Consider the following 139,221-nt stretch of genomic DNA (forward strand, 5'->3'; position numbering starts at 1 on the left):
GGTTATCTCCATATTCTATCTATTTCTCGAGGGTTTTTGTGCTCTCAATTAGTTGGTGATATGATACTTAATCTTTATGATTTTTTCAAAAGTTGAGGCTGGTGATGTTTGAATTCCCACCCCTTTCCTTTTCTAAGAAAGCAAGGAATAATAGTTAGAAATGGTAGGAAAGCTGACCCCTTTAGTTTCCTCAATGATTATTTTCAGAAGAAAAGAAATTGTTCTTTGCCTTCCTTCACAAGTATATTAGAGAACACTTTTCTTTATTGTTCTCTTTAACCAATCCTTATAAACCTTTTTAAGTAAAAAATTTATATTTAATAAAGCACCTATTATGCTAATTAAAAAATTAAATTGATAAATACAATAATTAAATAAAGTGTGAAAACCCGTCTTGCGATTGTATTTTTGTTATTACTTAGAACACTAGTGATAGAGTCAGAACCTCAGACAAATTTAGGAATAAATTTCATATCAACGTTCCGAATTTATTACATGATGAAGAAGAAATTGATAAGTCAATCTCTGTTGTTGATTTGCATTTGCGATTATCTCCTAAATCTGCATGGATTTTCCTTTACTAGATCATATTCCTACTAAGAAATAGTGATATGTCTGAGGCGGTCAAGTTATCATATAATTAATTAAAAAAGTTAGATATATATTTTTGCATATAGTAGTCACTGAAAACTAACCACAAAAATGAGTGTGCCCAACTAGGACTGGTAAGTAATGGTAGTCACCAAACTTTTCATTATCTTTAAAACCAACTTTATTTATATGAATACTACCTAGAAAACGTGGGGTTGGGGGGAAGTGGGGAACCAAAAAGTGTGCCAGTTGTGTCCAATTTTAGGTTTTCATACAAGATAATCTTCTCTAAACATGTGAACCAATAGGACTCCCAACTAACCTAACTATTAACATTGTCTCATTGTCTCAGCACTTTACCCAAACTGGATACGTTTTTGACAACTCTTTTATTTACGAGCCCGTTTTAAAAGAGTTCGATCTGACCAGACATTTTAAGAGAGCAATACTTTTACCTATTTGTTTTCTCTTTAGCTTGATTGGAGAATGGGATACAAGAATTGACTCGTGGCTTTTAAAAGTCGTGACGAATACAATTACGGAGTAATAAAAGTCGTCAAAGACTCAACAATTAAAGATGTGTGGGCACTTGATAACTATACGACCATTATTATGAACGGGAATGCTGAGCGACTCTAAATGGGAGGTTGAAAAGTGTTACGAAAAAATCGAGTAGACCAGGAGAAAGTAATAAGAAATAAACAATCACCTAAATAATTAGCATTTTATATTTTGATAAGACTTAGCCGCTTGTTGCAATTTGCAAACTGGTTTTAGAAGAGACTTTACTCTTAACAATTAGTCGGGACCATTATGTTGTGATGGTAAGTTAGGTTTCTTAAAGTTCTTAGCTAGCAAAAAAAAATCAAACTAGGGACCTATGATGTTGGATGATTCATTTAAGTGTTCAACTCTATTATTGTTTTTTGGTTACAAATCAAACACACTCAATGTGGGGAACTTGCTTAAAACTATAATAGGCTGTCAATCCACCTACTAGATAGAACCACTAGATAACTAATTATGGGTGTGTTGAAACTCTATATAGTTGCATATGTAAATTTCTCCCACTTTTGTTGCTCATCAATCCATACAGATAGAAGTTTTAAATGAGAGAGGAGCTTTTCATTTTTTTTTTACGGTGAGAAATAAATTAAATATCCCGTTCATTTAGGTAGTAGAGAGGACAAAAGTTAAACGAAAAAGAGTAAATTTTAAGCTAGTAAAATTTTGAACTTTATTTTGTAGTATAACAGTAATTTGACTAACATAAAGTAGTCTAATCAACAATAATTTGTATCCACCACTTCTAAGTGTAGTGGTTTGACACCCTTTATGGAACTCAGAGTTGTCAGACTCAATTACCTATGAAAGTAGAAATTTGTAATTTATTGAACTTCAGTTATTAAAGACATAAATAAAGTGAATGTATGGCTATTTCGAGTGCATATGATGGTCTTGAAGGTTTACAAAACTTTATGAATGTATATAGTATTACAATTTAAAACGACTCTTGGTGTCTAAATCAAACAAAACAAAAAGCTTCTAGATTTGTAGTGAGTTAAGTGGATGGGAGAGGTCCCATATATTTAAGTATTTTTTATATCTAAAGCTTCCAATAAGTGAACCTTGAGTCCTTGACTCTAGGTATGATATTGCCATTCCCCAAGCATTATACATCATCACAAAACAAAAATACAAAAAGAAAATTGGATTATAGAAACTTAAATTACATTGAAATCTTCCACATTATTATAATATATCCTTCTTCCCAACTATACAAGAATGAAATTAATATGGTTCCATAGAAAGCTCAATTACACAAAACTCTAGTCAATAATTAGGCTACTACTATGCTTTATGAAATAAAATTTCCTCTATAGATGCATATATTCTTTACAAGCACCTGTAGTTTTCACCTCGGAAAATATGTTGGTTTTTACAGTCTCGAATCAATCAGTAGTAAGTTAGCTAAAGTCAGGGTCATGGTACCGTTTTTCGTTAGAGGGAAGTGCGATGATCACTTAACCCCTTACTCAGACTCTTAGCTGATGTATTGGTGACACAATCTGTACTTTTGATTCTAAATCACTGAGATTTTTTAAAAACTACTGGAAAAAGCATGTCTTCATTTTCTTGACTTTGTTTCGGGTGCCATCATAAGAATTTCTGGCACATTGTAGTGTCCTGAAAATCCAAAAAGGTATACTGCAGAAATTTTAATCTCTCAGAACTAGTCATCTTCGAGAATCCGAAGGAAGTAGTCCATGTATGTAGTACTTGAGGAACAGCAGGCAAAAGCAACCTCTCAACTCCCAATTCTCTAAGCTTCTGCAAAAAAACATAAACAGATATCAAGTGAGAAATCTTTTCTTTCTCTTTTCTAATATATGAAAAAAGGGATTTAAAGATTGAAAATGAAGACGAATAGATGCTTCTTCAGATATTAAATCGATGCGACCAACCAAGAACATATATATTGCAATGGGAGGTATATATTTCATTAAAGCCAAATATGAGTTATCGTTAAAAATACCTTTTCAAGAACATCGAATAAAATTCGGCACATCCCTTGTCGACGATATTGCACACATGTACCAACTAGCGGTACCTCCGCTACTTTTTCATCATGCACCCTGAGAAGTAAAGTGTGTGAATTAAATCTAACAAGAAGATGTTATTTACAGTCATAGTTCATGAAAATTTCTAGTATAAAAGATTATACCTAACAGTTGCAACAGAGATAAGTTCATCTCCTCTCTCCAAAATCACAGTATAAAATCCTCGAAAGTTCAGCCGATTTAGCTCTGATCTGCAGATTTCCATTATAAATAAGTTACCAATTCAGTCGTAACAATAAATCTTTTTTTTTTCTGTAAACTGTCGAGATATCTAAAGGGGCAAAAAGAGAAGGGAAATGCTTACCTATTATTGAAGAGAACATCTTTGACAAGATCTCTCTTAGTTCCTTGTTCTTGAATAGGTTCAAAGCATTCATGCATTATACCAAGTGCTACATTGAGTTTACTTTGATGCTCTGTTATGGCTTCAGTATCAGACTCCTCAAAAACATCTTTCGAGGATTTCAAAATAGTCCACGATAAATTATTCACACCAACCGGAATTGATTTTCCTAGTAGTTCATGGAGACCCACAAATATCTGCAGAAAGAAGTACTACATCAGACTCAATGCATTATAGATTATGGAGATTTTAAAACTGCATATCAAAATCGTTGATAGTAGTTAATATAAGAATACTACAAGTATAATGAGTAGATGAGTGAGACACTAAAAGAATGTAGATGTACATTTACTTAGATTAGATACTTTGTCTTAAATAGACTTTTCATATTCTCAAAATGATTCTAGTTGGATGTCGATAGTCAATTTGTTCATGAAACAAGGCTTGACATGAAAAGAAACGAACAATAAAGATTTGCAAGACATATTTCAATTACCTTTTCACATTTATTACTGCAAAACCAATTCCGTCCGAGTGAATGATCCCGATTGGCCAATCTTTTCTTCCGAATGCAACCCATGTGATCTGTAGAAAATTTGAGTAAATTTCAAACATTTGAAACTAATAAGCTTCCGAGTAAAGAAGAGTGAGTATTAAACTTACATTCACGATTGCATTGATCACAGCATGTAAGTCTCTTCTGTTCATGGCCTCCAACGAACTCGTTCTTGACACAAATTCCACATCTACAAGATGGGCAGAACCAATTTCCTTCTGGCACGTCCTATACAAAATCAAACGTTTTTTGTTTAATCCAACTATATACCTGAAATAAAGGTTTTGAATCATGAAATGCCATGTCTTGAACATGATATAAATACCACAACTTTGATTTAAAGCAAGTAAGAAGAAGTAGGAATATACCTTTAAACCAAGGCAGCATAAATGAAATGCAGATGGACATTGCTCACATAACAATAATGTACCCCCATAGTGACAAACAGAGCAAATATAGTCACTATCTGCCAAAGTGCTTTTAGTTTTCACACTAGACTCTGGAGCCAAGCCTTTCGACGTAGTTTCCACTAATTGTTTTTGGCAATCTAATAAAGACCTTCCATCTTCTAAAAAGATTCTGGCAGATGGGCGACCATAATTGCTACCAGCATGAGTTCCAAAGCTAGACAGAGGATGAATCTTTTGGCAACAATTACACTTGATCCCGACTCGAGTTACCCTCCCTTCCTTCATTGGACAATCTTCTTTTTTCCTCGAGTAACGTACTTTATCTCTTGGTAAAATCACATTGTTATCTATCAACCATGAGAGAACAGTTCGAGGGGTCCGATGGGCAAGAGTTGGAACCACAACCTGACGCGCCCTTTTCGTGGACCGTAAAACACGTGTCGGGCCTTTACTGACCGGTTGAGATCCAGATAGCTTTCTCTTCTTCACTTTAGTTGCTTCTCCATTTTGGCTAGTTTGCAGATTATTTCTATCTTGACTTTTAGATTGAAGAGGCACTGGCGCGGTCTTTCGCTTCTTCAACTGTGATTTATCTATGTTTTCCTGCATATTTGAAACTTCATGAATTTCTTTCGACTCTGATGACGAACCCGTAGTCTCCTTTACTCCCATACTTCTACAATATCCTACTTCTTCCATACATGTTTCACAAGCTCTTGGAAGACAATAACATCGTTTCTTATATGGAGATGTATAAATATACTTCCCTTGATTCTTTATCACCTCCCAACCTAGATTAGTTAAGTACTCCCTTGCTTTTTCACGTAACAAAATCATAGTTTCACTTTTATCGTGCTCTTTCCCTGTCTGGAACTCATAAAACTTAAGCAGAGCTTGAAGGCAATCTTCGGGTTCAACAACCACTTTGTCATTAGAAGGAACTAAAGGTTCTACTTCCCTTTCAGAAATCCCTGAATCCAAAGGTTCCAAATCAGAAGAGGAACCACAGTCTTCATCTTGTTCAAGGATTTTCAGAGCAGGAACAAACGGGGGATTAGAATTCGAATGCATCAAAGTTTTGTCACCATCTTGGGAGCATGAAGTCGAGTCCTTTTTTGTATGTTTTGTCAAAAACTTGCACACAATAAGAAGAGAATAATAAGTCTTCCCCTCGGGTGAGATATAACGGTATCTAGGCATGGTATCTTTTACGTATTCGATCTTCCAATTTAGATAAGAAAGATGCTTCCTAGCTTCTACTTTTAAATCATTCTTGAGATCCTTATTTGATAAATAATTCCTTAATGCTTCTGGCAAGTATTTAGCTTCATGGTGTACATTTTTCCACAATCTATCTGAACGTTTCGGATGATCTTCACTTCGATCTCTACTACGTTTATCTTCGACAATTCCACATCCTTGAACCTTATTTTCTCTGCTTAAGACATTACTTTTACGTTTTCCTTTTCCATTGGCAAGATCACAAATATGGGGAGTGGAAACATCAGACTTAGGATCATCTCTGCACCCATTACTTAGAGTAGACTCTAAAACGTCTTCCCGAGCATCATCTATTCCCTGATTTGAATCAAAATCCTGAAATTGAATAGTTTCATTATCACAGGGACTTCGAGTAACAACCTCGTTTGAGTCTTCGGTTTTTCTTCTTTTCCACTTGAACAAAGATAAACCCTCTTCATTTTCCGAGATGAAATTTCCCATAAGTTTTCCCGAAACAACGTCGCTAGACGATAAAACTCTACATTTTCTTAGATCACTCCTTTTACTCCTAGGCTTTTTGATTGGCTGAACATCCAAATTCTCATTTTTATTAGACATTATTGTATTAAGAACATATTCAGCTGTTAGTTCAAGATTTTGATGAATCGTATCAAGAACTAAATCCTTCCATAAGTTTTTCACATTACAAATCCACTCCTTAATTATATTTCTAAAACCCTCTTTCTCCCTCAACTCATACCAAATTTGTCTCACTGAAACTACAATAGACCTTACTTTTTCATAATCCTCAATCAATTCAAGGAAAACCCAATTCCCTCTAACTTCCCAAATTTCCTTTACTTCATCCCAATCTCTAGTAATCCTTATATCATCAATCTTTACCATTTGTTGATCACCCAAATCAGGGAAAAAGATTAATCTTTCAGAACAATCATGTTCATAATCAAATATAACACCTTCCCACCAAGCATCATTAACCAAAGCATCAACACAGAGTCCATAATGGAAACCAGACAGACACAAATTTTCAATTAAAGGAGGATTAGGTCTAATTAAACCACGATTATTAATAAAGTTTTGACCTTTTTGGGGAAACCCTTCTATAATTGGGGAAACTTCAATCCATTCTGTAAATTCTTTAGAACTATCGTCTTCAAGAAGATGATCGTACTTAATACGACGAGCAAAATCACGAATACCAATAATAGTTGCAGAATGCCATGAACCAGCCAACCCTTCTTCTGTACTTCTTACCTGTAACAAAAAGAAACTAGGGTTTTAGAGAGAGAGAGAGAAAAAAAAATTGTGCCCTAATATTAGGAAGAAGAAATATGAAATTCTGAAAAAAGGGTAAGTTAAATTACCTCTACTTTCTCTTGAACAAGAAGCTTTCTTTTAGTTTTTTGCATATCTTTCAACTTGGGTTTCTTCTTCTTCTCTGTTACTTCTTGACTCTCCATGAAAGTAGCGTACGATAGACAGTGGGGTGCGTATGATAAGCAGTGAATGAAGAAGTAGGGGAAAAGTTGTTTGTAAGAAACTCTTCGAAAAGGAAACTGCATAAAAACCCATTCAATTGAAACCCTTATTCACTTTCTCTCTCAAGAATTAGCAAGTTACTAATTTTTCAACTTCCGAATTTCGCGCCAAAAATCTCAACGTTCTGTGAGCGTTTGAAGGAAATTATATTCATCTTTGTTAAGTGAGGGTGTACCATACCTACTCAATCTAAAAAAAATCAGTCAGACTTTATAGGAAACTAATCAAAGGATATATATTTGGGCACTCACTTAAATGTACAAAGTTAGGTCAACAATTGGTCGCCAAGTCATTGATAATGTTGACGTAGTATACTCCAAAATCATGGAGGTCCAAGATTCGGTTTATATAGGAAGGGAAATCAATAATTATTGAATTTGGATTATTAATGTGACGCTCCAAACCTTAGCAGTTGCCATATTGTCTTTCCTTTGTCCACCACCATACACAGGTGGTATGAGGTTTTGTTCTTGGTCAGGACTCTAGGAGTCCCCCCAAAACGCCTCGACTTTCTAGGTACCCCCGGATCTACTAGTCATCGCCTTTGAGCTGGGAAAAGCCTCAACGGCCTGGAGGTACTTACTAAGCGTCAGCGTACACCTATAACCCAGGCTCTGGGCACTTTCGTGAACGATGTGAGACTATTACAATCTGATTGTGCAGGTGAATTGCTCTTTCTGTTTCTGAGTATGAGACGCGAAAAGGCCGTAAGAGTATTGACAAGAAGCCTTTGGGAAAAATCTATAATCTGATTATGGGAGTTTTCTCATGAACTCTCTATTTTATTCAATCTTATTTAATAGTTGTTCAATGTTAATCAACAGGGGCGGCCCGGGCCCAAAGCGACCAAAGCGGCCGTTTTGGGCCCCAACTTGTTGAAGGGCCTCTCGATTCAATATTTTGTATGTCAGCTTCCAAATAATATTTTTATTCTTACCAAATTTTTAACAAGAATGAAGTTGTAGTTCAATTGGTTTAGAATGCATGCAATAGGTTAAGGGATCAAATCCACCTATAAACATTATTAAAACTTAATTTTTTTTTCTATCTTGTCTTACATAGGGCCCCCATTTTAACTTCGCTTGGGGCCTCCAAAATACTTGGGCCGGCCCTGTTAATCAATACTGTTGTTACACAACTTTATATACTAAGTAGAGAGAGAGAGAATAGAGAGAGAAAATTGTTTGTTATTATTATTATAATAACAGAAAAGAGAGAAGATTAGTTGTTAGATTAACTAACTAATCTGTTATTACTCCGGGGATGCAGTGGCTGCTTTTATCATCAACACTTTTGAGAGTTTGTTGGACCTAGACTTGGGCTTCTTCAATTGACATTGAATGTGAACTACTGTAGGAGAAATAGCCGCAGGACTCGAAATCATGGTTATGTCGAGAACGACTAACATGGCATCTAGTTTATTGTTTAATCTGCTCCATTGGTTCTTCTGGTTTAGTCAATGTCATAATATCCTTGTTCATTTTGATAGATTGAAGCTTCAACCGGGTTTTTGGTGTTTCTTTAATTCTTCAAATTTGTGATAAGCATGGAAATGGTCGTATCACGTGAAGGGATCTTTGAAAAAAAATTAATCCATAGTCACATCTAGATTTCTACCACCTTTTGTTTTGGGTTCGCTTTGCCTCGATGTATTGATGACATAATCTCTATTTTCAGTTTGAAATAATTGAGATTTTAAAATGTAGTTTTTTTTTTTTTTTTTTTTTTGTTGAAGGGATTTTAAAATGTAGTTGATGAAAGAATGTGTTGGGAGGCCACTTTGACTAAGCGCTAAAGTTGTTTGTCATTTGCTTACTAAAATCTGGTGCCTATAGAATTTCTACTTTTTTTTTTGATGAAGGAAATAGAATTTCTACTTATAACCTTAAAATTACAAATCCACAATCTTAAGAAAGATTTTATAGAGCAGACAAATTAACATGAAACTAGTCCATGAAGTGGGAATTTTCACCTATCAACTTTTTTCTTTCACAACTCATTCAAAAGAAAAAGAAAGTAAAGGGTAGATGACATTTTTGGCTTACCCGATGACATTTTCGAGAGAGAGAGAGAGAGCGAGAAAGAGAGATAGAGAATCACCAAAATCTTGGTTGGGTTATAATTCCTTTTCATTTTCGAGTGAGAGAGATAGAGAATTACGAAAATCTTTATTGGGTTATTTTTCCTTTTCATAGCTGCACATAGAACAATAGAAGATTAATCTCTGTTGTTATGACATTTCATGGAAAAGTCAAGCGCTGTAATTTTATGCATGAGAAATAATATTTAGTTTATTCTCAGTATATAAGAAAAATAATCAATACTTGTTATAATACTTTCTAAAATGATTGAGAACTTTTCATTGTTCAACAATTTAATAGTTCACAATTTTTTATGAAAGCTTCCTTTGAATAAACTCTAGTTCAGGATGTTGGAGATGCTTTAATTGACTGATTTTAGATGTTTTGACTGATAATAGATGGTTTTGTTGGACCAAATCATATTCTTACCTCCTCTTTGGACTAAACCTTATTACGAGCAAAAATCAGTCAATCAGAAGCAACAAGAATCTCTCATGAGACATCATTCACTTGTTAAGACCTAATTTTTGTTTTCAGGTGTACTTATTAAGAATTTAACTTTAGTCCAATGATTTATTATTATTTTGATCCAATACGTGTAACCAGCTCACTTCGTAAGGTCCATCTAAATAGACTATTAGAAAGTGATTTTTTTTTTGTTGCAAGATTATTAGAACGTAATTCGTAGACATAAATGGAGTATCATTTTTCATTTTTAAAACAATAATTTTTGGGTTATTTCCCTAATGGCCCCCTACTTTGTGACCAGCTTCCTGCCTGGCCCCCTATTTTACAAGAAATACCCATATGACCCCCTTCCGTTATAACACCGTTACTCTCTCTCTTCCATTTCTTTTCTCTCTCCTCCAGCATGTTTTCTCTCTCTGCCACCTCGTTAAACCAGCCACATCATCGTCTTCACCGGCAGGGTCGCCGGCCGGCCAAATTTCCGGCCGGCGACCTTCAAACTTTTTTTTTCTCTCTCTTCTCTCTCTCTCTCTAAAAAAAAAAAAAAAATTTTAAAAATTCTCTCACCTCTCTCTCTCTAACAATCAAGAAGATGTAGAAATCCTTCCTTCCGCTTTGTAGCAATCAAGAAAAAAGTAAAAGTGTAAAACAACTAAAAGACATGACTTGTGTGCCTACATATCAGTACCAAATTTCTGTGCACAGAACTGTGGTGGTAAAGTCTAACTGGTCAAGAATGGATAATAATCATAATATATATATATATATATATATATATATATATATATATATATATATATATATATACAGATTTATGGTTTTTAAATGTTTTTTTGGTTCTTTAATCATTCGCTTGGGTTCACGCAGGTTTGCAGTTTTGAGCAATATTTAGGAGCATGTGAGACATGCGAAAATTGACGAATCAGTTATACAAAATGACGCAATTTGTGTCAAATTAGCTAAGGAATGAGAATTAGGAACTTAAAGATGCAAACAAAAAAAATCCATGAAGAGATTACAGATCCAAAAGATATTATTTTATGATTGCAATTCGACGTAACTTGTGATAATAATTTTTTTTTCTTTATCAATATCTTTTTCGTGCGGAGACCATTTCGAGAACATTAGATGTGGCTCATAGTCTCAAGTAGGCGTGGTATGGTGCTGACGTATGTGGTTTAGACCAAGTTTATTGAACTAGAGTTATTTGTTACCATGTTTTTCTGGTTTTTTCCTTTTAACAACTTATATTTTTCTTTTTTCTCATCTTCCACAGGTACATGATTGACAAGGATTATCCTTTGTTCAAATTGGACAATCGTAGTAGGCAGTTTCAAGGCCAATCCAAAGAATTTTGAGGGTTTTGTTGTTCTATTTATATTTTTGAACATTATTATTTTTTCTACTAATTACTAAAGAGTTTGTATTTGATTATTTTTAACAAAAATTTATTCAAACTATCATTTTCATTTTACCACCATTATCACATTCTTTTCACTGTCTATCATTTTCATTTTACCACCACTATATTTGTTTGATTGAAGTATCCATGTCGGAGGCACGGGTTATAGCTAGTATAGAAAAAAAAAAAAAGGTAGGCATCACATCTCTGATCTTCACCAGCACCACCATCTTCATCTGCTACTCTCTCGCCTTTGTCGAGAAAAATTATCGACAAAGGGTTACCTGAGACCTGATTGAGGGTCTCGACAAAGGGGGAAACAAAGAAAGAAGATGGAGAAAAGTGATAGTAGAGATTGTTGGTTATTTGTATCGTGGACTCGTGGTGACGGTGACGGTGACGGTGACGATGGTTGTGATTAATTACTGGTGAAGAAGAAAATATATAGTTTTTTATTGGGTGGATTCAACAACTAATTTGGTCTACCAGATCAAGTGCACTTTGTATGGACAAACCATGTGTTCTTCCCTTGTTAAATTCACGATTATGTAATAATTGTGAGATATAAATTTAAGTAGTGACACGATATTTAACGTGGTTCGGTCTGACATTCAAGACCTACATCCACAGAGAAATAATTTCATTATTAATAATCACCACATACAATTGTATGTGGGGTTGTTCGGTTACATAACTTGATGAGTTTGATTCCTATAAACCTCTCCTATTTATAGATAATTTAGGTCATGTTTGGCGCGCAGGAATGGAATGTCATTCGCGGAAATCGCATTCCAGTAATGCGATTTCTAACTTGTTGTTGGGTTGTATAGGAATATGAATGTAACTTTTTACGAAAGTCCTGTTATATCATTTTACTTAATCTACATAAATTAACGTAATACACTAATTTAACTAATTTAAATTTATAGATATATTTTAATTAGTATTACATATTCAAATTTATATATATGAAATAGTAACGTAATACACTAATTTAAGTTGTACTTAAAGATTTATTTAAAATGAATTTAAGGTTATTTCTCAAATGGCCCCCAACTTTGTGACCAGCTTCCTGCCTGGCCCCCTACTTTAGCAATAATTCCCGTATGACCCCATTTTTTCCGTTATCTTTAACATTCTGTAACTCTCTCTCCTCCATCTCATTTTCTCTCTCTGCCAAGTCACTTATCACGCCATATCATCATCTTCTCCGGCAGGGTTCCGGCCAGCGACCTTCAAATTTTTTCTCTTTATTCTCTCTCTCTAAAAAAAAAGAAATTTAAATTCTCTCGTGTCTCTCTAAACTCCGGCGAAGGGGGTTTCCCTTCGCCAGAGGGGTTGTTCATCACGAACAGACCCAGATGTGGGACTGTTCATCACGAACAGACCCTGATCTGGGTCTGTTCGTGATGAACAACCCCTCCGATGAAGGGAACTCCCTTCGCCAGAGTTCAGAAAGAGAGAGAAAGGAGATAATTTTTTTAAAATTTTTTTTAGAGAGAGAGAGAAAAAAAAACTTTGAAGGTCGTCGGCTGGAAATTTGACCGGTCGGCGACCCCTGTCAGAGAAGATGATGATATGGCGTGATAGGTGACTTGGCAGAGATAGAGAATGAGATGGAGGAGAGAGAGTAACAGAATGTTAAAGATAATGGAAAAAGGGGGGGGGGGGGGGGGGGTCATACGAGAATTATTGCTTAAGTATGGGGCAAGGCAAGAAGCTGCTCACAAAGTTGGGGGCCATTTGGGAAATAACCTTTTTTTTAATATTTACTTTTCAGACCAACATACCCGATACCCGGCCAGCCCGACACCCGCTGAGCCCGTCATAGGCCACTACCCATGGCGGACTCTGTGCATGATATTTTAAAATTTACGCTGCCCGAGCCCAGACTTGAGATGCCCATGGGCGCCCGAGCCCGACCCGCTTCCCACCCCTAGTAGAGATTTAGTTGTGGTGGTATAGCGGATATAGACGAAGAAAAAAATTCATGCATGTGTTGAATATAAGTTACTTTAATTTAAAGTCAAAAGCTAAAAATTTTAACTTAAAAAGAAAGTCAAATTTTGACTTAAATGAAGTCCGTAATTTTTCGTTACCAAATTAACTTTTCTACTTAAATAAGCAAAAAAAGTAACTTATTTTAGTGTTGCCATCATGAAACACTTGAATACATTAAATATATTAAAACTACCTTAGAAACATTAAAACTAACTTGTTTTTATGTTTTAACTTAAAACACTTAGAACTTTAAAATATATTAAAATACATTAAAGTAACTTAAAAAGTGTTTTATTTTAGTTACTTAAAACACTCGAATAAGCCAAACATTAATGTATTAATGTATTTTAAAGTACATTAATGTATTTTAATGTACACCCAATGTATTTAATGTTTTAACTTATTTTAATGTATTTATTGTATTTTAATGTACACATAATGTATTTTAATGTACATCAAAAAAATACCTTTAATATATGTTTTAACTTAAAACACTTTAACTTTAAAATTTAATTAAAAAAGTGTTTTATTTTAGTTACTTAAAACACTTGAATAAGAAAAACATTAAAATCTTTTAAGTTAGATGTCTTTACTTTTAAATTTATTATATCTTTTTCATTTTTCAATTTTACAGATGTTTGTATGTCCTGTCTCCTTATGCATTTATTTGCACGCACAGGATATGTTATCTAATTTTCTCAGACGGATTAGGCGAGTAATATGTCCATATGAAGTAAGTTTCTACCGTTGTATATTCATTTCGAGTAATATCACCAAAGGTGAGTACATAATGTCTTTAGTCACCTAATGTATTCAATGTTTTAACTTATTTTAATGTATTTATTGTATTTTAATGTACATTAAAAAATACCTTTAATGTATGTTTTAACTTAAAACACTTTAACTTTAAAATACATTAAAATATATTAAAGTAACTTAAAAGGTGTTTTATTTTAGTTACTTAAAACACTTGAATAAGAAAAACATTAATGTATTTTTAATGTTTATTTTAGTGTTGTCAACATGAAACACTTGAATACATTAAATACATTAAAACTACCTTAAAAACATTAAAATAACTTTTTAAGTAACTTAAAACATTTAAATAAATATTAAAACTTTACCGAAAAAGTGAGTGCCCTTAAAAGTTTTGGAGGAGTGCTCTAGAAATAAGCCCTCATCATCCTTTCCCAGTTCCAATCCTTCGGTTTTTTGTAAATACAAGGCTGACTAGGACACAATTAATGCAAGCTGAATCGTGTTCAAATCTGCTCCTTTTAATCTCAACCTTGAGTCCTAGCCCTTGGATCCCACTCGGTAGAAAAATTCCCCTAGGCAGCGACTTTTGATTTTCATAAAAAAGATGAATCGAACCTTTTCTTCAATCGTTATGTGATCCTTGGTTAAATTCATGAAGGAGATATTAGGTTAAAATCTCTAACACTGAAACAGAAAGAAGATGAAAAGATTTAATGAATATGAGAATATCCCATATTGAGGAAGAAATTTGGTCCGGCAAACTTAAATTTGCCTTCAGTTTTTCTAATGACTTAGCATTCACTTCTGCTGTCGGTGATGATGAAGATACTTTTCAGCGTTTGTCTCTCCTCCTGATCAAATCTCTCGATTTTCTGTTACTGATAGTGAAGATTTTTCTAAAACATCAAAAGTAAGGAACTAATTAGTCTTGGCATTCTCAATATTTCAATGGTGATTTTTTTGTTTCGAGCTGCAGTTGGTTTTCAGGAAAGACGCAATTGGTTTCGAGCTGCAGGGTTTGGATGAAAATTCTTAACCAAATAACCCATTGTGTATCAAGGTTAATTTGGAGCTGCAGTTGTTCGATAAAAATCCTCAACCAAATACCCCACTGTATTTCAAGGTTAATTTCTATATTTAGTTTTTTCTTAATTAGCTCTGGTTTGTCGGGTGGATTAGGGATTGTTTTCCATTTAGTGTGTAATGCTCATTATTCACTCATCTCTCTAATTGTTGGCTTCAATTGCTCATCCAATAATCTTGTAGTCGGAGTATTAATGATTTTAGGTTATGAATATTCTATATGGTTTATTCCCTTGTGTCAAAAATCGAAAATGGAATGCTTTGGCAAGCTATGGGAAAGGTTGGTCGTATTCCCGTACCACTATTAATGAGAATTAATGCATTAAGAGCAATAATAATTTTTTTTAAAGTGATTTAAGAGCAATAATATCAAATGGGTCTTTTGAGCAAATCATCTTCCGTTCCAACAATAAAAAAAATCATCTTCTGTTTCAACAAACAAGAAAGCAAATCATCACTTAGGGGTAATATTAATGAGAATTATTGAGTTAAGACCAATAATATGAAATGGGTCTTTTAAGCAAATCATCTTCTGTTTCAACAAAAAAAAAATCATCTTCTGTTTCAACAAAAAAAAAATCATCTTCTGTTTCAACAAAAAAAGGAAAAGCAAATCATCATCTATTTTACCGTTTCCATTTCCATTCGACTATCACTATTCCATGGGATTCAATTTTCCTCTTCACTAACTCATTTATATTCTTCAACAAAATGTCTCTCTCTCTTCAAAATATGTCCATCTGTTTAATATGAAATTCAATTTAGTTGGTTAGAATATATAATTACCCATCATTTACAGGAGTAATGACTACTGTTACAGAAAATGATTTGCTTTTCTTTTCAATCTTGGTCATCAAAGCCTATATAATTTGGTGTCTACCATCAAAGTTCTTCACTTCTTCTTCAACAATAGTTTTGATTTTACTGCCTGCTAATTGGATTTACTTCTCCAAGGTTAAACACTATCCCTTTCTTTCCCTTTTAACTCTAATCTTAGTTGCTTCTTTAGTTGGGTTACTCTGTTACACAAAGGTATTCATTGCTCACCACTTGTTTGATAAAATGTCCAGGTGAAACAATTTTTTACTATTTCATAAGTTTCCTTGCTAATAGAATGTCAGTTTTGGCGTGTGTAACTCTAATTTTGGTCTACATCCTCATGGGTGTCGTTGAAGTTACCCTAGAATTTGATATCCCACATTGGAACATGTCAAAATTCTTATCCCACAAACAAATTCAGCAGCTACCAACTTCTTACACTAACTACTCTCAAGAATTTCAACAACAAAAAGAACTACTCTCAAGAAGTTTCCACATAAATGGCGGGGAAACTCTTTTTGTGTTTCTAAGGTTTTTTATATGGTAATTAAAAACAAGAACTACCAAATTCCCCAGTAGGATACATCAACATTTTGAGTTACTCCCTGTTTGGATTAAGATGTCATCAACTCACCATTTTGTACTCCCATACTGTCTACAAATTTTTTTGCCTCTTCAATTCAAACTAAGTAACCGAAGAATCCATCACATGTGTGATAACTTTTGATGAGGAACTGATCGAGAGTATTTTGATCAGTTTGTTCACTTATTGACTTCAACAGCCTGCCCTCTACATGGAGAAAAATGGTACTTATTGATGGTGGTTGTCACTTGTAAGTACTACTGGGAATGATGGTAAATAAGGAGAGACTAAGATGGGCAAAAAAATTTTATCTCTAAATCCCTGAATAGTCTGCCCTCTAGCCCTTCTATAGTGACGCATACTTCTTTAATACTACTTCTGGTTGATTCTTACATTTTATTGCATGTTCCTGGTCATAATTTCGTTCCATGTCCTGGACAGGTGGCCGCAATCTCTAATGGACCCAACCTTCTTCGAGTCAGGTGAGTTTCACTAATCCATACTTTGTACTACCATTGTTTGTTGTCTCCTTCTGTGATTTGAAGCTATTTGATTACTGCCTCTAAATGTTGTTCCACTATCACATGAATGACCTGGCTACAAGTTATATACTGTGATCTAATTTGAAACATAGAATATGATTAGTTAGGCTGATATTTAAACCGTTACCACATATTGTTCTTAGTTGCCTTTACAACCATTTCGACTATAATCAAATTTCACCCTATAAGACTTGGATGACTACCATCTAACGTCTTCCACTACTGGCAGTGGAAGTTAGATAAAAATAAACATTATGTCATCGGAAAGGGTTAAATTGTGGTACTCCAGCAACACATTGAGTTTTGTACTCATCTTAATATACTTTCCAATACGAGGTTTTCCTTTTTTAAAATAAGTAGATTCCCAAATACCTATGTTGCTTTGTTTCATCTTTCATTCGATGACCAGCAGCAGTATGAACCCATAGCCTAGCCAACATCTCATCACCGCATAGGTTAAAATAATTCCATGTTATTTTCTACGGTCATTGTCGTCTATGTATATTATGTTGTTTAACCTATCTTTTATGTCACTGGAAAGGGTTAAATTGTGGTACTCCAGCAACACATTGAGTTTGGTCCTTATCTTAATATACTTTCCATTGTCAGTTTTTTTTGGATATAAGTAGATTCCCAAATACCTATGTTGCTTTGTTGCATCTTTTATTCGATGACCAGCAGTATGACCGCATAGGCTGGCCAACCTCTCATCACCACACAGGTTAAAATAATTTCATGTTGTTTTCTACGGTCATTGTGGCCTATGTATACAATGTTGTTTCACCTATCTTTTATTGTTTATTCTTCTATGCGTAAACAACTCACTACCGCTTTGTGACATTAAATACCGAATGAGTTTGGCTATGATTTCAAGTCCTGTAAAGGAACTAACCATTAAGGCACTTAATCCTTACAAAGGTCAGTGGACAGTTAAAGCCAGAGTCACCTCAAAAAGTGAGCTTAGGAACTACACAAATGCAAAAGGCCCTGGGAAAGTCTTTTCCTTTGACATTGTTGATTCCAAGGGAGACGAAATCCATATAACTTGTTTTAATGCGTTAGCCGACCAGTTGTATGATGACATTGAATGTGGACAGCTATATCTCATTTCTAACGGCATTATAAAACCAGCGTCTAAAACCTTTAACCCCCTTCAAAATGAATACGAGATTTACCTAGACAAATCTTCTAGAGTTGAGCGTTGTACGGAAGATGATAACTCAATACCGTTCCATAAATTTCACTTCTGGGCAATCAGTGAAATCAAAAACTTGCCACACCAGTCGTTTGTCGATGTTATTGGTCTGGTGACATCGATAAATCCAACCACGCCTATACTGAAAAAAGACGGCTCCGAGATCCTAAAAAGAAGTCTACAATTGAAAGACATGTCTGGTTACACTGTGGAATTGACTTTGTGGGGTAAGTTTTGCAATGTTGAAGGTGACAAAGTCCATGAGATGCTTACCTCTGCACCATTTATTATTGTTGCTGTCAAATCTTGTAGAATTAATGATTTCAATGAGAAATCTGTCTCCACGTTGTCCTCATCGCAGTTACTTATTAATCCAGACATTCCAGCGGCACTTAAGCTCAAGTCTTGGTTTAGTTCAGAGGGATACAACCCCACATTCATCCCTATTTCTAAAAACCCGTCTACAATTGTGCAATCTGTGCGTAAGGTAATCTCCCAGATCAATGATGACAAACTTGGAACATCTGCTGCGGCTGAATTGATAACTGTTAGCGCTACTATTTCATATGTCAAACCGGACTTTGCTTATGCTGCTTGCCCCCTCATGGTTGGAAGTCGTCAATGCTACAAAAAGGTAACAAAGAGCGTAGAGGGACATTGGTGGTGTGGGAGGTGTGATAAGTCAGTTCCTGAGTGTGAATTCAGGTACATTCTACAATTACAATGGTAAATATTCAATGGTAATTGCATAGAATTTTCATGCTCGAAAACTATATATAGAATTTTCAATGGTAATGATGATTGAAAACTAAACTCGCAGGTTCACATATCTAAATGCCCTAACATTGGAAACCATCTAACTTGCTAAAGCAATCTCAGAAGAACCAATCAATGTGGATTTCCAAGTTTAATTCAAGGAGGGATAAGACAACATAAAAGATCATAGAATCTTACACGTAAATAGTGCAAGATTTAGAAAGTGGTTATGTGAAACATTTCTTACAATTTTATAAATAACCAACTAAACTATAACTCAATTTGTTACGACTATGAACTGGACATAAATGGCAACAACAAGTGTTTTTTTGAATTTGAAACGTACTTTATCCGTGGCTTCTCAAATCTAATTATAAACCTATTCCAAAGATAAAGGGGAACCGGGAAAAACACGAACATGGGTTTGATTATGAAAGCTACCTTCTTGATGAGTTCTGCTACCCCAGGTCCAATTCCATCTCCACAAAATGAAGTCGCTCGAATAGGTATGCTAGGAGATTCATCAGATGAAAACGTCTGATTGGGAGATAAAACTAAATATATTCAGCGTAGTAAGTAAACAATCTTCACCATGCAGAAGTAAATTTATTCAAAATAGTAAATAATCATCAAGCAGTCCAATGATATCAACAACAAATTAAAATAATGAGTGAAACGTCGGAGTAAGATCGATTTAAGTCATCCGAAATAATTTCATTACTTAAGATTCATGATCTTCATATAAAAACTAAATTATAATACAATTTCCGGTTAATCCAGATTTATACATCTTCAGTTTACTCACAAAATTTTCTTTTAGGCATTATGACAAAGAAGGAACCATACACATCATTATCAGAAAACTCACAAAATGAAAGATAAGGGGAGAAGAGGAGTGGGAAAGGTTCATGCAAGTATGCAATGATTTAGAAGATTGTCATTTGAAGTGAGATGAAACCCTTACATTGATTTTCCCACAACCACGAGGTCCAAGAAGTAGGATTGAGCTATTGCAGGAACTGAATTGGGGAGGATGAACTTTCATATCCTACAAACCATTTAGATCAATCAGTTATCAAAAAATCTGGTTTTCATCAAACAATGAAGGAAGAAACAAAGGTGTCGAGAGAGAGAGAGAGAGACATATTTTAACTTACCTTGATGATTGAACATGCTGGATTTGAAAAGAAGCACATAGACAAAGGATTTTGGAAACATATGAATACTAAGATCTCCTTTTGCAGGGATAAAGAAGAGAATTAGGAATTGACCGTTGAGTGGACAAATTTAGAAGGAAGATGAGAGAATGAAGAGATTTGTTGATAGACAGACAAAAGAGTCTCTGTTGGAGACGAAGGGTTTTGGGAGGTCAGGTGATATACAAAGGAGAAGAAACGTTGGTTGGGAGACGAAGATGTTTGGGTACAAGGAGTTCATCTCACTCAATGGTCCTCGGTCCACATGATCTCATTTAATGGTCTAGATTAAGTTTATGGTACATTAATTTTGTCTTAATCAACTCGCATTAATTGTGTCCCAGTTAGCACGAACTCCATTCTGTTTTGTTATATAGACTAGGCATAATCCCCGCCCTACGGGCGGGGAAATGCCCTTTGCGTTACGTGGAAAAGTAGACGTGTTATTAGGCTATTTTGTTTTGTCACATTTGGTACTTTCTTATTCTAGTTTTAATTTTTCGGATTAATCCTCTCTAAAGATAAATGTGATATTCTAGAGGTATAAGATCGATATTAAGTTATATAAGTTTTTGAGATTATAAAACTATTTTTGATTTTGATGTTCATTCTTAAATTTATTTAGAAATTTACTTGTAAAAAAATCTTTCTCATACAATAATTTCTTTCACTAAAAACATATCATATTTTCAAAGAAAGACGAAAGAATTAGTAACAATAACTTACTTCATAAAATGAACTCGATTAAGAATCCATGAGAATAAAAAAAGAATACAGCGTCTGTCTTTGGAGAAAAGAAGAGGGGGACAAATAGGACTTGATAATTTAGTACACCTTACATTTAGATTCGCCAACCTACTTTTTCTTTCAAAAAGATAAATTAGGGTTTTGACTCAAGTTCAATTTATTTTGTTCTAATTATCTACTTGTATTTTGTAGTGTACAATTATCTATTTTTTGTCTCTCATAGTTTCTCATCGAAGAAACTGAAGTGTCCACATTATTTTATTTTTTTGGAGAAGTGTCCACATTGTTTAGTTTTACATTTTTTAAGTTTTTTTTTGGAAATTGACTACGATCAACGATAGTCATTACATTTGACATTGATACATCAAAGATGTGATAAGTTCGATAACCGCCCATTCAATCTCTTACAAGACCCTACAGCGCAACTAAACTATGGACTAAAGCCCAACTACATTATTTATGTCAACACCTTGGAACCACTTGGGCTACAACCTGTTGGCAGTTTTACATTTCTTAGTGTTATGTTTTGTGTAGCATAACTCTTTAATTATTCATTATGGTTACCCATTTCTCCTTGTTAGATTGGTTTTCTCTCTCGATGTTATGTCTACAACTGAAATTTTACTTTCAATAACAAGTAATGCAACATATATATATATATATATATATATATATATCTTTCGGTTACCGTGCTTGCTAAGCAATTAGACTACTATGAACACGGGCTATACATTTAAGAAATACTTTTCCCTCCCTTTTTCTCTACCAAAGATCGAAATTTTATTAGGATTATACAATTCAGTCAAAAACAAAAATCGAAAGAATCGCAATTTTGCGACAAATAAAACTACAAAAAATTACACTACAGAATAGGAATTGGGGAAAAAAAATCGAAAATTAAAGATTTTTACATGAAGATATAACAGAAAATACTAAGCTCAATATTGTCATAATATAGTGTAAACTACCGCTCAACTTAGCCCATAACATAGTCTAAGATTCGTATTTGTAGAACCAAAAGTAGTTGATTTCATTTATAAATGAATGTACAAAAAAGTTATGCACCTTTCAGTAAAGATGCAGATAACAATAAGGACCATTCATTTTATGAGTTCAAATGCTCCAACCATAGAAAGTACCCTCAACTAATTTGGTTATACAAGAGACTTTAGAGAAAATTATGTTGGGACTAAATATTTCACCATTATAGATTGTCATCATAATTTTCAGTGTCAATTATAACAAGGGAGATGCTAGAGTGACTTAGAGGATGACATAATGACGTGGAATTCACTAAAAGACAAGGTTTTTTCAGAGTTTGACCACGGTGGGGACCACTTTTGTTTCCAAATGAGGAAATATGTCATCCTCTAAGTACCAAATTCTAAGTCACTCTATCATTTCCCTTATAACAATTTGAGCATACACTATTGCAGTGAATGATTCATACAATTTCAGCTACATCTGTTTGGTTGATCCAATTATGATACTAAGTATATCCTAAATCAAAGGCTTTGATTTAACATGAATGTAAGTAGTCTAAAACAAAAATCAAAATAAGAGGAAGTTATATGAAGTTTGATTGCACATTTTGGATCATTCTCTGCCCATCTTACAACATCAACCTGTCCCACTAAGTACTCTAAAATATCTCATGTTTTCCCCAAATTTGGCCAATCAACAAACAAAATGAACAAAGTTCACAACAATCAATAATGAAAAAATAGATTGGCTAAATAGTAAGCAACAACTAATTGGGAAAGCTATTTACGATAGATAACAAATACTTACAATAAGATTATACCTTCCTGAACTACTATATCTGCAGTCCTATCAGCAAAAGGCAAAGATATATTTCATTCAAGATGTGCTTCTGCAAAAGTTTAGGAAAATCGTTGAGTTCTCTTATTCGATAAAATCGATTAAAAATTGAATCATAAAAGAAAGAAGATTTATTCTAAATAACAACAATTGATTGGCTTGCTTAAAACATTTTGATTTTTGAAAATGCTAGTCTTTTTTGCTGGGATGCTTCGTCCCCAGACCTAATAAAATCATCTTTGACTCATACAACACGAGGTTTGTACAGGATAATTGAACAGGTAAGAATAATAACAATTGGAAACAAAATGAGATCTCAGATAAATTTTAAAGATATAAATTCATTCTTATTAAACATTAAAATGAGTAAATGAGTCCACTTCTTACTGTCCAGAGCATAAGTTTGAACCCGGTACTCTAAACAATTTCTAGAATCAACCTAAAGTTAAACTTATTTAGCAAATTAAATTAGTTGAAAGAGAAAACGACTGAGATTTTTGAGGTAATGTAAACTTACGAAGATGACATAGAGATGCCCAAATGTAATGAACTTACTTAAGTTAAATGTCGTAATATAGCTCTTGCAGGCTGAGGGCTCCGGACATTATACTCCCGTGTCAAACTGTAAAAGTAGAATATCAAATTAACACCTTCCCTTTTCACCAAACGAATATAATTTTTTTTAATTCCTTTACGATGTCTTAGTTTCATATTATAGTTATAAAAACAAAAGAGAGAGTATAGAACTATAGTCACAAATCAGATATCATCTTCAATAATATCCACATGTCCATCTCATTCCATGCTAAATATTTATGTACTTTCATAATTAAGTATGGAAGTACCCCTAGTATATGGTGCAACAACTCTGTCGCCTATATCAATCCTCTTTGAATGCTTAAGGTTTGCACAAAACTCCCTATATTTGAATAGACCCTCAATAGTCTACTATACACAACAATACACAATTAATATAATAATAATCACGAAGTGCCCAATAATCTGTAATCACATATAAATATAAAAAGATACGGTTAACGGTAGATAAAGCAATTACCTTTGCATACTTTGTCATGTAAAATATCTTTAATTGTATGCAAAGTCACAAAAATATATTTGGCTGAACTTGATTAGGGTTAGGTTATAAGGTTATAAGCTCCATAATCCGTTCATCGGCCTAGCAAACAATTCAAAACTAAACCTGAAAATCACTTTATTTAAAAAAGAAAAAAACTAATTCCGTTAATTGAATCTAATTGGAATGTAGAAGAAATAAACTTGAAAGGAAACCTTAATTTTTCACTGTAATGTGAAACGTCGTCAGAGATTGAATAACCATATATTGCATCGATAAAGTATCTGTAAGAACTTATCTCCATAAAAAAGAGTAATATAAGCTTCAGATTGACATCCCAAAACTCTAGCAAGAATTACAATATGAAATAAAGTTACAAGAATAACTAAAAATCGAACTGATCTAAATTCTAGAACACATTTTGAATTTAATTAAGAACACCACGTAACTTACACTTTTAAGATATTTAAATAATTAGAAATAAATATTTGATTCAATCACATGACCGAGACAATTGTTTGTTGTATCTTTGTTTCTGAAGTTGATTAGTTTCAGTTCTCTGCACTCCACTTAAGAAATTGAGGTTGGTTGCTGACAAATTCATAAATACTTAATGAAGTTCATCATCGATGTAGCATGTATCAAATTAATACACACATGCTAAATAATGATGCTACAAATTTTGAGACAGAGAGTGTAAATTACTTTTAAAAATGAGGTCGAAAGATGGAGACTAATCCATCCCACTTTAAAAGAAAAAAATGAGAGCAAAAGTTTCAAAGGCACACATATCGCATATGCGTAGCTTCACTGCCTGGACAACTTTAGATATGATCGGTTGATTTCAAAATTCTGATAACAAATAAAAATTAACTTAGGAACTTAAGACAGAAATTAATCAGGAACTCAGAGTACGAGAAATTTCAAGCAAGAAAGAATACTTAGTGAAGGAAGAGTTGAAGTGATGTTGATTGAGTTCAAATTGTTATAATTGGGTGTTGCTTTCGATTATTATTGATGATGAATAACTCCATTTTTCAAGTATCAAACATGGATATTAAGGGGGATAAGAATGGGGTTTCTAACAGAGAAAAGTCGAAGAAGATAGAAAGGGATGGAGAGCTTGAGTAAAAGAGAAGAACTCGTGCTGAACGTGAAAGGGACCGTTTGTGAATGAGGAAGAAGTATTGAATGTGGGAGATGAAGGGGATTGGGTACAATGGACCCGTTGATTCAATCGAAGGGTCCCGATTAATAGATAAGGGTCTCGGTGAAAAGATAAGGGTATAACCCGTGCCTCCGGCACTGGTGTTTTAGTCAAACAATTTACTGGATTTTCTGTTTCAAGTACGAGAAATGCTTGACGAAAGTATTTGTGTCGGAGACACAAGTTTTATCTAACGTTGTAATGTGAAATCTTCTTGTCCTGTGTTTCTCAAAGGCTGTTAGAACTAAAAGTCGCGGAAGCTATCGCACCTATCCTAGAAATTGATCCGATTATGAAATTTAATCGAAAAGCTAAGCCAAAATCTAAATATGCGAACAGAACTAACGAGGTTCGGCTTTAAAGCCTACGTCCTCGGGCGAACAAGAAAACTTTATTGAAGGATAGATGAAGACGACTCACACAACCGGCAAGTTCGTCCCAAGATGGTACTGTATAGAAATTAACCTTCTATACTAAATCTTCGACGACTGAAAAATTAAACACCGCTCAAAACTATGAACAAAATTTCTCTCTCTCGCTCTCTCTAAAGAAGAGTTGTGTTTGTTGTTGACGTTAATTGATTGAATACAAGCATCTAAACCCCCCTATTTATATATGATATAAGCGGGTGGGATTGGATTGTGCCGATTTCAAATTGAGCAGAAAATTGGAAACCATCCATCCAATTCAAACCGCCTATAGGCATCTTGTTAAACCGCCCAATTGAAACCGCCTAAAGCCATCTTGTTAAACCGCCTCCTAAAGCTTTTAGAAACTGCCCTCTTACAAAGGCCTATTTAATTAACAAAAAAAACATCTCAAAGGGGTTCTTTCATAGTTCTTTTATGTTTCGACAAAAATAATGTATCTGCAAATATGGTGGACTTTTCATATGAGAAGGGAGTGTGAGGTTTGGAACCACTCATACCCCCTCATGTAAGAGTGTTGTAAGTACGACCAAGTTACAGATTTGTACATAAAGCACTTCATTCTCAAAGTTTCAATAAATGTGATTTTATGCTAGGACTTTTCATAGATGTAAACCATCGATTCTATGTCAAAAACAATAATTTCAACGACTCAGTACATACATCGTTTTGGATGATGGGTAATGACACCACAAACATGAAGATATTTCACGTCTTAGATTCAAGGCTTCTGACATTTTTATCTTTGCAGAGAACATTTAAGTTATTCTACAAGCTCAGTTATAGGTTCATAATAAACTTGTCAAGTAGTATCTAAATTTTTAATGGAGAAAGTTCGTGCAGGTTCAGTTGCAATGGATTCCAGGAAAAAAGGAGAAAAGAGCTGCAAAGGCAAAGAAGAAGAGGCATCCACTTAGGTCGACCTGTTTATTATCAATAGCAATGCTAAGAACAACATAGCCTCATAACTTGTAAGAATATGTTGGCTAATGTTGCTTAATGATTCATCCTTCTCTTTTCTAATGTGAAGATTTTGGGTGTTGGTGGTTAATTATTTTGTAATCTATTTAGGCTATTTAGCTACTTTATGATATTTCTCTTTTCTTGATTAGTGCCGCTTTTGTGGAATGGGTAGCATAAAGGCCCAGAAATATGAAGCATAACCAAACTTGTAGGTTTTGTGAAATGGTTAGCATTAAGGCAACCAGGAACATGACGCATAGCCAAACCTGCGAGCTTCCACGTCAAACTTGTAGCCAATTGGTTGAAGAAGCATAAATTGCAACTTGGATAAGCTTCTCTGTTTGAAGATGAGTTACACGAGATCTGAGTAGTTTCAAAACATATTGGATTTTCTGCATTACTACTACATTAAAGTCGATATTGGACATAAAAATGTTCATCTTGGCAGGGATGAGTTTCCACTTCGTATGAGTCAGTATCCAAGTGTAATAGAGCTCATCTTTGATTGTTGCTTACAACCTTGTTTCCCAAAGTTCCTATGTCGATGCATTGCAATCATGCAGAAAGATACAAACAACCGGGCATGGTTCAAATCGTGATTACTCATTCAACAATCCATTTACACCTTCCAAATACATACTTCTCAAACTCTCTATAACAAAGATACTAAGTATTATTCATGAAACAAGCTGATTATTTACCTGGGTATTCTGTACTCAGAGTAAGGTTCTAACTGTATTGCTGCAAAATAACCGTAACCATTAGTAACTTCGATGCACAAATGCCTTAAATAAGCGCTTAGATTTTCATATACCATTATACGCCATGAGCAGGTAGTATATAGTGATTTGGGTACTCATCTGTGCACCCTGAAATAAAAACAAATCAAATTATTTCAGTGGTTAGAATTCCACAAAGTTCATCAAGGGTTCCTTTTTTCTCTCGGCAATTCTGATAAAGCATCGCATTGTCAAGGCGCTCGTTAGTGGTCATTTTAGTTAAACTACAAGACTTCTATAATTGACTACAAGTAGCAAGTGTATCATTTTAGACATTCACCACTTTGTCCACTATGATCAAAACCATATGACCAAACTCATATAAATTTTGGAAGAATGGGTATTGTTTTCTTCTTCTCGATCTATTTGTCTTATCTCTTGCAGCGCAACATTCATCAGATGCTTTGTAAAACGAAAGGGTAATGGTGAACATTTCCTAATTGCTTCATTTTGTTTTTACATTTCCAAAATTTTGAAGTCACCCTCCTTCAAAATCTCGATCTCTAGTTGTGTACTAAACCAAACTAAACTATTGAAGGATAATGGATAAAGAATAAATCCAAAGCAAAGAATCATATTTCATGTTGAAACGGGTGAACATCAAAACTAAAGCTTTTCCCCGGTATTGTTAAACCATCTGGATACCAAGTTTTTTCCCGATATTGCAGCCAATTCAAAAAGAAAATTGAACAAAAAAAAGTCTTAGCATTAATCTACGTTAAAAAGAACTTTGTAAAACGTGTCAAATTTGACATTAAAATAATTTCGGATAAACAAATAATTGCACCTTCTCTTTCGCAGCAGCTTTCTTTTGTATTCCTCCATAGCTCGAGCTTCAAGTTCTTGTTCCTTGTATGGCTAGGAATACCCAAAATTGGTTTGCTTCTTTCACTTTCTTCAATGAAGCTCTCTTATTTTTACTCTTTGAACAGATATAAAACAACAATTAAAGATAAAGCATAGACAGATGAAGAAAGTAAAAAAATTGATAATCAATGTTTTACTCTATGAAATATCAAAGATAAACAATAATGAGATAAAATATCAAACTGATCATCATGTTTGGGTTGTATAACATGAATCCGATTTAATGTGTGAAGGTAATTTAAAAGGGTATTTAACTGGATAAGTAATAGGATTCCATGGAGATTATGTAAAAAAGATGGAAGATGAGAGAAAAAGTAACGCATGACTGCATGAGTAATGACCCCCATGGACAGTAGATTAGAGGTGGTGATGGCCGTTCGATCCAAGGGTCATTAAATTAGTTTAAAGTGGGTATTAAAGTAAGACTTTGACATGAGTTGTTGTCATTTATGAGGGAAGGTCAGGAGATTACTTCCTTTTTTAATGACCTATATTCATAATAGAGTAATTAAGCTAATATCCTAATCAGATTAATAATATCCTAGTCACATGATTCTTTTGTCCTAGTCATATTTTGTGTAATTATTGTGTCCTAGTCACAAGGATCTGTTTTGTATAATAGATATTATGTTTGAGTTCTAAACACATTGATTCTGTGATTTTGGACCGAAAACTCATCCCATACAAAATTACCCAAACATCAAAAAGGAGAGTTTTAATTTAATTTGGTGGGACAAGTATTTGACTTACATTGAGAGATGAGAAGGGGATGACAGTTGGTTGAGTCAGTTCTATCTTTGTGTTTCCAACTACCATACCTAAACAGCTCCTTATCTCTTCTCAACTTCACTTCCACATGCTTAAATTCAAAAAGTCATTGGCGGGGGTGGTTTATGTCGGCAAAGGTCACAACTTCCCCATCTTTGATTCTTGATTGAGTGTACATCCCTTATTGGGGTGATTCTCCCCACAAATACGAAGGTCCACTTGTATATCTTGATGAGAGCTTAAGCCAGAGTTGCTAAAATTGCTCATAAAACTTCTAACTTCAAAGTGGAACTAGTTGTTCAAAACTCAAGTGGTCTTGGTTGGCATAATAAGTCACTAGAGTAGGCACGTCACGGCGTCACGCCATGTTGTTGATATTGGGGATAAATTGTCGAGCAGAATTTTCTCATAAGAATCTCATGTTTGTAGAATCTTCAATAAAATCTTGAAATTCATTTACCTTTAAAATTTTCGATAATTAAGTTTAACTTTATAATCTATTTATTTGTGTTTTCCTTAGTAGAAGTAGTTTTGTGCAGAAACTAACAGATATCTCAGGAGGTTGTGAGAAAATATAATGCCACAACTTTTTCAAGAAAACTTGCTGAATCCAAATATTTTAATGTCGAATTAGTAAAATAGTCGTATCTGATTTAGTGAAATAGAATGGTGACCCATAACCTCATGTGTTGTCACTTGCATGATGTGTTGTCACAACCAAGATGACACTTTGCATATGGAGCTCCCATGCAATGACACATCTCATATGGAACTACCACAAGATGACACCACATCAAGGTGGCATTATAGAAATGGTGGGTAGTTGGATAAGAAAAAGGTATATTAAAGGCACCCAAGTCCCCTTGCATAGTCAATGATTATATGGGCAACAAAATCACGGCATGTACCTTCTTATTAATAAATAAACAAAAGATAATGATTTTAAGAATCCCAACAACTTTATATTGTTAGTAAGATTTAATATCCGTGAGGATTTTGATCACCTCTTCCTTCACTATCCGTATAGTATACCACATTGCCGCAAATAGTGGCGTATCCAATATTTACTTTGAGGGGGTCTGAAAAATCTCCTAGATATATCATTTTTAACGTATACAATCATATTATCACTCAACCATTCATCACTGAATCCAATTGCGCAGTTGACTTTTAATGATGTTAATTGCTGAAAATGATCCCTTAATTGTAACACTCTTGTATTGAGAAAAAGAGATAATAATTAGAATAAAGATCTGGTCTTTCTAGAATTTTAGAACTTCTTAATAAGTAGCTATAGATTTATAGAAAAAAATTGTTAAAAAAAAAATCACGAGATTTGAAGATTAGTTGGGATATATCTATGAACTACTTTCTAAAGTTAGAAAATCCTAAGATCGTCTAGGAAAATTCGGCCAATTTTAGAAATCCTATAAACCGAAACTAATTCACCACAAAAATACGTTGCTCTAACCAATCAGCCACGAATCAAGTCACGATTGAAGATGCACGGAATAATCTAATATTAGGACTCGAACCCACATCCACTAGAGTGGTAACGCCACCCTTCAATCATTGAGCCAACAACAATTATTGTTATTAATAGCAACCTATATCTAAGCATATTACATCGTACAAGCTGAGGGGGGTCTATAGACCCCTAGACCCTACATGAATCCGCCACTGGCTGCAAATCAATGATCGGCAATGAAAAATGAATTAAGGGTTTTTGGCTGAATGAAAATATATATTTTGCAATGGTACTTTAAATGTTTAGTTGATCAACCATATCTCTAATATTTAGGGTTTCAAAATTCTGCTATGAAATTTATTTTGTTTCCTCGGCACTCTACTTATTATCTTCAAACTGGTTTATTCTGGTTTGAGAGATTCTCTCAAATTAGATTAGTGTTCTAGGGAAGAAGATTTTCTCCTTCGGCGAAAGAGTTAGAGAGAGAGGGAGGAGAGAAAAAAGAGAGGAAAACAACGGTAGTGGTCTAAGGTGAAGGTGGTGTGGGAGGATAAAGGAAGAAAAATAAAATTAGATTTTGAAGGGTCGTCAGCAATAGTGATGGTGTGAGTTTGTAGAAATAAAAGAGAAACCAACAAGAAATTCACCCGTAATTTTGTATTCATATTTAAAAGGGTTATTTTGACCCTTTAAACTATGACCAGCTTCTCGTCTGTCTCGAAGTTAGGAGAAATCTCGAGTTAGCCCTCTTTCGTGTCTTTATATACATTGACTAAAAAGTCAACTTAACCTTTTGGTATTGATCTTTTGCCTTTCTCCTCCTTTATTTCTATTTTAGTCCTATAGTTTCTCTTTTCTCACTTTTGATCTTCATCATTATACTCTTTCACTTTTAAGGGAGGTCCTCAAAGTATTATTTATAAATCGAAATAAATAAAAATTCAGTGCTCCCTTTTTCTGAAGAGAAATTATCAAGAGAATTCTCAAAGGTTTCAACAAAAAAAAAAAAAGAATTCTCAAAGGCTATTCGTGAAAATAGATCTCCATTAGTGGAGGTATGTTCTTCCAAACTTCTTTTTGAATTTTTTGGGACTCATTATCAGAGAAATTCTTTCAACGAAACGAAGGCGAAAAAGAAAACCTAGTACTTTTTAATTTGAAGAAAATATTTGAGGATAAACTATAAAAGAGAAGAACATGGTGAAGATGAAGATGAAAAAGTGAGAAGACTAAAACAAAAAACGCTAAGACGGAAATAAAGAAAGAAAAAGACAAATACGGAGTAGAAAATATTGAAAAGTTGAAATTTAACTTTTTAGTCCATGCAAAAAAAGAACACAAACGAAGTGCATCTCGAACATTTCTTATAACTCAGCGAGCCATGCATAAAGCTAATCACACTTCAAGGATCCAATTGAAACATAACCCAAAATGACTATGTCGTTTCCAAAATGTATCAAATAACTCTTTATGTTAATCATCCCCATGGTATGTATCAACATGTCATCTGTGTTTGGTATCTTTTAACAAGTGAATAACTAATGAAGCTTTAGAAAAAACAACCAATTAACTATCTAAGAAGTTTAGGAACACCATCATAAAAGAAAAATAAATAACAGTATTGTAATTAGAACTCTTTGCCTCCTATTTTGCTTGGGTGTTATATTTTTCGTGTTGCAAAAGTACCTGTCTTTTTTGCTATTAGTAGACGACTTATTAGTTTGAAGTACTGACCTAAAACCCTTTTATAGGCACTCAGGTTTGAAGTGTTGTCTTTTATTTCTTTCTTTCCTAAACTTAGAAAGCAATCAACAAAATTTCTTCTCAACCAATTTTTCAGTCAAAGAGAAATATCTAATGAGGTATTTTTACATTACCTAACCCATTATTTGATGTTTAAATGCGTCATGTGTGAGGATCAATATTAGATGTTGGTTAGAAAAGTCGAGTGCTTCTAAATTTTTTGAAATATTGCCCGGTGCTAATAGAGTTGCTCGGTCATAACACAATTCAAATGTCTTTACCAACGCCCTAATCTTTTATAGATTTTTCAAAATATTTGTCCACTTTCTTTATATTAGTTCGTTTAATTACTAATATGATCACATTTCCAAAACTATCCCCTAAGTTGTATTTCCCATAAAATCAAACAAAATGAGAGTGAGAGAGTATTATTATTATCATTACACAAAAATAACAATAACTTGTCTTGTCTCAAAGCATAACAATTTGTTATTTGGTCAAAGACTGGACTTATTAAATACTAGGGGTGATTCCTGATTTTCATAATATTTAGTTAAAGGAGAACAACATATTGGAATGAGAAGTTATTGACTGATACTAAATTGAAATATAAATACTACTAATTATTTGATATTTATATATCCAATTAGGTACTTGGGTGCATCTGGGGATAGCTTGTATTTAGGACATTTTTCGTTCAAAATAATTTTATCATCAACTACTAAAATTTGTATAGATGGTGCCGGCTGATCTCAAATATATCAAAATACAAAATAGAATTAGTTGAAGGTCAAGAAAGTGATGCTTATCTCTGTCTATGTTGATCTTCTTTTATCTATTTACTTTCATAAAAAGAAAAAGTCTTTGTTTTATTTAGTTATTCATTTATATATTTCAAACCTATAAAAATCTAGATCAGCCTGTTGGGAACAAAAATAATAATTTTGGAGCTTTCAAAACTTTTGGGAGAAAATCTGGTTTTGCCTTTGAGTACTCACCGTCACTTTCTATATTCATGCTGATAAAGATCGTCGACATACTGCTACTGTCGACAAAGGTCGTCGGCAAATTGTTTTTAACCGGCAGAGGTCGCCGGCAGACGGCCATCCAGGCTGGAATGGAACCAGAACTAACGATCAAGGGAGGTCAAACTAAAAAAGAAACACAAAAGTCTTAAAACTAAGTTTTCAATTTAAAATTTATGTTGTCCCAAGGGATTGAACCCAGGTTACTTAAGTTATAAGCACACAGTTCGACCCAAAAACTTTAACAGTTTGTTGCTACTTTTTACGTTTTCTTTGAACTAATAAAGTAATCCTTATGAAATATGGTTGTACAACAAGTCACTATGGCTAGGTCGAGGGGGGCCATGACCCCCTCGGGCCTAGTTGTAGTTTTGTCCCTACATCCAGGCGACCCTTAAAAGAAATATTTTAGATCTTCATCCTCCCATTCCACAAGTACCGCCTCCACCTCCGGTCACAAACGCCACAATTTCTCTATCATTCTCCTCTCTAAAACTCACTCCCTCTCTCTCTCTGAAGCTTCAAGATGAAGTTTCCATTCAAGCTTCCGATCGAAAGCTCCAGACAAAGAGGGTCTGCAGAAAGAGTTATAGAGAGATGGAGTAAGTATAATTTAGCATAGAGAGAGATGAGAAAATGGTGGTGGCGGTCGGAGGTGGCGGTCGGAGGTGGCGGTGGTGTTGGGAGAAGCGGAAGGGATAGCGCGACAATATTTAAAATCTTCAGAAATCTCAAGAAGTTTGTAAAACTGATTCACTTGGGTGCTACATCATAGACAAATCTGACGTGTTCCACCACATCATATTTAAGTCTGGGGTATGCCTGCTTTTCGCGCCTTTCTATCATTTCTCTTTGCATAATGGCATATACTAGTTAAAATAAATATTATATCTTGTAGAGGACGTGTGAAGTAATTGTTATGCTCTCATATAGGGTATGGTGACATATAATAGGCCGCAAACACACGGGCCAAAGGTTTCGTAGCCGGACAAAATCTGAATGAAATCTTTAACAAATTAAAAAATTTACGTGGACACAAAATTATGATTTTTTTTTTTAAAATTTGACTCTAAGAGTCATTACAATTGAATGACATTGATACATCATGAGCACTATGAATTTGGATGAGCATTGGAGCTGTCAATTAAGACATCTTGGGCCTAAAGGACTTACAAAGATCCTTACGACAATCCTAGGGGGGCTGAAAGTCCATTTATTTTCTACCTCTACTTTATTTATTGTCTAAATTACACAAAATAAATCTTGATGATAAACTGATTCCACGAGATCCGATCCCAATACCTCATGGGCTTCAGAGGGATTGTCCAACTACTCCACAAAAGGGTGGTGGACTGGAAACAAGACTATTAAGAATCCGAGATGTCATACTAAGCATTTGTGACTAATCGTTGGCATTCTTCATCCTAAAACAAGACCCCTTCCCAGGGGCGGCCTAGGCCCAAAGCCACCAAAGCAGTGGCTTTGGGCCCCCAACTTTTGATGGAAACTTAAGGGCCCCAAAATAATCAGATATTTTACTAAAAACAGTGCAATATAACATGTTTGCAATTAGCTCAGTTGGTAAACCTTACTTTCAACACCCAAAAGGTGATGAGTTCAATCCCCACTGCCTTCATAATTTTGCTCTTTTTCCATATCAACTCATTTATTTCATAAATGCCCTAATGTTTTAGTTTAATAAATTCTCTTGATCATGTTTTTTTTTAGTTGAGATTTCTTGATCATCAATATCAATCAAATTGACTTTTACTTTTAGGAAGTAGTTTTGTTATTCATATGTTATTCTTTTTTACATGTTATATGTATATCACCGTTGCCCACACATATTTTTAGTTTTTGCGGCGTACATCATTACTTGAGATATTATATGATACAAATATTTATGTACCGTGACTCGCTACATTATCGCAAATAAAAATTTACAAAATTCAGTCGTTATTTTATAAGAGACTTTTTTGTGGCAATTACATGTTACCATATACATTTTTTTTTGTTAAGAGTATATTACCATATACATGATAAAACAAAATTAATTATCTACCAAGAAAGTTTGCTCTTTTGAACATATTAAAAAAATTGTTATACCAACCTAACTAAAATAAGTGTTGTTGTAATGATCTCTCATTTTTTTTATTAGAAACAAAGTTGTAAGTAAGATTTGTAATTGTTACACGTATTTGAAATTAATATGCATTTCATATTAAAATTGACGCCAAATTTATATTTTTATTAGACAAAAGATTGTTTTTATTTTTTTACAAAAAAAATTTCGTACACCCGGGCAATGTAACCTACAATAAGTACACCTTGATAATAGGAACAAGGTAACAAAATAATATAAAATTCTTTAAAGGGCCTCAATTTCAGAGTTCGCTTTAGGCCCACCGCGACTTAGGGCCGGCCCTGCCCCTTCCTTTGGATTCAAAGTTCAAACCATGTACCATTTCTATTAATAAAAAACCATTTCTACACCAATGTAATAAACATTCAAGACTATCTAATATCCATTTGTGCAAAGAAATTACAACATCCAAAAAAACAATATGGTAGAGGTGAACTTGTTAAGGATGCTAGAGAGATTGCTTTATGATATGTGAAATAGGAATTGGTTTTGTTGATCTTGTGGTTATCCTCCTTGTTCCTCCACTCCCTCCCATGTGTTTAACCCAAATGAAGGGTTATACCATCATAATTAAGTTAAAGATGGAGTTGAAGTATCATGGGAGTAATAGTGTTATTCTAGATGAATATGTCGACCAAAAGTGGTTGTTTCCGTCACCATCAGAGTTTCACATTTTGTCACGTGGTCAAATAGTATAGCAATAGACTAATGATGTGATGAATTGGACCAAATTGGCAAGATTTTTTAAATAAAAAGTTAGGGGAAGGAAGTGGAGTCTATTGAGAGTTATGACTTGTGAGTTGAGTAAATCAACTTCTCCACGGCGGCGTCTATAGAGAGAGTATTATTTACTCGTTTTATTTTCAAGTCATTTTCATCTTTTTTGCTTGTGACAGAAATTTTGGCCTGTCACAATAAACATTTATCCCCTTTATATAGTGAGAGAAAGGGGTCATGGAAGATATAGAGAGAGAAAAAGACCCATGTATTTTATCTTCCTCACAAATAGCCGACAACAAGTATCTTCTCTTTCTGGTCAATTTTGCATAGAGAAGATTTCACCACTTGTTACCCTACCCATCTATTAAGAATCATTTTAGAAGCTTATTTTAGGAGTCTATTTGATAATTTAGTCACTTTGAGTGGTTCAAAGTAAAATTAACCTAACAAAAAAACTCATCACACACCAATTTTACAACTATTATAACAATATAATTCATTTTATTTGGAAATAATATATCCCAATTTATTTTTATTTATTATTTTTCAAAACGTAATTTTTTTTTTTTTTTTTTGTAAATAGCTAGGACCACATGATTGAAATCTTTATATGATTATTGTAAGCTCGTTATATTAATAGAAGAACTTAATTAAAATTAGTCGTATACATATACAAACACTCTATTTTCATTCCAATTTTTATATTCTAAATTGTTCAACAAAAAAAAATATACTAAAATAAATTATGTTGGTTTTATAATAGAGAGTTGTCATGTCAATCATTTTATGGTCAAATATACATATATTTGGTTTTATGAAATATTATTTTTCAAAAACTTTTACTTATTATTTTTCAAAACTTTTAGCCTCTAAAATTGATAGATTTTCCGTGATTTTAAGGATTACTTTATTTTATTTTATTTTTGTTAATCTTACAAAAGATAGAGGAAGAGAGAGAGAGTTGGTTATTTCTTTTTCGACAAGAACGATAGTTATAATTGTGAAGACCTTTTGTTTCCTTCTCCTCTTCTTTTTCAATCTCCTTGTTCTCTCTCTCTTCTAGTTTAAAATAAATAAAAACAGAGAATAAGAGGGACAATAGAGAAAAGAAATGAATATTTAACGGATTATAAGCTAAATCACGTAGTTTTGGGGGTCAAAATGTCTATTAGACAAAATTGGACACCGAATCGACGATATCGTCAAAAGTCAAGGGTGATTTGAGAATTTGCACTTAAATTAGATCCTATGGAACTTTTATCAACCCTGGATTATGGGTAGTTAGATCATTTGTCAACTTCTATTACAACCTCACCTCTACCCACAATCACCAACCACACTTCATCTCTATAAATTCAAACTCAAGTTGATCATTTTGGGTATTCATTTTTGCACTTAGTTTTCTCATGAGATAAACCTCTTAATCCTATACCCAATTAGTAGAAGTAACCATTACCAAACCAACCCAAACCCTAAAATATGAGTTGCCCTTGTCCAGTACAAGATTGGCCTGAACCAATTATCCGAGTTCAGTCATTATCAGAAAGTGGTTCACTTTCTATTCCTGATAGATATATCAAACCACCCTTTGAAAGACCAGCTAAAACTTATTCTGATGATGAAGATCAAATTTCCATGAATATCCCACTTATTGATTTTGAAGGTCTTCTTATCTTGGATGATGATCAGGATAACTTTATCCTACCAGATAAGATTTTGAACCAGATTTGCATGGCATGTAAAAACTGGGGGTTCTTTCAAATTGTTAATCATGGAGTAAACCCAGATTTAATGAATCAAGTAAGAGATGTTTGGAGAGAATTTTTTCATTTTCCACTTGATGTGAAGCAAGTTTATGCAAATTCGCCGATAACTTATGAGGGTTATGGAAGCCGATTAGGAGTTGAAAAGGATGCTATTCTTGATTGGAATGACTACTTCTTCTTGCATTATCTTCCTCAATCACTCAAAGATCTTAACAAATGGCCAGCTCTTCCTACTTCTTGCAGGTAATCAAAATAAATTTCTCAAAAAAAAAGTATGGGTATTAGTCAAAACCTAATTTTCTTATGATAACAACCCTTTCTATAGAGGGAAACATTTAGATGAGTTCGAGCTTGAACCTAAAATGTAATGTTTGACCTCAAGATAATAACCCTATATCTTTACGTAATTCTGTAAATTAACATGGAATTATTTGTCATATCATCTGAAAATAGATGATAAATTTAGAAAAATGCTAGCGAACAAGAAAAACTTGGTAGACTCTTGGCACAAATTTTATGTGGTTTCTTGTAATTCGTGATTCCGATGTTTCTGATCTGCCAATCCGCGAACCACGACAACCCACATAAGATTTTTGCCTAGAGGCTGCCTAGTTTTTTTTTCGTTCCTTAACAATAGTCTTATTTGGAGTTCAAACTATATGCTTCAATAGTAACACATTTATTCTTAGCTCTTTTGTATTAAATAGTCAAGTTTTAATGTTATATTTGCCTACAGGGAAGTGATTGAGAAGTACTGCTATGAGTTGACAAAATTAAGTAAGAACCTGTTGAAGATAATGTCATTAACACTTGGATTAAGAGAAGAATATCTTCAAAATGAATTTGGAGGAGAAGAAAATGGAGTTTGTATGAGAGTGAATTTTTATCCAAAATGTCCGCAACCTGATCTCACACTTGGTCTTTCTTCTCATTCTGATCCTGGTGGTTTAACTCTTCTCCTTCCCGACAATGACGTTGTTGGTCTTCAAGTCCGTAAAGACGATAAATGGGTTACCGTTAAACCTGCTTCTAACGCATTTATCGTCAATATCGGCGATCAGATTCAGGTAATTTATCTCATTGTCTTTCTCTCTCACTTTCTTCTACTTTGTTTATATTGTTGCTGGTCATCTTCTTCTTTCAGTTATCTCTAATTTTTTTTTTTATCTTAACTACGAGTGGACTGGTCATCCTCTGAGTAATCCAACGAGTAACTCTAGCATTCCCCATGTTGTTATTTGTTTAATGGTGCTGGTATTTTAAGTTGGTTTTCTTTGTGTTCCGGCGAATATTCATATTGAGTCTGTGCAATGAATTAATTTCAGTCGATTTTTAATTGACTTCATTTGATATTGACTTATTTAGACATGAAAGTACCTAGAGGAACAATTTAAAGCACTTAATTTTTCTTTGGATCATAGTTTATATGTATGCCCTACATGGGTACATGTTGAGTTTTTGCAACATCTTGATGTGACTCCCATTTGCAACATCCAAGAGGGCTTGAGAAAGTTCTTTCTAGTTGGTTAGCTCTTTATTTTTCTTTCAACTTGTTTTTTTTTTAAAGAGGTCTCAACTTGTTGTATTAGCTCACCTCTCAACTTGTTTTTACATATACTATGGATAAATTAGGCAGACTAACACACAAATGTATATATATTATATATATATATATATGTGCAAGAATTGCATTTGGGTTTTGACATTACCTCAATATAATATATATTGGAACAAGAATTTTTTATCATTAACAGAATTTCCTATTTGAAAACCAGGTTGTTATTGGACCAATAATTATTTTCTATTTATCATTCAAAATTTTTTTTTTTTTTTTTTGTTTTTCTCAAAAGTCAGATATAGCTGTCCAATTAAATAAAGAGTTTCAATCATTGAATAAGATCTAATATCCATATATATTCTCTTTAGATTAAACCATTTTCTCCATGTGCTCCATTAGAAGGTAGGTATGGGTGCAGAATCAAGCCTATCTTTTCTTAAAAGAAGTTGTACTTAACAATTCTATATTGACTTTTTTATATATATATATTGATTCAAAAGGATATAAAAAGTTTGAACTTATTCTTCTTTCAATATTTTATTGCAAACACATTTAATTTAGTGAAAATTAAACTAGCCAAATTGTTATAATACAAATTCTTCCCTCAAAAAAGTTTACTTATTATGTAAAAAGTTACAATCATTTCCTGTTTTAAGACTAAATGTAATGATTATATATTAATCCTTTATTAGGTTCTTAGTAATGCCATCTACAAGAGCGTGGAACATCGGGTTACAGTTAATTCAGTTAAAGAACGGATCTCGATCGCTTTCTTCTTCAACCCTAGAGGTGATTTACCGTTAAAACCAGCAATGGAGCTTGTAAACGAAGATCGTCCCGCTCTTTATCAGCCTATGACTTTTGATGAATACAGACGTTATATCAGGACTAAGGGTGCTCATGGAAAAGTATATATTGAATCAATAAAATCAGAACGTTGAACAAATAATGTATACATATATATATTATAATTTGTGGAAATATATATATCGGTCAAATAACAATGCGATGTAATGAAATAAATATATATATGCATATATATTTTCTATTCTATACATATGTATGTATAATATATTATATAGTTTGTGGAAATAAATATATATACATGTATGGATGTAATGAAAATTTGTTTTCTTATGTAAATCTTATATATCGTATACAAATGGCTATTTAGTTTCTAAAAGATGGTAATTACTCCTATGTTACGTAATCGCCAACCAATCAAAGATATATAATGCAATACTTCTAAATCTCTATGGTGTTTCTTTCAGTCGGTGAGGTGCAGACAGCGACTGGGGGGGATAACGGAGAGGTGCTAATAACAATATTTGGAGAACCATTAAAACTTCTCAAAAATAATGTGGGTCAGTTCCAACGCTTTGGGGAAAGCTAAATAGTTTCCGTGGTGTGAAATTTTAAAGGGAATATGTAGAATTTTAGAAATTTTCCGGGAAAATAAATTTTAAGGGGAGATAAAAAAAACACTCCACCTCACTTCACTCTCTCTCCACCTCACCTCTTTGTCTTCTCCGATTAGGTCGCCGACCGAAAAATTTATTTCCCCCCTTAAAATAAGGCCACCAATATATGGACAAACGATTTTATTAGGGGGACAAATGAAATTAGGTGTACACAAATAAGTTCAAGCCGTCCAAAGTGAAGGACCTAAACCCAAATACCCTGCTTCCTTTTTCTTCTTCGTGTTGGTCTGCATTCCATCTTTACTGGTGACAACTACTTTCACCGGCGACCACCACCAATGGAGGTTAGTTTGACGACAAGTTGCTTTAACAATGGAGTTAGGAAAGGAATCTCAAACTTAGATTTCTAATATCACCTAATGATGTAGAGGATCAGATTCTTCAATTAAATATCTTCTTCTTTAGTTCTTTAGTGATTCAAATTCAAGAACTAAATTTTAAATCCTTCTTATCAAACAAGAGCTTCAGAGACATCATCTCATTCAATCCAATAAAGAAACCATAAAAAATCAACATTATACAGTAAGGTATTCTAAAATCAAATAGATCCACAACCAATTCATCCTCTTTTTGCCAAGAAACATTATGATTCGAGCAGCAAATCTCAAAACAAAAAGATCAATACCATTCACTTTCTCTCTCTAAAACATAAAAATGAATTGATTGGATTGTGAACAATAGTGAAAAAAGAATTTGAAATAGTTCTCCAAAACTATATCTACGACTGAAGATCACCATCCTTTCTTATTGAATGAAACCCCTCGTCCTGCCGTGCGTGTTGGGAAAGAAAACCCCTAATTTTACCTCGAAGAAAAAGAACAAAATGGAAGGAGAAAGAGGAAATACTGTGTTGATGTGATGAAGATTAAGAGAGGGGCAATAAAGATCGAAGAATACGAATGTAGAACTAGTTATCAGAAATAAAATAGTGTTTGCCCGAGTAAGTGATGGTTGCCGGTGAGAGTGGATTTTCACCGGAGAAGATGGAATGGAATGAAAGAAGAAACCAAAAAGAAAAAATAGGTTTTTAACTTTAGGTCCTTGGATTTGGTCATTTGGAACTAAATTTATTTGCACCCAATTTTGTTGTCCATCTCAGATAACTAGTTGTCCATATATTGGCCACCTAAAATAATTAAGAACAAAAAAGAAACCACTAACAAACCAGTAACTGGGAGCACTGGTGATTATTTATCATGAAACAATTATACTTATAAGGGGTACCCTAAGGTTGCAGGAAGATATGTCTGATAAATATAAATATATAGAGAACTAACTACTAAGATTAGATCAACGAAGTTTTTCGTTTTTGGTTGATGTAAGATAAAATAGACGGAACTAGTTCTGAAATAAAATGACGAAAGACAACGTAAACTACAGAACATGTCCATTGAGCCATTAAATTTACCTACTAATGACAAAGAAAACTTTAACTCATGCTAAAATCCGATTAAGCAGGATCAATATAAGTTGTTGTCAATTGCCCAAACTTCCCTAATCCATATAGCCTTTATTTATTAAAAGGGATTGTTGTGGACCATCATCTTTGGAACAAATAATTATTCAACAAAAAAAAAAAAAAAAATCTTTGGAACAAATAAATGTGTGAACCACGTGAATTGTGGGGACGAGACCGTGAATGGCATCAAGGTTACAACAATACAAACAAACCTTTTTCGTATTGTCACGTGACTTGAGACCTACTACGCGACCATTGACCAATTACACAAATTTTCTCCATAGAATGGGACAATACCGAAATCATTATTGGTGGTGTGACGTTAGGTCCATAGTGTAGGTCCAAAATAAAACTACCAGTAGACCCTAGTTACAAACATAAATGGAAATCCAAAAAAAGTAAAGTCTAGATTAAATGAACTTTATTCTTTCCATCCAAAAAAAGTAAAGTCTAGATTAAATGAACTTTATTCTCTTTAAGATGGCTTTTAAAGATTGATACATGACCTTTAAGGACTCAAGATGTGTTAAATCAAACTGGCATTGTACTCATATAAGTCATGAATCCTAACATATCTTTGTATCAACCTCTCCTAATAATTCTTGTAGTCTATGTCAAAACAAATTTTAGAGCAAATGTTATAGGCACCACACTTCTCTTATGTTGGGGACTGAGGTTGATGGCGAGGGCCCGTGGTAGATGGGCCCAACCGGGTACATTCCGGTAGCGGTCTCTCGTGCCGTTTCCTGAACTCTGCATATTTGCACATCACTGGTCCATGGACTAGTCAACTATTACGGGTTTAATTTTTAAAAACGGGTCTGTAACTTTCTCAAACCTAACCCGACCATACCTATCGGCTCTCTCTCTCTCTCTCTAAAGTCCAAAATCAATGCTCTTGAGGATCTCCAACACCCAGTACCTGCTAAAACCCTAACTGGAATCTGATACAAGGTGATCAATCCCCTTTTTTTTACTTTTCAATTTATGAGTTTCAATACAAGCTGAAGTTTCTATTCCCTCCAAATTGATCAATTAGTTAGATTCTCAATAATCTCAGCTTGCTAGTTAATAAAAGGACTCACATTTGGTGATTTTCCACTTGAAAAACCCTAATTTTATTTTTCTTCAGATTACCAGTCTATATTGGGGTTATTTATTTTTAATCCTCCTTGTTGCTGAAATTGGGTGTTTAATCTTTTGAGCAGATATGAATCTAATACGGGTTTCAGTAAGATCCAATAATGGTCTATTATCTCGACCTTATTATCAACCATGGATGATCAGAACTTTCTCTGCCTCTGGCAATTCAGGTTCATACATATCATTCTTGATCCCAAAACTTTACATTTTGTGTTTTCTTTTGAAGTGTTTGATGAAGCTGATTAGGGTTTTAGATACGTGGTATTGTAATTTTAGGTGCTTGGTTTTTCAATGAAGGTCAATATAATACTCAACTGGAAGTATGAATCTTCATCTTATCTGATGAATCATAGAAACCCTCATTATCATCAAAATGAAGGGAATAAACTTGCTATGGTCCACGGAACAAAGTTGATTATTTGTCCACTTGAATTTCTCAGACTATTGTGCTGTCGGGTTCTTCAGAAATTCAGGAGTTACTTGGGATTTAGCTCAAGTACACTTCTTTTGGTATATATAGATAAGCGTCAACAACTCGGGAAAGCCCTCTGGCTCTATCTTGTTCACAAGTACTTCATTCTGATCATGCGTAATTCACTCTCGGGTCACAATGTGTTTCGTGAACATCGATTAGTTGTCCACTAAAAACATGTACTTATGTTTTCAACTGGCTGACATTTTGTGTATGATTCCCTTAACTTGTCTCAACCATAGCTCTCGTTATTCCTATTGAGTTTACTGTTCATGGAAATAAATTATTCAAAACAAAGAAAAAACAACTGCTTGTGGCAATAGAAGCACAAATTCTTGTGTGATAATGGTCGCTTGCAAAAATATCCGTGATTAATTACATGAACCTTGCGAACTTATAAGGGTGACAACTGACAAGATAATAATATAATACATTTACAACATGTAGCTCTTTAGTTGCTATGCAATAAGCTGCATTTCACAGTTCTGATTTCGTATATTTCTACTTATGCAAACAGTTAATGCCAACGATGAAAACAAAAGTAGTAATTCGAATGAGTCAGTTGATGATTTTGAAAAGCGAATATTTAGTGGGTTTTCAGAGAACAGTCCAAGCACTGATTCCTTTTATGAGAAGCTTGATAGATTTGAGAAATCAAGGGGCAGATCGGGATTAGGCGTTAACATGAACAGGGGCAACAATTCGCCGTTTATGGATGGTCTCGATGAGAGTTTCAATACATTATCAGATGGCTTGGATGGAAAACTGAAGAAAGCTGCCACATATTTCGAATTCAATCCTGAAGAGATTAAAAATGAAGACTATACTTTCAGACCAGATGTGTCATTCAGAACTGGTATGCAGTACGAACCTAAGGTATGAAACACATCAGCTTTCTTCTTTTGGATTCCTGATTCTAGATGTTGGATTTTCGAAATCATTTGGCAAGGGAAGTCGTATAATGGGCGCAATAAAGGCATAACCTTGATTCTAAAAGATTTGCTTGACAACTATGTGCAAAAAAATAATCCTTACATTGTCTACCTGTATTATAGTCACAATAACATATGCAAGTCATCTAGCAAGTAAACGAGTGGCTAAAGAACAAAAGACCAAGTCGACCAATATTTTAGACTCTGAACCATATAAAGGTATGGCAAAATCTAAATGGAAAGATGAAAAGAAAAGCAATTTTTAATCTTTGTACTTTTAAATTCATACGATAAAAAAAATGCATGTATCTTTTCAATGTGAAAACTCGAGCTGTTCTAGGAACATGACATGTCTAAACATATACACCTGAGATGGATATATTTATCACCTAGATGTATGACATGAAGAAGAACAAGCAACCCATGAATGTAGTAATGAATTAAAAATCACACAAACGGCAAACCACAAGAGCTTTATGCGGTTCGGTTGGTGAGACCTATTCCACGGCGAATAATGATCCGATGATATATTCTATGAATGAAGAACAAGATTAGAGAAACTTCTCATGGTTTTAGTACTTGTAACTCACTAACCTTAGCACTTGGCTGCTTTTAAACTCTCTCCCCAAAAATTAAAAGTAGGATGCACCCTTAGCGTTGATAACAACCCTTTATAAGACTAGGGCAAGCACAAGCAAACGGGCTAGACCAAAATTCTTGGCTTTTGCGGGTTTTGCGAACCGGTTAGAAATCAACCCCTTTTAATGCACTTGCAGCAATTCTCCACCTTGACTTGAACATAACACAGTTCACACCGAAGCAACACCTCTCGCCATTGTCACAATTTCTCTGTTATGCTTGCTTTACTAATGGTTGTATGCAGGATCTTGATCTTACTAAACCTGGTGTATGGAAACCTTTCAAAAGGCCTGAATTCGAAGTCACAACAGAAGAAGTGCTGAGGAAGGCGGATTTTCGGGTAAGCATGGTTATTGTCATTATAATATATGTGTTATATGTGTGCTGAAAAAATGTGCATTTCCTGCCAGTACAAAAGAATTTGCTCATAAGTCCGCCCAACAATGTAAGTTATTATGATGGATTTTGTTTTACCACACAGTTTGAAGCACTATCATCTTGAGAGAGCATATGACAAGAACAATCACTTAATTTTCTGAAACATTTACAATCTTCCTGTTCATATTAGACGAGTAAAGTAGTATTATTGCTACCTGTTCCAAATGGCATAGTAGGACTATTGGTCATTTAGGGGATTTGTTAGCCAAAAGAAAAATGTAACTGGACCAAGGAATGATAATTTCTTCCCCATTTCCGTACTGCAACTTCTCCTTCTGTCGTGGCAGTCTCAGTTATATGTTTAAGACACTTCAGCTACCAGTTTTCACCATTTTGGGTTATTCTCTTCTATCTGATCGGTCTTCTCACCCTTGAATGGTCTGGACTAGTTCACCAGGTAGCTCCCCACCCAAAGAGTTGGGTAACCCATAGAAAGTGATGGATTCATTCGTATTCCTCTTTAGTCTTATCCCATGTATTGCGATATGTGTTTTAAGTTTCGCGTGTTTTTCCTCTCATCAGCTTTACATGAACAAAGATGGCTTGTGTGTGTTTGATGTTTCCAAGTTTATTTTCACCATTTTGTATTGTTTGATGCAAAATTTCTTCAACTTCCTCTAATTATCGAGGCTGTTGAATCTTTGCAGAATGTGAGATTCCTCGCTAACTTCATTACTGAAGCTGGAATCATAATCAAACGAAGCAAGGTAGATAACTTATTTCTGATTCAAAATTATAGATTAAAACTGCTTTGACCTCTATTGCTTATCATATCTCCGAGACACTCATACTTGTCATTTTGTGCAGACCAAAATTAGTGCGAAAGCCCAAAGGAAGGTTGCTAGGGAGATTAAGACAGCGCGAGCTTTTGGCTTGATGCCTTTCACTACCATGGGACAAGACCCATTCGTTGCTGGAATATCAAGGGAAGAAATAGAGGATGATGATAACCCCGAAAACTACTATTATTCGCGTGGAGCTCCCTATGAAGGAAGACCAAATTTTTAATAAGCATAGGAAGCGGCAAAAATTCTATGGCTTGAAGTTTCTTGCAGAATTATAGTTTAATATTTCATGAGAATTTTGGTGTCTCTTAACTTTAAATATGCCTACTTCCTGAGAATTATTAGTACCCTCTGCTTAAAGAAGAGAATCGAAATATTATGCAATGTTGAGGTATTCTTTTTTTTTTTGGCTAATAACATGACAAGACTGGGTACAAATAATGTATGAATGTAACTTAAAATAGATCAAACTTGTAATTCAAGCCACACATTTTCTCACTTAATTGAATTAGTTCATGGATCAAATTGTAATTCTAGTCGCTTTGCTTTGCGTTTTTTATACGAAAAAAAGCTCTTCTTTTACATGGAACCTAAGAGTATAGATGGATAATAAATAAATACTTGCAATTGAATAAATCCTAAATTATCATCACCAAAAACATCTTTGGGCCCGATTGTCCTATAAAGACTTTTAAGGCTATCTAGGGATGTTAGAGTCTGTCTACACATTCACCTTATCCATATTTCTTAATGTAAAACCATCCTTTCATTCATAAATGGATTTTACTTTTATCGTGAATTAAACATGAGACTTTTGGATATTTAAAGCAGATGCAGAACCAATTGACCAAGCAGTTGTTGGCATATGAAACCTTTACAATTTGAGTTTGATATACAATGTAATTTACGTGTATAAACACAGTTTTTTATTTTGTTTTGTTGAAAGGTATAAACACGAATTGTTACGGGTAAAATCATCATATCTTGAAATAAGCTTTGTTTTCACATAATTTTAGAACAAAAAGCTGATTACATCGAATACTTTGGAGAAGTATCAAAGCACCCAAACTACCAACTTGAGTTAGAATGTCAGACTAATGGTTGGCTGGTTTCAACCCCAGAGCGGCAACCGACTAGAGGGGTTTCAGTATACGGCATTATTATGAAAACCTCAACTTATGTTGAACTCTCATTTTATGAATCTACCTCACATCAATGACTCGACCTCCCCAACACAATCCCATTTCTGTCTAAATGTGGTAATCCAAATGTCCATAGATACAAGATTCAGTTCCAGAAAAGAAAACAAATGGAACCCTAATTCTCTACCAAAAAATAAGCTAGTCGATTTCAACGGTATGAAATGGGTCTAAAATCTAAATGCTGCTAAGCTTCCAAAAGTTACTTAGGGTTGAACAAGGTAAACGGGCCTAAAAAGTAAAAACACCAAATCTTTAAATGGGTTTTCGATAACGTCATTGATGAACAAATTCATTGAACTAAAATTACCAAGAAAAAGATAAAAACATAAAAATTCTTTGCTCTCATTCTGTATGTAAAAGCATCCCCTCTAAATTTTCCCTTTCTAAAGAAGCCACCACAAAAAGAAGAAAAAAAAAATCAAGAAATAACTTACATAAGACAAGGAAGGCATCAAGGTTGACCTAACATCATTCACATCAACAGCCGTTTGATGCCGGTCTTCTGCTCTGCTGTAAGTCTAGCAGGAAACTTGATATTGAACTTGATCCTTAGGTTCCCTCTCTTAGTGGGTTCCTTTGGGATCGGCATTCCTTCCCCTTTAACAATTTCTTCATGGCTTGGATTAACGACAGAGTTGATGGGTATAGTCAGAGTTCGCCCGTCCAAAGTTGTCAAATTTACTGTATAACCAGTCAGTGCCTCGACAAGAGATACTTTTTGTGTTGCAATAAGGTCATTTCCGTCTCTCTTGAAGACGCTGTGAGGTTTCTCATCGATTATGAAGATCAAGTCAGCCGGTATCACTCCTCGCTGTTCATTGCCTTTCTCTGGAAATGTGATCTTAGTTCCCTTCTTCCAACCTGGTTTTATCTCTATAGTCAAGAATTCTTCAACTGTAGTTGGTCTCCTGTTAAGAAAGAAAGAACAACAAGAAACAAAATGAAAACAATTATCGTCGCTAAACAATTTGAGAAATTTGGAACATTACCACAACAGAAATTAGTAGAATGACTATTTATCATTACAGAATTGAAGTAATTTGGAACTGTTACAGAATTATCGTCGCTAACATATAAAAAGATAAAGAATCAGAAGGCAAGATGGGTAAAGGAACAACGAAACAAAAAACTAGTTTCGCCCTAAAGAAGTTCTAGCGTAACAGTTACTTGCTCACTTGTGACCAAATCTTAAGTGCCACAGATTCCTTCCAGTCTAAGGTTTCAAGCACTATCACTACGAAGTGATATTTTCTTTCCAAACCATCAATTGTTACCTGTGTCGACTGTCAACTTGTTCTCTATAAAGACCTGCTAGTTGCATCTACTTGTTACTTAAGAAGCAAAGAAGAAGACTACTCCAGAGGCCTGCCTAAACGGTTAGGCAGTAAGATAATGATCTTCAGCAAGGTGAAGCATATCGTGTTGCAGCGTGCTACTGTAACCCCACCTCCTACGGCAAAACAAAATCAAGACACTTTATGATAGGGGCGTACATGACTTGGACCTTGAAGGCAATGGGCAATAGCGCCATGTCTTGAGTCTTTTGACCTTCCTAAAGAGCCTAAGAAGATGTACGAGAAGGAATTTCATGGACCTACTAGTGAAAGTGGCAAGCCACTCAAAACTCGGAAAGAATACTAGTGAAGTCTGACTTTGTTTTAGCAAAACATCCACCACCTTGATTGCAGCATCATGATCAAGATTCAAGAACACCCAAACAGATGTTTTTTGCACAATTTTTTCTTGTTCCTCCCTTCCCCATGCCGGCGCTTTGACTTGAACAGCATCGATCTCAAAAACAGCATGCATGGCCTCTCCGTCTTTACAATTTTTCCTATTCTGATGCAGAATATCATACCACATTGATGATTAAACTAATCCGCTTCTCAATGACACACATAAGTATCGTACCACAATATCAACTTCATCTTTAAGTCATGTGAAACATTAAAGTTTAACTTTACTAAAACCTATATTAAGAAAAAGGCTCTTCTGTTCAAGTAACCCCAACTAGACAATCACTGTAGAGTTGAAAAATAATTAGCTCATACAGAACAACCTACGTGAACCAAGCAAAACAACCAATGAACAAAGTTCCACGATGTTAAACTTTCTCCTTTTCCTTAAAAGGGATAAAAATCCTAACACTGCCCAGAATTTCTTCTTTTCTTGAGCTATGAACCCTGCGAAATTTCGCTTTCCACTTGCGACAAACTTGCCGAAGACAAATTCTTCTCAATGCTCCGAAATATTTCTTATCATAGCTAAGTACTCCCAAATAACTTCACATGACTATACATTTGCGCATACAATTCTGCCATAATACCACATGAATCAACTCCCCGATTGACTTTCCCTAAAAATAAATTAATCGAGTTTCTTTATAAGCTTTCCTTTTCTATTAGTCTTACTTTCTCCCCCTCGGGTAACAAATATCGTAATCAACGACAACTTCTCTGTCTTCTTGTATTCATTTTTTCAATTACAATGCACATCATATCTAACCTTCCATTTTAATCAAATTGATCCATGTCTTGAACTCTTATATAAGTCATAAGTAATAAATCAAACCAAGATGCCATTTTAAAATTTCTCTACTTATAGAAAATAACACATTCGAGTTAAGTCAACAACATGAATCCAAAATGGCAACTATACATGTAATTAGGTCAATTGGCACCAAATTATCCAAAAAAGAAGTATACCCACAATAAAATCGAATTACTTTATAATGGATCGATATAAGAAAATCAAAATGATTGAGAAATTGACATGAAAAACCCATATACGAAAAAAGAAAACTCACCCAGTATAATCACCAACTTCTCTAGAAATCTTCATTTTTCTGGTAGATCCTTTATATAAATCTTCCAAATTACAAGTCAATGTGCGTTCAATAGGTGGTGCTTTCCTGGGAATATTTGCAGAACTTTCACCAGCTCCACCTCTAAGAGAAGCAAGAATCTCATCTGCAAATATACCTCTAGGGAAATTTGATCCACCAGCACCACGAGACCCACCACCCATATCTCCCATTCCACCACCAAAAGGACTTGAAAATCCGAAAAATTCAGAGAAGATATCATCAGCATTTCTAGTGTTAAATCGGAAATTAGTTGGTCCATTACTAGGACCTGGTTGAGGAATTTGTCCTTGTAAACCTTCTTCACCATATTGATCATAGATCGCTCGTTTTTGTTGATCACTCAGTACCTGAAATCAATCATAAACTGATTATTGTAAGATAGAGTTTTAGAGAGAGAAAATGAAGATTGAGATAGAATTGAGATGTGGGGAGGGGATGGGTAAGTAAGAAATACATCGTAAGCTTCAGAGATTTGTTTGAATTTTGCTTCGGCTTCTTTTTTGTTGTTTGGGTTTTTATCAGGATGCCATTTCATGGCGAGTTTTCTATAAGCTTTTTTCAAGTCATCTTCTTTAGCGTTTCTGTCTACCTGTAAAATCTTGTAATAGTCCACCATACCTCTATCTCTTCTCTCTTCTCTCTTCTCTCTCTAGCGACAGAACTGAACACAGATGTGCTGCAGGAGACTTGTTTCCATCTGATTCATCCGATCCGAGGTTAGAAAATGGGTCCAAATTAGTCTAGTGCCCCCCCACCCCCGTCTCACAACCAGTTAGCTTGGGGAAGCTTATTAGGTTATGGCTTGAAGGCTGCAAGGATGACATATATGAGCAGACAGGCTCATGGACTTAGTCAGGGTCATGAGGGGACAAGAGCTCTTGTTTGCCATGCAACGAAAGATGTTTGTTACATTCTAGTCTGGAACAATGATGTAGACGTCATTTATACAATCAAATATGTCTGGTTGAAAGATTGAGGTTGCCCAATGGAAATAGCTAAATAGAGAACTTTGTTTATATAGGAGGGGTTGGTCTCCTTTCCCACCCGTGCCCAGGGGCGAGCCCACATAGGGGACCGTGGGGGCGCGTGCCCACACGACCCTAATGTGGCTCGTATGTGTTAAATTGCACTTGTTACTATATTATGTATCTATAGTTCCACTTTTCAAATAGAATTCTTCTCTAGCTCAAGTGGTGAAACGTTTGATTTACATTCTGGAGGTCTTGGGATTGATCCACCCACACAACACCTTCTTTTCTAGAATTTCCACTTGTTACACTTTTTTCGTAGAATGTCTACTATTTACGTTAGTTGAAAGTATTATTTGGTTTATGATGATGCTTATTGAAAATACTTTATAAAGTGCATATTTGGCTTAAAATTGGTTCTTATTAATTGAACTAATTCAATTTTGGCCTCCTCAAAATGACCAACTTAATAAAACGACTTCGTAGATATGATGAATTTTCTAAATAATTCATTTAATTTTGATTATGTCTGATTTTTCAGTAACTTGTATTTTGGACTTCAAGATTGTTTTTTTTTACACGTTTGTTATAGTAAACATGTTAATAGAAAGAAAAGTTTATCTTCATTTTTTTCCATTACAACCACTTGCTCTTCATCATCTCCACCATCGTTTTCTTAATCTTCACCACCATCTCTTCATTCCCACCTTTGTTTTTTTATTTTAATATTTTTTTGGAATGGAGTTGGGGGAAAGATCCCCAAACCATATTGATGAGAAAATTAGAGATTGCTTGTTGTACATCAAAATTACCATGGAATATCTAAACTATAAATATAATATTGTTGAAATTTTTTTTTTTATTCTAGCCTGATCGTATACTATGGAATTCTTTCACTAACTATAAAGTGCCCCCACTCATAAAATTTTCTAGCCTCGCCACTGCCCGTGCCATGTGCACAGGTATCATACCTCGTAGATGGGATGTTTGTTCATCTTAGCAATATGCACGAAAGTGAGCAATACTCGAAGCCGCAATTCTGAGAATCGACCTAGTATATATGAGAGAGGCATATCAATTAGGCAAACTGAGAAAAGTACCAAACTTCAATTTACCAAGAAAAATCTTGACTCAAGATGATATCTTTGTCATCTCTGTTTCAATACCACCATCAAGGGGATCCAAAAAGGGAAACTGATATTCTTGATGTTGTTCATCGGGTCCGTTCTGAAAGGGAGAAATGTTAGAAGATGAAGCCTGGCAGAAGGGGTCAAGTTTCCAAATGAACTGTAAGATTTTTTTTTTTTTTTTGTTGAACTAAATGAACTGTAAGATGACTAGAAAATGTGTACATCATCTCTTTTTATCCCTTTACTGCTCACTACTAGTACTGTTACTCCTCTTTAGGGCTTTCCTCTTCATTTGATGATTCCCTTTAGGGATCCTCCAATCCACCATAATAGAGAGGGATAAGAGAAGAGGAATACATAAGAAGTTGTTTGGTCTGAAAATTGTTGTCTACATAAGAAATTTGATTGTCCATATGTTGACCACCTCGATTTTTATTCAGTCTATGTGTTCAATTGACAAATCTTTAAGGTGATGTTCATTTCTATCATTAACTGAATCCGATTCGGTTTGACCTCAATTGTCCTACTAAAATAGACGAAAATCAACCGAAACCATTAGGGTTATACAAAATAGATATTTTGAAATCAGACTCAAGTTAATTCAGACGAACTCAGTAAAAAAACAACACTATCTATACTATAAATTCCACATAGTTCACGCTTGTACTTGCTAAGCACATAACGTGTACAATAAACATTGTCAGAGCCGAAAATCTTGAAAATTAAAATTTGTGTTAAAATCATGAAAAAACATATAGAGGTCACATTCTAAAAATTCATTTTGGGCGTCCAAAATGTTGTAGTCGACTCTGCCTTGGGTGGAAAAGGTTATGAGAAAAAATGAAGCAAAATGAACTAATTAACAAAATTAAGTATAAACTGAAATACAATATGATTTCACTCGGTATTAACTTTCCATCTTCATCTAATAATCTGAAAAAATTGATATAACAAGCTAAATTTATATATGATTCTATTTAAAAATTATATTTATATTATATTTATCCATAGATATAATAATGAACTTATAGATATATATTTTTATAGGATAGATAAATCTAAATACATTCATAAATATTTATATTCGTATTTAAATAAATCTGTATATTATATAAAATTTATATTTATAGATATATATTAATAAATTTTACATTTTTAAAGTTTATATATAATTATATTTACAAATACAATTATAGTCATATTATACTTATATATTTTTTTTTGATAAACTTATATTATATTTATATATAGTTATATCTAATGGTTAGAACGCTATAATTCTACTAACTGGGCAATACGTATAATTAAGAACCAAAAGCAATTATAACCCTATTTCTATTTCTAAAATCCTAAATAACAAAAAAACCATTCCTCCCCATATCTCTCACAACCCTACATAGCAGAACTCATAACAAAAAAACCATTCCTCCCCATATCTCTCACAACCCTACATAGCAGAACTCGTGGGACAACCCTTCATCCCCACTTATATCTCTCACGAATACCAATCTCAAATCCAAACTAAAAAGAATGAGAAGACAACTCATTATAACCACTACAAACCGAGTGGGTTGTAGAGCATTACCGGGGATTCTTCTGAAAAGAATTGAGATAACAAACTAAATTTATATATAATTTTATTTAAAAATTATATTTATATTATACTCTTAGATATATATTAATATAAGAGATACAAATCTAAATACATTCATAAATATTTATATTCATATTTAAATAAATCTGTATATTATATAAAATTTATATTTATAGATATATATTAATAAATTTACATTTTTAAAGTTTATATATAATTATATTTACAAATACAACTATAGTTATATTATATTTATATATAGTTATATTTATATATTTAAATACAAATATATTTATATAATATATTTTGTTAATTAACAAAGTAAGCTAATTAACAAAATTAAGTATACAAAATACAATATGATTTCATGCAGTATTAACTTTCCATCTTTTTCTAATAATCTGAAAAGAATTGAGATAACCGAATAAATTTATTTAGGAAAAACTATATATTTTAATTACCCCTCACTTATCATGTAAAGGTGTTTGGAAGAGATGAAACCCTCTAACCTTAAAAGAGATACGTGAGATACAATAAAACTTCTCTTATAAAGACTACTTTCATAGGTCTTAACTAGAGATAAAAAGTGGAATATATCTAGCATAGATATTTAAATAATTTGATCATCTTCATGTATTATCATCTTGACTAATACTACCACTTTTAATTCCCTTCCCTTCAAACATCTTCTTTCCCACATTCTGGTTTATATGTTTTAATCCTTTAAAACATTTAGTAAAACTCTTATTCTTATTGAAAGGGGAAATTATGTTTCTCATAAACTTTGATTCAGGAAGCAAAATGCAATTAAAAAAATATTCTTTAAGATTTCAGTGATACCTCTGGTCAGATGATTAACTATGCCAAATCCAACATCTTTTACTCTAAGAACTCTCATCCTAAGTTTAAGCGGATCATTATGAGGGCTCTAAAGGTCAGACAAGCGTCGACTTCAGAGAAATACCTTGGGGCGCAGCTTTTCATTGGGGCTCAGAAAACCAAAGTGTTTAAAGATATTCTTGAACAGATAAAAAACAAGCTGAACAAGTGGAGTCACTCTTTTCTTTCCCTTGCTGGTTGCATGGTGGTCATCTCGGCCATAGCTGCCGCCGTACCCCGATATCAGATGCAATGTTTCGCAATCCCGAAAGGAATTACGAAAAGCATTAAGTCCGTTCAACGGAACTTCTGGTGGGGTAAGTCTAAAGGCATATGCACTAAAGCATGGTCTTATATTTGTCGCCCTAAGAATCAGGGAGGACTTGGTATTCATCTGCCGGAACTGGATAATGCAGCTCTTATTACTAAAATGGCGTGGCGTCTTAAGACGGAACCGGAAGCAGCTTGGGCCAAGCTAATCAAAGCGAAATATTTCCTCAGAACTGATGCTCCGGGCCCAGCAAAAAATCATCACTCGTGGAACTGGAAAACCATTAGGAAGCAGTATAATATCATTAATGATCTTACTATGTGGGAGATAAACTCAGGAAAAGAGGTGAATATTTGGTCGGACAAATGGATCCCAGAGATGGATACTACAGTTAACAACATCAATAATTCCTCCCTCACCAAAGTGGCTCAACTGATTACAAATAACCAGTGGAATGAAGACAAGCTTAGGGAGAACTTTGACTCTCGTACGCAAGATCTTATTAGGGCCATTCCGGTCAATAGTGACGATAGAGATCAACTTAAATGGAACCTTACCAAGACAGGCAAATTCACAGTAGCTTCAATGTACCAGCATCTCCTTAGTAGCTCCATTAATATTACTCCTAGCACCCATAATTGGAAATTTATCTGGAATCTCCCGACAATCCCTAGAATCAAGATTTTCATCTGGAAAATCTGTAACAAGGCTTTGCCGGTGAAGGATAGAATTGGTAAATATATTGATAATAACACATCTTGCCCTACTTGCAATAACACGGAATCTATCGAACACGTGCTTTTACACTGTCCCCTAGCTAAAAATATCTGGTTCTATTTTAATATTATCTCAGAGAATATCTTATCCATCTCGGAATGGATCTTCTCGTGGGAAGCTAATGAACAGCTTTGCTACACTTCTGATAATATCCACTTCACCACAATTCTATGGGTGCTTTGGAAAGTTAGATGTGATCACTGTTTCCAATATGAGATAAATGAACTGCATAAGATCATCAAAATGATAGTTAACTACCCGAAATCCGAGAATATTCTGGGGAAAAATCCTAAAAGTAAGACTAGTCCTCAATATGTAGAGAAATGGGAACCGCCTCAATATAACTCTATCAAAATTAATGTTGATGCATCCTTTATAAACATAATATCCAATATACGAATTAGCATAATTGCACACAATGATAAATCTAAATTCATAGGAGCTCAGGTAAAATCTCTCAGAGCTAGAAATAGTGAAGAAGGAGAAGCTATGGCAATTTTACTTGGCATTGAATGGGCAAAAGAAACAAATCTAACATCCATCATTATAGAAAGCGACAACAAGAACCTAATCCTACATTTAAACAACAACAAGCATGCGGTGCAATGGCAATCTCTTACTCACATAAGGAAAATCAAGGAATGCAAGAAGGCGTTCAAAATGATCAAATTCAATTATATCAGGAGAGAGTTGAACTCGAATGCAGACCTACTGGCTAGATGGGCAAGGAAAAAAGAGAGGAATAAAGTGTGGAGAAATGTTCCATGTATCCTAGTCAATAAATATTGTAATAACATTTTGCTTTAATTTATGAGGTCTAGTTTAACAAAAAAAAAAAAAACTAAAAAGTAAAGGAAAAAAAATATAAAAAAGATTAGTAATTGTTTGATGTGCTTTTTATTATCTTCTAAACGAATCGAAACTTAAACGAAATTCAATATTGAGAAATAAATTCAAAGAAGCACAAACAAATTCAAAGAAGCACAAAATCGAAATTTTTAAAATTCAGATAACACAAGAAAGACGATTGAGAAGAAAAAGTACTAACCTTCCCGGCGTCGACTGAATCTCCAAACGAATCAAAACTGTAAGAAGCACAAAAAGATTTTGACAATTGATCGACTGAAATTCTTAAAGAACATAGGACAGATACAGAGAAACACAAATCGATTGAGAAGGAAAAATGCTTACCTTGCCGGCGTAGATTACCAAACGAACGAAGGAAAAAAAGTTCTCAAAAACAATTGATCGTTTTAATGGAGTGAAATGAAAAGAGGCACATCCGTGGGTAGAGATGTGTCTGTCCGAGCTATAGCCACTAAAAAGAGTGATTCAATCCAACGGTGGATAATAGGGTTGATGTGGGACGGACGACCGGATTTATCAAGGGGTTAGTCCCAGTCACCACCCATCCACCTGTTTTATTATATAGACTAGATATAACCCGTGCCTCCGGCACGGACGCTCTCCCTGAGCATTTTAAACGTCACAACGCTTCGCTCGTTAAGCATGATAAGTTTTGTCTGTGTGTTCAACTAAATAATTAAGAAGTTGAATCTCTGAAATTATGTAATTAATCAAATCATGAAATATTTATTGAATTAGTTGGGTAGAAAACCAACCAATTATGCTACTTCTAACAATAAAACTATCGTTATGTGATCGAAAAATATTTTCTTTATAGACAAAGCCATCAAAAACTTCTCAAGAAGTTAAAGATGTAAGAATTCTACAATTCCGCACCAGTTAGACAATTCTCGTATTATGAGGTTAAGCTAAGCAACATAATTTATTTTGTAACAGAAATCCCAGTTGGTGATTTATATCAGAAAAATACGATTTCCAACATATCAACCAAGAATATGAATTGATCTGACATATAAAACTATAACCATCGACAATACTATGAACCTAATGTGCATTTCCTATGTCAAAAAAGCAGCGCCAATGTTAACTTTTTTGTATTGATTAACAAAGCCTAGGAATACAAAAAAAATAGTCCAAAATACACTGCCGCTAAAAATAGTGTACCCAAGAGCTATAACCCTTGCGTATCGGATACTCACGTGATATGTTATCGCGCAAGGTACCTATACCATGTATGTGATGTGAATAAAATTATATGATTCGCAAGTATTTCTGTGATTTTAGATGGTGTAGAAATGGTGAAGTAAATGTTTTTTTCTTCAATCCGACCTTGCGAAGAGAAAAATAGTACAAAATCTAGAGTAGTTTTCGACTGAATATAATCCCCATGGTTATGTAAGAGAAACATATTATGGTAGCCTTAGCACAGCAAAAGAGAAAAAAAAAAGTTCGCAAGTTGTAGCGCAGATGAAAGGAAAAGACAATAAGCCTGAACAAAAGCATAAGTAAACTTCAAAAGGAATATAATTGAGACTCAAAACAGTAAATCAAAGCATGAATAACCCACTTAAACACAAATTTTAGTATTAAGAACACAAATTACTATTAATCAAGCCTAATTTAAAAGCAAATCACAAACAAACAATTCTTGAAATTTGTCAGTTATGATCAGACTAAAGCAGAAAGAGAACACAAATTACTGTTAATCAAGCCTAAACCCCTAATAACCCAAACAAAAATCATTTCGTACGATACAACATAATAAGACACAATCCTTGTTCATACTGGTAATGGAAGACACAACTAATATTAATTAGAAACATACATGAGCAACTTGACTACAAAGAAGCAGGTCGGACAAACCGAAGAGATTCAGAAGTATATTAATCGTAACTAAGCTTTACGATTCAAATAGAGTTTACGGTAAATTATTGTTCGCCATTTGAGCTGTTGAGTTCACAAATGAAGAGGGAGAAGGAGATATTCCAAGAATACTTCTCAGCTGAAATACAGAGAAGAAAGAAACGGGTGACGTTTGACGATGCTCGGTTACGAGTCGTAGTCCACTGAATGGATATCAATGAAATTGATCATAGTACCAAATTCACAACTATTCTTTTTATTTTCTTAACATCATCCCCTCGTTATCTTCTTCTGTCTTCCTGGTGAAAGACAACAAAAATAAGAGATCATAAGAAATAACTATGGAAGAATAAGATCTTTCAATTTTTCTATTAGAAAGACATGTAATTAGGTGAAGCAACATAACGTAATTAGGTGAAGAATTGAAAATTGCATAGATACAACGGTAACAGAAAAAATATCAAAAGAAACGGTAGGTGCGGTGTGGATCTCTCTGCTACTAATAGAAAATAGACTATAAAAACTAAATGTATTTGGCAAAAAAGTTAGGTAGTAAAATACTTATACTTAAATGTATCTCTATCTTATTTGACGCAAGTAGTTAGAATCTCAACTGATTACTTACATGCGGTAATTTTACTGTACAAAATTACACTCAAGAAAAATAATAATCATAAAAAACGTATTTCAAAGATAGATACCTCAGTTGATTCTTCGTAGCTGACCACTTCGGAATACTGATTTAATGGCTCCATTCCCAACTACAAATAATAACATAAAAAAATATTAGATTATTAGTTTGGTCACAGTTTAAGAATAAATACGTTCAACATAAATTACAGCAAAGGAGCAGGGGAAATCATAAATCAAAATACCAAACAGAAAAAGTATTCAAGCAATCAGTGATGGAATCCGAATAGGTAAAGTTTTCCATTTCAAATCAATGAGTTGGTTTATCAATTACCTTCAATAAAATGAATTTCATCTAAGAATATGATTGAAATATCGGAGAAGGAAAACAAACAACCTAGAAAAACGTAATCAACCCCAAAGGTGATGGTTGTCCATTTAAGATTCTTGGAGAACCTGCAAACCAGATCAATTAACAACCATAACATCTTATCTTAGACTAATTGTATATTCTCAACATCCATTCCAGACTTAGAAACAAGAGAAAAACCAAAGACCTTCTCTGCTGGAATTGTTACAAACTTAGAGTTTACACATAAAGTTCATGCCGGAAACACCAATACAGTTCTTATTTGATGTGTTTCCATCCTACAAGGGCATCAAATATGATACACATTTCTTGTTTTTCATCTAGAATCAAGTCAAAGTTCACATTCTATAGAGTCTCTCCTTAAAATGAATCGTCCAAGTCCTATTAATAGACAATGTGTCTCTCTAAGAAAGGAGATTTACTTTTACAGGAAAAATAAATCCCACTGAAAAATGATCAACACACTATTTAATTTAATTCATCTCAGCATCAAATAAATCATTTTACCTCTTTAGGAAGAGATTTAGGTTTCCAGAAACACATTGGCAAAAAGAAAAAGAACTGAATAAAAGAGGGCTAGATATACCTGTAAGAAACTCGATTTGTAGAGAAACATCATAAAACTGTTCCATCTAAGAAGGATAACAAAGTAAATATTTAAGTAAAACCGTAGCTTGTGATTTCGGCCACATAAACCAAATGGGAGTTTTGGAGCATATTTCAATGAAGATGAAGATGGAGGGATAGAGGCGTTAAGGATATGGGTAGGGTAATTGGAAAATTGAATAAAATTAAAGATGAAGATGGAGGGATAGAGGCGTTAAGGAGCTCGGGGAAAGAAGATGAAGATGCATTTAGAGTTTACACATAAAGTTCGGCGTTAAGGCGTTGTGCTTTATTTTGGGGCGCTAGTAGCACTGCCCATTGAGAAATTGAATGAATTGAGGGATTTTTTTTGTTGAGAGTATTGAGGGAAATTAAGACCAATGGGGGTTTTGTATTAAAAGAACATAATGACCAATAGAGTTACGTACCGATAATGGAAGGCCATGATTTATAATGACATAAATGAAAGGCTGAGATTTATCATGGGTTTTTCCCAGTCAGCACTCTTCAACCTGTTTTATTATATAGATATCTATTTAAAAATTTGTATATATTTATATTTATATTTATATCTATTTCAATAAAACTATAACTAAATAATGAATTCATAGATATATAAATATCTATCTAATAAAACATCTATTATATAAAACGCAATGTTTTTTGTTGACTAGGACAAATCAAAAGACAAATCCGATCGTTGGTTCCAACTTTGATAAAATACTCACCCTTTGATCTATTACCCACCCTAAAATTGACAAATTTATTCACCCACGGATTAATACATTAGTCTCTCATTAAATCAATGGCCAAAAGTTATTGCAAATAATTGTAACGTCACCCACTCATTAAATTTATACATAACACTCTCATCAAATCAATAGTCAAAAGTTATTGCAAACAGTTGTAACGTCTCTCTTTACTATTTATCAATCTCTCATATATCTTTAGGGTGATATGAATGAGAATCACTAAAATGAATCTAGCCCATCATTTTAGCATGGTTAGTGATTTTTAAGGTGGGGTGAAATTAATGGGAAGAAATTAATTAGAAGAAGCCATGTTGATGCACTAATTCATCTCTAGCGGTCGTAGTTGGTTTCTAGCTAGACACTACGACCCCTATATCAATCGGACTTGATGATCTTCTTCATCAATTGTCCTAGCCTACATATTGTTCGCATTTCCATCTTGATCGAAGGACATCTCCTTCAACTCCTTCAAAATCTTCGATGAATATTGAGCCGCTATAGAGATTAACAATCTAATTGTTTCCCAACGAGCAACGGGAGCAAATACCTCACTATAATCAATGCCGACTCTTTGCTTGTAACCTTTAGCTACAAGTCTTGTTTTATATCTTTGGACTTCTCCACTTGCATTCTTCACTGTCTTATACACCCACTTTACACCAATAGGTTTATATCCCTTTGGTAAACTTGTCAATTCCCAAGTATCATTTTTTTCAATTACATTAATTTCTTCATTCATTGCATTTTCCAATTTTTTTTCTTGGATGACCTCTTCATAACTAATAGGATCACAATCCATGAGAAAACAACACAAGTTCAACTCTTCTTCATTGTCCACAAGAGATAAATCAGGCCGTTTATTCAGTTTATCATTTAATGTTGACCTTTAGATCTCTTACCTTCTCACAAAAAAATATATTTGTTCACCTTCTCTTATTAAATGTAGGGCGAGGCTTTAAAACCACACAAATCGGGCCTTTGTTTTGGGAAAGTTTAAATCCTGCCCTTTATTACATCCGTTGTGTCTCTATGCAAAGAGGACTCTTCAATTCCATCTGTTACTTCTCTTCAATTCCCAGATCCCCTCAAGCGCCTCTCCTGCCTTGATTTCTCTCGTTATATCTCATCTCTATTTGGGACAAATTTCTTTAGTGGAAGATCTTGATCAAAAGCGACGGAGCTACAAGTTAAGGTATTAGTCAATCTTCTTTCTCTTAATTTTTTTTCTTTTACTTTATTGCTATGGGTCCTTGAGTGAAGGTTTTCTGGGATTCTAAGTGGGGAAGTGTTGTTTTTTCTTTTGGATTTGTGATGAGTGATGAAAATAACTCATTTGAGTCTCTTAATTTGGGTTAGTTAGTCCAGTTCGAGCAGTTACTCTCATGAATTGTGTGTTTCTCTTGTACAGGTGTCTTCTACGGAATTGAGCACAGAAAGTGGTTAAAAATGGGAGAAAGAGACACAAAAGGGTAGTTTGGTCATTTGCTGGTCCTGGAAATCTTAGCCAATATTGATACTCCAATGAGAAGTAGAGTCGAAGACGAACTCGTGGGCGAAAATAGAAGTAAAATCGGACTCCGGACGAGCTAATTGGAGCGAGTCAAAGCTTGGGTTAAAATCTAGTCAACTTCAGAACAATCAAAGACACGTGGCTTGCAATCCGACGGTGGGAGTGATATTTCGGTAGAGTGTTGTGTCAAATCGGCGTGCCTCTGGCATTTGTTTGAGTTGTTAAGTTCCTGCAACGCGAAGCAAGATAAGCAAGTAGCCCTCACAGATCTAGCGGTCGGTTCATGCTTAAAGACACGTGGGTCCATCTAAGGCTATGGTGTAAGAGCATCTCCAATGGAAAACTCACAAAAATCTCTATTCATCCTATGTGCCAAGTTCCAATTGAGATTCTCACTCCTAGGTGGCCTTAATAGAGATCCTCAATTTTTTTTTGTCTCCAATGCAAAACTCTAAACATATCTTATTTACTTATGTGACATAGTTATTTTTGTCAATAAATAATTAGTTATTTTAGAAAATATAGAAGACTCGATTTCTATTGGTTGAAAATCAAATATTGATGAGTTGGACAATTAGAGATATCTCAAGAGGACACTCTAGAAATAGAGTGTCCTCTTGAGATATCTCTATTCCATCCTCGACACGCCATCTTAGAGATCCAAATAGAGTGTTGCATTGGAGAGGAGTTTTAAGAAAAAACTCTAAAAATCCTAAGTGGCACTCAGAGGTTCTAAGATTGAGTGTTGGATTGGATCTAACACCCGCTACGCTGTCAGTGAAGCACCATATCAAACTCTTTGATCCCCAACAATCACGTGGTGATTGATCCCCACATTCTCTGGTTTTACAATTTGAAAATAAGAATAAAAGGAAAGAAAGATAATGGAGAATATTGGGAATTATCAAAACAAGGAAAGAAGAAGAACGGCAATAATAATCTTGGCACCAGATTGCTTGGACGTCCCTCTCACTCTCTTATTACCATTTCTATTAGAAGAAGAAAAGGAAGGAATGTTACAAAATCTCTTTCTCTTTCACTTCTTTCCTTCTTTACTAGATACTACAAAGAACGTAAATAGAAAGAGATAATCATCTCTTGAGAAACCGAGAATGGGAAGAGAGATGACAAATTTGATTGAAGATTTGTAAAGGATAAGAAGATTACAGATTTGGCTGGATATTTAGAGAGAGAAAGAGACCGACTGGTTTTGATTTTCTTTCTCTCAAAAGAGATAGCTGGAGATTGAGAGATGGTTGGAGATTTCTCACAGTGAGTGAGAATTTTATCAAAGATAGAAAGATATAAATTAAAGAGAGGTTTGTGAGATTGGTTTAGAGAGAGAAAGAAATCGTGGACAACAAGGATGGAAGGTGCTAATGGAAGAAATTATACAGATTATAGACAGAGAGGGACAACTTCAACTAATGTTCTCTCTTATATATATTGAAGAACAGAGAGAAGGGATCTTATCTGATCTTTGGAGAAGAAGCCTCTCGAGCTCAACCAAACCAGAAATATTAGAGAGAGAGATTAAAAAGAGAAAAACAGAGACATCATCATTTTCATCATCTACTTCTGTTCTCTTCTTTATATTTTATTTCTTTTTTGTGAGTGAAAAGAGTAATTAAAGAGAGAAAAGAGTAATTGTAGAGAGAAATTACAGAGAGAGAGAAATTACAGAAATAAAGAAAATCAACAGAGTCTTCAATCTTCTTCTTCTCTTTTTAATCAATTCGGATTAATTTTGTTATTCTTCTTATTCTTACTTTACTGTTTGTATTAGTGAGAAAGAGAAAACATAAAGAGTGAGAAGAGAAAGATAAAACAGAAAGTTAGAGAGAGAAAGAGAATTGGAGAAGGTGAGAAAATAATTTTCCCACAGGGAATCCATTTCCGGGAAGACGAAAAAATCGTTTTCCCTGAAGGTGCGTTTGGCAGAATTCTGGGAAAAACAGAAGGAAATCACTTCCCTAAGGCCCTGTTTGGTTTGAAAATAGCTGAAAAAGTTGAGTTTCCTTTCATTCTCTCTTATTCTTCATAATTGTTTTAATTTCATATTATGATTAGCTAACCATCTCATCTAGGGCTAGGATGAAACCAATTTTTAAGCTTTTGGAGACCAATTTTTGTGCGATTAATTCTCTTGATTGTGTTTAAAAGTTTAAGTTGTTTTAGTTAGTTAAACTTGTTTTCTTTTCATTGTCTATATTTTTAGTTTGATACACCATGCTTAGATTAAATTCTTTGATGGTGTATGCTTATCGATTAATAATCAATAGTTTAGAGATTTGTTTTTCTAAATACAACAATTACAAGTTTATGATTATCAATCGGGTTTTAACGAATACATCTTCCGGAATTCGGGTAGTTCATTACCTTGAATTTTGAGTTATAAAAAAAGAGAGTTGATTAGATAATTATTGGGTCTGAATGTGATTTTATGTGGTGAACTCCTAAACCCTAGGTCCTCTCCCCCACTGATCCGTTTACCTTTTTAATCGTTTTAATATTTTATTTATTTTATTTCAAAACCAAAATAAAAAACCAAAACCCGTACTAATTCTAAGTTTTAGAATAGTTTAAACTAGTCTCTGAGGAATGAACTGGTCTTACCGGAAATATTACAACTTGACACCCGTGCACTTGCGGGTGTAGACCTATTTAGGGTAACCTTCTAGGCCCATTAATACTTAGTGTTAGGGTCAACATAAAGTACTGGCATTAGCATTTGGGTCACAGACAAACGGTTATTAACGATCATCTCTAGTCAACTGTTAGTCTGTGACCCAGACCCTATAACAGACAAACTCTTGATCCAAATGCTAATGTCAGTATTTTTCTTTGACCCTAACATTTCCAGGATGGTCTCTCTCAAAGTTTTTCGTTTGTTAGTTTGTTTTCTCTCAAGAAAATTTCTCACTAAATTTATTTTATTATTCGGAGGACATTTTGTAATTACTTATAGAATCTGATGATCTAAAAAATGGTCATCGGTTGACTAAGATCAATGAGTCAAGAAAAGAATGAAAGGGTGTGGGTCAACCTGCGTCATGTCAACAGGTAAGTTGAATCCGAAGGGGTCTGCCATTTAAGCCCAAAACTAGGGGGTCACTACGATTGTCGTAGGTGCCTTTAGCCCTGTCGTGACTCAAATAAAACCAGGTCTACCCTTGGATATACGAGAAGGATAGGGAAGTCTACATAAGCAGGGTCGATACCTTTATCCCGAAGCATGGGGAGGTAGAAGTGCCTCACGCTTACCGACTTAATCCCGAATATAATCAAAGATCTCATTCGGCGATGATCTTAAGTATTTATTAAACTTGGGTGTCTAGAGTCTTCCAAGGATAAAATATCTCCTAAATAATCGACAAACTTGGAAACATATCAATTAAGGATCTTTAAACAGGGGAACTCCTAAATTTCAAAAGATACGGGATAACCTCATAGGTAAACCATAATATCTTTTGACTACGATATAGTAGTTTCGATCAAACACGGTGGATCCTAACCACCTCAATTGCACCGCCTATCAACATTCAACCAAAGTAGCCTATAAAAGATCATCAAATCGCCTTGAAGAAGGTACAAACTTGACGATTCACTCAATACTCAATTCTTTAGCTGTAAGGGCGATCTAACTGTTTTGAGCGTCAGAGAGATTTTCGAGCTCCTTGCAAGTTTTCTCCCAGATTCAAAGGAGCGGGAGCATAATTGATCGTAGCGGTCTTCAACGTAGCAGTCTCATAAATCACAGTGGGATCCAGCATCGCGAATTCATCATTCTGGCTGATACCGGATTGACAAATTTTGACATCAGCAGAATCTGACATATTATGTTTCAAAGAATTGCTTTTGCCCATAACGTACTTAGATAGCAAAATTTGACATATTGTATTTAAAAGAAGGTCGCAGTTTTGGAGCATCCAAAAAAGTTTCCGAGGGAATAAATACTTGATCAATTAGATTTAACTTAAGGAAAAACTACATTTTGATTTCAAAAGTTAACTTTTTTATTTTTTGCCATTTCTTTTTCTCCCTATCTCCTCGTGTCTTTCTCCCTTACTCTCTTTCTCCCCCACTTTCCAGCAAAAGAAAGTGTTTCCTTCTCCTCACTCCTTCATCTGAGACGAAGGGGACCTTAAAGGAGGGTTTCAGATGGACGAAACACTTCCCTTTGTTGATAGTGAAAGGGAGAGAGGGAGAGATAATGAGCCAGAGAGAGATATATAGAGCGAATGAGTTGGAAAGAAATAGGGAAAGGGAGAAAGAATGAGAGAAGAATAGAGAAGCAGAGAGAAAAAGAGAGAGAGATGGAGGGAGGCGAGGGGGGAGAGATAATATGTGGTCGAAAATTGTGGTGATGAAGGAGAATAGAAGGTGAAGATTAAGATACATGCAATTAAGAGAAAAATTGGCTAAACATAAAGATGCTCCTAAGTCAATCTTGAATGATTAAGTCTTTATTTCCTAAACACTTTCTTGGATGCCCCAAAGCCGCGACCTAACAAAATTATTCGTGCCCTACGAACACGGGTTATATGTAGTCGTAACGGAATTCAGGTCAAAAAGCTGATCTTGTACTTGTACTTTTCTCTTTATAAATCCTCACTCTTAGGGATCACATTTGAAGTTTAAAGAACACATTTTTCCTTTTTTTTTTCCCTAGTAACCAAAAACTACCAAAGTCGTTGGAAAATTTTCTCCTTCACTAGGAGTGCGTCCCTTATGACACAGTCGATGTTGCTTATCTGCGTAGACAAATGCAGGTTGCTGGTGATATCGATAGTTTTAGATTATCTATGAGATTTAAGGTGGATAAAAGATCTATCAGATCTTATATAGACATTATGTTATCGCTGAGGTTTATATTTATTTCATTAGGATTTTGATACTAATAGTTATCTTATAAGGGAGTTTTTATTATACGAAATTGTTTAAAGTTTCGTTGGATCGGCATATTATGTTTTATATATGAACTACCTTGAGAATACATTTTGGATAGTTTTTGTTAGCCGATGAATCGTATAGGTTTCCTATCCGTTTACTCCTTACCTTTTAAGTTGTAACAATAAAAGAAAGTTTTAAAGCCGTCTCTTTTTTTAGTTCAACTAAAAAAAAGACGTCTCTTTCCTTCACAAGCTTCGACACAATTTTACTTCGAGGGAGGCGCCTTTAACACTTATAGAGTGCCTTTTAGATCTCCCTCTACCAATAATTTGTCTAATTTGTTTTTCACAGTTTCACTCATTTAAAAGTAAAAAAAAACTTGGAAGAAGGATGGTGGACTTTTTGGTGGTTCCAAAGAGAGAAGCACAGAGAAACAAAAGTTACCTCCGCCCACCCCAAGACTCAAAAAGTTAGAGAGAGAGAGAAAGAAGAAAGAAGAATCAACTCTACGCAAAGAAAGAAGGACTCTAAAACGAAAGGAAGAACAGACAGATTGGGTTTTCCTTTTCATTCTTCTCCTACTTTCAAATTCCATCTACTTGTTTTGACTCAAAGATACACCCCTTCCTTACCCATCTCTTCTTCTATTCTCTCTCTCTCTCTAAGTGTTTTTAGAGAGAGAAAGTAAAAGACAAACAGACATAGAGAGAGAGAGAGAGAAGCCATGGCAGAGCTTGCTACCCAAGCTGAAGTCTACTCCCCTAAAACCCTAACAGTATGGACATCTCTCATGAACTGGTTAGCTTTCTTCTTTCAGATCTTTGTTCAGATCGTTAGAGGTACACCCAATTCAATGACTCAAGTTCTTTCATTTGTTGGTCTTCGTCAATCCTTGATGTCTTCCTCTTCTTCTTCTCCTTCTTTCAAACCCTTGCCCACTGTTGAACTTCCAATTATTGACGATTCAACTCCTGCTAGCATCCAAGATGAGAATCCAAGCATTGAGAAACTTACGGTATGCTCAATTTCGATCTGATTTGCTAATTTTCCCCATTTGTTTTTTCTTCACTCAGCTTGATTGATATAATTAATCTGGTTAGTACTATGAATTTAGTCATTGGAATTTGATTGTTATTGATGAACATATAATTTGGTAGTTCAAATTGAAGTTGATTTCTTCTTTTTGGGTGAATCAAACTTGTCAATATAATTTATGAGGGATTTAAGGGCTACCCGTTCATCGAATCACGGGTATTTCGTTCTTTCGACCTAAATTCATTATCACATCTAAGTATCTAACATTACATGAGGATGAAAGATTCACAATGGAATTGTTATCATCGCGGACAAGTATAGTCCTTGAGCTAAATATTCTTTACCCGGTTTGTATTTGTCCGTGAGGTGATGAAGGAATACCCAACTTGGCTTCCAGAGTCGAAGCTGCTTGCGATTATGAATAAAGGACACTTCAATACTTTTGTAGTTCTTCGTCCTATTCAAATGTAAATTGATCTCAAGTTTGTAATCAACTTGGTTACCTAGAAATGATTTGATGGATTTATATCTGAATGTAGCTGGGACTTGGGATCGTCTGATGTACTAGAGTAACTTACATATATGACACTCTAGTGCATCGCATGTAGATATCTCGAAATCCCCTAGAAAGTGCTCCAATATGATTCTTGTAGGACTAAAACGCTGCTTTGAGAAACTTTCTCAATAATATGTTAGTGAATAATAGTTTAGATATCTTGAAATCCCCTAGAAAGTTCGAGGTTGATCATGTAAGTACTGATGATTATGCACAAGTAATTGTTGAAGAATTCATCTAAAAGTGTCTCTTAGACCCTAGATAATCTTCTGGGCTCTTCTCTCAAGGAGCACATTCCGAATGCAAATTTTCCTTAATAGTTTAATTGTGCTCTAACTTCTGTATTATTTACTGATTTCATTTTTATATTTTTTACATTTTGTTAAAAAGCTCGTATGTCAACTGAAATAACGGGATTTTCTTCCTACTAATATGTTAGTTTAAAACAAAAATATAATATAAGACGGGATTGTCTTCCTACTTCATTCAATTGATTGGTTTATGATATAAAGCCCTACTTATTCCTCCGAACAACTGCAGATTGTTCTCGATTTGGATGAAACTCTAGTCTGTGCATACGAAACATCTAGCTTGCCTTCTACTGTCCGCAATCAAGCTTCAGAAGCTGGCCTGAATTGGTTTGAACTCGAGTGCCTGTCTTCGGACAAGGTCTGCTTACATAGATTACTTGTTTATTTAATTTACTAATTAGCAATTATGTTACACTGGTGAAACTTACTAGATAACCCATTGTCTTGGCTGAAGGAAATTGATGGGAAACCGAAGGTGAATAATGTTACGGTGTTTGAGCGTCCGGGTTTACATGAATTTCTAAAACAAAGTAGTGAATTTGGCAACCTTGTGCTCTTTACTGCTGGCCTTGAAGGTATGCATTTCTTTTATATTCAATATCCTTTTGTTTTACTTTATGTTCTTTAATTCTTCAGGCTCTCGTTTTTCATCTTTCACTAGGTTATGCTAAACCACTTGTTGACATAATTGACGAAGAAAAGCTTTTCAGCCATCGTCTTTACAGGCCTTCGACAACTAGCACGTAAGTTTATGATTCAACATGTTTACATCAAATCTAAATGACTATATGTAACATCGATAGTCTTTTTTAGTCTTCTTTTGCCGTTCGCATGGCACCCGGATAGTTCAGTCACTTAGTGACAATATCCTTTTTGTTATATTTCAATAGAACATTTAAGTTTACTCTGAATATAACTACGGAATCGATTTTGTAGAAGTTTCAAATCCGAGACAAAATTTAGTTGGTTTGATGAAATTTGTGTAATTTTACAATTCACAGGAAGTATAGGGAACATGTGAAAGATCTCTCTAGCCTATCAAAGGATCTTCGTCGAATCGTTATAGTTGACAACAACCCTTTCAGTTTCCTATTGCAACCTCTGAATGGAATACCTTGTGTTTCATTTTCCCCGGGCCAGCCTTACGATCAACAGGTACAATAAACTATATTGGATATAAATCAAAGATTTAATCTTATATCTCTCGCTTACTCACCAGTTTGCTTTATAAAATTTTGGGTGTTTTCAGCTTTTAGATGTCCTGCTTCCTCTTCTAAAGCACTTGTCTCTTCAGAAAGACGTAAGACCTGTACTACATGAAAGATTTCATATGCCTGAATGGTTTCAAAAGCATGGAATTCCTGCTTCTGAATGGACATAATATGAAGAAGCTTACACCAAGAAACTGAAATTCTTCTCAAGGCATAAACGTGCGAAAACGGACAGTGCCCAAGCCTACAACCTTGATACTATTATTATTTCTGCACTTCTTCTCGAGGTCGATTACTTCATCTGTCTGTAAGATTTCAACCCATCCATTTTCTTTATCTTCAACTCCTTGTTGCTTAAAAAAATTGTTTATATGCTTTTCGTTTGTGGGATTTCATTCATGTTGAGTTCTGAAAGTTGTTCTTGATCAGAAAATTTACCAGTTGTACATGTAACTTTAAGTTGTTATCGATAAAACGGGGCACTTCAATATATTTATATTTAATGAAGGCATTGCTCAGCAACATCATGGTCAAGTTTTGGGTTAATTTTTCAGTTCTTAGCCTTTTCGACTCTTTATAATAATTTGCCTTCAAACCATAAGATGAGACTTGAGAAAGAGAGATGTCGGTAAACTTCATATAACTTCAAACCGCAAAATTTCTAAAGATTTACATAATATGTATTTCTAACACAGAGAATCATATCCTCATAAAATAATGAGAGTTCGAATTCTCTTTCCGAAAAAAAAAACCCACTCAAAAAAGAACCTAGCTTAGTATTAGTAACATTCATTTGATCAAAACAGAGGTTCATAAGATCACTAACTTAAACAAACTCAAACCTCATAAGAAGCTTAACAGATTTGTATTTTTCCCCTTTTCTGTTAAAAAGAGGCACTGATCGAATCCCCGTCCTTAATTCCCTAATAGGCAAACATGTCTGTCCGCCAAAATCATCTTTCTCAGACATGTTATATTCATGAACTTCTATTCGAAGCAAAGCTAGCTCCGGAACTGTCAATGGGAAGAAGAATTCTTCGTCCCACACTGGCGTCCAGTCGTCTTCTAATATCCTTGTTTTCTCCTTTTTCACGTCGGCTGGAACTCCTGCTATTTCAACCTGCACACAAAAAAGAAAAAAAAACCAATGATTGGGTTATTCTTATAATGTTGTAAAACTAACTTTAAATGTGAATTTAGAAAATTATCGTACCCTGACGAAGAAGTCAGGAGGAGAGTAAGCATCGAAATGTGTTTTCTTGAAATCGAAACGCCATCCATCACCCAAGTACACTCTCACCTGTTTAGGAGTGTTAGAGCTTCTTTAGATTTAATAAGCAAGAAAATAAGCTGCAAAGTCGAAATATTATTTACTCACTTTTAAGGTTTTCGTTATGGGTAACTTTGCTTTAGGATTGAAAACGTTATTAAGTGTATCAACGTTCATTAGGCATTCGGGTTTTTTCACATAACCACAAGCTCCATTTGATCTGAACAATCCTTGCATTAACCATAGTGATCTGCCATATCCCTGTCACATAAACTGATATTTTAGTATGTATCTTTTCGAAGTTAAAAGTATAAAAGAGCACCACTTTAGAAATTCCTAGTTCCGCCCCAGACCTCTGGCGTTAACTGAAGAATACTCGTACTTTTTAGGAACTAACCTGCATATTAAATGCTACCATCTGAGCTCCGTGCATCCACGCGATCAAAGGATTGTAGTTTGAGGAATTAAACCTCGTCCCTTTCGGATAAATCCTTAGCAAGTTCTTCTGGGTAAACCTAGAACAGAAACATAAGACCTGATCACATAGTGAAGTTCTTTTAGGTAAGAAGTAAGATACTTGAGATTATATTATGTACCTAACAAGATCAGCTCCATGAGAAGATGTCCCCTTTTCAAGAGTTTGTTCACTCAAACTAAGTCGACCAACTTTATCACGATCGACTTTCAACGATTCCTTTAACCCACTTTTATGTTTCTTAGCTTGAATTGCTATTAGACGCTTGTATTCAGGAGCCCCTAACTGTCCTGATTTACTATTATCACACTCATCAAGATCTTCAACTTCATAACTGTTTTCACTTCGACCACTTTCATGTGCATCGGATTCATACTTGATCTCTTTGCTCCACGCATCATCGTCAGATGAATCCTTGGGTTTGTCCTTAATACTATTAGCTTCAAGGTATTCTTTTGGAGGTTTGGTCGAAAGAAGTATTCGATACTTCAAAGCTTCTGGGGAAGGGAACTCCTTTAACTCTGACTTCGGAAAAAAGAGCATATCTTCAAATGTTTGAGTTACCATCTAGAAACAAAAGAAGATACTAAGTCATAAAAATTTAGCACCTCAAATCAGAGTAAATGGTTAAAGACGATCCCACGAAACGATTATATATGTATATTTATAAAGTTACCCACCTCGGCTACTTTAGCTTGAAGTTTCGGTGGAAGGTGGTCTTCTAGAGTAATCACAAGAGGGTACGGTGATGCAGTAAAAGCATTTTCTTTAATAGACTTTAAGCATTTGATGAGTGTCACTGGAGTAGTCAGGGTCCTGCAGTTATAAAGAAACATGCAAGTTGAAAGTAAACTATAAACATCTTCCAAGAAATAATCTTACACTAATTCTTCGAAAATTTAAATAGTAACAGAAGTATAAAAGCTTGTCTACCCCCCTTCTGTGAACCCTGAGATAAACATAATAATGTATTTCGATATAGGCGAACACTTAACCATATCTCACATTTCATATTTACATCACTAACAATCAGACAACCTAAACTAGAACTTTTTCCTGAGGTCAATGAACATCGTCTCTTATTTTTCGTATGTCGATAATCTAAAGTTGAGTTTTGAGAAACCACAAAATGAGTTAGGAGTACCTTCCATGAAGAACATGGACATCATCTTTAGAAGAATTAGGCCATAGATCTAGCTCAATTACTCGTACGCCTCTATTAAGCGCCTTTATAATTGGTACATCACTACAAGCACTGCTGAGTTGATTCCCAGTCAGATAGGAATTATGTCCTGTATATATGAAGTAATGAGACAATGGAGCAGTCATATCATGGGAAACCTGAAAAATGCAAGTACTTTATCAAGTTCACAAAAACATACAACTTCTTTAACCAAGTAATTACATCACTACAAACGGGCGGAGCGAAGAATTTAATTATTAGATGACAAAAGTGATATAGGGACATTATTACCCACGAAAAATTAGGAAGACGATAATGACAATCTAAGCTACTGTTTTTTCTAATTCGTGATGTCTGACTCATTTGAACAGGTGATTGTAGCCATCTTGGCTCCATTTGGATTAAACATTTTTTTGTAATTCGTAATGTCTGACTCGTCCGAATGATTGATTTAGCTGTTTTGACTTCAATACAAAACTAGTTTAAACCAAAATCAAGAACATTTCAAGATCACTTTAGTAGTTCTTGTTCAAGATTCAACCTTTTACCTTAGATTACTTTATAGATTTCAATTGTGGGTTAGTAATGTTTGGAAGAGAAAATCTAAAGAGAGAGAGAGAAAGAAAAGATCTATAATTAATACCTTAGTTAAGATAGGAGGATTAAGATCATCAGAGAAGAGAAAATGATGAAAATCATCAAGAGTAAGAGAATTTCTAGTAAATATAGCAATTTGATGTCTTCTTTGTAAAATCTGAAATATAATCTTGTCTGAATCTTCAATTGTTGTTTCAGATTCTCCTTGAAATTTAACTAAAAACTGAAAAAGTTGATCAGATGTCATTAGATTTTTTCCATCAGTAAATCTTAAAAATGCTTCTTTTACTTCAATAGGAGGTTCTTTTTCTCTCATCCCAAATTTCCTTGTAAAACACATACACATCTTATAACTTCCCATTTCTCTCTCTCTCTCTCTTTCTCTCTTCCAAAGAAAGAAGAAGAATTTTGATGAAATCAATTAGATCATGAATGTTGTTATTAGAACCTCATTTTCATGACTATGTAAATGATTCTCTCTCTCTCTCTCTCTCTAGAAATGGGGAATCTGACTAATTCGTTTCGTGTTCTTTTTCTTTAGAGGTTTATTGTAACAATAAAAAAAAATTGAAATCAACTCCAAGTGAATATTTTAAGGAAGGTAACGGAAGGGAATGCAACTGCCTGCTACTTTACTTCTTTTCACTATTTTGAGAGTTTTTAACTTTTGGAAAACTAGTATCTAGTCGGCCGTTTCAACAAAAAATAAAAAATAAAACAAAAAGTTTCTAGTCGGCCAGAAAATGCCACGAAAAGTAGGGGTGGGAATCGGTCCGGGTCGGACCAGTCGGATTTATGTCATTCACCGGATCAGATCGGTCGGGTCTGTTTTTCTAATCATTTTCCAATTTTTTATAATTTCCATGTGATGATGATGGATGTGTAATATTAAATGACTACTTATGTTGTCATTGCATCTACTAGTCTCTTTAAAAACCAGATCTGGCTTGTATAGGTAGAAAATAGATCGACCCATTAACAATTAAAGACAGATTAACAACAATGACATACCTCCACGTCTTTTCACACCTAGATTAATCTTTGTAAATTAAAAATTTTAAATGTGTATTGTCTTTTGACTTCATTAGCTAGAATAATTTATTCGAGTGACCCGTTCAGCTAAAATAATTTATTCGAATGACCCAAAAAAATCACTACAATGTGAGATGAGGATTGTCCAAAGAGTTGAAGATTGCTTTTGCTAAAGCAACGAAGATGAAGATAGATCTATTCTGTTTCAGATCGAAGGAAGATGAAAGACGATCAACATATTTTTACAGAAATACTTTCGCTAATTTGGCCTTTAGAAAAGGTCCCACAAGATCTAGTCCTCACTGAGCAAAAAGGGCACGGACTGACAATAAATGTCAATGTATTGGGATGTTGTCTAGGTATGTTCAATTGTACCTTGCGAGGTTCACAGAATTTCACAAATTTTGTGCAAAAATGTCGCATCTTGGTTCAGTTGTATATTGCCATCAATAGTTATTTACCAAGTACTCTGACCCAAGCGTGGTTTATGTAAGAGAGGATAAATCTAAGGCCCAAAATTGGCACCAAAATACCAAATCCAACCCAATAGGGAATATTATCTAAAAAAAAACCCAAAAAGTGATTTTACCTCTCTATCCCTCCAAAAGAAATGCTTACCTCTTATATCCCTCACTCATTTCCCACCAACAACCAGCCTTTCTCTTTCTCTCCCTGACTTTGATTAGACCCGACCCACATGCAGCCACTCTATTTCTCTCTCGGCTTCCGCGCTCTCTCTCTCTGACTTGAAAACCTCTAAACCCTCTCTCTCCATCAAAAAGATTCATCTCTATCTCTCTCTCTATTTCGATCAAACTCTCTCTCTTCATTCATACCAGTCCATCTCTCTCTCTCTCTCTCTCTCTCTATCTCTTTTTCAAGCGAAACAACCACAGCCATTAACGCCTCTTTCACTCGAAACGTTACCGGCGAATCTCTCTCAAGCAAACCTATTTAAGCAACCGGATCTACCCATTTCTCTCTCTATTTCGCTCTCTTTCAACATATCTGGTGCTTCTCTTTCGATTTCTCTCTCTTTCAAACACAGGTACGTCCCTGTTCTTCCTCTAACTCTTGATCGTCTCTCTGTTGTTGGTAAATTATTTGGTTTGTTAGAAAATTTTTGGGGTTTGTTGTTTCAGATCTGTGTTTGTTGGTAATATTTTAGGGTTGTTGGTTCAGTTTTAGGGGTGTTCGAAAATTTGGGGGTGTTTTCAAAGAATTAGGGTTTATTATTTCAAGTTCAGTAGTCTGATCTTGAGTTTGTGAGAAAACATTTTGGGTTGTTTTTCAAAAAAGTTTTAGGGTTAAGTTGCTCTACAGTTTGTGATAAAACATTTTGGTTGTTGTTTTGTGATTTCGGAAGCATTTGGGTGTTTAGACATTGTAGGTTAGGTTTGTTTTAACATTTAGGGTTGTGATCTGAAAGTTAGGTTTCTGTGGAGACATTTAGTACTTTGTCTTTGATTTTTAGGGGTCTGTCTTTGTTGATGAAGTGAATGATTTGTTCTATCATTTTGGGTTGTGTTGAAGAAATGTTAGATTATGTTTAGACATTTTGATAGTTGTTTGTGATTTCGGAAGCATGCATCTTCACAGAAAGGTCATTTGGGTGTTTATGAATCTACATCAAGTTTCTAGGTTAGGGTTGTTTTAACATTTAGGTTTCTGTGCTCACATTTATTGGTGTGTGTTTTAACATTCATGGTTGTGTATAAGAAATTAGTATATGTTAAGACATTTTGATTGTGTACATACATTCTGTGTTTGTTTGAAACATGTGGGTGTGTAATACAAAACATAACAAATTTTGCAGATTACAAAGATGGTGAAAACAAACACAAAGAAAGGAGATGCTCCTGAAAAAAGACAACAGACTCCAGTGAGGGCTAGCCCTAGGAAGAGAGTTGCTGAAGAGCCATCCTCTGCTGGGCCTAGCAAAAAAGGCAAAAAAGTTGCTAGTCCTCAACAAGCAAAGGTATGTTATTGTATACACATCTTTGACAATGTTCTGTAATTAATGTTTATGCTCTGACATTCCATATAATGGTTCGGCATATTTGTTAGTGTGTTGTCATTCTGTAAAATGTTGCTTCAATTTGTGATCTTTTATTATTGTGTAGACCATCATTGGCCTAGTGTTATTATGTAAACACATTCCAAAATGATCTACCATTATTTATAGTGATGTATCATTCAGTGTAGTGTTTGAACATTTTGTTGAATGCCCTGACATATCTGTTACTGATTGTGTGAAGCATCGAGGGTATACTTCGAAATTTAGGAAAGTTAGATTTCAGAAACCTAACTTTATTGAAATTTGAGATTTATTATCAGGAGTGTGATAGGAAAGTTAGGTTTCTGTGGAGGAATTTAGTCATTTGTTTTGGATTTATGGGTGTTTGTCTTTGTTGATGAAATGAATGGTTTGTTTTAACATTCATGGTTGTGTAAAAGAAATTAGTATATGTTTAGAGATTTTGGATGTGTACATACATTTTGCAACTAACAACATCCTAAGCAAGAAAGGTGGCTAGTGAAGAGCCATCATCCGTTGGGCCTAGGAAAAAAGGCAAGAAAGTAGCGAGTCCTTCACAGGCTAATTAAGGTACGATATTCTATAGACATCTGTGAGAATGTCCTCTAATTAATGTTTGTGCTCTCTCATTTCTTATAATGGTTTGGCATATTTGTTAGTGTGTTGTCATTCTGTAAACTGTTACTTCACTCAATGATCTGTCATTATTGTGTAGACCATTGGCCTAGGCTTATTGTGTAGACACATTGCAAAATGATATGTCATTATTTATAGTGATGTAGCATTCAGTGTAGTGTTGAACATTTTGTTGAATGACCTGACATATCTGTTACTGTTTGTGTGAAGCATCGGTCGTATACATCGAAAACGAGAGAGCCACTGGTGGAGGCTCAACCAACAGAGGCTAGGGAGCAGAAGAAGAAAACTATTTTTGCCCCAAATTCTTTTCAATTTCTTCTTTGTTTTAAGAAGAAAACTACTTTAAATATTCTATAAATATTTCAAACCATTTTTAAGCATTTTACATAATTTCGAGACATGTTGGAGTTTGTCCTCTCAGTATTGTTTGTGGTCTCGCATTTCGTAAACTGTTTTGGCATACTTGTTTGTGTGTTGTCATTCTGTAAAATGTTGCTTCACTTATTCCTACTCTTATTCCTAGGGTTTTGTGAAAAGTTATGAAAACCATTGGCATCAGCTTATAGTGTTGTAGCATTTGTAGTCGTGTTGGAACATTTTGCTGAAAGATCTAACATATCTATTACTGTGTGTTTGAAGCATCGATCTGCGTCATCCAAATCGAAAGAGCAGATGGTGAAGGCTCAACGTACAGTGTCAAGGGAGCAAAAGAAGAAAAATTATTTAAATTACAAATGTAATTTGAAAGCAGTTCACAAGATAGCAAGGGACAATTTGGAAGCATTTGTAGTCCAGTTTTTGTTCTCTGGAATGTTGATGAAATGAATGAGTTGTTTTAATAATTTGGGTTGTGTTCCAGAAATTGGGGTTATGTTGAGACATTTAGTACTTTGTTTATGATTTTTGAGAGTTTTACTTGATTATTACAGTGATGTTATTGGTCAATGTGGCAGGCAATTTGGTTTATGTTTTAACATTTAGTGGGGTGTTGATGGATTTTGTGGTTATTAATGAGTAAAAATTGATATGTTTTTGACATTTTGAGTTGTGTAGAAACATTTTGTGCAAAACATTTAAAAAATAGAAGCAGCAACAGCAAGACAATAGGCTGTACAAAGAGCTAGCTCTAGAAAGAGGGCATGTGAAGAGACAATAACTTCAGGGACTAGTAAAAAAGGCAAAAAAAATATCAAAGGTGACTGAATCACAGACCAAGGCAAGATGCATTCCTAAACATTTTGCATAATGTTTAAGAATGTCCTCTCATTCTTAAACATTTCCTAAACAGTGGCATCAGATTTTTGAAATGTCCTCTCATTATTGATTGTGGTCTAGCATTAAGTATAATGTTTTCGCATTATTGGCAGTGTCCCGACAATTTGCAAAATGATCTAGCATTATTGACAGTGTTCTAGCATTGTAAATAATGTTTAGGGGTGCAAGGTAATAACAACAGTTGTTTTCCAAACAATTCGAATAATGTTAGAGCATTATTGATAATGTTGGAACATATTCGGAAATGTTACACAACGACGGAGTATGTCCGTTTCAGAATATATTCGGAAATGTTACACAACGACGGAGTATGTCCGTTTCAAAATCAAAAGTTCTCTCATCAGCGAAGAAGTGTAGGTATTTTAAATTGAATTCGGCTTTGCAATTTAACAAATGTTTGGGCACTGCTTAAAATGCTTAGAAAACGTTAGACTGGTCTGAACATCTTTAATACAAAATTGTCGTGAACATTTTGCAAAATGTTCACACATCCTTTAAAATGTTAATACAAATTGTAAAGTGTTTTTAACAAAACGAGAACCAGTTGCTACTGTTAACATAACTGTACGGAATAGTGTTAACACATCCCGTAAAATGTTTAGACAAACTGTAAAGTGTTGCTTACAAAACGAGAAGTGGTTGCTAATATTAACAAATCTGTACGAAACAACAATGAAAACACCATGAAAATACCCTAAAACCAAGAAGAACCTCACCAATGGACCTTCAAATAAGTAGATCTACAGATCTATATATTTAACTCTCTACAAAACCATGAAAACACCATGAAAATACCCTAAAACCAGATCTAAATTTTTTTTTAACCTCCATTAAAGAAGATGAAGATGATGATTGAAGAAGTGGGTTTGTGGGTGGACTGAACCACGAAAAAGTGGGTGTGTGTGATTTTATATATGAAGATGATGATTGAAGAAGATGATGTCGGTTTTATAGGTGATGACTGAAGGTGATGACTGAACGAAGATGATGAAAATATTAGAGAGAGAAAGGTGAAAACGAAGATGATGATCGAAGAGATGATGACTGTAGAAGAGATGAAGGTGGAAAATAGGGTTTGTGTTTTGGTTTAGGTAGAGAGAGAAAGTAAATCAGATTTTTGAGAGAGAAAGATATGATTTGTTAGAGTTGTTGGATATATATAGGAGGGCAAAAGAGGGTTTAGAAGAAAATATGAAATCTTAGAGATACGAGTTGGGCCCGGATTGCACATTGGGATGTGTATTTGGGTTTGATTTCAAATATTAGTTGATTTTTGGGTTTTGGGTGGGTTAATAATCCCTATTGGGTTTTTTTTTGTATTTGGGCCCAAAATTTGGGCCTTTCATCAAAATTTTCTTTATGTAACATATGTCATGTATTTCTTTCATCACATGCTTTTGTTCGCTTTCTGACAGCTATCACCGCAATGGGTGTGCAAACGATCTTTGGTAGAGTACGTTTTCATCCTGAGCATAAAAGCCACTCTTCATCCTAAGTCTATGATTTATATTGATTGAGAATTTATCGAATAAACAGAACTCTCACGTTTTCTAAGTATTTTACGAGGTCAACTCCTATGGCCTTGTAGTCAGTCACCCAAAATTTTTTATTCACTGTAAGTTGGAAATCACCCAAAGCTTATGTCTAACTGGATTCATATCTATTACCTATAATCTCAGTTTGCTATATTCTAGCAATGTATGAACGTAAGAACACTACTAAATTTCTCGAAAAAAATCGCGTAAGCATCACATTTATTTCAAAAAAGCAGTCGAAATGAAGATATCAATCGAAGCTAATTTGGAAATGTTGAGATGAAAAGTCGTTCCGATACGAGTCTATAGTTTTGTATGAAAAGCGCGTATACAAATAAATAAAATAAATAATAGTCTTTGTCTTGTGATCACATTGAATAAGGTATTGCAAGATATAAAAAAATATTTTAAGTGGGAAGGTGACTACGCATAAATGTTCAGACAAGAAAACAGATGAATTTTTTTGAACTGTGTTCATATGATCATATCATATCTAATAATTTCATGATACTTTAATCTTTTATGTTGAATTACTGCAAGGAGATCTTTTTCTAAAACCTAACTAATCCTCTGGGATCCATCAGTCCCTACCATGTCTATCCATTGTTTAGGATTATCTCAGGCATCCAAGCAATTCTCCTGTTTATCCATTGTGCAGGAGATCTTCATTTGGTTTGTATGCGTCGATATTTAGTCATTTTAAGTGAAGAGGACCTTTTACACTTATATCCAAGTCGAAATCAAAATTATATTTTTCGTGTTCTTATTTGTATTTCTAAATAGCTTCTTATTGAAAAAATAAGAAGCTATTGTTTGATGTAAGTATTAGGTTTAGGGTTTTACAACTGTAACTCTATAAATATTTTTTTTTGGAATCTCATTGATACAACATGAAGAAATGATACAAAGGTACATCAAGATTCATGAATTGAATACGCACTATAAGTAACTGTCTGATCAAAGCAACTTGAAGGTCATCCTAAAGAGCCTAAAGTCCAACCTAAAGAACCTTAGGCCCAACTTAAAGAACCTAAGGTCTAACTAAACTACTTTATTTGTACTCAAGTTCAATAAATCTTGAATTTACACTTTTATGAGATTGAACCTAGGACCCCTATATTGCAGAGTGGATGTCCAAACAAGAGGTGGTGGACTTAACTCTATAAATACTTGTAATACACATAAATGATTCAAATGAAGGGGCTGCTAAAAGCATCGACTTTTGTGGTATAAGCAGACAACTCTATTAGCATCCAGACTATTTCCAGTAAATCTATAAGCACCCGGCTTTTCTAACAAGCAACCCTTGACCTTTATATATAACGCATTTAAACATCAAATAATGGGTTAGGATTTAGGAAATGCTATTTCAACAAAAAAAAGGATTTAGGAAATGCTTATATGCCTCATAATAAATATTTCTTAGCTGGTTGGAAAGAATTTTTGTTGATTATTTTCTATGCTTCTTAGAATCTAGGTGCTTTCCTTCATCAAAAAAAAAAGAATCTAGGTGCTTATAAAATATTGGAATCAATATTCATTGACCATAATCAAACTAAGAAGCCTTCTGCTCATAGCACAAAGTTCAGGTTCTTTTAGCAGCACCCTAAGTTTCTGGATCTTTGATTTTGAATTTTCACACTTACTGACACGAAGAACCATTGATTCAGTATTTAAAAAAAATAGTGGGTCTCAGTGTACATCATCTATTCGGTGCTAGCAATATCAAATCTATTTAAGATTTGTTAGAAGCTTATGTGCTTTTTTTTTTTTTTTGGGAATCAGACTTCATATTAATACCAAAAGGCTAATGAGGAATACACATGAAGTATGACACAAACTAAGAAAAACTCTCTTAGTTCGAAGCTTATGTTGAAGTGGAAGATCAAATAAAACGTCGGCGATAACTAGACATGAAAGTGCAACAATCTCGATTTTTTAGACAACAATTCACATCTTTCTGATATAAATTACGAAATACACAACGGTTTAAAAATTATGTCGCTCAAAAAAGATGAAACCCTTCAAGAACTATCTATAGTGGCGGTATGTACACTTTGAAGACGAAAAACACTCTGTATTAATAGTGTATCAAACTGAAAATCTCCTTGTATTAACCATTTATCCATAGAGGTAGAATATTTTTTGGAAAACATAAGCATATAACAGTTATATAAGCATCCCAAGTGAACTGTATGCTTCTCAAAAACGTAATAGAAACTTCCATGTCGTTGCATGATTATCTATATAACAAATTAGTTAGGTTTTTGGAATATCAAAATTTGCAATTATAAATTTCATCCGTCAAGTACCCACTGATAAACATTAATCAACGGATTTCCTTCAATTCAAACCTATAAAGAACGACATAGGTTTGCTCTGAAAAAGAATCTGAACTTTTATCTTTCGAATATTGACTTACAACCTGCAACACTGAACTGACTTGAGTGTCGGAGTATTTTTGTAGGCACCTCTCTCTCTCCCAACCCCCATTTATTTACTAGTTTGCACGAAAGTACACTGACTTGAAGTTCCAAAGACAATTCCCAAAAGTCACTTTTCAACATCATCATATATGAGTACCTACTCTAGGAATTGACAAATGAATATGAACAAAAGTTTATACTATTTATCTGTACTAGTGTTTTATTTAAAAAATTTCACATTGCTCTCTATTTCCTGTCGACGGGATGAGTTCCAGTGGACAATTAAAATTGGATTCACTTTTCAATTTGGTGCATATGGAGTCGGTGGTCGTCTCGTTGAAGAAAAACCGAGAGTTACATGTTACTCTCAAATTTTTGTCAGTAGGATTAGTACCGACGTCCAAACATCAAAGCTGGACGTATATTTTCGATTTAGTTCAAATGTTGTCGGTAGTCATCTAACGGGAGACTGAAAAACAATCTCTATAAAATATTTCTTTCAGTTTTTCATCGATAAGATGAGCCCGATAGCCGAACATCTTAATCTTTTCCATTAGTTAAATAGCGTCTGTAATAGTCACACCTCCGAAAATTTGTTTTACTAAAATGTGTGTAAATATGAAAAGCGAATATATGAGGGTGAAAACCGTCCCAGCAACAAGCATGAGTGTGGTTAGCAGAAACATTAATGCCCATATTTTTTAAAGGCGCCCATTTTTCTCATACTCTCCCTCAAAAATTTGAGGGAGATGCATTTAACACTTCATTACTTTAAATTCTAACCACAGTGCATTTTATAATGGCCGTCAATGGACACTCGTTTTGCTTATATGGACAACAATTTTACACGGACAATCGGTTTTATTGGACAACTCAGGGTTCTTTCCACTCACGGTCCAGACCCATTTACCCTCTTACACTCAAGTCTCCTACGCACACCCATTTTAGCCAAATGACCTGATCGAAAATCCAGTTTCAAATCAAACTATTCGTCTCTCTCAAATCTCAATCTCTCGCTCTATAGGTTAGAAAGATACCACCGACATGTAACTTATGATCTCGGTGATAGCGCTACTGACTGAAAATAATTAACAACATTTGCTTAAACTTTTTAAGTTTTTGGTTGGTAAAGCAAGTACTGGTGTTATATATAAATGGTCGGAAAGATATCACCAATATGTAACTAAATTCTCTCGGTAAATTTCCTTACGAAGAATAACAAATAGCAACATTTGCAATATTAAAAAGTTTTTCAACGATAAGAAGGAAATCAACCCTACACATCAGAAAGAATCCACTAACAAGAAACATATGGCCACTGTTATATCCTCACCGACCGGTTACACATTATATCGGTGTGGTGTGTCTGATATGTTCCCTTACATGTTGATTGCTTTGTGTCGACTTATAATGCAACCTATCAAATTGGTATTTTCGATAGATTACCTCAAGAAGATTTTTGTTTTTCAAGAATAACACAATTTTCATTAAAAAACTTGAAATGAAGATTCAAACACCATTTTAGTTGGTGATTCTTATCTCTTTACAAGGGTATAACTCGTGCCTAGTGGCCACGAACAGTTCTATATCTCAATTCTTGGAATTAAATTTGAGATGTGTAATCTCAATCATTGAAGAAAATTTGGAAGGTATCATCTTGACCCTTGGAGATAAATTTTTGATCTAGGATATAGGACCTCTAACAAAGATGGGGCCAAAGGAGCCCCTTTGGACCAAGTCTGGCCCTTTCCAAGAACACACAGATATCACAAATCCAACCGCTTTTGTCCTACCAAACTTAAGTCTCTAAAGGGATGTACAGACCTGAAAGTACATGCATGTAGAATTTCCTTTCTTTGGGTGATTTACACACATCTTAATTGTTAGAACCTAAGGAAACAACTAGAAGGCAAGCCTTACTTTGACCATTATGAACACTAGATATCCATAGAGAACAATGAAATTTGGTCCCGATAAATCTCATATACTTCACATAATACAGAAATTTAGAGAAGATCTTTTAAAGAAAACAAGCATCACCACCTTAGACAAACAAGACACAAATTAGAAGCAAAAAAAACTCATAGATTCCATTCAAAGGGCAGAGAGATTTAAAGATCTCTTCGTCAAATCCTTTTCTTAAAAGGAACATGAAGTGGGAATCCTGTCTTCCAACTTTCAGAAAAATTTGCCGGACAAGCATGGGAGGAGTTTAGAATCAATTATGATCAAACAGTCTAAGACTGAGACAAGCGAGAACTAATTGCAGAAAATATATGAACACATAGTAATGTAGAAAATCAATCTAATGAATATCTCTATCTATGTATGTAATACGCCATCCTTCAAAATTCTGCGGGGAATAAACACATCTAGTGACACATTTTTATCTCATACATATAGTTGCTAATTTTGATTCCTAATATGATGAGTTAGAAGTCATATATACATCAAATATTCCAGGATAAGAATGTCTTTTACGAGCATATACTACCCTGGTTACACGATAAATACTAAAGCAAGTTAGAAGAACTTGAATTAGATGAAAACTGCAAGCCTATGAAGTCCATGGAGAATGAAGAATATTTGCAGGGCAACAAACGCTTATATGGGTTTGTGCGATTGGAGAGAGAAAAAATGCTCGTCGAAGAAAAGTTTAATGGATGACATAGAACCCAGCATGGGAAAACAGACATAAGAAGGTATTAGCAACTCACATCATCAATTGTTTGAGACAGTTACAGGTTCTGTTTCTTTTTTTGGGACCCCATATTTGGTTTTTTAGGTCTGGTAGGACCCTGTTTATTGAATGGCTATAAAAAAGAAAGGCATGACTCGTGACTGTTATGTCTCATCCTTCATCAGGACTTATTGAGGACCATATCTTTCTCTTCTTCTATTTTTGGTCTATTATTAGTTAAGGACCTTATCTATTCAAAAATGAAAGAGGAGCAGAAGAATTTCAAGCAGAAGTCCTATACCTTATCCAAACCAATTCATGAAGTAGTAGGCCAAATAAGAAACACAAAGCAAAGCAAAGACCATACAAACTATTAAGTAAACAAACGATGAAAAATGTATTCCCCATTCCCGATGATCGACCTATCTACTTTAACTCGTGGATTGTATAGGGACCGGGAATGGCCCGAGCCAATCCCACGCCGAACCCCCTGAGTTTGTTATTATGTAGTAAATGTTTAACAGTTGGAGTTCATATCTAATTATTAGAGATTGTGACTTATGTGTTTATATATAGCTTAGTAAGAACTCGGCCGACTTACTCAGTTTGGACCCAGTGGGGATCGGGAAACAACCCATGTCCAATCCCGAGTTGAACTCCGCCCCAACTTCCTTCTTGTTTATCTACAATAATACAAGAAAGGAACCACAAAACTCTTGAAGGAGTAGTTGCTTTAGAAGTCAGAAGAGAATACTATGACACAAAACTTAAATGTGAGCTTCTCCCGATTCCTGATATAGCTTTAGTATGCTTCAAATTTTAGACCTTTATATTAAACTAGGATGAGATTCTAGCACATTCGCAGGAGGTTAGGTCATCCGGCGACTTCAGTAAACATAAAGAAGGGTACCCAAACATTCTAATAAACAATAATAAGAAACTCATAAACATTTCAACAAAAACAGGAAGCTCATAAACTAGTAATTTCATAGACAGATGCTTATATAGTATATCAAACCAAAACTAGAAGAAACAATAACCCAAATTCATTCTACTAACGATTGATATAATTAAGGAATCTCATAAAACAAACATCATCATCATTGAAATATTGTAATGAAAGATAACCAACAAAGGATTCTTAAGTTACAGAGGATTTAAAACAATGAACTTTTTAAAGATCCCCATAACTATATATATAATCTACCAAAACAACAGATAAAAAAGAAACATAAATATTGTATTTTTATGGTGAAAATCAAAGAGAAAACAGAGTTTTTCATTGATTCTTACCTTGGGTTTTGCTTATTCGGATCGATTAGCGAACCTTTCGACATTCTTTTCATTAAGATTGAGTCCCACCATAGCTTCTCCCAATCCACAGCTAACATCAGCAAGAATAGCAGGATCACTGTAATGAGTCACAGCTTGAACAATAGCTCGAGCACGACGAGCAGGATCACCACTTTTAAACACACCAGAACCAACAAAAACACCATCACAACCTAATTGCATCATAAGAGCTGCATCAGCTGGTGTTGCAACACCACCGGCGGCAAATTGAACAACCGGAAGCCTCCCAAGTTGTTTAGTTTGCATAACCAAATCGTACGGTGCAGATATCTTCTTAGCAAAAGTAAAAACCTCATCATCATCCATATTTCGAAGAACCCTAATATCACCCATAACCGACCTAACATGACGAACTGCTTCAATTACATTACCAGTTCCAGCTTCACCTTTTGTTCTAATCATAGCGGCACCTTCTCTAATCCGGCGAAGAGCTTCGCCAAGATTACGGCAACCACAAACAAAAGGAATCCTAAAATTATGCTTATTAATGTGATGTTCTTCATCAGCTAGGGTTAGAACTTCACTTTCATCGATGTAATCAACACCAATAGCTTCAAGAATTTGAGCTTCAACAAAATGACCAATTCTAGCTTTAGCCATAACAGGAATTGTTACAGCTTGTTTGATTTCTTTAATCAAACCAGGATCACTCATACGAGCAACACCACCTTGAGCACGAATATCAGCAGGAACACGTTCAAGCGCCATTACAGCACAAGCACCAGCTTCTTCAGCGATTCTAGCTTGCTCAGCGTTAACAACATCCATGATTACACCTCCACGAAGCATCTGAGCAAGACCTACTTTAACAGAAAATGGAGATGTTTTTGATGATTCGGTTATTGCTCCATTACCGTAAACAGTCACAACACCACTTCCATCCATGGCCGTATAAATTAGTGAGAGAAAATCTTCGATTCCTGTAATGAAAAACAGAGAAGAAGAGTTAATCGATGAAGAGAGATAGAAACCCTAGAAATGGGAGAGAGAGAGAAAGGGAGAGAGGGATTACCGGGGTTGAGAGTAGAGAGTTTGGGAGTGGCGATAGAAACGAGTGAATTTGTGAGAAATAAATAGAGAAATGATTTCGGGAGGAAAATTCGGTAGATAAACAGAGAAAAGATTTGAATGGTTCTTCGGCTAATACATTATTATACTAAAATACAATATGGTGCATCAACTCATTTGGTATACTATTACTTAGAAACTGACACGTCGGGGATATCTAGTGGTTACTAAATTACTATTGACAAAATTTGGAGAAAGTTTGACCAAGAACTTTGATTGTTGGTCCTGGAAATTAGATTCTCACCAATAACATTCCATTCCAGCGCCCTATGTTAGAGTCATTCTATGATTATCTTCACTCTCTGTAATTTCGTCCATAATTGTTCGATAATTTGAAGATAATGATCGACAAATTATGTTCATGTATTGTTTGCGTGAAGCTAATAAAGTAGCGCACTTATTAGCTAGGAATGATTTTATTTCAGAATCTTCTTCACAAACGAGATGTTTCAACCTCTTAATTATATTGTAAGTCAATTAGCCACGGACAAAGCTAACATTCATCTTTTTGATATTGAATAAATATTAGGCGGATGCCTACTTTCACAAAAAAAGAAAACGTTATTCTATGGGATTTGAAAGGCTATCTAGTATCTACTCCTACCTCCACTTTAGTTATTGTCCTAAATTATATGGCATAGATTGTGATGATAAAATTTCATAAATCATTAGTGTAGAAGCATATACTTGTAATTTACTTGACTATTCGGTAACAACGCATTTACCAACTAAGCTACAAGTAAATTCTTGTAATGGTTATTTCTTTCAAACATTTATACCAAAATTGATTATTCCCCCCCCCCCCCCCCCCCCCCCCCCCCCCCCTCTTCCTCCCACGCCTCTGTTTCCAACTCTCATCCTCGCATTGAATTTGAATGCTAAGCGGAAGATAATTCTGATGATAACATCTTTTTTTATGTGCGTCGAAAGCAGAAGATTGAATTTGAATGATTCTAATAATTAATTTAAAAAGGCCAGTGTTTCGGGGAAATAAGCAAAGTCTCCGGGGCAATAAATTTTGGGTGGAAACAAATTCTTTTTGTTTCTTCCAAACACTACCCATTTCTTCTTCCACCATCTTCCTTCTCACCAACATCAACTCCGGCGGCCATTATTTCCGGCGACAACAACTATGGTCATCCATCTCCCTCTCTCTCTCTCTTCATCCCTCTCTTTCCTCTATCTCCTATCTTTTTCCTCTATCTTCTCTCTCTCCTCCAGTTAAAATTTGATTTCTGTGCGGGTGATGGCAAACCAAAATAAGGATCTATAATAAGTAAGCTCTCTTGCTTGATTTAACAAAATGAATTAGAAAGAGAGAGAGAGAGAGAGAAATAGTTAGTGTCAAAGATCAAACAAAATGATCATCTCAGTAACTCCATTATTTAACTCGAGCCCTACTACCCATCCGAGGAAATCGTATAAATCCTACTTCTCAAATAAATTAGATCAAAATAGCAGCTTAAACACTTCAAAATCCACCTCCATTACATCTCACCACCACTTCAACAGAAGGTCAGTTGTTGTTGTTGTTCTCTTTGACATTTTCACAAACACTTTTATTTGCAACTTTGTTTGCTTATTATAATCAAAACAATGAGTTGTTGATTACAAGCAAAACTTGAATCACTATAATGGGTTGTAACTAATTTCAGGGTGTGAATGCTTTGATCTGTATAAAGAACTTTGTTTGCTTATTATAATCAAAAATCCATTGCATTATAGAAGGGGACTCAATCAATGTTGTGAAAGCCTGCTCCAGCTCCGAAGAGGATATCCCGTGGAAGATTCGATCAACGATTATTGACATAAAGAACAGTAAGAGAAATCTGACCGAGTGTTACTTCTCTTTTTGTCCACGAAATGCGAATAAAGTCGCACATTTATTAGCCCATTCAAATCGTCGGAACAATCTTAATACACCAAGTGAAATGGTGATAGTTCCCGAGTGCATTGTAAGTCAGTTGGAGACCGATAGATCCAACATTTCTTTGATTCATTCTGATTAATAAATTTAGGCGAAGCCTACTTTCATCAAAAAAAAAAAAAAATTGTACTTCAGCATAATCCTGTTTATACATTGGGTACTGGTAGTTCAGAGGAGTATTTGAATTTTAATAGCAACTCATTGTTTTGATTATAATAAGCAAACAAAGTATGAACAAAGTTGGAAATAAAAGTGTTTGTGAAAATGTCAAAGAGAACAACAACTGACCTTCTCTTCATGTGGTGGTGAGTTGTAATGGAGTTGGCCAGAGAAGAGAGATAAAGGTGCGTTTGGATTGAATATTTTTGGTTTTTCACCGTCTTCCCCGGAAATTTTTTAGCTTTCCCCAAAGCGGTGGCCTTTAAAAATTAACGAGAAGGGTCAATTTTATACTATAGTAGAGCTTCTAAAAATGGTGATTTTGTTTCCTAACAAATATATTTATTACACCCATGAACATATCACAACTCAAACACCAATTTGATTCATAATTGTGTTTTGGAATGGTATTCACAGTAAGTCTTTTTACAAATCATACATAAATTTAGATATTTTTGGAAATAAAAGAATGAAAAGAAAAGTGTTAAAATATTGTCTGAAAAAAAATGGGTCGATTACACCCTAAAATTGGTGTAGTCGGCTCCCATTAGACGGACTCTAGTGAGAGAGAAATAACTCGTCTAATGAAAGCCAGCCGAGTAAACTTTTGGCATGTAATCGGCATATTTTCCCGAACTTCCTTCCCAGCGTAAGTGGATTGAAAAATGTGGGATCTCATATCACAAGAATGAGTAAATGAAATGAGATTCTCTAGGCGACCCGTTTAAACCCAAAATCTCCCACAACATTTGGCAGTAGGAGGCGTCTAAAGTAACTACTCAGGGCGCTTATAGAACTTTCCTTGAAGAAATCTTCTTTGATAGTATGAATAATACCTAAATTAGTGCACTGGGCATACATACTGCAATTCTATTACTGACAATACTAAGACTGTGAACATCTTTTATGTTGAAATGGGTGCCACTCTTATTAAGTCTGACCTGTGAGTTCAGCTCACGGGTTGCATCAAATAGTGGTTGATGTGTCATAGTACTGTTTCTATGATTATTCACTCGAAAAAGATTAAATAGTTTTGCAATTAATATCCAAATTACCAAAATTTATTGGGGTTTACTCTAGAAATTGTAGATATCTAAGCAACACCAAGTTCTTCACATGTTGTCACAGACTTTTGGTAATTTGTGGATTATATTTTTAGCCCTATTTTGTAACCAGTTTTCTTTTTGATCCTTTAATTTTCGTAAATTCACAATTTACTCTCTTTTGTTGAGATTGTCAATTAACTTTAATGGTTAATTTTTTTTTGTTTTAATAATTACACTTCTCATAAAAGTGATTTTGTACCTTCAAAATTGACCTACGTTTAGTTATGCGTTAATTTCCAAAAAATTCTAATCTTTTTAGAACAAACAAGGGGGGCCAAATGGAATTCATTTACAAAAAATTAAAAACACGTCATCTCTCCCTCTCTCCTCCATCTAATCGCCTCTCTCCTCTACATCATCTCGCGTCATCTCATCATCTTCTCCGGTGAAGGTTGTCAAAAAATTTGGCGGGTCAGCGACTTTCGCCGGAGAAGATGATGAAGTGGTGAAAGATGATGTGGAGGAGAAAGGTGATGAAATGGAGGAGAGAGAGGGAGCGATCTGGTGTTTTTTTTATATATTTGCTGGTCACAAAGTAGCGGGCGAAAAAAAATAACTCCTCAAAAGATAAATGATTCATTTTTCTTCTTTTTTTCTAAGGTTGTCTTTATTTCCCTTTTCTTCTTCATCTCTCTTTAGAGATAAACCTTAGAAATCCTAACTAATTGGGAGATGTGTTTCTTGCATAATCAATGAAAATGTGAGGGTAGTTTTGTGCCAACTTTATTCAATCACTTGAAGCCTACTCTACAATGGTGAAAACTCAATTGTTGTAAAAAGGACTTGGTTATTCACATTTGCTGAGAGGATTTGGTTTTGGGAATAGTTAGTAGGTTCAATGAAAGTTCTTCTGCATTTCTTATTTCTATTGTTATGTCGATTACAACTACAAGTTTCTCATCGGTGTTAAAAATATCTATATACGATATAGCACATGACAAAAAAAACTTACAATTATAACAATTTTAAGTAAGATATTAACTTATCGTTATCATAGTTTCATCAATTTTCGAACTCAACTATTGAACTACAGTCTCAGTGTCGATATATTAAATTGGCCTACAAATGACAAAATATTATAATCCTTTACTATATATAATTGTAAAATATAAAATATTTATGAGGCCGCCATGAAAGTGGCAAACAGCGCCGCACGTTTCCAATGATTAATATTTTCCACATAAAAGAAAAAGAAAAGAAGATATTTTTCCATAAAGAGAGGCGGAGGCGTTTCCAAGTTTTCCATCTTTCTTTCACTTTTTTTCTTCTGTCTCTCTTTGGTCACTTGGTCAGTTGGTCTCATCGAATCTTTCACCTTTTCTGTCATTTTCTTTGTTTGTTTATGATGTTTCATCATCTTCAAGTGATCTTCTGGGGTCCATAAGAGCAAGTGGGTAGTTGGGTACTCATGGTTTTGACTCTATTTTCTCACTCCCCTTTGCTCTCTTGCTCTCTACCTTGCAAATTTTGATATTGAATCTCCTTATAATTTATTCATCATACAAGTGAAGGCTGGTAAATACTTATTCCAACAAGAATCTTAACTATTGACAGATTTCAAAATGTTTATTTTAGTATGGATAGCGGAATTAGGTTGCTTTTAGATGTATTAGACTCGGATGAATTCTGATGAGGTTAAGTTTAGATGAGTCAGATCCAAACAATGAAAAAGAACACCACTTGCCTTCCTAAGACTAAACATAAAAGGTAAGAAACATCTTCAACTCAACTTTGTGAACCTTGAAGAATTACCTTATGTTGGAACCTCGAATTTGCTCGGAAATCGACCTTGACTCGAGGTAGTCTTAGCTGATTCTCGAGACTTCCTCTAATGTAGCCAAACTCTTGAGTCTCTGAGTAACTCGTCAGAGTCACTATCGACGGGCGAATCAAGTGACTCTACTAGTTACTTAGATTAAGTGTTATGAAAAACAAAAAATCGTTGATCTGTCCCATTATATCCTTGCAACTACTTAAATAGATTGAATTAATGGCCATTAATACTGGCTGCTCTTAAATATTAGATGTAAAATTGGATGATAAACATGATTAGGTATAAAACTCAATGTGTCTTAAACCAACTGAAATGGAGTTTTAATGAGGAACACGAAAACAGAGATGAAAAAAAAAATCATGAACTCCTGTTTCAATTCAGAGTGGGATTTACTTGGAACCAATGCCTAAAAAACTAAAATCGAATTGAAGAACAATATTATATTCTAAAGTTTCTGTGACAAAAATAAAGAATGGGGAGCAAGTACACGTCGATATGATCTCTGAATGTCCAAAAACATAACCTGTGGTATCTTAACTGGATTGAAACACTTTAACTTTAGCTAAATCTGTCTCATGTCTTCTCCATCTTCTGTAAATCTGTGATTACTTTATTCTTTTTTTGTACCCAACTCTTGATTATATCTCGATCAGCTGGTGGAAGGGAGCATGGGAGAGATGATGAATGGGAAGTAGCTGATCTTTCGAGGAACTCCCTCTGCTTCGAATCGGCATAGCAGAGAAGAGATTCTGTACAAATTTCTTGAGCAGATGAAGGTGGGAATGGCTTATAATCTTGTAACTTTGAGTATTCCGTGATTAGGTGATACATGTAGTCGTATACTCGATCCATTGCCAATTCTTCCATAAAATCTTGGCCCCCTCTACCTATTGCCTCAGCCTTTTCGATTTTCATCAAGAAAAAAATGGTATATCAAATTAGGAATGAAGTTTTTCAAGTTTTTGAGATGATAAAGAATGATAACGATTAAGATCATGAGAGATAGACGAATTAAGTTTGGGTTTGGTACAATTTATCTAACTAAGCAATGATAAGAAATAAGAATAATGGTTTACTCTACTGACAATAAAATTAATATAGTAAGAATAAGAAATCGGACAAAGATGATATGAAATTAGTACCTCAGATGGGTTTTTGTTGCCCCAATCAACAGCGAACTTTATCGACCGACAAAGATCAGGGGTAGGAGAAACTGGCCAATAGTTTTCTCTTGGAGAAAGACCACGACTAAAGAAGTCTTCATACTCGGGGGCTATTATTAGTGTAACAGAACCACAAGATACTATGTATTTCAAGCTCACTGACCAAGCATAGCCTTCGGCATAAATTTTATACCTGCAAAAGATAAAATTCAACTTTAAAATGACTCGCTTTTTGACGAAGGGAGACATGTAATCACGTGGAACCTTATTTATGGGATGCTTCAGGTGTTCCTGAACTTCTCAAGTACAGTAAACCAAAGAGAGTTGTGCAAGGGCTGCCCAGAGTGAGCAGGAGGCTGGACGACTGGAATGGTCTTTAAACGTCGGTGGACCGACAAGATATAGGAGCAGGAAATAAAAAGGGGACATCATTGGACTCATGAATCAAATATTCATGAGTTGGAACATCCGTGAGATGGGCTCGAATTTAAGGAGAGCAATAGTGGAGAGAGTTTTAGCGGAGCAAAAACCCTCTGTACGTGGTCTTTCAGGAGACGAAATTAGAAGTGATCCGAGCAGGATTGTTAAGGTCTTTCTGGGGTTTGGTAAAGTCGTTTAAGATGACTCACTGTCTAACTAAACGAATTTAATGTGTTTTGTGTTAAAATATCAAACAAGCCTTTTAATTTCCATGGTAGAGTAAGCCATAATAAGTGGTAATGTGTACCTGAATCCTATTTATGTAGAACTTACCTATGTTTACACTGATTAGATAGCTTGGACTGCTCATAACCGCCTCTTGCTTCTTCTACCCAATCCTGTGATGCAAGCCGTGTGACAAGCATTAGACTACAACTTTTTTATTTTTTTTGGAAAAGGCATTAGACTATAACTAGAGTAAGGAAATGCACCAAGATGTAGATAAAACTCAACCTGGCGCATAATTTGGGCTCCCCACTTCCTAGAGTGATTGCAGCGCAGCAACTCTGTGCGGACAGGAGAGAGAACATCTGGATTTCCTTTCCAGTATGCACGCGGCAACTTCTTTTCCCATGTTGTAGCTTCAGAACCTTTCTTTATGCTTCTGAATTCATCATCCCAGGGTCCTATATTAACTTCCGGCCTTCACAATAAATTTGTATGCCGTAAGTACATAACCATGTTAAAGTGCTAATAAACTGGTTGCAGTTAAGGGTCTAACAAGACACTTCACAGAGACAACTGCATAGAGAAGAAGTCTAAAACTAAAGTCCCTTTTCTTTTCACAAAGTAAACCAAAAACATATATACTATTTCTTCATCGTGTGCATGTTTTATTATATGCATGAGTTGCATATAACCATGCAATCAAGGTTAGGTATGTGCTTGGCTTGTCCTATAGAACTCTTACTGCCGAAGTAAATTAAATAATGAAATAATATTCTGGTCGAAGAAAAATAATATAACTGTAAACTTGGAAGATAAGACAGACTTTTGCAAAAAAAAAAAAGAAGCTTATCAAGGTTTCCTTCTTGATCGATCTCTACTTGTCGCCATTGGTGTTAGCCCACTAGCCCTTCAACCTTGACTCCTTACGGGAACCATCAACCATGGACGTCTCGTATTAATTTGTGTTTTCATGTAATTATTCTCAATCTTGATCCAATTTTCTTGCAACACACACTTACACTGTCATAATTCTCTTTCGCCACATGTGGAATGGCAAAATGCAACTCCCTGCTCATGTGGTTATTGAAAATAAAACCCCATATGTAATTTATGCAGTTAACTCTCAAACAACTCAAACGCATGATTGTTCATATGAATTGAAAACTGAAACTGCATTCTATAGTAACAACTAACAAATGAAATCAAAGACTAGAAATTTCAAGAATACTATCATCACTTCACACCTCATTAAATAGATAATGCAAAAAAACTTATAATACACTTAACTAAAAGTGAGTATATAAATTTATCATGCTTACCAACCCCAAAATGACCAGTCCGGAAATGGGATATCAAAATGACCCTTTGTAGTGCAATATCTAAACAGAGGAGGTGGTGGTTTTGACCCAGAATACTCCGTTCGATTAACAAACGGCCTATCCATACAATCAAACATAAGATCGACATCGGGAATTGATCCTGGGTACCTCTTAAGAAGCTGTAACAATCCCCAAATTGTGAACATTGCTCTATTTTGAACACAATCATAATAGAAATCCACATATAATCTACCACCAAATATTATAACCCTAAATGCAGCAAGTTTCTTAGCTTCCATTAATGTAGATAAAGATATTCTAGATTTAACCCAAGGGTCAAGATCTTGGTGGATCCATCTAAAGAAAGATGGACATGTTTGAGGAGAACTCTGGGTTTGATTAGATCTGTCTTCTGGTTTTGTATTACTATTTATACTGTTAGCTGAACGCCGACAAGTAAGGTATGAACATTCTATAATTTTTGAAGCTCTGTTATATCTTGATCCATCATTGAACTCTTTTGGCGGGAAAAGATGCCAGGGTGTTGGTTCTAAGTTATGACCTACCACTGTTCTTGTCCGATCAACCTGTTTGATAAAATTCCCCAATTCAGTAAATAAAAGTGAAAGATAGACCAAACAGTTCGATGAAATTCTCTAATGAAAACAAGTAAATCGAAAAGAAGTAAAAACTGTTCGACGAAATGCCACAAAGAACCAAGAGTTGGAGAAACTATGGGTAGAGGAGTTTTGGAGAGATAAAGTTACCTTGAAGATGAAAATGGCAGTGAGAGAAAAGAGACTGAAAGCAATGAGACCGATAATTCGAAGACGAGAAGATCTTGCTCGTAAGCTGCTTGGGTGATTCTTTGAACCCATATATTTGTCTAGTACTTACTTGAAAACTTGGAGTCGGAAAATTCTTATTAAGATTAATTGATATGATCATATCTTTAGTTTATCTCTCTATTATCTCTCTCTCTCTCTCTAGAAGAAGACAAGATGATGATCACACATCAGAGTGGAGGCTCCACCAGTTACCCCACGCAATATGGAAGGTCTATCCTAAATTTAGGCCAATAAAGGAACGAGTCATTATAAGTTTATAACGCCTCCCCCTCTGCCTCCCTGCTCACATGATTCTTCCCATAAATAACAACTGACAATTGTTATTTTACCCCATCATGACAAATATTGATATTTTACATAGTTAGACATAGTTTTCTGGAGTGTCCAGAGTCTGGACTATAGGTGTGAATTTCGAGTTCGTGGAACTTTCGCTAAGAACAAAATCTCATAGTTGTGAATTTGGGCATAGGGTGCCAACAAAAACAATATCTGTAACTGCTAAAGTTTAAGAAATCACATTTTTATACAACAATATATGTCGACTCGGTGAGAGACCTTTGAGGAAGGTTATGATTTAATGTCTTACTTTTGCTATATGGATTGTTTTTTCTCATAATAACAGTTATATTTTTTTAAATTTGTTTCTTAATTTGAGTTCAACTACTTTTTCTTAATTTGTCTCTATTTCTAGGTATGTGTTTTTATCTATGTTCACCAAATATACCAGCCAAGAAACAAAATTCAAGTGACAAACATTTTTTGTTTTGAATTGCATTGAGGCAAATAGGTTGCATTTGGATAATAGGACAATCGTGTACATTTCAAATACTCATACACATTAAACAACATCGATCGACAACATCCATGGAAACTATTATTGAAAAAAGAGAAAGTTCTAAAGGTAGAAATGAGTTTCAATAACAACTCATTTTATGGTTGGTTGGATAAAGGATTAGGTAATATAGCTTAAGCTGACCATTATTCTGGTACTGGCTAGCATTTTCTACTGCTTGACACATTTTGAGATTACAACTGATCTTCATTGTTGTGGTGATAAGAGGTTAATAGTTTAGTAACACTAACAAGGAATTCTTGAAAATCTTCATGTTCAGATGACTTCGTGAACTCTGGTTCTGATTCTCTTCTTTCGCAGTTGTCGACGAATCGTGTTCTCTTCTTCTGCAACTCATCCTTCACTTTCTGCAGAAGAGAAGAAATTAGCGAATGCACATTGAGATTTTAAATCTGAAATATGTCGTCAATTTACAGATTTGTTCCCGTTTTGTTTATAATAAGGTCGAAGGAGATGAGCAAATGTAGCTTCAGGTTCAGGGCATGACCGTGGTAGCAACCAACCCACTAGGAACCAGGCTGGTTAGGCCAATAGCTTGAGCAGCTCCTACTCAAGCACTAGTAATACTTAGCAGGTTGTATTGGAAATAATCACAAGAGCATCACATTTAGGATTCGATGCCGGGACCTTCCAAGTTCCACCTATCATACTACTTGAGTGTAAGCCGCCAAACTATAGCTCAACCCAAACAGTTGTTATCAGTCCACTAGCAGAACGTGAGCTCGTCAGTTATAATTTAGTTATACGCGTACGACCCTAAATATCCAAAACACATTGCTTTCACAAAAAATAAATGTAGTTCCGGAAAAGTCTCTTCACTATGGCTACCTAAATAGGCAACAATAAATGAGTTTCCTAGTTCCTACACCTGACACCTCTAATTGTTTGACATCGCCGTCGAAACATATGGATATTACAGAATCATTTACGAAGGAAGTGCTAGTCTAAGAATCATTGTTAAATGAAATCTTCTTCTATCTAAAGCATGAAAAATGCGGCAACCATTTCAACAAAATACTGTCGCATTAAGTAAAGTATTGACATGAAATAAACAAATGAATAGATTCTTAGGCTTTATTTGGGTGTCAACTTTCCTCACAGATTCTCAATCTTTCTTTCTTTTGACTATGTGGCCTTCCTTTTTCAACGCCTTTCTACGTTTCTAATATGCCTAAAACACTTACTTTCAATTTATTCTATAATTCTCGAACCATCTCTGTTGGTTTTGCATTAATTTGTCCCGTCGGTGCTACTCTCTTGGATACCCTTTCATGCGTCTACAGATTACTCACTTTTGAGCCTCTTCAAGATTAGTTTTATAGGCTTACTATTTGAATTCTCAAAGCTTATAACTTGATAGTGCATTTTCTTTCATTTAAACTATTATCGTTAGGAAATTTGAAGTATAAAGACTACTTGCAACCTTAACTTCAAACTAAATAATCATCGAAATGAATCAAAGATACTGAAATAACATATCGAACCTGCATTGATCGTAGATCAAACGAGGGAATTCCAATCTGCCCCACAGTTAATGAACCAAAGAAATTTCCTAACAATGCAGCATCTGGAACAGGTAAACTCAGTATAAGTCCAGCCACAAATCCCCCCAAGAAACTATCACCAGCACCAGTAGGATCAATCTGAACAGCTGGAAAGGGAGAAATTTGTAGTTTCCCCTCTTTTGAGTAAACCCTAGACCCATCTTTCCCATCTGTAACAACAACACAACACCATTTTCTTGCTTCTTCAATATCAATAAATGGAGCTTCTTCAGCTGAAGCTTTTAGAAATCCAATTCGTGGTAAAAGATGAGAAAACCCACTCTCTTTCAAACTTAATAGCTTTACTGTTCCATCAATTGGATCAAAATCCCTAATTAATGCTTGAATATCAACAAAAACAACATCACAAATTTCAATCATGCGTTCTAATGTTTCAGGTAAAATTTCACCTCCAACACCGACAGCTAAACCGAAATCAAATTGAGAGTGAGGAAGATCAGATGGGGAAATCGGATCACAAGCATGAATTCGTTTCAAAATTCTATCTTGATTTCCAACTTGATCTGGATTTGATGAGAAATGTGCATGAAAAACTGTCGTCATAGTTGATTCCAACGATATAGGTTGATGAGAAACAGAGTAGGCGAAATCAAAACCCACTTTTGAAACATAATCAGAAGTGATTGAGAGATTATCAAGAACATTAGATATGAAGGAAGACGCACCTCCGAGACTCTCTCCAATTATCCGATCATCTTTGATCAGAACGTCGTGACAATAATTTCCTACAACCAGAACTCTCCGATTCGTTAGTTCTGATTGTTTTTCTACTTCTCGCACCATGATCAGTATTAAGTTTAATTTCAGGTTTTTGATGTTCTTCGTTCGTTATATGTTGTGATATCATCAGTGATTATAGAAACTAGGGTTAGGATTCATGAAAAAGGAAAAGAGGAAATCTATTAGAGAGAGAGAGAGAGAAAAGTATGTAACAATTTGGAGGTTTATGAAGATGACGCGCGCCAATAAAATTGAGCTCCTACATGTTATTCTAAAGAGAGAGAGAGAGAGAGAGAGAGAAGTGAGGTTTCAAATATGTATGAAGGATTCAACAAAAAAAAAAATGTGTATGAAGGAAAAGATGGGTTCTTTGGTTGAGCAAATGAGATGAGAAGGGGGAGTGGAGAATCAGAATTTGGTTATTGGGAATTGGGAATTGGGAATTGGGAATTTTTAGATATGATCTTATGCTTTGATTTGCGAACCCCATTAGAAAGGATGGTTCATGGTTGTGACTTGTGACTTGTGACTTGTGACTTGTGAGTGGTGTTCATTTGGATTCTTTTGGTGCTCAATTTCTATTTGAGTTGACAAAAAATACACCCACAAACCAATTTTGACCTTCCCATTTATAGTTTTGAGTTTAATAACTACAAATTTAACTTGATGATAGGCCTAAGTTATACATAATATGTTTAACAACTATAAATAATTTACGTCCCAAAATAAAAAGATACGTGTTAAATTCAAAAGAATGAAGAAAGAGATATGAAAATAAACAACAAGAGAAGATTGCTCAGAGGAAGAAGGGAATTTGAAAGAGAGTCGTACATAAGAAAACCCCTCTCGCCCTTGTCAAGAAATGAAGAAGCTTGATCGATCAATCTCCGTTCAGTCTCTCAGTCTCTCTCTGCACCTTCTTCACGGCCATGAAGTGAACCAATAAATCAAACGATTGAACGAAGTCGGAAGATCCACATGACTTGAACTCATGACCTCTTTGTAAGTGGAATGCTACTGCAGAGTCCCCATCATATTCTATGGCCCCATAGGATTTCCGAAATGACTTTACAATGTGAAAAATTTATGTGGAAACTATCCTAGTCCAGTATATATAGAAGTTTATGCATACGTCCTTGAACATATTTGGAGTATAATGTAGTGAGGGAGGAATGTTGACGGTAACATCCATTCCAGAATCTTAAAGATGACAGAACCCTATTTCAACACTGTCAACAAATTTCTAAAGAAGTAAAAAAACATCACCACGAGCATGTTATACACATTAAAGACGAGATGTATACGTAGTAAATACACAATTAACATAATATTGAAACATGTAAGCAATACAAATCGAAACAAAAGGGAACAAGATAAGAATTTAGGTATGATCATACAACATCCAGAATCAATGGCCTCTATATACCATAGCTCCAGAAAGCCAAAGAACAGTTTCTTCAGTCGTCATCTTCTTCAGCGTCCTCGTCTTCTTCAACTTCTTCCACCTAAAAGTATCCAAACATCTATATTCAAGGAGAAGTTCTATTCATCCCTCCACTTTGGTCCCTCCTCCGATGTAGCGACATATCACTTGAGTGTGGAGCAATTGGAGAGAGAACAGTGAGAAAACATACTCCAGTGATAGGTTGCCACATCGGCGGAGGGTTGGGAGCAAGGGCGGAGCCAGGACTTGAACCCATACCGGACTAGTCTAAATTTTTTTCAAATCAAATTCTTCTTTACAATAAATATAGGTCGAGTTTTTCCTTCGTTTGGATATTTAGAGGATCTAGTGATCTACGGGCATACCATTTTTGGAGAAGGCCCAACTTAATTATCTTGACAATACCTAATACTTTACAAGAACACTTCGGATTATTAATCAGAAAAAGTGACAAAAGAAACATACAAATTTGCGAACTTTTAGACGGTTGCTACTGTAAGTACTCAAAATGGGTTAAAAAAAATACTCAAAATGGTTGAAATTGGCGGCAGCCAATACACATTATTAATCACAAAAAGTACTCAAGGATCAGATCACATAGGGTTTTCTATGGATGATTATTAATCAGAAAAAGTGTAAAAGTCAACAGTTGGTAGCCCAAGTGGTTCCAAGGTGTTGACATAAACTCCAGAAATCCCTGGAGGTCTCAGGTTCGAATCCCAGAGAAGGTGGAATCTTTGGTTATTTGATTTGGGATTATTAGGGTGTAAATAATGTAGTTGGGCTTTAGGCCATTGTCATGTTGGGCTATAGGCCCGGTTCTTGTTTCAGTTTGAGTGGGCAGTTATTGAGCGTATCACATCTTTGATGTATCAATGCCAAATGTAACGACATACGTAGATCGTAGTCGACTTCCAAAAAAAAAAAAAAAAAAAAGTGTAAAAGAATTCTTAGCCAAGTGTTTCTAGATTTAGGGTTTTATTTAAGCAATGAAGAAGAAGATCAGGATTCAAGTTGGAGAAGAAGAAATGTTGTCTTTCATGGATTTATTATTAATCAGAAACATATAGAGTTGCTAAAATCCTGTATGATCTAATGGTATACTTGAGTGTCAAATTTTCAGCAACTTTCTTTTGATTTACATCATTACATGTACTAATGGGGGTGATGGCACACAAAATTAGATAGATAGAGAGAGAGAGAGAAATTTTTCTCACAGAAGATAAAAGGCTGGAATCCAAGATCTACTTAGTTATTTCAGACTCATCATCAAAATTATAGACATAATAATGTTTTAAAGAAATATTACTAACCTAGATAGTAGATAATCAAGTCTGAATCACTGATTAGTTGATTTTGTTTTTATTTACAAAATAGAAGATGAAGAACCCTAGATTTCACTTTGAATCTTCAATTTATATAACCATTAGAAAGAGATGATAATGTTAGGGAAGCAGAGAAGGAGAAACTGATGAAGTTATGAAGATCTCTCGGTCACATTCTGTTGTGTAGTGATTTGGTCTCGTACAACTTTGTTAAAGTATCCCATATTTCTTTTGCTAACGTCTTCTCAGCTACACTTGATAATACTCCATCGGCTAGTGCTAGGTGTAGATTTGCAATAGCATTGCCATCTATCTCGTTCCACTTAGCGTCATCAAGCATATCAACCCGCCTATCTTCAATTGCCGCCAGACAATTATCTTTTCTCAAAATTGCCTTCATCTTCATTTTCCATAATGAGAAATTATTCCCATTGAATTTTTCTATATCGTACTTTGCCGCCATTATTTTGGTGTCTTCTTCCACTAACCAAACCGACAAGAACCTGGGCTCTGATACCACTGTTAGAAAGGTTGTGAGTCTTAGACACTCAATTACAACTAAAGTCGAATATCGAATAACACGAAGATGAACAACTTTGTAGATAGATTTATACTTAGAGATGAATTACTTACAACTTCTTCTCTCTCAATAAGGAGATAACAAGAGTTGATAGTATATCTCCTAGAATAAGAGAGAAGTTGTTCATAATTGTTATCTCCTTATTGAGAGAGAAGAAGTTGTAAGTAATTCATCTCTAAGTATAAATCTATCTACAAAGTTGTTCATCTTCGTGTTATTCGATATTCGACTTTAGTTGTAATTGAGTGTCTAAGACTCACAACCTTTCTAACAGTGGTATCAGAGCCCAGGTTCTTGTCGGTTTGGTTAGTGGAAGAAGACACCAAAATAATGGCGGCAAAGTACGATATAGAAAAATTCAATGGGAATAATTTCTCATTATGGAAAATGAAGATGAAGGCAATTTTGAGAAAAGATAATTATCTGGCGGCAATTGAAGATAGGCGGGTTGATATGCTTGATGACGCTAAGTGGAACGAGATAGATGGCAATGCTATTGCAAATCTACACCTAGCACTAGCCGATGGAGTATTATCAAGTGTAGCTGAGAAGACGTCAGCAAAAGAAATATGGGATACTTTAACAAAGTTGTACGAGACCAAATCACTACACAACAAAATCTTCTTGAAGAGAAGACTCTACACTCTTAGAATGATGGAGTCAACAACGGTAACAAACCACATCAACACCCTTAATACTTTATTTTCTCAACTTACATCTATAGGGCATAACATGGACACGGTTGAACGTGGGGAAATTCTACTTCAAAGTCTACCGGATTCATATGATCAACTCATCATCAATATTACCACCAATATAGAAGTTATGTCCTTTGATGATATTGCTGCTGCAGTTCTTGAAGAAGAAAATCGACGCAAAAACAAAGAAGATAGACAAGAAAGCTCACAACATGCTGAAGCTTTGACGATGATGAGAGGACGATCAATGGAACGTGGCTCAAGTGGGAGTCAAAAGCAGAGTAGATCAAAATCTAGGATTAAGAAGAATGTGAAGTGTCACTATTGTGGAAAGAAAGGGCATTACAAAAGGGAGTGTTGGAATTTCAAGAAGAAAGAAGGAAAAAGTCCTGAGCTGTCAAACGCTCAGGGTTGTGTAGCAGGTACCTCGGATGAAGGCGAAATTTTATACAGCGAGGCAACAACAGTTCATGAAGGCAGAAGAAATTTTGCTGAAGTTTGGCTAATGGATTCAGGAGCCACATGGCATATGACCCCTCGGAGAGAATGGTTCCATCAATATGAACCCACCTCTGGAGGATCTGTGTACATGGGAGATGATCATGTTGTGGAGATTGCTGGTATTGGGAGCATCAAATTGAAGATGTATGATGGTACCGTTCGCACTATCCAGGAGGTACGACATGTTAAAGGTTTGAAGAAAAATCTATTGTCTGTAGGACAATTAGATAGTCTCGGGTGTAAAACCCATATTGAAGGTGGGAAAATGAAGGTGATCAAAGGTGCACTTGTGATCATGAAAGTGGAAAAGATAGCTGCTAATATGTACATGCTTCAAGGAGAAACACAACAAGAGGGAGAAGTTTCAGTTGCATCAACAAGTTCGATAGAAGAGTCAACAAATTTTTGGCACCAAAAACTCGGTCACATATCAGAACAAGGTATGAAGATTCTCGTCGAACAAAACCTTCTTCCAGGGCTCAAAAATGTTTCTTTACCATTTTGTGAGCATTGTGTTACTAGTAAGCAGCACAGGTTAAAGTTCAGTAGTTCAAATGCTAGAAGCAAGACTATTTTAGAACTTGTTCACTCTGATGTGTGGCAATCACTGGTTATATCCCTAGGAGGTGCAAGATACTTTGTATCTTTTATTGATGATTACTCCAGGAGATGTTGGGTGTTTCCAATCAAGAGGAAGGCAGATGTATTTCTAGTTTTCAAAAGTTTCAAAACGCAAATAGAGCTTGAATCTGAGAAGAAGATCAAGTGTCTAAGGTCAGACAATGGAGGAGAATATACTGGTATTGAGTTTGATATCTTTTGTCAAGAAGAAGGCATCAAAAGGCAGTTCACAGTGGCGTACACTCCACAACAAAATGGAGTAGCAGAGCGGATGAACAGAACCTTGTTAGAAAGAACAAGAGCAATGTTGAGAGCTGCAGGAATGGACAAATCTTTTTGGGCGGAAGCAGTCAAGACCGCGTACTATGTGATCAATCGGTCTCCATCAACCGCAATTGATCTAAAGACGTCAGTGCAAATGTGGACAGGTAAACCAGCTGATTATTCTCGCTTACATATGTTTGGAAGTCCAGTGTACATGATGTACAACGCCCAAGAAACATCAAAGCTAGATTCGAAATCTAGAAGATGTATTTTCTTAGGGTATGCTGATGGTGTGAAGGGGTACCGCCTGTGGGATCCCACTGCCCACAAGGTAATAATCAGCAGGGACGTGATATTTTACAGAAGAGAAAGTACTTGCAAATGATAGCACTTCAAAGGAGAAACCAGAGACTAGTACACTTCATGTTAGAAATGAACAAGAAGATCAAAATTCTTCTGAAGCGGAATTAGAGCACGAAGAACAAAGAAGAAGCTGAGACTGAAACTCCACTAATTCGACAGTCAACTCGGGAGCGGAGAGAACCAGCTTGGCACTCAGATTATTTTATGGAAGGGAATATTGCATACTGTCTGCTAACTGAAGATGGAGAACCTTCAACTTATCATGAGGCTATAAAAGGTCAAGAAGCTTCTCTATGGATGGCAGCAATGCAAGAAGAAATAGAAGCTCTCCATAAAAATAATACATGGGATCTTGTTCATCTACCACAAGGAAGGAAAGCTATTGGAAACAAATGGGTCTTCAAGATCAAGCAAGATAGCAATGACCAAGTGGAGCGGTATCGTGCTAGATTAGTAGTAAAAGGGTTTGCTCAGAAAGAAGGTATCGACTTCAACGAGATATTCTCACCTGTTGTACGACTTACAACAGTTCGGGTAGTCCTGGCGATGTGTGCTACATATGACTTGTACTTAGAGCAGTTGGATGTTAAAACTGCATTTCTTCATGGAGAACTTGAAGAAGAAATTTATATGCTCCAACCAGAAGGTTTTGAAGAAAAAGATAACTCGGTTTGCAGGTTGAACAAATCTCTATACGGTCTCAAACAGGCGCCGAGATGTTGGTATAAGAGATTTGATTCCTTCATTACGAGCCTGGGATACAACAGACTTAATGCAGATCCTTGTACTTACAACAAGAGATTTGATGATGGTGATTTTATAATTTTGTTGTTGTATGTAGATGAAATGTTGGTTGCAGGCCCCAACAAAGATCGTATTGAAAATTTGAAGGCTCAAATGGCTAGGGAATTTGAAATGAAGGACTTGGGACCAGCAAACAAGATTCTAGGGATGCAAATTCACCGAGACAGAAGTAATAGGAAGATTTGGCTTTCTCAAGAAAACTACTTGAAGAAAATCTTGCGACGCTTCAATATGCAAGATAGTAAGTCAATCTCTACCCCTCTTCCTATTAGTTTCAAGTTATCTTCAAGTATGTGTCCTAGCAGTGAAGCAGAGAAGATGGAGATGTCTCGAGTACCGTATGCATCAGCAGTGGGTAGCCTAATGTTTGCCATGGTATGTACAAAACCGGACATTGCACAAGCAGTGGGAGCAGTTAGTCGGTACATGGCAAATCCTGGTAGAGAGCATTGGAATACGGTGAAGAGGATCCTGAGATATCTCAAGGGTACTTCAAATGCTGCATTATGTTATGGAGGACCAGACTTTCTTGTTAGAGGCTATGTTGATTCGGATTATGCAGGTGATCTTGATAAAAGCAAATCCACCACAGGGTATGTGTTTACTCTTTCTAGAGGAGCAGTAAGTTGGGTTTCAAAACTGCAGTCTATCGTGGCCACTTCTACGACGGAAGCAGAATACGTGGCAGCTACACAATCTAGCAAAGAGGCAATCTGGTTGCAAATGTTATTGGAGGAGCTTGGACACAAACAAAAGAAGGTAACTCTGTTTTGTGATAGTCAGAGCGCTTTGCACTTGGCAAAGAATCCAACATTTCACTCGAGGACGAAACACATACGATTTCAATATCACTTTGTTCGTGAGAAGGTGGAAGAAGGAAGCATTAGTATGGAGAAAATTCATACAAAAGAGAACCTAGCAGACATATTAACATAGCCAGTAGACAGTAACAAGTTTATATGGTGTCGATCCTTCATCGGCCTAGCAGAAAACGTGAGCAGCATAAGAGCAAAGTAGATGGATGGAGAAGTTACAAACAAAAGTAACTTTAAGTGGGAGAATGTTAGGAATGTAAAGATACTTTGTTTGAAGTTTGAGGTGGCATCAACAAGCTTGTGGTGTCAACTATCTGAGGTGTCAAACATCATGAGACACCCATGGTGAGTGAGACACCTAACCTAGGTGACAAGTCTCTTATCTTTTGAGGTGTCCATCTCTCAAGAGGACATCCAAGCTTAATGAAACACCTCATGTGGTGAGGTGTCTACACTATGTTTCTCCTCCAACACTATAAAAGGAGATGAAGAACTTCAATTGAAAATCATCCCATTCTCATCCCATCCATTCCATCTCATAAGCAAGCCAAGTGAAGAGAAAGTGAGTTAGTATTAGAAAGAGAGTTTAGTTTCTTCTAAATACATTGTCTTTCCTTTGGTAAAGAGAGAGTTGATAGTATATCTCCTAGAATAAGAAAGAAGTTGTTCATAATTGTTATCTCCTTATTGAGAGAGAAGAAGTTGTAAGTAATTCATCTCTAAGTATAAATTTATCTACAAAGTTGTTCATCTTCGTGTTATTCGATATTCGACTTTAGTTGTAATTGAGTGTCTAAGACTCACAACCTTTCTAACACATTCAAGATTTGATCTCTCTATCTTTCTCTCCGATTGGAATGAAGTCGCTCGCGGCTCTTTCTCTCTCTAGTTCTTCCTTCTTAGCCGAGATATGTAAAACAGAAAGAAAAAAGACCCCTGGCTTGCTTTACTAAATTGACCCTATCTCGTTGACAATTTAACGAAACTACCCCTGGCTTTAGCCAGGGATAGTCTACTGGTGGCTCCGCCCTTGGTTGGGAGAGGGACCAAAATGGAAGGATGAATAGAGTTTTTGATATTCAAGTACCCAAACATCTATAGTCAAGTACTTGAAGTAGAAAATAACCTTAACATGGAAGGTCAAGAAATTTACAAAAACATATTATCAAGATCTAATAGCTATTGAGTTTTGGTATTTTATTGGCACTTCACATTAAGTGAAGCAACCAAATGGCACAAAGCAATAAAAATGAGATCTCCGGATAACTACATCAACTTCATCATTCACCTCAGACTTATCGTCCCCCTCGTCCTCATCAACTATACTTTCTTGCAATTAAACAAACAGTTCATTAGCGAAAATTGTGAACCAATGAGCAAAATTGTTGTCTGAAGGAAAGACTTGCAATCTGACTTGTTTCTTGTTATAGGCAGCCGTAGTTTTTCATATTCTGACTTCCTTTTCATAGCTTTGGTTTCATATGGAGCTTTTTTTTTGTTGAAGGAAAAACACAAAAAAAAACAAACCAAAGCAATTACATCTTTAGCTCACACCTCATTCTCTCCATCGAATGCCACGTTCGACTGACCCCTTGTTTTCTACCCCACTTAGCTAAAGCGTCTGCTAAAATATTGATCTTTCTCGGGCCGTAGTGAAATTGTATTTGCTCGAAGTTGGTACAGAGGGCTCTGATGTGTTCCATGTGATGTAGAGACTGCCAGTTGATGTCCTTGTTTTTATCCTGAATATGGTTGATCAAATTGTTATTGTCGCTTTCAATAATGAGATGAGAAATATTTAGCTCCTCTGCCCATTGTACTGCTTTCAGGATAGCCAAACATTCACATTCCTCCGCCGTCTGTCCCCTAATGGTCTCTGCCTTAGCTATAATAAAGTCTCCATTCTCATCATGAATAATACAACCGATGCCTGCTGGATCTGTGTACTTGCTGAAGGATGCATCGACATTTATTTTGAGGAAGGATTGAGGTGGTGGCAGCCACTTTGGAGGGGTGGCCTTGATCTTTGGATTCCGTTCGTCGTGGATGCTTGTAGTATAACATTGAATCTTCCTAATAACCTGCATGGGCAAAATGTCTTTCTTTCCAAAACATTGATCACATCTTGCTTTCCAGATAAACCACATAATTTTGGCGAGGAACGCCGTGGTTGTTTCATCCAGAGAAGGCTAAAACATAATCCACTCTAGCACCGAAGCAACGCCATCGGTTCTAATGTTGAAATGAAACCAAATGGCTCTCGCAAAATTGCAATGTAGAAGTACATGAGTAAAAGTTTCCCGTTCTTCGCAGAACGCACATCGATAACTGTTTCCGATGTATTTACCGATTTTGTCTTTAACAGGAAGACTGTTAGTGCAGCACTTCCAGAGGAAGAGTTTAATTCTTGGTATGGTTCAAATGTTCCAGATAAAAAACCATTCAATATTATCAGAATCCCGATTGCCATTACTCAAATACCTGTACATAGATTTAATAGTGAAATTACCCGATTTGGTAAGAGGCCATACCATTGCGTCTTCCGCCGACGGGTGAAGGTTTATACTAAGGATAGCCCTGCAAATCTCCTCATTAAAGTATATCTGAAGCAGATCCGCGTTCCATGAATTGTTAGAAATCAAATGGTCCACCGTGTTGAAGGGACAGTTATTTAAGTTAGGTATAGGCGATTTATGATTAGGGATCCAGAAGTCATCCCAAATACTTATTTTTGTGCCTTTGTTAACATCCCAAAAGATAAGATTAGAGGTTTTGCCGATAGGCTCCGCCAGCGATTTCCAGACCCAAGAGTGGTTTTGTTTAGGTGAAGAGGGTTTGGCCGATTTAGGGAAATATTTGGCTTTGAGTAGTTGTGCCCAGGGCGCGTCAGGGAATTTTAGAAGACGCCACCCCAGTTTTCAAAGAAAAGCCTTGTTGTCAAGAAGAGGATTTCGAAGACCAAGACCTCCGAACTTACGAGGACGACAAATGGCAGCCCAGTTGGTGGTGTGAATGGATTTTGTTTTTCCCCACCAGAATGACCGTTGAATGGTCTCTATGCGATTGCTAATGCCTTTCGGAATGGCAAAGCATTGCATCTGGTATCGGGGAACCGCCGCGGTAATAGTCGAGATGACTACTGTGCGACCTGCTTGAGAGAGGAGATTAGTTTGCCACTTCTAGAGTTTATGCTGAATTTGGTCAAGCAGTGACTCAAAAGCTTGTTTTTTCTTGGCTCCAATGAAAAGTTTTGTACCCAAATACTTGTCAAGAGAAGAGGCCTGGTGCACTTTGAAGGATTTGGTGATCAAACGTTTGAATTTGGGGTGATTGTTTTTGGAGAAGAAGATAGTGGATTTGTTATAGTTAATGATTTGACCTGATTCAGACCCAAATAAAGTAAGAATGTTGATGAGATTGGTGATATTATCGAGGGTGTTCCGCCCAAAAATGATGCAGTCATCGGCAAACAGTAAGTGGTTAATAGAGAAGGAGGAACGAGGAATAGAGAAGCCGGTGAATTTGTGAGGGCTATCAGGGGAGTCCAGCAAACGACTCAGGCCTTCCATGGCTAAGGCGAAAAGGAACGGAGATAGAGGATCTCCTTGTCTTAAACCTCTAGAAACGTTAAAGGAAGGACCAGGTCTACCATTAATAAGCACAGCCATCGAAGAAGAAGAGATACATGAATGAATCAGCTTGATCCAATGGTTATCATAACCCAAATTAACCATGATGTCTTCAAGATAAGGCCATTCTACCCGATCGAAGGCTTTAGACATATCAAGTTTTAAACCAAAAAAGCCTTTAGATCCGCGCTTATTTTTGAAGGATTGGGATATTTCTTGGCTCATGATAATATTGTCGGTTATTTGGCGACCCGGAACATAAGCAGCTTGAAAGGGTGAAATAATATCCGGCAGAGTAGTTTTCAAACGATTAGACAAGATTTTGGTAATAATTTTATACGTGGTGTTAAGCAGGCTAATAGGTCTGAAGTCAGCAGTCGATTGAGGGGACTTGGTTTTGGGAATGAGACAGATATGAGTGTGATTAGTGGAGGGCGGAAGAAGGGAGGATTGAAAGAAGGATCTCACCATCTGGATAATATCCGTTTTCACCGTATCCCAATTGGATTGGTAAAAGAACGGGGGATAGCCGTCCGGCCCGGGGGCTGCCTCAGGTTTAAGGGAGAAAGTGGCAGTACGGATTTCCTCATCGTTGGGGGTAGCAGTGAGGATGGTATTTTGTGAAACTGAAATCTGGGTTGTGAACAGGTTTTTAATGATGCCTGGGGAAACTTGGGAGGTGGTGGAGGAGATATTCCTTAAGTTGAGAGTGAAGATATTGAATATTTCAGAGGTATCAGAACACCAAGAGTTGTCGTCTCTTTTAATAGACGAGATGTAGTTTTTCCGATTTCTGGTAATTGCCTTGGCATGAAAGTATTTAGTGTTTCTGTCACCCAACTGGACACGAGCCACCCTGGATTTTTCTTTCCAGATGCTCTTTTGAAGATTATAAACCTCTTCCAACTGGGATATAAGCTGAAGTAAGGTTTCAGGGTTTTGCGTGGACTGTATTAAGGACGTAAGATTTTTGATTTTTTGCTCGACATGACCAAAGACTTTCTTGTTCCATTGAGACAGCTTAATAGTCAGCTGATTAAGTTTTTGTTGGATGAGATAAGAGTTCACATTCCAGTTATCGAAGATAAAGTTTTTGCAGTCTGGGTGAGACATCCAGGTTCTAATGAATTTAAAAGGCTTGGTACCCAAAGAGGAAGGGGGGTTGGTAGAAAGTAAAATAGGAAGATGATCTGATCCCACCTCCTGGAGATGTCTATGAAGGATTTGAAGGAGATGGGACGTATCAGATGGGATACTAAATTGACACGGGAATCGAGGCATTGCACTTGTTCTAAGTCCAAGTGGGAGTCTGAAGGAGTTGAAGGAGATGTCCTTCGACCAAGGTGACAATGCGAACAATTTTTCGGATAGGACAATTGATGTGGAAGATCATCAAGTCCGATTGATTTAGGGATCGTAGAGTTGTAGCTAGAGACCAACTACGATCGTCGAATTACGAAGTAATTCGCGGCTAACTTCGATCGGATCCTACAACGGGTTACACATAAGAGTGACAAATTGATCTAGGATATGACTAGTGGGAGTGAGATATAATCATGGGAGTGTCCCATAAACATATCTCATAGGCCTAAAAAGGAATTAGGCAAAGATAGTACAAAAAGGCCAAAAACAGGGTTTTTGGGCCTAGACCGGTTCGGGTACTTCTAGGACTCGGATTGGGCTGAATTTTGGAGGGTTAGTTGCTGATATAATAAACATTATATCTGCCAATTTTCGTGGTGTTTGGACACCTCCTCCTTAGGGAATTGAGAAAATACCAATAGTTGCTATTTTCGACTATTTCCCTAAATCTTATTCTAAAGGGTGTTTTAGGAAACCTAAAAGGAGGTGGATTCTTATTAGGGTTCTATATAAACACTCTTAGGGCAGAGAATAAGGTGTGGAATTTCTCTCTAAGCTTTCTTACTCTACCACATCAAGTAGAGAGGAGAAAGTGAACTAATTCCCATTAACTATCTATCTAGTCAAAGAAGAAGGTGTTCTTCTTTCCAACCACCATTGGTGTGCTAGCTATACAACAAGGTGGGAGATCAAATTGATTGCTCGTGTCCCAAGTAGAGGAGCTACACTTGAAGCTCTTGGTCTTCTTCAATCAATTCAACTAGTTCGAGGGAAAAGCGATTAAGGTAATTTACTATCTCCATTAGTTTAATTACTAGTTTTGCATGTGATCCTGGGAATACTAGTGTAGGCATTAGATGTCTTATTTCCGCTATAAACACTAGTAGAAGGGTTTAAATCCCTACAGTGGCGTCAGAGCCTCTTGCTATTAACTAGTTTTTGCTAAGAATCGAACTAATTTATATGCTTGATAGTTTGAAAATTGAGTTTATAAAAGTATTTTAAAAGGTGTTTTTAAAAAGGTATTTTTAACTCATAATTTGATAGGATTCAATAAACTTTCAAATTGAGAATCACATTGATGATTAAAAGTGTTTTAAAAGTCTCAATTTGATTGAATTTCAAACTAATCCATGCTTGATTAAATTGGTAGTTATGTTTAAAAAGATTTTAAAACATAAAATTTGATTAATTTTGAATTGGATTCAAAGATTTTTCAAAATTGATTTCAAAATTGTTCTTTGAAGAATTTCAAAAACCTAGATTTTGATCCAAAATTGGTTTGATTAAGAGTTGTTTTTAAGTTTTGGAAACTTTTGAAAAACAAAAATTTTGGAATTTTAGAAGTGTTCTAAAAAGAGTAGTTTTGAGTTTAGGAAACTCTCAAAACAAAATTTGGAAAATTTTAAAAGTTTCTACAAGTTTTGTAAAATTTTAGAAGTGTTCTAAAAGATTTCAAAATTTAGAAAGAGTTTTAAAATTGGAAGTTAGCAAATAAGATTTGCACAAAAAAAAAAAAAAAAAATTTGGAAACTAAGGTTTTGGAAACCCTAGTGTCCGGCCAGGAAGCTGCTGGTCGCGTCCACTGGACGCGTCCAGAGCAGCTCGGACGCGTCTAGGACGCGACCAGTAGCTGCGACAGAAGCTTCTGGACGCGTCTTGAAGACGCGTCCAGAGCAGCTGTTGGGACGCGTCTTGGAGACGCGACCAGCAGCTGCGGAGGGAGCTTCCTGGACGCGTCTAGGACGCGTCCAGAGCACTCGACCAGACGCGTCTTGGAGACGCGTCTGGGAGGTTCTGGGTGTCTCGGACTAGTCCGAGACACCTAGTGATGGTCCGGTCCAGCACCAGACACGTCTAGGACGCGTCTGGTACATGGACTAGCGTCCTGGCTCCGGCCAGGACGAGACCAGGCCTTGATAGGCCTCGGCCAGGACATGCCGGCCCTATGGGCCGTGCTATGTCCGGACCTTGTCCGAGCCGTTTTTGGGCTTGGGCCGGGACTTGTCTAGGACTTGTCCCGGGCTTTTTCGAGGCTTTTCGGACCACGAAAAGGGACCATCATTCGAGTGGGAGTTTTTGCCAAAAAAATTTCCGATTCCAACCAAATAATTCCAAAATCAATCCGGGCCATCCAATAGCCCAAAACGGATTTCTCTTTAATTTGATTTATGAAATCATTAAGAATCGAACCAATATTTTTTCCGAAATTGACCCGGGCTTTCTCGAGCCCAAAACGGAGTTTTTCTTAAAGATGAGTTTAGAAATCATAAAAGATAAAACCGGAAAACACCATTAGTAGAATTCTTCGAATTTAGACTTAAGGTCCGTGATGTGACATGTGATGTCAACAAAAGTATCTCCCAAGATAATCATGCATATATAATTCTTAGCCTTGATATATTATATGATTGCATGTGATGTGAACGCGGGAAACTAGTATGGCCATAGATTTATTTCTTTATTCTTGTTTTAAGCACGGATGGGTGCATGCTTTGTAATTAACTTTAATTTCAAGTTTATACGATCTGCGAATCGTTAGAGTCTTGTAATTAGAGTTTAGGGTCTATGAGTCCATTGAAGAAACTCGAGGATGAAATCCAAAGGCGAGTGGGAGAAATCAATGGAGGTTCAAAGATGGCGATCTAAGACGAACCAAAAGGCGAAACAAGAAGAAAACCAAGGGTGATTAGATCTTCTAGGTTAGGGGCCATACTAGGATCCATGTCTGCTTGATTTACTTTCTCGCGCGCATTTACTTACTTATTTACGCTTTATGTCGTGGATGTTAGTTAGGCTAATTAGTTCACTATAACAAACGCCAGACTAGCGTAAAAGTCCCCAAAAGTAATCTTGAGTAATCGCCTATCCAGATTAAGACACTCGTTGCGCCCTTGTTCGAGGAAGGTGGGTCGGCCTTCGCAGAGTACCTCCTCTACCTTGGGACAATGCGGGTAGGTCTATAGAAGAGGCCTACACGTCTAAATGGTTCTACTCAACGAGATCAGCAAGAGAGTCTTGGATACTCGAGGCAAAAGGATAGATTAGTCATTCATTAATGAAATCTATCAACCAAGAGTCATAAGGTATGATCAGTGAAGTAGTTCGCTCACCCGGAACGACGGAGTCAAAGGGTAGGGCCTTCGTCCGCTTTACTTCGAAGAACTGGGGTCTTGGAATCACTTATTCAATCGGGGACGATTTTATATTGAATAATGTGGGAAAATTAAGTTTTTCTCAAAAACGATAACGAGTTTTAAAACTTTGCCATTTCTTTATGTAGTTTTAAGATGACACAAACGATTTCAACATTGAATCACACCTAAGGGAGGTGCTGATCCACTTCCTAGAATGGAAGAATGAATCCGAGAATAGTTCTCAGATTCAAAAGGAAGGTCACTAGAATATCCAGTCTAAGAAAGATTCTTGAGATTTGGTACAAAGAATCTAAGAAAGAGATCTTGAGATTCAAAAGGGCAAAAGGATCAGTCAAGTGAGACAAACATTTGATCAAAGAAAAGCAGTTGCCGAGTACATGATCAAGAGTATTCCTCATTACTGTGAATGTTTCTAAAACAATGGCTAGACCATTTAAAAGGAAACTACCTTTAGCACCTGGAGGACAAAAGGAATGGAATTATGAATTCCGGTTCCGTATCCTTGCTAACAAAGTTAAAAACAAGTATCGTAAAATTCCTTCATCAGGTATTTAAGACCAGATGAGCGGCTCAGTGGGAGCTTAAGGGAATTACATACTTGACTAAAAGAAGTAAAGATCCAAGAGGGAGCAGAAGCAGTAATGCTAGGGATGCTGAAAGGGATCAAAGTCTTCTTTTAGACACTGATCTAGCTTAGAACTTAATAGTGATTATTTTGTTCTTCTAGAAACATATGATGTTTTAAACCAGTGGTAAAATTAACTGAAGGTTAACATTGATAATGGCTAAAATCAAGAGATTCAAACTCATTAAACTTCAGCGTTGTCAATTGGGTCTTAAGGACTAATTGACAAAGTCACCCTTTTCAAAAGGCATAGAGACTAGTAATCTATTAGGACTCATACGGTGTTATGCAGACCTATAAGTTTACTTGCAGAAGCTAACGAGAGAAACTTCAAATACGTACTCTGACAACTTCATGAAGTATGGAAACGTACAAATCATAAAGTATAAGTCGGAATGTTTGAAAGGTTCAAACAAAGTACAAACCGAAGTAAAAGAATCATTTTGACCAGAGAGTTTAAGTCATCCGATTAGATTGGAGTGGTAAAAACTTGAGTCAAATACTTGATAACCATCAAAGGAGTTGAGAAACCGTTTCCCAACTCGCTCCATGGAACACATCTGAGGGATGGTGGATTCAGTGGGAGTAATCGAACATTGCTATGCATAATTCGATCAAAGATGGGTTTAAGCCAGTCTTCCGAATAATTTTGGACATATTCTAGAAACGATCGTTTTCATACTTACCAAAGTCCGTTTAAAGGCTAAAACTTGTAACAGCGTTACAAAACTAGCTAATATCTGACGCAATTTCTTTTGAAACAAATTTGGGCTTCTTCCATAACCAATCAAGAGAACAAAGTGTTTGTTGCTCATGATAGTATTCTTCTAATAATTAGCACTAATTATTACAAGAATAAGTGGGAGAAAAGTACAAGTCAATTTAATTCGATCATGAGAAAAATCATGAAGAGTCATGAAGAACAATCATGAAAACTTGTACAAGACGATTAAATTCGACCTAGAGCAACAAACTGCGGCTCCTCGGAAAAGGAAAGGTTAAAGACATGATCTTATAAACCCACCGCACAAAAGCGAATGTCATTCGCCGGAGAACTCTCAAAACAAGTGAAAGTGTCTCTAAAGGAATATCTTAAAGTAATTGAGAAAATTCCAAATTGTTGTTCAAAAGCCTTAAAAGGTCAAATCTCAAAGACACAGAAAATAAAGGTTATTTCTGAAGAGATAAAAGACCTGCGCAGAAACGGAAACTGACTCTAGATTTTGGCTAGAACCCAAAATCATCGTGGAATCCATATCTCGTCAAGACATGAAGCTTGATAATTTAAGTCAACAAAAGACCTAAATTGGTTTTCCAAAATAGAAAACTGAGAAGGATGGAAACATTCGTGTTTCCCGAAACGAGACAAGAAGAATAAAGATTCTTCCAATCAAGTTATGTCCACAAGCATGCTTCAGAAATCTATCGACGGATTAAAAGCACGCAAGAGTTAGAATCTTCGATTCAAAAGGCAATCAGAGAAATTTGATTCCTGGAGAATGAAGAAAATCTTGAATCACGAGCTTCAAGAAGGTAAGTGGGAGTAAACAAACCTTCCGGGTCCGTATGCAGAGTACATACAAAAGATTGAGTACGATATAAGGTGTTGTATAACAGTAACGAACTGACTCAATAAAGGACCACACACAAAAGGATAAAATGCCATTTTGGGCATCTGAAGATCTATAAACATAGATCAAAAGGATGATAGGATTAGAGAGACTCAGTACGCTGAGATGCTTGAAATCCGAAACAGAAAATCTAAGACTCGGAAAGTCTAAAAGAATTTCGACCCAAAAACTCATGACAGAGGGCGTTGCAAAACTCGGAGTCTAAAAGACACCGATGAGCTAGCACGCATGAGAGAGACATTTATGTTCGAAAACATAAAGTCAATCATGTTGGACATGATTAGCATTTAAACATCCGAATTCGGATTGGAAAACCGAAACACTACTTAGTACATCCTAGAAGGCTAAAGGATGAAGTAGTACAAAGTTGAACATGTCATCGTAGCAAACTTCCAGACATGGAAGGAAAGTAGGCTAAAAGTGTTTTAAGCCGGGAACTGTTGCAAATACTACACAAAGAATTAAAGGCCTTAACTCTAGTAAAGATTACTAGATATTATCAAGGTTGAAGATAGTAATCTTCAAATTAATTGATAATAAGCAAAGTTTAAAACCGACTACCACGGTAGTCAAACTAAACTGTCACCTAAGACATAGTATGAGATTCATACACAGTCTAAGGCATGAGGTGTAATTTTAAACCTCGACAAGTAAAACTGAGTGGGTAAAAGGAGTTTTACGGAAGAGGCTCAGATTTACAACTCTCGTTATCAGAAATAATAAGAATTATTTCACCAGTCGTCTAAACTTGGTTTAGTGTTTAAACGACAGTCCATAGATAATAAAACGTTCCGAATAGGGTTGTCAGATACGTGATCTGATGAATGAAACCCTATTAAGTGAACTTGGAATATTTATTATCAAAAATCCCTGGTCCAGGTCATTGCATGGACAACAATGACTCACGAAGACTAGCACGGGAGTCGATGGGTTAGCGCAGTTTCATGGGCTATAGGAATAGTATATTCTATTCGACTACGTGGGTGTATAAAAGGTTTATACACTGGATAACCCTCAAATGAGAAGTACATCATTCGTGATGAACGTCAATACTTCTCATAAAGACAATTGGAGAGATTCCTCAAAACATGAGTGCTCCACTCATCTTATGAAAGGAATGTCCGACTTTGGTTCCGTCAAACGCCGCGCCGTAAAAGGAGGTTATAAAGACAGATACTGGGAAGGACATGATAGACATGAAGTTAAGTGGGAGCGCAAGAATGGATTGTGTCACCCTAATCACATTAGGTACAAAGTGTCTCAAGGCCACTTGATGAGTAGCAACTGAAAATGCGTGGCCGCGCTCAAACGGATTAAAAGTTAATCGTTTGTCTTTTACAATTGTACTCGGATATCAAGAAAGTCTGAATGACGTGACGTATCCGATGGGATACTAAATTGACACGGGAATCGAGGCATTGCACTTGTTCTAAGTCCAAGTGGGAGTCTGAAGGAGTTGAAGGAGATGTCCTTCGACCAAGGTGACAATGCGAACAATTTGTCGGATAGGATAATTGATGTGGAAGATCATCAAGTCCGATTGATTTAGGGATCGTAGAGTTGTAGCTAGAGACCAACTACGATCGTCGAATTACGAAGTAATTCGCGGCTAACTTCGATCGGATCCTACAACGGGTTACACATAAGAGTGACAAATTGATCTAGGATATGACTAGTGGGAGTGAGATATAATCATGGGAGTGTCCCATAAACATATCTCATAGGCCTAAAAAGGAATTAGGCAAAGATAGTACAAAAAGGCCAAAAACAGGGTTTTTGGGCCTAGACCGGTTCGGGTACTTCTAGGACTCGGATTGGGCTGAATTTTGGAGGGTTAGTTGCTGATATAATAAAAATTATATCTGCCAATTTTCGTGGTGTTTGGACACCTCCTCCTTAGGGAATTGAGAAAATACCAATAGTTGCTATTTTCGACTATTTCCCTAAATCTTATTCTAAAGGGTGTTTTAGGAAACCTAAAAGGAGGTGGATTCTTATTAGGGTTCTATATAAACACTCTTAGGGCAGAGAATAAGGTGTGGAATTTCTCTCTAAGCTTTCTTACTCTACCACATCAAGTAGAGAGGAGAAAGTGAACTAATTCCCATTAACTATCTATCTAGTCAAAGAAGAAGGTGTTCTTCTTTCCAACCACCATTGGTGTGCTAGCTATACAACAAGGTGGGAGATCAAATTGATTGCTCGTGTCCCAAGTAGAGGAGCTACACTTGAAGCTCTTGGTCTTCTTCAATCAATTCAACTAGTTCGAGGGAAAAGCGATTAAGGTAATTTACTATCTCCATTAGTTTAATTACTAGTTTTGCATGTGATCCTGGGAATACTAGTGTAGGTATTAGATGTCTTATTTCCGCTATAAACACTAGTAGAAGGGTTTAAATCCCTACAGTCTAATGCGGGAATGAGGAAAGGAGGAAAGCCAAGGCAAATTGGCTAAAGCTCTGTCAAGACGCTCTTGAATCAAGTTGCCATGAAATTGACGGTTGGACCAGGTGAAAGGAGATCCACTAAATCCCAAGTCGTGCAGCCCCAACTCATGAATAATAGAAACAATCTGCTTGGCATTATTAGGGAGAGGTTTGGGAGGGCCACTTTTGTCTGACGGATACATGATGGTGTTCAGGTCTTCTATAACTAACCACGGGGTATGTTGGTTCGGGGAAAAGGTCTGGAGAACCTCCCAAGGTTTAAGCTTTTCTTTGTTATAGGGGAACCCATAAAAACACGTCAGCAGCAAGTCCTCACCGGACTCATCAAGGTTCACGGACACATGGATCATATGTTGGGTCACATGAAGCACTTTAAGGTCAATGTCCGGGTTCCAGAAAAGAGCCAGACCACCACCTTTGTTAATCGGTTCAACCGTGACCTTCTTGTAACTTTTATGAAGGTTGAGAAGTCTATCAATATTAATGTTCATACATTTCGTCTCAGAGAGAAAAAGCAAGTCAGGGGTGTGCTCTTTAACCATAGTCCAGAGGTGTTTCCTGTTAAGAAAGTTGCCACACCCCCGAACGTTCCAGGCCAAAATAGAGAAGGGGCCGATGTGGGGGGTGTTAATAGAAGTAGGGACAGGCTTAGACCCCAGAATACTGGGCGGGTCTCTCGAAGGGTCTGACCGATGGGAAGTCATCGAGCTAGGCCGGAAGGACAAAGGTATAGCGCCACTCAAGGCCCACCGACCAGAAACTACAAAAACTCAAACTAAAAGAAAAAAACTGAAAGCACCTCCACAAATAAAACACAAAAACATAAAACTAAGAGCAACCCAAGTAATAGACTACTAAACAATCTGAAGGCACCTCCACTAACTAGAAGCACCTCCACAAAACAAGTTGAAAGCCCTCCAAACCACAGAAGGCACACGACCAGTCCTGGTACACTAAGCAAGAGAAACAAAAGGTGGGGACCGAGCCACCACACTATCAACCTGAGGGGACAACTTCTCTTGCGATTGTACCAGGACACCAAAACACTAAACTTAGAAGCAAACAACACAGAAACCTGCAGCAAGAAACAAACACAAACACAGACAGAAAGACCCGAAAACAAGCAAAGAAACAATATAGACTAGACAGGTGGTATAGAGGCGCCCTCCGCACCCTGAGAAGTGATAATGTCTAGGCTCTGGTACAACACATTTGACTCTTCAAGGAGTTGTCTAGCTTCATCGTTGTCCACCAATCGTGCTCGGAGACGAGGGGATTGAAAGGACTCATCAGAAGAACCGATAGACAAATGGGAGGAGCTGGTTCGAACTCTTTTGCCAGTGGTTGATATCCTTAAATTTACTTGGTTATGGGGCTACACTGGAGATGGTGGTGGTGCCCTAAGAACTGGTTCTTCCGGAATAAAGTTCTGGGGATCTTCCTCAATATCCTCCATCGGTTCGTAGCTAGAGTCATCATCCTCGTCTGAGTGGGGTTCTGGTGCTTGATCAGGGCAGTGACCGAGAGGATGTTCAATGATTCTACATGAGTGGCATATAGCTCCCGGGAACTTCTGATAACTAATGTTAATATTGCACTCTTTATCAACAAAAAGAAGGTTGATGACTGCTAGAAGAGGAGTACGAACGTCGTAAAGGAAATGAACCTTGATTACCTTGTTGTTTATGAAACCTAGACTCCTTGGTTTAATCTCAATGATTTTTCCCATTCTCTCAAAAAATAACATCGAGATCCTCCTTGTTTTGGATGGCTAGTGGTAGTTTGTATAACGTACACCACATCGGCTCATAGAACAAATCATCCACACCTTCGTTAAGTGGAAAATCCACTTGCTTAAGAACCAAGAGCCTGCCCCTCATAATCCATGGCCGACCAGCATTGAGTGCATTGAGGACAAAGAGACTTTTGGGTTTGATGAGGAAAGTGTTGACAGGACCATCCAGAGGAGAATAAAAACAATCCCTAAAGAACACCGTAAGGGGGTCTAACATTCTCCTGATTTGAGCAAGGGAAGCTTCTTCAGGGCAGCACCACCTTGCTACAAATCCTTGGGAAATTGCTTGAAGTTCATGGTTGGTGGAAGGTTTTTGGTAACGGAGTGAAAGGTGGCCTCTGGGAGAGATAGCAAAGTGGGTCGCCATGAAAGTTGAGGATGAGAGTGAAAGGGAGTGTCTGGTGGGTAAGGGATGAACAGAGAAGGATAAAAGGTTAATGAAGATGGTTTGGAAGAGAACAAGGTTAAGGCTTAAAAAGGAAGGGAAATGAAGAGCCCAAGAAAAGAAAAACCAGACAATGATCACCATGCAGGCTCAGGGATTGGTTGAAGCCAACCACCCGACTAGTCTACTCGTCGGACAAGACGATTGACATACCGGAGAGACACACTAAGACCCAGAAAGCAGAGAGAGAAAACGCCGAGAACTCAGAAAACCGAAACGACAAGGAACCCAACCAATAAAAGAAAGAAAATGAGAGAGAGAGCAGTAAAGACAAAGAAGACGAAGGGGTTTAGTGATGACGTACCTTTAATGCAATCTTAGGCGTGAAAGTTTCCTCTCGGGCAAGCTGCAAACCTGCCTTGAATAATACCTCGATCTGATGCTCCACCAATGAGCTTGATTCCTTCTTGAGATGAGTAACACTGCATGCATGTAATAATGAAGGTGCTGGAAGTTGTGCCGGAATCGATTGGGGGGAGAGCTAATCACCGGGCTGAGGAGTATGATTATCCTCTGCCGCAATTAATAGAGGGTTCCAACGAGATTTTCAAGATGGATTTGAGTGTCGAGGAAGAAGTAATTAGGGTTTTGAGGATGGAGCTTTCTCATGCCATATTGGCAAACAAAAAGTCAGCAATAGAAAAGAAGTACTATCAGTTTTTAACTGTGTCTGAGAAGTTTAGACCAGCAAAGTTAGACAAACACCATCAAATTTTTAGCATATTTAAAAACAAAACTATCTTTGGGTTCGCTTAAGTCTAGATCAATCAATTTTGTAAGGCCTCTCGACTTCCCTTCTATGCAAAAATTAGTTCAAAGTGACGATTTCAGTGAAATTTTGAATACATACAGTAGCAGAAAGAGACTTCCATTTTGGCCTCCAGCTTTTCTGACCTTCAATTGCAACATACAACAGCCAAATCAATCAAGTACTCAGGACTGAATAAGTAGTCGAAACAGATCACCAGTTCAGAGGCTTACACCCGAGACGCCTTTCACGTCAGGGTTCTCTAATTTTTATGTCTTTTGGAACTCCTTTCTACAAGATGACAAGACATTAGTCGTATTGAAGCATTCGAGGAAAACGAAGAAGGCGCTGGCAAACCTCTTTTGTTTGTTAGGGTCTTTGGAGGCTGACTTTCCCGTCTTGGTTGGTCTTTGTCACTTTTATTTGGCTTAGCAACAACTTTTTGCTAGCCAACCCTTCTGAAAAAGTGGAAGATACAAACTCTTTCACTAAAAGTATCCTTTAATTAAACCCCAAATAGAAACTATAACACAATCATGTAAGAGAGGAAATAACATTGTATAAGGAAAAACGTGTTGACCTTTCTTCCACGGGCTTTGAGGCTTTTTTTTGTCCTTCTTCACTGGCCCATAAACCTTGGCAACCTTCATTTCAGGACAAGTAAAGTCTTGAACAATGTATTTAACATGTAAGAGAAACCAAAATTTCACCTTAAACTGAGTTAATACGCAAGAATGCCTTCATAGAGCTCGATATCATGACATCCCCAACAACAATGTGTTAGAAAATTCGTAATACAACAAATTAAATTAGGGATTATAGCGACTTGAAACGTGCATTTAAGTACAATTTCCTTAAAGCAATATTTGCTCCATCTCCAACTTGAGATTACTTATTGGTTATGAGCAAATTGCTTCCCAAGATATAACAAGTCTTATGTAAATCTGCACAAAGTAATATGTGAAGATTTACTTAAAGAGCACAAGAACAATCAAGATTTGGCTAAGAGATTATTATAGAATAAAAAAGATAACTAGTTCTCTGATTTTCTAAGTGAGTTTGTTGTCTTACCAATTCTCTTATTTATAAGCAAAGAAACAACTTTTATGAAAGTTTGCCTTTCATAAAAGTAGTTTAGAGTTGTAAAAACACATCTTTTTAATTTGAAATTAAAACTTCTAATTAAAAATTAAAAATTAGTAACCATAAATTTAAATTCAAAATTTCAAAATATCATTCACATTAATTTGAATCAATTTTACATATATAATAAATTGTTCATTTTTCCAACAATCCCCCACTTGAACAATTTTATTAGAAACCTACTTAGCCAAATATATTTAGGTAGTATTAATGCATAAAGTATGGTATCTTTCGATTTAAATCATACCTTAGTGTAAGTGCACAAAGTTCTATCAAAATTTCAGGTAGCTTGTAGCTTTGAACCAGTTATTCTTAGTGATAAAGCTGGTTACACCACACACACGTACAATACATTTGTTCTTTTGCTCCACACTTTTATGGCCATGGGTTTCTTGGTTTCATGAACTATCCTTAGATAAACTCTAAATTTAATAAGAGGCGGCACCACCTCTAAGTTCACATAGTTGAAGTTCTTTCACTATCTTTGCTACTTTAAGAGATACTTGTCATTATTGACTAAACTTCATTAAGAGCATTAAACTCAAACTCACTTCGTAGCAACCAACACTTTTCTTCTTTGATGGGGTTATATATAAGTTAAAGTGTTGAACTAGCCACTTATCAATAACTTGTTGTTACTCATTGAACCTAAGACTAATTTTTTCTAGTATTAGGTTGGGTTGCCATCATCGGTGACTTTTAATTTAAGAGTTTCAACCCCATCCCACTAGATGTTGATTTTACCATATTTTTTGGTAGATGTTTGGTAAAAGGATCCGCTAGATTTTGATTTGATCTCACAAATGTAATTGAAATCATTCCATCTTGAATTAATTGTTTTACATACTCATGTTGTAGACTAATATGTCTAGACTTACGACTATATACTCCACTATATGCACGTGGTAATGTGGTTTGACTATCACAAAATATTGAAACAGGTGGAATTGGTTTTTTGGTGAACGGGATCTCAATGAGTAGGTCTCTTAACCACTCAACTTCTTTCCCCGTTGCCGCTAATGCTATGAATTCGGATTCCGTAGTCGAATGGGTTACACAAGTTTGTTTCTTGGATCCCCAAGAAGTTGCTCCACCACCAAAAGTAAATATCCAATCAGTGGTTGATTTTTTAGCATCTCCACTAGATATCCAATTTGCATCTGAATATCCTTCCAAAATTTCAGGAAATTTTGAATATTGTAGGTTTAAATCTTTAGTCTTTTTAAGATGATTTAAAACTCATTTGATTGCTTCTCAATGTGCAATACCTGGGTTACTTGTATATCTACTTAATTTACTTACTGCATATGCTATATCCGGTCTCGTGCATTGTGCCGCATACATAAGACTTCCGATAACACTTGCATGCTCAAGTTGAGCAACCGCTCTTTCACTATTTTGAATTAATTTGATACTTGGATCAAATGGAGGTATTAGTCTCTTTTATATAAGATGACTAAATTTGTTAAGTACTTTTTCAATATAATGATATTGACATAAAGAAGAACCCCCACTATTTTTCTTAATTTTTATACCCAAAATAGTGTCAACGTCTCCAAGATCTTTCATTTTAAAAGTAGAAGGCAAAAATGTCTTAATTTCTAGAATGTCTTCTAGTTTATTACAAATTAGTAACATATCATCAACATACAAACAAATAATAATTGTATATTTATCACAAGTTTTGAAATACAAACATTTATCCGCATTATTATGTTTAAAACCATTTAAAGTTATAGCACTATCAAATTTATTATGCATTGTTTACAAGCATTTTTTTAAACCATATAAGGATTTTCAAGTTTGCATACTTTATTTTCATTTCCTTGAAGAATAAATCCTTGCGGTTGTTCCATATAAACCTCCTCATTAAGGTCTCCATTTAAGAATGCGGATTTTACGTCCATTTGATGCACTTATAAATATATACAAAAGCAAACATTAATCTAACAGAAGTAATTCTAGCTACGGGTGCATATGTGTCAAAATAATATGTTCCTTCTTTTTGTTGAAAACCCTTGCCTACTAATCTAGCCTTAAATGTTTAAAGTGTACTATTGGTATGGTCTTTCTTTTTAAATACCCATTTAGAACAAATTGCCTTGAATCGGGTGGTAGATCAACTAATTTCCAAGTATGGTTTGACATAATTGAATCCATCTCATCATTTACATCTTCATTCCAAAACCTCGAATCTCTAGTAGCCATTGCTTCTCTGAAAGATTTAGGATCATCTCCAATTTCTAAATTGATTTGACTCACATTAATCACATTTTCTCTATTTCCTTCAACTAAATTGAAAGAAATTCTTTTAGAGTCATATTGATCCAAACCTAATTCTTTTTCTTTTCTTATTCTTTGACTTTTTCGAGGTTCATTGGGAAGTTCATGAATTTTTGAAAGTATATCATTTTGAGAGTTAGTTTGATGAACATCAATTTGAGAATTATTATCACTATATAATAAGTTCTCAAAAAAATTCTACTTCTCTTGATTCAATAAGGGTTATTTCCCAAATAGCCTCTAAATTTGTGACCAGCTTCCTGCCTAGCCCCCAACTTTATCAAAAATTCTCAGATGACCCCTTTTTTCAGTTATCGTTAGAACACCGTTAACCAGTCATCAACTCTCTCTCTTACATCTCATCACCTCTCTCTGCCACCTCTTCTTCTCGCCACCTCATCGTCTTCTCCGGTGAAGATCGCCGGGCGGCCAATTTTCCGGCCGACAACCTTCAAATATTAAAAAAAAATATATTTCTTTTATTTTCTCTCTCATCTCTCTCTCTCTCTAAAAAAATTAATAATTTTTTTTTTTATTTTCTCTCCTCTCTCTCTCTAAATACTCCGGCGAAGGGGTTGCTGGGTCTGTTGGTGAACAGAACATACCTTGCTGTTCTGTTCACGAACAGACCTACCTTCAAGGTCTGTTCGTGAACAGACCTAGCTCCGGCAAAGGAAAACCCCTTCGCCGGAGTATTTAGAGAGAGAGGAGAGAAAATAAAAAATATATATTTTTTTTAGAGAAAGAGAGATGAGAGAGAAAATAAAAATATATATATATTTTTTAATATTTGAAGGTCGTCGGCCGGCCGGCGACCTTCGCCGGAGAAGACGATGAGGTGGCGAGATGATGAGGTGGCAGACAGAGGTGATGATGAGATGTAGGAGAGAGAGTTGATGACTGGTTAACGGTGTTCTAACGGTAACTGAAAAAAGGGGCCATCTGAGAATTTTTGATAAAGTTAGGGGCTAGGCAGGAAGCTGGTCACAAAGTTAGGGGTTATTTGGAAAATAACCCATTCAATTACAACATTAGACTATTAACCTAAGAATCTATAGGCCTTGCTATTTTGTGAATATCCAATAAACATACACTTTGTAGCCCTAGCCCCCAACTTAGCCTTTTAAGATTAATAGTTCTATAATAGGCAAGACACCCCCACACTTTAAAATAGTTAATGTTTGGTTTTCTTCCTCCCCAAATTTCATATGGAGATATTTTAGTTTTCTTTTAAAGAATTCTATTTAAATATGACAAGCCTTTAAAATTACTTCCCCCATAATGCAAATGATGACTTAGCATTTAATAACATAACATTTACCATTTCAACAAAAGTACGATTTTTTTTCTTTCGGCTAAGCCATTTTGTTGAGGTGTAAAAGGTGTGGTGCATTGATGTATATTCCATGTGTCTCACAAAATTTATTAAAATCATCACTAAAATATTCACCACCTCTATTACTCCAAAATATCTTAATTTTCTTTTCTAATTGATTTTCTGCTTCGGCCTTGTAAATTTTAAAGCATCAAAAGCATCATTTTTATTTTTTAACAAGTAAAAATAAGTATACCTAGAACAATCATCTATAAAAGTAATAAAGTATTGTCTGCCTCCTCTAGTAAAAATCCCATTTATTAACAACTGTCGGTATGTATTAAGTCTAAATTTTTTGATGTTCTCGTAACACTTTGAAAATGATATTTTCACCATTTTAAACTTTATACATACTTCACATTTATTCAAGTTGTTAGTATCATATGATAATAAAGCACATTTAACCATCCTTTTAATTGTACTCACCTCAATATGTGCTAGTCTATTATGCCATAAATTAAAAGGATCATGAATATAAGTAGAAGATATAATACTATTATTAATTTTATTTTCCATAGTACATAGTTTCACCATTTCATCACAAGAATAACCTTTCCCAACAAATACACCATTTTTAAACAAAATTAATTTCCCTGATTCATATAACACCGACTTTATTCCAGGTTTTCCCAATAAGTCACCACTTACTAGGTTTTTATTCATATCGGGACCATGAAGTACATTTGATAAAGTAATTTTCTTTCCTGATGTGAATACAAGTTCAACATTACCTTTACCAAGTACTTTAGAACGCACTTCATTTCCCATTTGAATTTCTTGACCATCATATATATTGAATCATAGGTTTTGAATATTGATCTATCATATGATACATGAACCGTGGCACATGTGTCATACCAGCATCCTGGAACTTTCCCATGAATTGCATTAGTTTCGCTCAAAACTGCAACAATCTCTTCATTTATTGCATTTGCCTCTTGCATTTGTTCCTTACGAAATTTACAACCTCGAGCATAATGTCTCACTTTTCCACACACAAAACAACCTTTAGCTTTCTTCATGGCTTGGAAAGTCTTTTTAAATTTTCCTTGAATCCTCCTTGGACCCGAAAACATTTCTTTATTCTTCTTGGTGTGATTTGATTTTTTCACCATGTTGGCTTTAGATATGCCAATATCATTCTCCACCTTGGTGTCTTTTGACCTTGATTCTTCTTCTATCTGAATATGTTTTTGGATTTCCTCCAATGTAAAATCTTCAAATTTGTGAAGAATCCTATTTCTATAGTTTTTCGAACTTGGTGGTAATTTTGCTATAATTGCACCAACTTGAAAAGACTCAGAAATGTCAATTTTGACAACTCTCATTTTATTCACAATAATTTGTAATTCATGAATTTGGGGTAAAATGGGTTTATCATCAAACATCTTAAAATCAAAATATTTAGAAATAAGAAAATTTTCCGTACCTTCTTCTTCAGCCTTACATTTAAATTCAAGAGCATTCCAAATATCTTTTGCAGAACAAGTATCCGTATAGAGATATTACAATCGATCAGACAAAGCATTTAAAATATGACCTCTACAAATAAGTTCATCTTCTTCTCTCTTCTTTCTTTCATCCTTTAATTCATTAGTATCTTCTTCACTTGGTTCAGGAATTGATTTCAGTGTAGGATCAAGAATATAGAACACTTTCAGAGCAGTTAAAAGAAATTTCAGTTTGTCTTGCCAACGAGTAAAATTTGTACCATGAAAACGATCTAATTTTACCAAATCTTGATTCATCAATTTAATAGTTGCCATAGTAGTCTCGGTATCCATCAAAATATTGCTTTAAGATTGTTAAAAAAATGAGTAATACAACAAATTAAATTAGAGATTATAGAGACTTGAAACGTGTATTTAAATACACTTTTCTTAAAGCAATATTTGCTCCCTCTCCAACTTGAGATTACTTATAGGTTATGAGCAAATTGCCTCCCAAGATATAACAAGTCTTATGTAAATCTGCACAAAGTAATATGTGAAGATTTACATAAGGAGCACAAGAACAATCAAAATTTGGCTAAGAGATTATTATAGAATAAAAAAGATAACTAGTTTTCTGTTTTTTAAGTGAGTTTGTTGTCTTACCAATTCTCTTATTTGTAAGCAAAGAAACAACTTTTGAACCTTTCAAAAAAGTAGTTGAGAGTTGTAAGAACACATCTTTTTAATTTAAAATTAAAACTTCTAATTAAAAATTTAAAATTAGTAAACATAAATTTAAATTCAAAATTTCAAAATATAAACCATTCACATTAATTTAAATCAATTTTACATATATAATAAATTGTTCATTTTTCCAACACAATGTGGATAAATCACAACATACACAATGATAATTTCTTGGACAACATCCGGTGAGAGGTCAGATAAACAACTAATTAGAATAGACTATGTAAGTGGATGTTGTTATCCTACCGGAAGTTCTTATACCTTTTATACATTAATAATTGATCCGGGTTTTAGGGGTGAAACCAAACCTTCCCACCATGGGGTCTGGTTTACGTAAGATAATCTAATGGGTGGATTGATCCAGGTTAGATAGTATAACCCCTTAACACAGTCGTACTTATTACGACCCTCTTGCGACAACCATTATTAGGCCACAAATAGGATATCCCCACTAGTTGTTCGAGACTTGGTCGAGGTGTACTTGTTGTAATTGTTAAGTTAATGGTCTTCCAACTAATAAGAGACGGGCTATGAGTGTACCTCTTTTGATGTGGGATATTCTGATACACCCCTTCACGTGTGGGATTCTTTAAGCCTAACACATTTTTTTGTTTGGTGAGGTGGAAGACGTGCTACTATGGGACATATCACGTGTGGACCTACCACTAATAAAATGTTAATTTTGTGGTCATCCAATTCGAAACCGATTGGTTGTGAGTTTACCATTTCCCTCATGTGGGACTATTATCAGTAATTAAAATACGAAGGATGAAAAATCCGAGCCACAGAGTATTTGGGCCGTATCCTTTCGGAAAGAAGACCAGAACTCTCCTTTAGAGCCAGATGAGCTTGAACATCAATTTGCAGCCTTTGATAGGTCATTGGCATACCTCAAACTTGATGATTTGCTTGGGGCGAATAAAGGGAAATTTTTTACTTTTAATTTTTCCATCCCGGCTTAGTATTGACGAAATTGAAATCCTTTGTAACCATTTCTTGCTTAGTTTCGTATTTTTTCTAGAATCTCCAGTTTCGTTTCCTTAAAAGTTCTTTTCATACAAGTTGTTTAGGATTAAGACACTCTAATGCTATATAAAGGGGTTTCCCTATATATTCATTCGTTCAGTTAATAAAATTTAATAGTTTCTCAATCTTAAGAGCTTATCAGTATCTTTTAATTTTTAGCGAACTTTCTTTCCACTTCATGTTGTTTATATGTAGTTTTACATTTTCTTCACTGATATTTTTTTTGGTGGCCAATACGTGGACAACTGTTTTTTGTTGAAATAAAGAAAGAATATGGATCACCAAGATTGTCTCTTATCCTCATCATATTTAAGGAATCAAATATATGATTTCCTTTACCAAATATATGGTTTCCTTTACCAAATATATGGTTTCCTTTCATCCAAGAATTACAACCAGTGACAACTTGCCTTCTTTATATAGATCCATTGTACAATAGCATAAATAGAGGTTATTATTCCCTTGTAAAATAAATCAAATCAATACAATTTCCTTTCAATACAATTTTCTTTTCTTAATTCTCTCTTGATAACATGGTATCCGAGCATGGTTTTTAATCTGCTTATCATCTACCCAAACCACAACCAGTCATTACCGAGTCACCATGTCAAATGAAGATAACTCGGGTAATGACCTCACCTTACAACTTGCCAATCTTCTCAAAAATTCCCAACCAAAAAGTCCAAAACTATCCGATAGTTTACAAATCAATCTGAAACTTACCAGTCAAAACTATGCGCTCTGGACCCGGATGATTCGGGTTGCCATAGGCGGAAGGTCAAAAAACTTGCTGAAACATTTAACTTCAAACCCACCAGATCGAAATCATGAAGCTTACGAACAATGGGAACAAGACGACTTAGTCGTTTTTTCATGGTTGATACAGAATATTGAACCAGTACTTGCTGGCAATCTAACCGAGTTTCCCACAGCAAAATCGTTGTGGGATGCTCTGTTGGTCACATATAGCAGTGGTAGAGACAAGTTGCAGACGTTCAACCTTCACGTTAAAGCAAATGACATCAAACAGAATGAAAGTTCCCTTGAAGATTTCTGGATTACACTACAAGGTATTTGGGGTGAGATTGACCGAATCGATCCGAATCCCATGAAGTGTCCAGAAGACATCCAAACCTACTCAAAAATCAGGTCAGAACATAAACTTTTTCAATTTCTAAATGCCCTAAATCGAAAATATGACCCCATTAAAAGGGAAATTCTTCGGTTAGAACCTCTCCCAACTGCAGAAGCAGCCTATGCGGTTGTCCGTAAAGAGGCTGCTCACCAGACCATTCTAGGAGCAACGTCTATTGATGCAGGTAACATAGCAGCTAGTTTGAGTGCCTCCGAAACAGGAATAGGGCTCATAACAAAGGGTCACCATCGATCCGAGGGAAAAAAACCCGGACCATCAACTAAAGAGGACAAGTCTCACCTTAAGTGTACTCACTGTGGTATGACAAAACATACCAAAGAGCAATGTTTTAAGCTTGTCGGATATCCTGAGTGGTGGTCTGACGGTCACAAAAAAGGAATAAAAAATAATGGTCAAGAAACAGGGAAAGCTTCTTCTGCAGTGGGCAACAATGAAGCCGCCAACACCTATAACAGTGATCGGAACTGTAGTGGATTTGGGGGAATGGCTATGGTGCATGATGAAGAAGAGCATGGGGGGTTCTCAATGTCTACAGGTATTGGGTTTGAGAGAGACATCTCAAAAACCCATTCTCACTCTCTATTTAATTGCAATTTACCTCCTAAAAGTTATATTAGAAGAAGACAAGAACAATCATGGATATTTGATTGCGGAGCCACTGACACCATGAGTTACGAGTTATCAGATTTTGTCACATCAACCAAGCCTACAAAATCATATATACAAGCAGCGAATGGAGAAACAATGAATGTGAAAAATGGGGGAACAATTGAAATTTCTCCAACGCTTAAACTTTCTAACTGTCTCTATGTTCCCTCCTTGTCACATAAACTCTTATCAATAAGTCATGTGACAAAAGAGTTAAATTGCTCAGTCCTCATGCAACCTACCTTTTGTATTTTACAGGATATCAGGACGGGAGCGATTATTGGGCGTGGCACTGAAAGACAAGGGTTGTATTACGTGGATGAGGTGACTCAAAGTGGTACCGCAATGCTTTCTCATGGGACAGCAGAACGTGAAGCCTGGTTATGGCATAGAAGATTGGGGCATCCATCCACGGGTTATTTGCATATTTTATTTCCTAATTTATTTCCTTCCAGTTATAAGACACATTGTGAGACTTGTGTTTTAGCTAAAAGTCATCGAAAAACCTTTAAACCAAGTAACACAAGGGTTGATATACCTTTTTCATTAATCCACTCGGACGTATGGGGTCCAGCTCCAGTTATTGGGGGACAAAATCTTCGTTTTTTTGTGATATTTGTGGATGATTGTACATGAATGACCTGGGTGTATCTATTAAAAAATAAGTCTGAAGTTCTTGAGAAATTCAAGATTTTTTACACCATGATCCAAACCCAATTTCAAAAAAACATTCAAATTTTCCGATCAGATAATGGAGGGGAATTTGTTAACACCAGTATGAAACAATTTTTCCAAACCAAAGGCGTAATTCATCAAACCACCTGCACCCATACTCCCGAACAAAATGGTGTCGCGGAACGAAAAAATCGCATACTGTTAGAAATAACCAGGGCCCTTCTAATTGAATCACAGGTTCCCAAACTTTACTGGCCAGAAGCCCTTGCTACGGCCACTTATCTTATTAATCGGCTGCCCACTCAAATTCTAAAAACAAAAACCCCATTACAAGTTCTTTCAGAAACCACAAAACTGCCCCCCATTCTTACTCTTGAACCCCGAATTTTTGGATGCACTGTTTTCGTCCATATACCTAAGTCAAACAGAACTAAACTCGATCCATGTGCTGAAAAATGTGTCTTTGTTGGATATGGAGTAGATCAAAAGGGATATCGATGCTACAACCCAAAAACCAGACATATGTTTACCACTATGAACTGTGATTTTCTTGAAACCGAGTATTATTTTGCCTCCCAACACAGTAGCCAAGGGGAGAGTGAATCTTTTGGCACACTGAGTTGGTTGAGATATGTGACATGTGAAGAAGGGAGAAGCCACAGTATCCAAAATGAGTCTCCTCCTTCCACACATACAGAAGTTCCGAATGTCAGTGTCACCCAAGAAATTGCTTCCAACCTGATACCTGAGGTAAGTAATACTACTCCACCTGATCCAAATATTCTACCTGATCCTGTTGAAACTGCTGAGAATATTACTAATGAAACTACAGAAGAAGATGACAATATACAGGAACAGGAAAATTCTCCAACACAAGATACAAGGGGAAGATATGAGTTGCCTCCTAGGTCAAATCGGGGAGTCCCACCTAAAAGATATTCTCCAGAAAAGGAGGCTCGGGGATGTAGATACCCTATTGCTAACATAGCCAAAGGAAATCTTTCCAGGGAAGCCAAGGCGTTCTCCTCATCTCTGTATGCTGAAGAAACTCCTCATAACACTGAACAAGCCTTAAAATCAAAGCACTGGAAAGATGCAATGGAAGAAGAGATGAGAGCCTTGAAAAAAAACAACACGTGGGAAAAATGTGTCTTGACATCAGGGAAGAAAACAGTTGGATGTCGTTGGGTCTATACAATTAAGTACAAACCCGACGGTACAATCGAAAGATATAAAGCTAGGTTGGTAGCTAAAGGCTACACTCAAACGTACGGGATTGATTACTCGGAAACTTTCTCTCCAGTCGCAAAGATCAATACAATCAGAGTTCTCTTTTCCATAGCAGCAAATAAAGATTGGCCACTTCACCAGTTGGATGTAAAAAATGCTTTCCTTCATGGAGAGCTTAAAGAAGAAGTTTATATGGAAGCTCCACATGGGTTCACAAATAACTTTGGTGAAAGGGAAGTATGCCTTCTAAAAAAATCTCTGTACGGTTTGAAGCAGTCTCCCAGAGCATGGTTTGGCAGATTCACCTTAGCCATGAAGAACTATGGGTTTAAGCAAAGTAACTCTGATCATACATTGTTCTTGAAACAGAGAAAGAATCTCATAACCTGTCTAATAATCTATGTTGATGACATGATTATTACAGGTAATGATCATGAAGAAATAGCTAGATTAAAGAAAAACTTGTTTACAGAGTTTGAAATGAAAGACCTAGGGAGACTTAAATACTTTCTTGGAATTGAAGTTCTAAGATCGAAACAGGGAATTTTCATATGTCAAAAGAAGTATGTTCTTGATTTACTAGCAGAAGTTGGAATGGTCGATTGCAAACCTGTAGATACTCCTATGATTGTGAACCAAAAGCTCTATATGGAGGAAAAAGCAGAGCTAGCTGACAAAGAAAGATACCAACGAATGGTAGGAAAACTGATATACCTCTCACACACTCGACCTGATATAGCATATGTTGTAGGAGTGGTAAGTCAATTTATGCATCAGCCCCAGAGTGCTCATATGGATGCAGTCTTAAGAATTCTAAGATATCTCAAAGGAACAGCTGGTCATGGAGTCTTGTTCAGACCTAATGGGCATCTAGAAACTCAATTATACACTGATGCAGATTAGGCAGGAGATAAAGGCAATCGAAGGTCAACGTCAGGATACTTTACCCTGGTTGGTGGAAATCTCGTGACTTGGAGAAGCAAAAAACAAAAGGTAGTGGCTCTTTCAAGTGCTGAAGCTGAGTTCAGAGGGATAGCAAGGGGGTTAACTGAAGTACTATGGGTGCGAAATCTCTTAACTGAGATAGGATATCCACCACAAGAAACTAGCAAGATTATAAGTGATAATGAAGCAGCCATCCAAATTTCAGAGAACCCAGTACAACATGATCGAACGAAGCACATAGAGGTAGATCGACACTTCATCAAAGAGAAGCTGGAAGCAAAGATCATTACCCTACCCTTTGTGCGATCAGAAAACCAACTTGCTGATATTTTAACAAAATCAGTTAATGAAAGAATCCTTCACAATTGTCTGGACAAGTTGAATTTTGGAAATCCCACAATTCAACTTGAGGGGGAGTGTTGAAATAAAGAAAGAATATGGATCACCAAGATTGTCTCTTATCCTCATCATATTTAAGGAATCAAATATATGATTTCCTTTACCAAATATATGGTTTCCTTTACCAAATATATGGTTTCCTTTCATCCAAGAATTACAACCAGTGACAACTTGCCTTCTTTATATAGATCCATTGTATAATAGCATAAATAGAGGTTATTATTCCCTTGTAAAATAAATCAAATCAATACAATTTCCTTTCAATACAATTTTCTTTTCTTAATTCTCTCTTGATAACATTTTTCTTATATGAACAACTATTTTCGGGCCCGGTGCGAATCAATTATGCTTGTCTTAGTTGACTTTGATTTAATAAGGGGACAACTCCATAAAGTCTTAAATACTGACAGTTACTAACTTGCGGACCGTTAACAAAAATAATAATTAAAAATGGAAAACCTAAGTTGTCTTCTTCTTCATCATCTTCTTCTTCTTCCTTCTTCTTAGTCTTATTCTTATTCTTTTACTACTACTAAAAGTAAACTATAGTTTCTGCCACTTCCCCTTGTTTTTTTATCAAACCCCTAGGTGGATGAAGAAGATAAAACTCATCAATCTTCTCTTCCCTTGTTTTTTAGTAAACTATAGTTCCTACCACTTCCCTTTGTTTTTTAGTGAACTATAGTTTCTACTACTTCCCTTTGTTTTTTATCAAACCCTAGATGGTTTTTTTTTTATCAAACCCCACATTGATGAGGTAAAACTCTAATTTTTTCAATTTTATTTTGTATTTTCGTTTGGGTAGTTGGAAAGAATACAAAACGATTTCAAGGCAAAAATTCGAGGTGAAGAAGAAATTCTCATAATTTCGTGGGAAACCCACGAAAAAATATGCTAGATTTCCGTGGCAAGTTTCCTTCTGTCTTGCCAAATTTTCGTGGGAAATCTACGAAATTGGCAAGTCAGAAGTTTTTTTTTTTACAAAAAAGTCAGAAGTTAAGATCTCTCGTGTTTCGTCGATTTTTCACGAAGCACGAGCAGCTCTACTTGTTTGTAAAAAAAAATCTAGGGTTTTGAAATTTTTGATTTCTAGGTTTTAAAAGTTTAACGGGTTTTAGAGTTTTTAGATCTGATCTTTCTGGTTAGGAATATTCTTTAACAATCCCTTCCCTTTGTTTGATGTCATAATCTTCTCCAAAAAAATTCTCTCTCTAGAATTTTGGGTTGATGATGAAGATGTAGTAGTAGAAGAAGACCAAACTTACTTAGGGTTTATGGAGAAAAGAGAGAGGTGTTAAAATAATACATCTAATTCTAAGAGGACTTAAATGAAAATAATAGAGAGTTGTCCCCTTAAAAACTGGTGTCCATATAACAAATTTAATTATTTTGGTTGCCCACATACAATAGTTGTCCATATAAGAAAAACAGTTGTCCATATATTGCCCACCTTTTTTTTTAATTTCATTGTAGACAGGGTCGACACTGGCCAGCAAAAATTTGGGGCTTCCTTAACTCTCAAAATTGGAGGTGCCTAAAAATGATTATCCAAATTGGAGCGCCCAATGAAACCAATAATGGGCCTCGTGTCTCCCAACGCACACGAAGGTCACATTTCCAATTTCCATCCCACATTCCGTATAGGCGCCGGGTTGCACTTGGGTTACAAAGAATATTCCAATTTGGTCCATAGTTATGACTGATTATAAGATCTGGCCCCTACGTTTACCTATCAATCAAATTTGGCCCCAAATCATAATCCTATCTACTAACTTTAACACTAAATAATTCGATTTTCGTTTTTACCCTTTTTGTTTGAACTAGTTCATTTCTACCCTAATCCATGTTTGAAAACAACTCAATCGTGAAAAAGTTTGGTTCAACTATCTAGTTGCAAAAAAAACCTCAAGAAAAATCATGTGTCAAAAAAGATATGATAGAGAATGATAATGATTGTCTGTGTGAGAATAATATAGATAATTTGTAGCAACCTATCTATTTAATTATCGACTATCATATTAAATTTGCCCATATCCAAATCAAAATCAATTGTTCGTAAACAAAATAGTCTTAGACGTAATTTACTAATGTAATTTCGTTTTTTCTGTAAGTCAGAGTTGAAATTTTGATGCAGGCATATAAACATGTGGGCCCACGTCCACGCGTGCCCACATCCTATTCGGCCATAATAGTAGTTTTTATTAGTATAGGATTAGGAAGTTACTTTAATTTGATATTTCTTTATTTTGAAGTTTCTATGTTTTGAGTATTTTATTATTTTAGGAATCCTAGTTTGAGTCTATCTAGGAAAGTTTGTTATCCTATAAAAGGAGGTCTAGTCTATTTTA

General features: G+C 35.5%; 9 protein-coding genes, 1 long non-coding RNA gene and 1 pseudogene across 11 annotated transcripts; 4 read left to right on the forward strand and 7 right to left on the reverse strand.

Annotated features, from left to right (window-relative positions):
- Positions 1–2,287: 2,287 nt before the first annotated feature.
- Positions 2,288–7,507, reverse strand: LOC147549980 (uncharacterized). The gene is made up of 8 exons (XM_086667073.1): positions 7,128–7,507; positions 4,480–7,017; positions 4,219–4,339; positions 4,052–4,140; positions 3,517–3,752; positions 3,317–3,403; positions 3,128–3,227; positions 2,288–2,922 (listed from the first exon to the last, which is right to left on the reverse strand). Exons 1-8 carry the CDS (start codon positions 7,323–7,325, stop codon positions 2,749–2,751), a joined length of 3,543 nt encoding a protein of 1,180 aa, XP_086523199.1. The 5' UTR covers positions 7,326–7,507; the 3' UTR covers positions 2,288–2,748.
- Positions 7,508–17,238: 9,731 nt separating this feature from the next.
- On the forward strand, positions 17,239–19,048 carry LOC147549981 (replication protein A 70 kDa DNA-binding subunit E pseudogene; annotated as a pseudogene). Its single transcript, XR_015237926.1, has one exon. The product of XR_015237926.1 is annotated as a replication protein A 70 kDa DNA-binding subunit E pseudogene (transcript).
- A 389-nt stretch (positions 19,049–19,437) lies between these two features.
- LOC147549982 (uncharacterized) lies at positions 19,438–20,426 on the reverse strand. The gene is made up of 3 exons (XR_015237927.1): positions 20,149–20,426; positions 19,956–20,039; positions 19,438–19,545 (listed from the first exon to the last, which is right to left on the reverse strand). It is a non-coding gene; the product is annotated as an uncharacterized LOC147549982 (long non-coding RNA).
- Positions 20,427–37,209: 16,783 nt separating this feature from the next.
- On the forward strand, positions 37,210–40,422 carry LOC147549983 (jasmonate-induced oxygenase 3-like). The gene is made up of 3 exons (XM_086672114.1): positions 37,210–37,950; positions 38,444–38,774; positions 39,958–40,422. Exons 1-3 carry the CDS (start codon positions 37,421–37,423, stop codon positions 40,204–40,206), a joined length of 1,110 nt encoding a protein of 369 aa, XP_086528240.1. The 5' UTR covers positions 37,210–37,420; the 3' UTR covers positions 40,207–40,422.
- Positions 40,423–42,994: 2,572 nt separating this feature from the next.
- LOC147549984 (Ribosomal protein S18) lies at positions 42,995–47,139 on the forward strand. The gene is made up of 6 exons (XM_086667074.1): positions 42,995–43,159; positions 43,414–43,518; positions 44,338–44,696; positions 45,636–45,731; positions 46,477–46,536; positions 46,637–47,139. Exons 2-6 carry the CDS (start codon positions 43,416–43,418, stop codon positions 46,835–46,837), a joined length of 819 nt encoding a protein of 272 aa, XP_086523200.1. The 5' UTR covers positions 42,995–43,159; positions 43,414–43,415; the 3' UTR covers positions 46,838–47,139.
- Positions 47,140–48,067: 928 nt separating this feature from the next.
- Positions 48,068–51,552, reverse strand: LOC147549985 (uncharacterized). The gene is made up of 3 exons (XM_086667075.1): positions 51,137–51,552; positions 50,623–51,029; positions 48,068–48,724 (listed from the first exon to the last, which is right to left on the reverse strand). The coding sequence occupies exons 1-3, from the start codon at positions 51,296–51,298 to the stop codon at positions 48,289–48,291; spliced, it is 1,005 nt and encodes a 334-aa protein (XP_086523201.1). The 5' UTR covers positions 51,299–51,552; the 3' UTR covers positions 48,068–48,288.
- Positions 51,553–68,133: 16,581 nt separating this feature from the next.
- LOC147549986 (Haloacid dehalogenase-like hydrolase (HAD) superfamily protein) lies at positions 68,134–71,427 on the forward strand. Its single transcript, XM_086667748.1, has 6 exons — positions 68,134–68,807; positions 69,924–70,052; positions 70,149–70,269; positions 70,356–70,437; positions 70,696–70,849; positions 70,944–71,427. Exons 1-6 carry the CDS (start codon positions 68,517–68,519, stop codon positions 71,073–71,075), a joined length of 909 nt encoding a protein of 302 aa, XP_086523874.1. The 5' UTR covers positions 68,134–68,516; the 3' UTR covers positions 71,076–71,427.
- Positions 71,428–71,514: 87 nt separating this feature from the next.
- Positions 71,515–75,127, reverse strand: LOC147549987 (phosphoinositide phospholipase C 4-like). Its single transcript, XM_086667747.1, has 8 exons — positions 74,477–75,127; positions 73,795–73,991; positions 73,331–73,466; positions 72,772–73,217; positions 72,573–72,690; positions 72,284–72,436; positions 72,119–72,205; positions 71,515–72,025 (listed from the first exon to the last, which is right to left on the reverse strand). The coding sequence occupies exons 1-8, from the start codon at positions 74,789–74,791 to the stop codon at positions 71,732–71,734; spliced, it is 1,746 nt and encodes a 581-aa protein (XP_086523873.1). The 5' UTR covers positions 74,792–75,127; the 3' UTR covers positions 71,515–71,731.
- Positions 75,128–87,138: 12,011 nt separating this feature from the next.
- LOC147549988 (pyridoxal 5'-phosphate synthase subunit PDX1.3-like) lies at positions 87,139–88,477 on the reverse strand. The gene is made up of 2 exons (XM_086668848.1): positions 88,421–88,477; positions 87,139–88,328 (listed from the first exon to the last, which is right to left on the reverse strand). Exon 2 carries the CDS (start codon positions 88,291–88,293, stop codon positions 87,361–87,363), a length of 933 nt encoding a protein of 310 aa, XP_086524974.1. The 5' UTR covers positions 88,294–88,328; positions 88,421–88,477; the 3' UTR covers positions 87,139–87,360.
- Positions 88,478–93,700: 5,223 nt separating this feature from the next.
- Positions 93,701–97,700, reverse strand: LOC147549989 (O-glucosyltransferase rumi-like protein (DUF821)). The gene is made up of 6 exons (XM_086669275.1): positions 97,340–97,700; positions 96,573–97,159; positions 95,539–95,728; positions 95,359–95,423; positions 94,585–94,798; positions 93,701–94,342 (listed from the first exon to the last, which is right to left on the reverse strand). Exons 1-6 carry the CDS (start codon positions 97,448–97,450, stop codon positions 94,016–94,018), a joined length of 1,494 nt encoding a protein of 497 aa, XP_086525401.1. The 5' UTR covers positions 97,451–97,700; the 3' UTR covers positions 93,701–94,015.
- A 462-nt stretch (positions 97,701–98,162) lies between these two features.
- Positions 98,163–101,170, reverse strand: MIK (pfkB-like carbohydrate kinase family protein). The gene is made up of 2 exons (XM_086669276.1): positions 99,758–101,170; positions 98,163–98,620 (listed from the first exon to the last, which is right to left on the reverse strand). The coding sequence occupies exons 1-2, from the start codon at positions 100,619–100,621 to the stop codon at positions 98,447–98,449; spliced, it is 1,038 nt and encodes a 345-aa protein (XP_086525402.1). The 5' UTR covers positions 100,622–101,170; the 3' UTR covers positions 98,163–98,446.
- Between the last annotated feature and the right edge of the window lie 38,051 nt (positions 101,171–139,221).

This window comes from Eschscholzia californica, unplaced genomic scaffold (assembly GCF_041429995.1).
Source record: "Eschscholzia californica isolate CP2 unplaced genomic scaffold, dmEscCali1.0.p SCAF_3, whole genome shotgun sequence".
Taxonomy (NCBI): Eukaryota; Viridiplantae; Streptophyta; class Magnoliopsida; order Ranunculales; family Papaveraceae; genus Eschscholzia; species Eschscholzia californica.

What these genes read in the sequence shown, in the direction of transcription:
- LOC147549980 (XM_086667073.1), bottom strand. Translation starts at nt 7,325, where the DNA reads ATGCAGTTTCCTTTTCGAAGAGTTTCTTACAAACAACTTTTCCCCTAC. An exon ending in TTGTTCAAGAGAAAGTAGAG is followed by an intron (nt 7,018 to 7,127) that starts GTAATTTAACTT and finishes TTTTTGTTACAG; the next exon opens with GTAAGAAGTACAGAAGAAGG. An exon ending in TGATCAATGCAATCGTGAAT is followed by an intron (nt 4,141 to 4,218) that starts GTAAGTTTAATA and finishes AATTTTCTACAG; the next exon opens with ATCACATGGGTTGCATTCGG.
- LOC147549983 (XM_086672114.1), top strand. Translation starts at nt 37,421, where the DNA reads ATGAGTTGCCCTTGTCCAGTACAAGATTGGCCTGAACCAATTATCCGA. An exon ending in GCTCTTCCTACTTCTTGCAG is followed by an intron (nt 37,951 to 38,443) that starts GTAATCAAAATA and finishes ATTTGCCTACAG; the next exon opens with GGAAGTGATTGAGAAGTACT. An exon ending in ATATCGGCGATCAGATTCAG is followed by an intron (nt 38,775 to 39,957) that starts GTAATTTATCTC and finishes ATCCTTTATTAG; the next exon opens with GTTCTTAGTAATGCCATCTA.
- LOC147549984 (XM_086667074.1), top strand. Translation starts at nt 43,416, where the DNA reads ATGAATCTAATACGGGTTTCAGTAAGATCCAATAATGGTCTATTATCT. An exon ending in CTCTGCCTCTGGCAATTCAG is followed by an intron (nt 43,519 to 44,337) that starts GTTCATACATAT and finishes TTATGCAAACAG; the next exon opens with TTAATGCCAACGATGAAAAC. An exon ending in TCATAATCAAACGAAGCAAG is followed by an intron (nt 46,537 to 46,636) that starts GTAGATAACTTA and finishes CATTTTGTGCAG; the next exon opens with ACCAAAATTAGTGCGAAAGC.
- LOC147549985 (XM_086667075.1), bottom strand. Translation starts at nt 51,298, where the DNA reads ATGGTGGACTATTACAAGATTTTACAGGTAGACAGAAACGCTAAAGAA. An exon ending in AAATCTCTGAAGCTTACGAT is followed by an intron (nt 51,030 to 51,136) that starts GTATTTCTTACT and finishes GATTGATTTCAG; the next exon opens with GTACTGAGTGATCAACAAAA. An exon ending in GAAGTTGGTGATTATACTGG is followed by an intron (nt 48,725 to 50,622) that starts GTGAGTTTTCTT and finishes CTTTCTTAACAG; the next exon opens with GAGACCAACTACAGTTGAAG.
- LOC147549986 (XM_086667748.1), top strand. Translation starts at nt 68,517, where the DNA reads ATGGCAGAGCTTGCTACCCAAGCTGAAGTCTACTCCCCTAAAACCCTA. An exon ending in CAAGCATTGAGAAACTTACG is followed by an intron (nt 68,808 to 69,923) that starts GTATGCTCAATT and finishes GAACAACTGCAG; the next exon opens with ATTGTTCTCGATTTGGATGA. An exon ending in AGTGCCTGTCTTCGGACAAG is followed by an intron (nt 70,053 to 70,148) that starts GTCTGCTTACAT and finishes TCTTGGCTGAAG; the next exon opens with GAAATTGATGGGAAACCGAA.
- LOC147549987 (XM_086667747.1), bottom strand. Translation starts at nt 74,791, where the DNA reads ATGGGAAGTTATAAGATGTGTATGTGTTTTACAAGGAAATTTGGGATG. An exon ending in GTCCATGTTCTTCATGGAAG is followed by an intron (nt 73,467 to 73,794) that starts GTACTCCTAACT and finishes TTATAACTGCAG; the next exon opens with GACCCTGACTACTCCAGTGA. An exon ending in TTCAAGCTAAAGTAGCCGAG is followed by an intron (nt 73,218 to 73,330) that starts GTGGGTAACTTT and finishes TTTTGTTTCTAG; the next exon opens with ATGGTAACTCAAACATTTGA.
- LOC147549988 (XM_086668848.1), bottom strand. Translation starts at nt 88,293, where the DNA reads ATGGATGGAAGTGGTGTTGTGACTGTTTACGGTAATGGAGCAATAACC.
- LOC147549989 (XM_086669275.1), bottom strand. Translation starts at nt 97,450, where the DNA reads ATGGGTTCAAAGAATCACCCAAGCAGCTTACGAGCAAGATCTTCTCGT. An exon ending in TCTAATCAGTGTAAACATAG is followed by an intron (nt 94,799 to 95,358) that starts GTAAGTTCTACA and finishes TATCTTTTGCAG; the next exon opens with GTATAAAATTTATGCCGAAG. An exon ending in GCAACAAAAACCCATCTGAG is followed by an intron (nt 94,343 to 94,584) that starts GTACTAATTTCA and finishes AAAATCGAAAAG; the next exon opens with GCTGAGGCAATAGGTAGAGG.
- MIK (XM_086669276.1), bottom strand. Translation starts at nt 100,621, where the DNA reads ATGGTGCGAGAAGTAGAAAAACAATCAGAACTAACGAATCGGAGAGTT. An exon ending in TTGATCTACGATCAATGCAG is followed by an intron (nt 98,621 to 99,757) that starts GTTCGATATGTT and finishes TCTCTTCTGCAG; the next exon opens with AAAGTGAAGGATGAGTTGCA.